Source organism: Eutrigla gurnardus (genome assembly GCF_963514095.1).
Source record: "Eutrigla gurnardus genome assembly, chromosome: 14".
Classification (NCBI taxonomy): domain Eukaryota; kingdom Metazoa; phylum Chordata; class Actinopteri; order Perciformes; family Triglidae; genus Eutrigla; species Eutrigla gurnardus.
Window position 1 is genome coordinate 14,823,071 of NC_139937.1, and position 121,758 is coordinate 14,944,828.

The window sequence follows — 121,758 nt, forward strand, 5'->3', positions numbered from 1 at the left end:
TGTATGAGGAGTTAGCAGGCAGTCAATACCAGTATAAAATAGGCAATGAAAGGTGTTTTGTGAAGATGCGAAACACCGCCACCATGAAAGGTCCTTGAGCGTGCAGCCATACATGAGCACACAAGATATCATGCCGTTTGGGGCAACGATGTGTGTGATAAGCTGTGGACGGACACAGAGATGCACACAAGCACACACTCACTCCTTCAGTTATGTCTCCTCTACAATGATATAGTAGTATGAACATTTCATTTCACTTTTTTAATAAAATCAACTCATCAACAATAAGGTATGCATAACAGATAAAGAATACGTGAACACATGAGTTAGTTGTCTCATATTTTAAAGTTGTTATCTTTAGATTGGATTATGTGTCATTGATATGTCAGAAACAATTTCCACTCTTGGTAACACACCTGTACAGTGATGAATACTCTACATTTCACACAGCCCTGCAAAGATGATATTTAGAAAGCAGAATACTTCATGCCTCCAGACTCCCCTGAGTATTTAAGGGATCTTGCTGCATCTCTGCTTTATTGAACAGTTGGTAGAAAGAAGACACTGAGACATAAGAGAGAAGGGATGTACTGTATCAGGCAATAGACCTCTCTGGGCGTCTTCACACCTGCTGGAATCCAACCCTGAAGCGTCTATTCCCATGATGAGGTTTGTTTGGGAAAGTAGAGGAACAACAATAATCAGACCGAGACCTTGTTGAAGAGGCCAACAAACCTTGGTACGGTTAATTTCTGGTATGAATATGATCCAACCTCGATCCGCCCCAACTGGAGGAAGCATTCCACCTTTTTGGGGGGATTAAACAAAGTCCTACACAGCTGCTGCCAGGTCCCATTTTCAAACCGTATCATTGGCCTCATGTGATGAATGCAACCAATGTAATAAATGATGACCACAGCCAAGATTGTAGTTGTCCCTCCATTGTGATATCGGAAAGTGGTGCCTTAAATCATTTCCTGTAAGAGAACAGGTGTCTGCTCTTCTTTTACTCTTTGTTTACTTCTGGGAGTTCTCCCGCTTGGAAATTCTGACCAATTAGACAGCAGCTGCTTGTAAATGCTACCCGAAGAGTCTTTGTCGATTTTCTGGCAGAAAAAAGGCTGCAGCGTGCTGAGGATCGCTTCATACCAGCATTTCATCAAAAAAAAACTCTCATTGTTTTTTTTTAAATGTTTCTATGACAACAATATCTTGACAACATATCACCACTCTTTTAGTGGAAGTATTTGGGCTTCCATCTATTTCTTTGACACTGTTTGGATTTTTTTGTTTTTGTTTTTGATGCTTCTTCATCCTCATGGCTCAATCTGACAGTACGGCAAGAAACACTCACCAGTGTGCATTTATTGGTGCAACACTCACCAGCAACATTGAGTTTCCACCTTGCTGATCTTCTCCCATCTTGATGCACTCGGTCAAAACAAGCCCCTCCTCCATTTTCTAAGGTGACGTCACCATCACTTTTCCGAAAGGTTCATGTCCAACTTGAAGCGCTTGGGCCGAATATGATCTCTCAGACTCAGACTCAGGGCGATATGCAACATTGTAGAAAATCGGTCCCTGATTTGAACCAGAGAAAATGTGTGTGAAAACGCATCGTCATGGTCGGTTTAACCACTTGCATCAGAAAAAATGGCCCCAGTAGCCTCAAACCTAGAACCTCTTCTCAACCAGGACCCACATTTTACTATTCCAGCATTAGAGCCGGCAGGTACATTATTAGTGTTTAATATTTGATGCTCGATGTGCGCCTGCATAGTTAAACTATTGTCTTTCCCTCAGTCTGTTGTGCAGATGTCCATGTAATTTGCAAGTGATGCAACCACAGACTTCATAGAGTTCATATGGGTCTATGATACTATATCTTCCATCACTTCAACTGGTTCACTTCAAATTAATTTGAAGACTTTTTCCTCAAAATTCTGCCTCTTTGCAACAGATTCAGATACTAATGTTTACATTAACATCTTCTCTCCGGTGCTGTTCTTTATGCAAATTATGTAATGGTTCATGTGTTTCAGCATCAAAGTGCTATTTTCCCAAGTGAAAACCTTTTCCTACTTAACCTTCGGTAATTTCCTCACGAGTGTCTGAAGTGTTTTTCCACACTTCTAATATCAATCGCCAAAGCTGGAGGAGCCCTTGTGTTGCTGTTACGTCCATTCAGTGCTTTGCACACGGCACTCTGATTTTTAATCGACAATAAAACCCTTTTACATCTCGCTTCAGAATGCCCAAACTGCACGAAGACAACATGTTCCAGGAAATGGCCAGGTTAGCTGGGTACTCACGCCATGATGAACACACATATTCCTATATATTAGATTTGTTGCAGGCAAAAACAAGTGTGCACTTTTAATCTGGGATGATTCCTGAACCCACCTCCACACCACTGCTCTCCATTCAGATGCTGTTTTACATTCGCTACCACACTGGAACAAAAATAAGAGGAGCAGGAGAATTTCCAAGACCGATAACTTAGAAATGCATTGGCTGACACTGCATGGCGTATCCTGGCGAGTGAATAATCCTCACGTTATTGTGCGCTTGTGACACTTCATCATAACCTAAACCACAGTGCCTTTGTTGCATTCATCATCCTCCAACCTCCAGTCCCTTCCTCTCCCCATCATCCCCCTGTCCTCCTCCTCCTCCTCTACAGCCTTCAATCACTTCCTCCTCATCTGCGGCTGTAACAAAAACAAGCCTTCCTCCTTAACAGAGAGCCATTTCAGATTTAACTCCGTCTTTAGTAGACCTCTCCAGGGAGAAGCCTCTCATCGTGTAACAGGCTGTCTGCCCGTCACAGTGCTGTGTGTAGGTGTGAGATGTAGTGATGCAGGCCCGCTTGCTATGTGAATGTTTCACTGCATTAAAAAAAAAAAAAAAACACAACGTACATTACCTTTTGGAATGCGGTTGAATGGTGGGTACGATGGAAGGATGAAGGGATGAATATGGGTGTCGGAGTTTCACCAACATCTACTTAATGGAGAGCAAATAATCTTTACAATTTGCACAAATGACAAAATAGACAAAGTCTAGCCACAAAGATATTCTCTAAGATGTCTCTCTCTGAATTATCTTGAATTACCTCAATAAGCAAGTTAGCTAGCTAGGCTAGCAAAGTATAGTTTTGAGGTTTTACACGTTTCAGAAGCCTTTTAAGGCTTTGATTTCAAATTGCAATCCCTTTCTAATACGAGGAGTTATATTTTCCTATTTTCTGAAGTAAACAGCTGCTGATTGTGTCATCACATTACAACTGTTATTACATGTGATCTGGTGTTTCAACCAGCTCAGCTGAATATATGTTAATCAATGTTTGCTGGGCACGTAAATTACGTAAAACAAGTTCTGTGCTTATTTGACCCCTCCTGCCACCCTACAAGCTTTCTCTTTCCTTATACTGGGATTTCCCATTGTAGCAATGTCCCATTATTATGGAAACCATGATAGTTAAAAAACCTTCCTGTTGGAGCTCATTATCCAAAAAACAAACTGGATTTAAATTAGTTAGTTGAAAGCCTTGTGCGTCTAATAGAGAGACGCTAAAGGGTGCCTCGGTGCGTAGGTATCAGACGGCGAGAGGCACTGACCGAGCGTTGTTATTTGAGGAGTTGGGAGTGAGAACGGGTTGTCTAGTTTGATATGAAAGACTGTAATCATCATTGTAATATCTGGGGACAGGCGGGAAGTGTGCAGAGAGGCTTGCAGGGCACAATGCTCATTTTGGAGAATCTGTGAGACACAGTCAGAGGTACGGATGCAATAAAAGCTTTGCTTTTATATATTATATACACTACTTGCATGTCTGCATTTGTGCGTATGCACACAATGTTATGTCTGATCCTACGAGGTGCGTCCTCCTTCCAACAGCATATCAGGTTTACGCTCCGTAATGATCCCCGGACCAGCCTCTCCTTTTCAACGCACCAACGCCATGTCCGACATATTGGCCTGTTTCCTGCTTGATGTTATGGCCACTGTAACAGCTCTAAATGTGATCTAGATGCCATTAAGATGAATTTAGCATTCCCAGGGGTAGAGACAAAAACTTTACATTACATGCCCCACTTAGAGGAGAGAATGCCCAAAGAATTGATTCTTCTTGGGCTCCATTAAGACTCCAGAGCCAGCTGTCCACAGCTAACATCTCAATGCACAAGAGGAGAAATCCTCTGCTGTACATTATCGCCGCTATTCAAGATCTGCAAGGCTTGTGTTGTGGGACTCAAATGAACTCTGTGCAAATTCAGAATGCTAAAGCGCAACATATAGGCTACGACGTCACCGAAGCGATGCGTGCAATCAAAACACTATTGCTTGCTTCGGCCAGCCAGCTGGTATAAAAAGCCTCATTGCCTTCATGCGTGTACCTCCCGTCCAAATAAGTCCCGCTGCACACGCTCTTTTCTTTTTCATTCTCACAAATCTTATCCACAGTTTGCATTCGGTGATGTGAAGGAAGATAAATAGAATATTTGGCTCCCCATCAAAGCAGTGGGGCCGAGCGGGCTGCGGCAGTGCTGCTGCCACCGCCGCTGCTGTGCCCGTGATTTGTCGCCATTTCACAGCAGCTGGGGCAGCTATTTGGGTGAAATTATGGGGCTATTGATTGCAGAAAGAGAGCAGTTTTACTGAGAGCAGCAGAGCAGGACCAGAGGCAGGCTGGGAGAGGAGAGTACTCCCACTTTATTAGCTTATAGTGGGTTAGCTACGCCGCCGCCTCCTCCTCATCTGCTTCCTAGTGCTTTTCCTCTCCTCTCATTTTCTCCTGACCTCACATGAATTTTCCCAGTAGCATTATTCCTTTTTACCCTCCTTGAAACTTCAAAGCTGTAATTTGTGCATCATTTTTTTCTTTAAAAAAAAAAAGGTTATCTTTAAATCTAGCCTCTTTTCAATTTCTTTTCCTTTTCTTGTTGAGGAAACACAATTTTCTGTCACGCCTCAAGGTGGGCTACGTTGCAAAGACACATACTGATGAAGACCCTCGCACCGAGCCAAACGGCGGTGTTTATTGCACCCATATTTTTTAGAAAGTGCTCTAACCCAATCACAGTGTTGTGTTTTCTACGACTGGCTGGATGACTGCTCAGGGCAGCAGGGAAGCAGTCACACAGACATTCTCCGTCAGTGTCAGATGCCTAAAACCCAATTGTGTGGATCCTCCCAGATATTGCATAACATTCGGAGAGCTGGAGCAGCCGCAGTAATTAGCCCATTAACCCTCATGTGTCTTAATCATCTGGACAGGGAGATGGCTGGCTCTAGAGCACAAGCTGGTGCACCACTTTACCGGGCCTGCTTCAATCTGCAAACCTACTTTATGACAGACATGGACCCACGTTGCAATCAAGATATTTCATCTGCAAACAATAGCAGTTGAGTAATTGATTAGTTATTTACAAAAACGTAAATTGATTAATCAGGAAGTGGCTGAAGATGAAGCAAGTGTTTACAAAAAGGCTCAGTAATTTCCAAAAACAGCTGGCCAATGAAGGAATACCAGTTTAAAACATTATACTAATTTAACATTGTGATCCTTAAATGTTCACAAGTACACAACATTTTCTCGTTCCCACTTGCTTTTCTTATATCTTCTTTATTTGCTAAATGAATATCTTAGGGTTTTGGATAAAGGATGTTTGTGAGATATTAAAATTCAACTCTCTAGTTTACCAGTGAAATCATGTCATGTTATCTCACTCTGTTGCTGTTGTCATAAAAGTTGTAAAAATCAAAACGAGGCCGTTTCCCTGCAGAGAAAAGGCAAATTGACAAGCGTTGGCCTGAAATAGTTGGAAGATGACATCTGATGGAGTTATCTAACCAATAAACCCTATTAGTTGAGTGATATAATCAACTTTAAATTGCATATTGATCGGCACATCAACAATGATCAAGGTGTGCCTACTCTAGCAGAAAAGATGATAGTAAAACCTATTTCCTTTAAGTATTATTGCACTATAATCCCCCCACCCTTCTAATGTTACATACACACACCACACCCCCCATCTCTCTAGTAATGTATCCATTTCCTCCCCCCAGCCCTCTTCGCTCTCCTCTTATTCGGGGTGTGTCCATCCATCTCAGTGTCTGGCCGGGCTCTTGGCGTGTGGCGGGGGCTTCCCATCGCACTCAGCGGCGAAGCTGTCCAGCCAGCACTCTCCCTCATTACCCCCATGCTCCTTCTTCCTGAAAATGCACTTTTAAAGCACCTTAATTGCATTGGGGAGATAACCCTGTGGGCGCGAGACAGGAAGCCTTGGCCATATAGAGCTTTAAGGTGCTGGATGGGCGGAGTGTGTGTGTGTGTGTGTGTGGGTGTGTGTTGAGGACAGAGATGGTGGAGGGCTGAGGCTCTTTGCGTCAAATCAATGGCCCATCCAGAGGCTAATGCAGCACTGGGCAACTCCTCAGGAAGCATTAAGACTATTAGTGCAGGCCTGGCAGGAACACACACACACACACACACACACACACACACACACACACACGTGTGTACTTTGCCCATCTGTGAATGCACACACATTGATGCATTCCCATTATTTGAGGATGCAGAGGAGCTGAAGAAATTTGGAAATCAGTCATAAATGCACTTTCAACATGTGTTCATGCTGGTTCTTGTGTTAGTGTGTGTGTGTGTGTGTGTGTGTGTGTGTGTGTGTGTGTGTGTGTGAGAGAGAGAGAGAGAGAGAGAGAGAGAGACACTCTGTGTGGCAGACAAGACAATGAGGCCAAAGCTCAACACACCAGACTAGACCTACATCTGCAGGGTCAACACTCACAGCAGGGAAGGAGCTGTGTGTGTGTGTGTGTGTGTGTGTGTGTGTGTGTGTGTGTGTGTGTGTGTGTGTGTGTGTGTGTGTGTGTGTGTGTGTGTGTGTGTGTGTGCACATGTTTGTACAGTGTGCACATATTGTATTTTGTCTGTCTCATTCTGTGTGTATCGTCTTGTCTGTGAAGCTGCCTCTGTGTGTGTGTGATGTATGTGCTGGGCTGTGTGTGACATCGGCTCTTATTTTTGTTCATACCTAAGATTTGTTCTTATTTTGTTGATTTCTGGGATTCACCAGAGTTTTCTACGACAGTGTATTAGAGCCACTGTAGAAAAAAAACAAAAACAAACGCAGCCGAGAGAGGTGGGCAATATTTGCTAGTTTAAAGTTGCACATATGCTATTTTATTACGATGCTAACAACCTGCATTTATGCTAACTAAAATCCCATGAATGTTGCATTTATATTTCTAATGAATACATCACAACATGTAACAACACCTTGCTAAGGTCCTTAGGGCTGTTGATGGTTAATGCTGGTTAATTTTATATTGCCCAAATTGTCATCCTATGGGTGTTTATTAAGAGCAGTAGCTTTGCCTTGTTGTCGTAGCAACATTTGAAGGAAGTCCCCGGTATTGGTTGGCAGTCTCAAAAACAGATACTATGATTGTATAAGTTAAAAAATCGTCTTCAAATTATGGATGAACAACGTGTTTCCATTTGTCTTCCATGAGGGTAAGTGTGATGAGGACAGGTGTTCAAAAAACCTCATCCATGGATCATGTGACCTGTGTCACATAACATCAGAGTACTCCCCACCTAAACACATATGACATAAGACATGACAGGACACATATAAAGGCTTTAAAACCAAGGTTTAAGTGGACGTTACTCTCATGTCATGTGACACAGGTCACATGACGGCTTGATGAGTTCTTGAATTGTCCTCATCACACTTCAGACACGATGTCTTCAGCCATAAAGCATTGGGCATCCGTGGTTTTAATGAAGGATTTTTAACATAACTTGTTAAAAATGAGAGTGCCTCGGATGTTTTTCCAGACTGCCAACTAACACCAAGGACATCCTTCAAACAGACAGGCTTTGTTTTTACTTGACTGCTTGCCTCATCCATGAAGAGCACCTCATTTTTTACTTTGACACCACTAAGTTCCTTCAGCGTATGCAGCGCTCCATCTTTTTTCTTCATGGGATGATTAGATGTTTTCAAGTTATCACAATGATTGGATTATTAGTATTTGTGGGCAAGACTATTGGTCCATTAATCCTAATTAAGACTATACACTCTAGGATGACATCGTGTGTGATCAGCTTCTGAATGGTTTACATGCCTTCTCATATTCCCGTAACTATGGAAGAAGTCTCTTCTGTTTTATAAGAATACATCTAAGTAACACGTTAATTTGATGGATGAATTACACAAATGTAACTACCGTCCAATCCATCCTCGCTCCATAGGGGCAGTGACATCATAAGTCTATTCATTTATGCATTCACACACTCGGTGATTTATTGCCAGCTGTCCTTCCTGCATTTGGCAGCTGCAACCGAGTTGCTTTTAGCCTGGATTATGTGTTTAACATCTTCGTCTAATATTATAGTTTGCTCTTCGTTTATAAAATATGCCACTCTGCTGCCAGTAGACTTGTCCATATTTGTGATCGGTCATATGCTGCAAACCCCGCCCCCTTTTAGGCGAACAAGCCTATAGCTAGATAGGGTTAGTTTACCGTGTGGATAACCACCACTAGAGGACCGTTAATCCGGATCAGATTTGTTAGGGTTAGTGAAGCCAGATCATCTAAAATGCCCTCAGTATGTTGAAATGGAGTACAGGCCTCTGATGGGAGCAGATTTGGTTTGGTGAAAATGTTGCCGAATGAGGTCTGATGTAGCAGGTCTTCCTCCACCTTGCAGTTAACTCTTGTGTGACAGCAGATGCTGCCTGTGCAGGAATGTGTGTGCTGAGCTCGACACGAGTCAATGTTTTAGTCTGTGTGAAGTCGAAAGTGTTTTTTCTGTTGTAGGTGATGAGTTTATATTTTACAACAACTGGAGAGCAAAATCCCAAATTCCTATTGTGCTTTATTTATCTGATCTGTGAGCACTTCAAGCAAAATTAGATTTTTTTTTTCATCACTTCCGACAAGATTAGACTGTAAAAAATGTTCAGTTCAAATAAGCATACTTTAGTGTAATGGGAAAATGGTTGTATTTTGCATTTGCCAATACACATTTCTAAGAGCTTTTAATTATTTATTATAAAAAAAACACATTTCACACACACACACACACACACATATATGAACATCATGCTGTATTGAAGAAGACTTGAAACTATAGATTGAGACCATAAACTCATGTTTATATTAGATTACATACATAATAAATCAAGAGAGAAGTAGGGTCATTTTCTCATAGACATCCACGCAATCAGACTTTGTTTTTGCAAACAGAGGAGTCGCCCCCTGATGGCCAGTTTTGTTTAGAATGGAAAATTCTCACAGTCCACTAAGCATCTCTCCAGATACTGAGCTACCGGCTGCAGTTTAAGGAAGAACTCATCTGTTTCTGTGCTGTCTGCTGTTGTGTATAACCAGTACATGTGACTCACTGTCTGAATGTGTGTGTGTGTGTGTTGGAGTGGGCGGGTGTTTCACTCTCTCTCCCTCTCTTTTGTTGGTGGATTGTCCCCCCTTGTCTGAATCACAGCTCAACAGTCGAGGGTTGCGACATAGAAAACCACACAGCTATTAAATATGGACACTGACTCACACATACACACACACACACACACACACACACACACACACACACACACACACACACACATACCCACACACACATACCCACACACACACACACACAGCTGGGTGCTCAGACATTGATGTCTAGAGCTGCTGTTTCGCTTCCAGCGGATGAAACATTTTTCGAGCAACAGCATTTTCCAGGTTTTTGCTTGAAAGAGACTGTGACTGAGGTCTGCTGTTGTTGGGTTTGTCTCGCTCTGGTAAGGTTAATTGTGCATGGACACTTTTCTCAGCATGCTGCATACACATGCATTCACAGCTGTCGATAGTGCAACCAGCAGACTGGATTTTTAGTAAGAAAGACGTCTCTCAGAAGCAGTCCTGCTCTGAACAATGAACGTACAGCTTCATGATGAAGGTTTCTTCAGTGATTCCTCAGTAATAAATACAACAAAAACAGCCCACTCCCAGGACGTAAACTACCAACGCCTGGGCAGTAGCCAACAGCATCTATAGGCTACTGATGCATAAGGACACCAGTATGAAACGCATCAGGCGAACTAACTCCATTGTAACTCCATCTGTGTCATTATTAAACGCTCAGAGCAATGGACTTAGTTTAAAGAAAGAGAAAGTGTAGTCACACAAACACAGGACCTAACATGAGAATATGTCTGTAGCTTAAATGACAAAACAGACGCACATATTTTAATCTAAACCGATATTTAATCTCCTTTTAGCTTTGTTTTGGTCTCCACCATCTCCTGAAGGGAAAGTTTGGCTCATTAGCTGCTAAATGCTCCACTATGTTGACCAGTCGCTCAATGCAGCTGCCTGCTGCAGTTGGAAATGAGGCAAATGAGAGCACTGAGACTGATCCTGAACAGCAAAGCTGTGGTGATGTAATACCAAACCATAGAGCTCCGAGGGGCTAAGAAGCTCCACCGACCTGAAGGGGGAGAGTCAGCTGATAATGCTCTGGGGGGTGGGGGGGGGGGGTGGTTGTCACCACAAGAGATGCGTTATTGTGTTATGACTTCATCAACCGCAGTAGGCCTACCATGATCTGAACCAGCAGGAGTGGTCCTTGATTTGTTGTGGAACAGTTATTTGTTTGTGTTAAGGTAACGTTAGCACTTGTTCTGTGGTTGCCTGGCAACAATTAAAGAAATATCCTTTTTATAACCTGCAAAATAACATATATTATTATTATTATTTTTCTTTCCTGAGCATTTCGGTGGAAGTGCCAGTCCAATGGTGAAGCACAATTTAGTGCACGGTCTGCTTTTCTTGTCTCTAATTTCCAACTCACCCTCCTCCGCCGCCAGGCAATCTTTCTGATTTAGACAAAGATTAATGTCTGATTCTGTCCGGCATGTTGCATCCATACGTGGAGTTTCCTTGTCAGCTGATTAACTCTCTGTTTAGCCATCCGACTGAGGCAGGTATGTGTTCCATCTGCACTCTCTAATGAGTGACACAAATTGTCAAATCATTGTTACACAGGCCAGATCCACTGTGGTGACCTTGATTTAATCTTGTGCAACCAGCAGCCGGCTGTTGGAAAATAACCAAACAACGATTGTGCTCTGGCAAGCGTTTTCTACATCTGGACTTGGACTGGCACTACGGTGACTCACTATCGCCCCTTGAGGAACACATTGTATGACAAGAAATTATGGGATGGACCTTGCTGGTTGGCTGTAGATGTCTATCTATCTATAATATATATAAAGTGTTACTTCTACTTTTGATAATGTTAGTTAATTATTTGAGTGTTTTAAACTAAAATTTTGGCCAGATCTTGCACATTGTACCTTTAATGGCTGCTAGTTCATGGTGTTGCCGTGATTGTCATTATCTCCTGTTTGATACTGCATGCATAGACATTCCCACAGAAAAAAGAACAATAATGCTTAAGGCTTGTGCATTTCTTGGGCATCTGTAGTCAATACGTACTTTCCACTGAAAGCAGCTGTGGCTCACTGCCATTCACAGATAAGACACCATTTAAACACTATGACTGAGTGATGTGTGATGGCTATCCTCCTTTCAGTCTAGATTGAGGGAAAATGTTTTGACGTGACTTTGATTGTGCATCATCGTTTCATTTCTGTGCATGCTAATAAAATACAAGAATAAGTTCTTGTTTGAACTCGGGAAGTTCCAGGACCAATGGGTTCACCTGCTGTTGAGTCAGCGGGGTGTAGCGGAGGGCTGGACGTTCTGTTCAGTAGTCGGGAGTTACAGTGGATGTCGTCAGCCGAGACCCCTCTGCATCCATCAGGAGAATCCCGAGAAATTCTCATCCTGACATCAAAGATCCCTTTGACCCCTGACAACATTAAGCTTTGTACTTCTTTTTCAATTTGTCTTTTTCTTTGCTTTGCATACATGTATTTCAACACTTGCAACTCCTAAATTTCGGCAGCTTTGTCAGTGGCCCCACACATCCAACTGTGTCGGTGAGCACACCTCCAGGTTTGTCTGCAGCACAAACAAGGTTCTTCCAGATCTAGAGGTAGAAAGCTCTAAATTCTGACAGGAAATACTGACTTTCTTTCTGCAGCCTGTTGAATTATCCTCAATAAATGTTTGAGCTGTTTCTCCCTGATTGACACAAGTTGTCTTTGCACTGATTCAAAATATTTTTAGCTTTTATGGTCTGGAACATTCTGCCAGACTGAAACAGAATAGCTCCGACATCAATCATTTAAAGCAGGCTCGAAACTTTTCTTTTCTCCCGACGACTTAATTAGCCTTGTTGTCATGGTTTTGTTTTTTCACTCCATTTGATTGTTTGAATTGCTTCAAGTCCTGCATGAACACATTTAATATCGTTGAACTATTTTCTTTAAAGCACATATGTCTCCCTTGGGAAGAAGTGTATCGCTTATTTGCTGGCTTATATAATAAAAGACACTGTCAAATGCAGAATTTGTAATATCCTTTTTCTATTTGAATGAATGCCAAGACGTCTCCCCAGCTTCAGCGGAGGTTAGACTAAGTTTCAATCCACCTGTTTTTATGCACATTTTCAATATGTTGATAGGAAAAAAGCCTGAGAGGAAACACCGGAAAGACAGTTTCTTTCTAAAACAGTTTCTAAGCTTGGCTGAGAAGGAAAAGTCGGTGTATCAGTAAAAAAAAAAAGTATGAATCAATAGCAACAATAAATCAATGGCCCAGAGAACTTGAGGTTTTATTGGTTGAAATGTTGTTTTTTTTAATCTCCTTACATCATCGTCTGACTTTTTAAATCCGTTTCCACGCTGCCAGGAATACAGTTCTGCTAGCAGAATGCAAGGTTGTTTTTTTGTCAAAAAACGTCACCTAAATATGCAATGAAATAGGCACTTTAATCCCTGGAGAATGTCCTATCAAATCAAGCTGTTTTTTTTCTCTCTCTGCTTTGTAAATCAAGCCTTGTAACGTGCCAGCTGAGCAACATCTCCAAAAGATAGTTTTACAGCGAGAGCGGTACTCTGTCCCGTGTCATAGAGAGTGGCTTCTCGTCAGGTCGCATTGGGTCGTCTTTAAACAAAGATCACTTTTAGTTTTTGTGATCATCCATTCACTAAGATGCACTTGCTGCCTGTGCAGCTGCCAAGCCTGCAACCATGACTTCATCATGACGTGATACTGGGAAATAAAGATTGTGTCAACCAGTCGAGTGTCAGTCATCTATAAAACCCAAAGAGTAAAGAGTGACTTTGCAGTCTGATCTCACTCTGACTCACACACACACTGTCAGACTCATTCGCTGATTGTAAACTGAACTTACCTTACCTTTTTAGTACATTTCATCCAATGTTTTTATAAAACACATATGGCACACATGGTAAGACATTTTAATGTTAGCGTGCCTGGATAGTCTTTATTAAAAGTAATTATTATTACCTTAAATTTATATGACAGACATTCTCTGTTTTATTTTTGTCTTAGCTGTTTCTCATTGGCCATAATTCTAACTTTAACTGTTGTGTGTGAGCAAATGACCAAAAAAAAAAAAATGCACTGAACCGTGACACAAAAACCGAGCCGTGGATTTTGTCATTATACCCCCATTGCAAACGGATATGTTCAGTTCAAGGTCCACCAAAATCCTAATATACACATTCATTTTCATGGTAGCTACAACCCTGTGTGGTTGCCAGGTGCAACTGAGCAACTTGGCGTTTGACCAGCAGAAGCACAACGGCGAAAGATGTTGGAGAAGACTTTTCTCTCCGGCTGAACTGTCTCTCTGCGGCTGCTGCCTGTCCGCCTTCCTGTTCCCTGCATATCTGTCTACACGCCTGCCTGTCTATCTGTCGCCAGCCGACATCCTTGCTTTCTAGCTGGGACGCCACTGGTTGCCATGGCAACCCCAGTATGTTTCACCTGAGCAGTTCCAGACTGTCAGACAGAGACAGACATGCTGTGGGCAGGTGTGTGTCATCATCACCTTCATCATTATCCGACTCCTCCATGCAGATATCGCCATGGAGGGGTGCATGTGCTGCTGGAGTGCGTGACTACACACCTCCTCACCTATACAATATCATCGCCTTCATGTATTATGGATCAACCCCCCCCCCCCCCTTTGTTCGCTGCTTCCCTGCTGTCGATCGCAGTCGCAGAGTATTTTTAGGCGTGTATTTCTGCTTTCTCTCTCCGCTTGCACACAAACCCAACACAGCCAGCCTCACATTGATTTTGGCGTGCCACGTCTCTCCTGCTCTCTCTTGTCTTCTACACGCCTTCCCATCAGCGCTCACATCTCCATTTCTTCTCCACAGATTTCTCTCCATCTGTTTTCCTCGGCCACCATGCCCATCCTCTTCTATTCCTTCCCGCTGCTTCGAGCACTTTGCAGTCTTCGCGCCTCTCTTTTCTCCTATTCACGTCTGCTATTCTTCTCGCTGCTTCCTCAGCATCTCATATCCCCTCTGCGCCGTGTCACAGTGGCGAGGCGAGGCCTGCCATGAGCACAATCTTGTGGGTACCTGGGCGAGTGTGAGTGTGTACAATAAGACCATCACTCCTGTGGGTTGGGAGGCACAAACAACATCTGCAGGGCAACAAACACTGTTTTTTCGTCGGTGCTAAAACACATCCGACAAAGAAAGGACGGATGTGGAGGGGTGGGGATGATGGAGGAACGGAGATAAAGAGAGGGGGGGGGGGGGGGGGGGAGTTCAAAATACACCTCTGTTTCAAAAGCTTTCTATGCTTCTCTGAATTCTTCTGTTCGATGTTTGCACTCGGGTTTTGTAGGCTTGTGCTTTTCAAACTGTCAAATCCCACCAGGATGGCCTCTGGATAATTGTTCTCTTTTCATGCGGCAACAGGCAGCATAAGACCAGACCACAGCTGCGTTGATATCCGTACATGTTGCAGTTAGAGGAAAAAAAGCATCCAGAAACTCTCCAGCACTGAAGAAAGAAGCCGCCTTCGGGGATGTTCCTTATATTTTGGTTGTTTTTGTTGTGCGGTGGTATGTTCCAACCCGTTCTCATTCTCAGCTTTTCAACAGACGTTTGGTATGAACTCCCTGGTGTCACTTTTTAATGCGCTGGCATTCGGCAACACAAGACTTGGTTAGTAAAAGAGTGTGGTTTGGGTATAATATGTTTTTATCACGTAGGCTACATTGACTTTTGTTTGTGGCTGTGCATTTTTCTGTGGCTTCACATTGAGATATTTTAACACCCTGAGGACGGGGAGACGGGGATCCCAATATCCGTTGCTCAAAAACCTTATAACTCCATTTGAGATTTTGGTAAAATACGAATAATATAATGAGACAAGCGACCTTGTACCTGACCATACATAAAAAACAAGTGTTAAATAATTTAACAAAAAAACTAAATTCTGAAAATTGGTTTGGACAAACAAGGTTTCTGTCCGACAGCCTCCTTAATTTGAGGAGAAAAGAAAGAAAAAACTTGGATTGTCCTAAGATTGTGAAATTATGCCAAAGTGAAACAGAAAACACAGAATTTGCAAAAAAATAAAATGAATTTCACAGGGCCCGTTCCACAATAACGCAACATTAGCTAACATAGCTTTATCGGTATTTTTAAGCAGCAGGTAGCAGCGTAGCGCCACGTTACTGATAATGTCTGCATTCATTATGAGGAGTGATGCGGCGTGACAATTTGCCGCTGACAGCAAACGCCACAGACTCGAGTCCCATCTGCATGAAATGGATGCAACCTGATACAAAGTGACACTGCGGCTCGCCAGCCGTCCTGCTGTTTCCCTCTGCAGCTCAACGCACGGACGAGACCAGAAAGTACTGGGCGTGAATTTAAATGCTTTCCAACGGAAGGGAAAGTAGCTCGCAACAAAGTCAACGCCTCAGACAGGTTTGTGTTTTGGTGTATGTGCGTGTGGCCGGTGAACTAATTCATTAATCTGGTTGACAGTTCTCTGTGAACTCGGCAGGACTGTCGCTGGTGAGGAATCACAATGAGACAAACTAGAGGTTTGTTCGGCTGAGCGCTGATGCTCCCCTGACATCGCCGGCACCGTTAAAAGCTTTTAAAATGGCAAGATTGTGATTTCCGAAGAAGCGAGGAAAGTCAGACATGAAAAGAAATTAGAAGAACAGTCAAGAATACGGAGGAGACAAAACACAAGAGCAGACAGGGATTAAATTAAAACAATGACAAATAGATAAAAATCATAATGACATTTTGATCAAACGTAACAATTCGCCCAATTTCTTGAGTATAATGTGATCTGAATTTCCCCTTAAAGATCCATTGTGCAGGATTTAATCTATTGGCTGGAATGGAGTATAATATTCAGAACTATGCTACATTGCTGCTAAAGTAGACGAGACGAAGATCTTGAAAGATGCCATGGCGTTGCCACGGTTTTGCCCTCGGCAGGTCATGTTACCACGGTGAGTGGAAGGGTATTCAGTTGGTTGCAATCTGCAATCCCGCCTCTAGATGCCACTAAATCCTACATCCTGGAGTTGTACCAATACATACTATTTTGGTGGGTTTGTTTCAATGCATCGACAGATTCAAGCCACAGGAAGCAGTTCTCATCAACCCAAATGGACCAAACAACACACTGACAAAGTTACCAACATGCTGCTTAACATAGTTGCATTTAACGGCTAGGGAGGTACATATTTTTCCAGGAGGAAAATGTAAACTTGTATTCACCAGATCACCAGACGCAGGATTCCAAATGACTTCTGAACGTGGTTAAAGGCAAATGTGTCACATTCATCATAAAGGACAATAATACTGCTATAAAACTGAGATGTTTGGCTAATAAAATGATAAAAAAACAACTTTAAGGTTATAGCCCACATATTTTTTTAACGGTTTATGCTCAGTTTTACAACATTAGTGCAATCTTCTATAATTGCTTCTCTATATAATAACTGTTCAACGCCACTGGCAGGGTCCGCCTTTCCTGCCAGGACTCAAATTGACAAAACAAAGAGCCTGCCAGAGAACTTTTCACCAATGGGATGCCGCTTATACGTACGTACACTATTACTTATACAGTAATTTTAGATCAAATAAACAACGCAGTGGACGCTGGTTAAGACAGGTAGGCTGAGCTCTGCTAAATTAAACACTGCAGACACTGATGCACACAAAATGTGTTGAAGCCAGGAGGAGTCTCTGCTAATGGAGAGAAGTCAGAATTAGACTGGTGTTGGTGCTTTAAGCTGGACAAAATCTGGATATGAGACGCATTTAAATGCAGGGCTGTAAAGGGGATCGAAGCGGTTTGAAACTGAAGAGGAGACGGTGTTTTCGTTCACCAGTAATAAAGCTTCCACCTCCATTTAGTCTCTGGCAGTCGAGTTCCCACGTTATGGCTTTCACGTCTCCAAACCCTCACAAAGAAGCATTAGCAAATACACACACACACACACACACACACACACGCTCAGATGGAAGCACATCCACACAAGCGACTACATCTTCTTATTCAAATTTCACTCAAGCCTTCAGTTCCCCGGGGGCATTACAGCAGTGGGTGGGTATTATTTCTCTTTTTCATCACCCTCTGATTGTGTCTTACACACAGGAGCACCTAAGGGTGGTGATGATGCAGAGACCAGAGAGAGAGACCGGTAAGGGGACGGCCAAAGATTCTGGTTTAACAAGCGTTTTAATGGCCTTTTACTTCTGGTCTCGGGTAACGGCACCTCTGGGCGACCCGCTACCTCCCAGTTTGCTGTGTCACTGTGGCTGACAAAATGATGACTGAGGCCTGCGTGCATGGCGGTGCCACTGATCTCATTCTGCTGAGGTCACGATCGACTACACCCTTGATGATGAAAAGAACCACATTTCCCAGGGGGCAGCTGTCTTCTTTTCCTGGCAGCGGGAGGTGGAGGGTAACTGTGGCTGTCGTCAGTGTGCCATCTTGTACATCTTTCCCATTTTTATGACTGTAGATTCCAATTATTATCTGCATGCCAGGCTCCGTGTGAAGGGAGTAAAAAGTTGGTCACATTCAATGTACCTCACCAAAAATGTGTGTATTATCAATGTCGAACAAACACCTGAAATAACAAAAACCTGATTTAAATGATGTTTTAGAATTTACCATTATCCTATCATTGCCAGTGGATGAAAAGCATAAGAAGTTTACAGATAGCTGGAGCATCGGAGCTCATCTGAAACTATTTATATGTTCCAGCTCTTGGTTGTTGCAGCACGCCGTTACTTCTGTCTGCACCAGTTCTGTAAAAGTGACGCAGAAACGCTGGAGAACCTACACATACATGTTTTCTAATTTCTACCTGGAAGGGGGAAAAAAAACGCCGGCTCTCACTCCTTTATCGATAACCTTGAACGTGAACGCTCGCTGATCGGGTTGAAGATAGCGATGGCGATGTTGAATAATTCAGGTAATGAGCACGGCCGAGTGCTTTTGGCTGATACATCAACATTTACGAATCTACACTCCGAGAGCAAAAAGCTCAGAGTGTAGACAAAGTCACAGTCTAAATGGTAATGCAGTTTGTGTGTGTGTGTGTGTGTGTGTGTGTGTACACATGTGTGTGTGTTTCGTGTGCTTGGTAAGTCACAGAAGGTCTGGCCTGCCTGAGGGCGGTACTCACGGCTCGGTGTGAAAGATATGGGGGTGGCACTGCCGCACAGCCTGAGAGGATACGCTGTCTGAGGTCTGAGATGGAGGGAGGATGAAAAAGAGAGAAGGAGAGAGAGAGAGAGAGAGAGAGAGAGAGAGAGAAATATATATCCTCACATACACACATGCAGCTGGGGAGCGCCTGATAGAGAGGGGGGGGGGGAGAGGAGAGGAAGGGAGGGAGGGAGATAAGCGCCTTAGAGGGTGGGAAAGATAACGACAGATAGGGAAAGCAGCACGGAGGCCGAAAGTGAGCGAGCGAGACAGACACAGGAAGAGAAAGAGAGAGATATAGAGGAGGCGAGAGGCTGAATTTAATAAATTAGATCAGGCGCCTCGCCGGTTTCCTAGCAACCCAGACAAGACGAGCCTGGTCTGGCCTGGTCTGTGCTCCAGAGTAAAGGTCTTTCTCTTCCTCCTCTTCTTCCATCTCCCTCTGCCTTTCTTCCTCCTCCTCCTCCTCCTCCGCTCACTCATATCAGCACTGGACACAATCACTCACACAGTCATTGTTAATGGAAGTATTTAAAGGCAGATTCATGTACTGAGGTATAGAATGGAAACAGATCTTGTAGTTTGCTCCGAAAGCAAAATCTGTATTCATTCGTCTTTTCAGAAATAAAAATACTGACAGTTATGAGCATTTTATTTATAATATTTGATCACACCCACAAGATCACGCTTACCCTGAGAAAATGTGCCACTGTAATGCCAAACAACAGCACCACAATATGATGTTTCAAACTGTCGTCAGGAGCACTTACACATGGAACGGGGATATTACGCAGCAATAAGGAAATGTTGATTATTCTGACCGTTCGCACGGCAAATAAAGGCATCGGTCAACAATGTATTACAAATACACACTGGAGACTCTGAAGTCCAAGATGGCAAACTTTATTACCAGATCTATTTCACAATAAAAGCCTTCGACATGTGCACTGTGTAACTGTTTAACAGAGAGGACTCAAAATTCACTCAGAGCACTTTGCTAAAAGGAAACTCGATAAAATAACTTACAGTAGATGAGGTTATACAACATTTGACCCCAGACAGACTTCCAGCTGATGCGGGTCCTGGCAGTTTGTCCTCCGCCTGTGCCCCATGTGTTACAAGCCATGTACAATGGGTGTGACTACGAAGGAAAATGAATGAATAAGATTAATATATCATCTTTTTTTTTATATATTTCTAGGGAATGATAAACACAATTAGTATGGTTTACACATGTAATGCACTGCATTACACAATTTTTATTTTTAACCAGAGTGGCTAGTTGCGGTTCCAGTTATGATCCAGTTCAGCATCTTCTGAACGTGTCACAGACCAGGGCAGACTGTGGCTCGGATCGGAAGGTTACATGTGTAACCCGGGTTCTCTGTCAACACACACACACACACACACACACACACACACACACACACACACACACACACACACACTTCCATACTCGAGAACAAGATACACACGTCTGATTGCCTGACTGCTAGTGGTAATCGTGTAATCAGAGGAGCCACCATGGTGACGTCAGTCCCGTAGATGTATAAGGAGATCTGATACGCCGTTGGAGGCAGGAGCCGTTTATCCCTATGAAAGCTGCTCAGTGGCCAAAACAGTATATATATTTAAGTTTTTGAGATGTTTACTGCAACTGTCAAGGCATGTATGAGTGCAGCCTTTCAGTCTAAGACAAGTTTCCCTCAGGGGACAATAAGTGTATCTTATTGTATAAAATGATCTGGAACTCCCGATGACCTTCCCCGATGATGGGGGACAGAGCGTTTCCTTTAACCCCGCCTCCCAGCCCTCAGTCTCAGGCTTATTCACAGAGTGAAAATAACTGGATTCAACTGCATTTTACAACTTTAAGAACGTAATGATTTAGAATGGGTCCATTCAAGTGATCAATCCGGGAAACGATCCATTGATTTACAGACTATTGTAAATCTATGAGAAAAAGTATTTGGGGCATCACATAATAACCCAGATTGTATGATCTGGCACATGACACAGCAAAATGTTCTAAATGACTGGAACAGCAGCATCAGTGGCACCTGCGTTCAAATACAGTTGAAGTCCCCCCCCCCCACACACACACACCCCCACCCCGTGACCTCACAAGATCCGTGGCCTCCATCCGGACCGTTCACTTACTAACGATGCAGCAACTCCCATTCGGTTCAACCATGACTGGATGAAATCTGCAGCTCCAGTAATCAATCCTGTGATTCATCAGCGAGATATTCTCAGTGAGCGGAGTGACTCACAGGCCCCACCCTGCCACGTTGTGTTTAATGGTCTCATGTCAGAGGAGTGATGGCATTACTGTAGCTTTACAACGTGTGCCCTGAGGTGTGCTCCGAGTTAATTGCTTGGATATCCAGCTTAATGCCGCTGATAAACCACCTCATGAAGCTCTCGTTTTTTGCTGTTTAGTGGGTGGGGAGGCTCCATGTGATGTGATATAATGCATGGTGTTATATTCTTAAACAAATGAAGCATTTCCTTCATGGAATGAATGATATTCCTTCTGTTTCCGAGGTTAAGGATCATCTACTGTAGCAGAGTGATGATGAACGTCAACGCACCCTACCTCAATCATTCTCCAAACAGCTGAGTTGGACAATCTACCCCCCCCCCCCCCCCCCCAACCTCCATGTGACTCGGAAATACCTTTACATGAGCTTGCATATTTCCCCTGCATCGACCAAAAGAGATCAACACAGCTAGGATGTCTTTCACGGTCGATATCTGTGTTAATGTTGAGTTTGGATCTAAGGATGGAAACAGAGGGGGGGGGGACAGGGAACTGTTGCGGAGCAGTGTTCGGTGTCCTTCCCCCCCGCTATCCTCACACACCCTTCTGGAAAGTGGCGACGTGGAATCGTATCTCCTATCATGTTTCAGACTGCTTTCACTGTTAGTGAAATAACAAAATAAAGAGGGTGGAAATGACCGGCGATGTTCGTGCAAAGGAGGGAAAGAGCTCCACGTCTCCTCATCTACATATGAGTGCTCTCTAGTGGCAGCGAGAGGAAACTACGGAGGACACAAATGGGAGTTATTGCTCTAAATGACGGAGGGGCTGACAGCTCTGAAATGATAAAGAAGGGGGGGGGGGCATTCATCTTGCTCTATTAGATCGGAAAGCAAAAGAAGTGGGGTGGAGGCAGAATCACAGTGTTGCATTGCAGATTAAACATATGATCCGAACACAAGTTAGACCTGCATTATTCATGTGTGACACGAGACAGAGCAGCAACTGAACCGTGATCGTGGTTAACATTTTATTGCTGTTTAGAAGGATAAGCTGTCACAGTAGGGAACATATTTTGGAGCAATATAATTTGCACAATTCCATTTTTTCTGACTTAACGCATCTACATGACCATGAAGCAACTAATTCAAGAAACTCTGTAAAATTACAAAAACATATTTCCCTGTTACGAATGATAACATTTCAGTTATGCATCGATGTGACTTTCTTCCTTCTGCTTCTCTTTGAGTGTCATACAGACGCAGACATATTAGAGCATTTCAATTCGGTAATCAGCTGAATATATTCTTTCTAAACTAGCACCAGAAGAGGTAGACAGGCATTAGATTCCACTGGTTTCTTTGATACGTAGAGTATTTTAGTTCACATCAAAACACTGCAATTACTGACTTGAAGTGATTCCGTATTGCACTTGTATTAAATGAGGTGACATACAAGAGACATTTTTAAAATCAATTCTCAAAATCAATGCAGCTGATGTCAAGAAATTCAGATTTTTAGTCCATAGTGTGAGTCATACATCACTGGATCTTTCACTACCCATAATGCAGCTTGACTAAACTGTTAGTCATGAACTAAAAATGACATGAACATGCCCAAATTTATATTATCCTGATGACTTCATGAAGTTGCTTCACAGCCACAGAAAACAACCGGAACGTCTAGGTATTGTTTTAGAAGTGAAAAAAGAAATCATAATCACATGACATTTGTAAAAACAGAAATTACTAACATCCCATCTTAAAACATAACCTTGCTCCGTCAATCACAAGGTAGACCCGCCCTAAAGGATACTCTGCTTTATGTTCTATTTGACTCTAAATGGGTCATAATTTGCTACAATGTTGACTGCGATAATAAATCAAGTGAGAAGTAGGGTCATTTTCTCATAGACCTCTATGCAATCAAACTTCTTTTTGCAACCAGAAGAGTCGCCCCCTGATGGCCAGTAGAAATCATGCAATTAAGGCACTTCAATGTTGGCTTCATTGTTCAGAACCAGAGGTTATCACCTGGTCTAGTTGCAAAGTTGAAGAGATGACGTTAGGAGCGAGTGTAGGTGGATATCAAACATCTGGAGCTCCAGCGTCCACAGTTTAAATGCATCTGAATTATTATTTTCAGACTCTGAGGGCTATTCTGTTTCATCCAAGGCAAATATCATGCATGTTGTTGTTACAAGTATACTGTATGGGTCAGCACTGCTCAGTAGAAAATCTATGGCACGTAAAATAGAATTTGAGGTATGCAATGTTTTTTGTACACGGCATTCAAAAGCTTCAGAAGCCTCGAAGGTTTCAACTGACACCTTCTGCCTGAGACTAGAGCTGATCTGGGTTCACATTCATAATTAATGAAACTAAAATTAACTTTTGAGTAAGAAAAAAAAAAACAAAGGACATATGCTATAAATGCAGACGCACATTATTATTGGCTGCATATAGATCCATAGCTGCTTCCTGGTGCTGATGCAGTGATGTACTAAAGAGAACGCTTCCTGTCTGCATCAGAATCGTACGGAAAACCACAAAAACCGCAGGTGAAGCACTATACAGGAAATACCTGACACATGGCACTGAGCTTTTTGAATTAAACCGATTCAGTTTGATATCATTTAAGATGTGGCTTAATGTTATATTACATCATATTAGAAAGGACTGTTCTTAAACATCGAGTCTTATTGTATTTCTTCACAAAAATATGCAAAAATATCTGTTCACCCTTGATGATTTCAAGATACACCCCTTATTGCTGCTTGGAGGAAGAGGAATCCTGTGTTTCCACAGCGGCTGCTGAAGTACAGTTTATTCGTGGTGCTGGCTCCCCTTTTCCTCCACAGTTCAGTAACAGTCCACTTCATCGCACGCTTGCAATACTCTTTGGTTGAAGTCTTCCGGCTGGTCAGCGTACACGTAGTGTCCGGCTCCACGGATGGCCTGGTTAAAGACAGGAGGGAACATTAAGAGAAGGCTTTACTGGAGAGCAACACGCCTGTGGGCTAGTCCATTGACTAGGGACTAGGGAAGCTGAAGTGCAAAAACACTGACTCACTCCTGGGATTTCGGCCACTTCCTGCAGCACTCGGCTACAGCAATGGACACTTTAGTTTCATAAGCCTACATGATCTCATTATTATATTTTATTCGGACAATAGTCAGAGTAGATGGAGAGTTTAACTACACAGCAGTATGAATCACAAGAGACTGGAGACAGTTTGTTTGTTTGGAAGATTAATTACATACCAAATTATAGAAAATAGAATTAGACTAGCATATATTATTATTATTTTGTTAATCTCAGTAAGCCCTCATTTTAATTATATATAGTGTATATTTTTGGGGTCAACATTTCTTACTGTGAGCATGCAGGTTCCTCTTTGACCTTGGGAATAGCAGGCGGAATAATCTCTAATAATCGTCGCAATAATCGATCTGTTTAGTCTTTAACTTGTTATGTTATCAAAGTTGATAGTGATAAGGAAAGAAAATGGGAAAGACATTTTATACATGAAGCTCTTGGATGCTGTTTATCACTTTATAGCGTGATGGGCACTGGGATTTATTTATTTATAAGGGATATTGGGATTTATATTATTTATAAGGCTGTTCCCCTGTTTACCCCGACATTACTTCATTGTTGTCTTCTAATCTAAGCCCTCACCCAACGCGCACACCTTATTGGATTTTGTTGCAGGTGTCGGCTGATTTTACTGAGCTTGGGAAAATACACTTTCTCTAATTGTGCTCCAGCAACCAGGAATAGCACGCAGTAGAATCTAAAGCTCTCTTTTTTTTATCCTTGGGGCAATTTACATTTTAATTTTGACCCTTCCATCCATCAATCCATCCATTCTATTTCAGCTTGCTCAATCGCTTTACATTTTAATTGCTTCATTTACTCTTTAATTGTTTCATTATTTACTATTTCTATTTAAATTCCGTGCCTATATTGTTTGGTGTTTATTTTTTTACGTGGCTACTTATTAATAATAACCATTATTGTCTGGCAGCTCGACAGATTATCTACAGCGGATACATGGAAGTGAGAGAGAGGTTTACAGGAGACGTCTGATATTCTCAGTAGAAAACACTCCCAGGGATTTTCCCCCAGGAAACATTTAGGTTTCCCTGGAAACACTGGGACTTAATTGACCTTTTATGATATTGTATAAATTCCAACAGTCCCCCCAATAATAACCACAACCTTGCAAGTAAATTCCATCAGTAAAACAAAAATACACGCACACAAAAAATGAAATCCAGTACAGTGTGAACGTACTATGATCTCCACATGAGAGTGCGGCCTCATCTCTTTGATGGTGCTGCCTGAGTTGCTGTCTATGCTGGAGCGGGATCCGTAGATGATGGTGACGGGGATCTTAGGCTGAAGCTGGTCCATCCTCTGCAGCATCGGCCTCATCGCCCAGCCGTAGGGAACGGTCATATTCTTAAAGGCAGTTTCCCCACTGTGACAACCGAAGACAAACAAGTAACCCAGGAGTAATCTTAAGAAATGACTTCAACAAGGACGTGTTATTGGGGAAAAAAGGAGACAGACCTGGGGCTTTGCACGTTCAGGTGGTAGATGTACTCTGGCACTGTGTTGTCACTGAACATGGCAGAGAACTTCCTCTTGAAGTCAGGTCTCAGAGTCTGGACCAGAGAGGGCCCTGCGGGGGGCCACAGAGGGGAAGTGTCAAAAAAAGGAGCATGTAGCCATTAAGAGACGACGCTGCTTCATTACATCGGACATGGGGAGGTTTGGAGGGCACAAAGGGAACCGCAAAACACTGAAAATGAGCTCTAGTGGAAGTCTTTCACTATTATGTGCTCCTCATCTTTTAATTAAAAAATCTAAAATACTTGTAGATGCTGTCAGCTTCAATGATATTAGCAAACCATTTTAACCGTGCCCTCCTTTGTCCTGATTCAACTGTAGTCAACATTATTATATATATTTCAGATTTCTGTGTGCTACATCTAATCTCATAGATACCGAGTACATACCGAGTGGTCCAACCAGTCTCAGGCCAGCGAGGGGGTTGAAGGGACTGAACATGGCTCCCAGGGCTTTGATCCATACCGGGATGGGACGGTCCGCTTCTACTGTGTCGGGGCGCTCGGGGAAACCCCAGGGCTCCACCAGCACTATGTGCTTTACTCTGTAGGCCGGGGACAAAGATTTTAAAACACACATTCACCTGCAACAATAACTTGTATGTCATGTTTGTTCAGTCAAACTGATTATGCAGCCAAATTAAATCTCAGTATGTGCTGATTTGGGGGCATTTTTTGAGGGGCTATGAATACCCATCTTCAGTTTTACCTCCAGATAAAGCAGTTACGATCGTTTTGGCTAAACAGATCATAACCAATACTATGAAGATAGTAGTGTGAATGAATAGCAGAACTTCATATTTTCTATCCATTAGAAACCATCCAACATCTATGTCAACTTAATATGCTTTCCTGTAACTGAACAGCAAACCCTCAGGCAACAACATGAACACGAGCACGGTTTGGCCTTAATAAGGACGTACAGTATGTCCCTGATCCAACGCACGGGCTATTTGGAACACTGAGATAACATAATAAGATAAGAGCACAGGAAAAGGGATTTTTTAGCATTACTGATGAAGGGGGGTGATAAGGGATTGAGGACATTTTATCAGACGTCCCTTGGGGAGAGCCAGGTGCCTGCTGAAAGCCTCGAGCAGTGAGAGGAGATGATTCGGGGGAGATACAGTCGAGTGGGAGGAGAGAGGCTAGGAGGACGTTGGCTGTTATCACAGGCTGCCAGCACCTCCAGGCTGCTCCACAGCTATATCCTGTACACATGCTGGCATGTTCACACTAAAGGGCAGCATCATCATTCAACAGTCATTGTTCTCCTTCTGACCAGGGTCTGCTTGTTTGTTCTTCGGTCATGACATGAAATCATAATTCTAATTTATTATGGGACTTTCAAACCGGCCTTGCATCGTCAAACTCAGTTATGCATGTTCATACTTTCTCTACAGATTGATCTAGCCCATGTTGAGATTATGATAATAAATTGATATCAAAAGAACCTGTCATCCTCCTCCACTGGTCAAAGTCTAGTTCACTGAAGCTTTCAGATTGAACTACACCGCTGCTTTGCCCTCTGGAACACAAACAAATCCCTTATAAAAAAAGAAAACAACACAAACCAACAGTACGATAAGAGAAATCCCATAATCTGCACCCACCTGCCAGGGTATTTAATAGAGTAAGACACAGCCAGGTATCCTCCCAGGTTGTGTCCCAGAAGTATCATGGACTCCAGACCCACTTTAGCCCTCCACTGCTCAATAGACTCCACAAACTGCTCCTCTGCCTCCTGGGCGTCCACGGGGAACCGAGGCCTGCTGCTCTGCCCGAAGCCCAGCAGGTCCACGGCGAAGACGGGTCGATGCTGGGAGAGGCTGTCCAGGTTCTGGGCCCAAAGGCCCACGCCACCTCCGAACCCATGCAGCAGAACCACGGGGGTCTTGTCTTTGACGCGGTCGCTGCTAAAGGTCAGTGTCCACAGCAGGTTGCCGTTGGAGATGGGGACGAACTGTTTGGAGAAAGAGCCTTCTACGCCTAAAAAAAACAAGGGGAGAGAAGGAAAAACAGGAATGTAGAGCTGAAAGGGAACGCCCAAATAGTGGTGCGATTATTTCTTTTTGCTGAAAGGGATGAATTAAATTGGTCAAAGATACAGTTGAACAGCTTCACTATTATGTGGCGTGATTAGCGATTCTTCATGCGAGTTGGTCCATTTGACCAATTATTGTTGTTTTGTTTCTGTTTTTAATGAAATCTTGTTTGCGTATGATGGTTTCGCACAAGACCCGACCAAAACCACCGTTTATTTCAGACAATGACAGAAATAAGGGTTCCAAAAGGGTTCTTCCTGACGGGCTTAGGTTCTTCCCAGAACCGTCTGAAGAACATTGTTTCGTAGAAATGTTTTTTAAAGGTTCTTTGTAAAATTGGATGAAAAGGGTTCCATTCCACATCAGCCCGGGCCCTTTAGAAGACCATGATAGTGGTAGAACTATCATAGAAGGATTCTCAGTGGAACCTCTCATAGGGTAGAACGTTTCACAGATGGTTTGAGGAAGAACCCATTGTGTCGGGTTCTCGTTAAAATCCTCTAAAAGGTTTCCAGGTGGAAAGGTTCTACCAGGACCACAAAAGGTGTACAGTATGAAATAATTTGTATTAATACGGATCCCACGTTTTGACGGTCGCCTGTGGGAACTAGCTGATCCTTACATCGCAGCATCATGTCCTCTGCAGTCTGCAGCTGGATCTGGGAGGTGGGACACCATGACGGCAGCCAGCTGGGGATCCAGCACCACCTACACGGACGGAAAAAACTTCACTCGTCGGGTCCATGCAAATGATGCCACAGCTTAAAGGATTCACACAGAAACCACTAAATGACATCATGAGGCACATGGTCAAATATGGTAAAAACAGCATCCACAAGGGCTGAATGTTAGCAATCATCATGTTTATGAGCATCACATCTGATCTTATCATTTCCGCATCAGCTGCTCAGTGTGTGTATCATTCTGTACAAAAAAAGCCTTCATATGCAGCCTTTGTTGATGCGGAGTCAGTTTAAGGGGTCTGAACTTCAGAGAGAGCAAAGCTGTAACTAAAACGCTGATGACCAAACTCATCTTTAAGCTTTTTGGTTTCGTCTCTATTTCACAAGGGAAGTCAAATAAAACAGAATCTACTCTTTTATATGTTCATTCATCAGGTTGCAGAATTGCGAAACTCTTGCAGGACAATGTGCCGAAATCTCTGCACAGGAAACAAACGAAGAAATAGCAGAAGTCAAAACAGGAAGGCCAACAGGCCACGTGCATGGCTCCGTTTACATTTGCTTTATAATGACAAATACACATTAAGGTAAAATTAGCCGTGGACAGACAGACAGAAACACACACACAAACGCATGATCTCCCTACAGGCTTACTTCTGGCAAAGATTTATAACCTCCGTGAAGGGATTTATTGCAGAGATTTTTTATCAGACAGATCTGATTTTGGATTATTGTATTTAAATAAATGTGCTTATAGAAGACTAAATCACTTTAGAAACCAATTAGTTATTACAAATTTCCACAATAGACGTTTTAAGAAATATACTCTGATAATTCCATCTGCATATTCTCCCTCATAAAAACAAAACAAAACATGAATATGCAAATATGGTTCATTTCAAAAGCATACCTGCTCCACACAAGATGTTTTCACTGAGACACATCACACGTGTTTAAGATGCAAGTCGGACCACACTAAGGTAAACACAAGGTCTTGCTACACCACAGGTCTGTGTGGTGTGTTCGGTTTACCTTATCGTGCTGTCCACGTAGCCCCACGCGCTGCTGACCAGACCGTTGTCACCGACTACCGTCATCATTCTCTGGACGACCCTGTAGCCAAAACAAAACGGAAACCGGACGTGAGAGTAGGTGCAGCACTGCTGTGGTCAGTGGGTGACACTTGTCGGTAGCAGCTTCTTGAACACAAACTCAGAAGTACTCTGTACTCTGGCAGAAGTGGCTGAAACACTATCTTCGAGGTCACGCGCGAGGCTGTCCCGTCACGTCTGTGCGTTGGTGTCATGGATACGCCATCTAACCTTGTGTTTGTTTACCTGGACTTCAGCGCAGTGCCGGACTTATGACTACTGAACTGTACAGGTGTATGACAATAACAACACGCGTCACACAGACTCGCGTATTTAAAGTATTTACATATTAAATGTGACGATATTGAAAATGGCTTGTAAAACTGTTACGCAGCCTAGTTCACAAACAGGGACACGAGCCGGGTTTCGGGTTGCACTCACCCTGTTTTCGCTGTCACCGCTTGCTCGGCCATACTGAAACTCTCGCGGTCACGTGGCCCGAGACATCTGACGTCGCCTCAAAGGGATTAGGGTACGTTCGATTTGTTGTTTGAGATAACTGCGCCGAGCGGTGCCGCGCGCGCGGTCCACGTTGCTTCCGTCCCCGCTCGGCGTATCGTTTCTCTTTATTAAGCTGTGACATTAAACAAGCGCACCCTGCTTCAAAGGCGTGAGGCACCGCGGAAGTAGTTCTCCCAAAACATCGCTGCTCAGCAGAGAGGAGTTGGTAAGTAGATAAATGGTACATATGTGTTACACACCGCATTTATTTTGCGCTGATAACTTTAGTTCGCTTACATTTTACACTGTGAGTCGCTTGAAACCAAGTAACGTGTCTTCTTCAATTAAAGACCTCCCCACGTCCATTCAACTAATTATCAAGCCAATGCTTCAAAGACAAGAATAGCTTTGCAAACATATGTGAGGTTAATCTACGTTTTAAAATGTCTTTTAATGTATCATAACATCAACGCAATAACAGTCTACCTACCTGTAAATATACTTAGTTACCATAGAACATTAGATCACCATTATACACTGCAGTGGTTGGAGGAGGACGTATTATACTTAGAAAAGTAAACATTAATATTTTAATTTTACAATCTAAGTTGTTTTCACGACTTGTCATAGCATGAAAAAGCCCAAGTGTAATTAAGTAAATTCCTTAAATGCTATGTTTTGCATTTAGCTGTGTAGCTCACTGATGTGGTTTTAGTGGAAGTGCCTAATTAATGGGATTATTAGCTTCTTCCACCTGCTTTTCGTGCTTTTGCTCGAGCTGTGAGACTAAACTCTGCAGAATCCCACTGTCAGTACAATTATCTCATAGTAAATGGGTAGTGGTGGATTGTCATTATGGGACACATCTTTAAAAATGGTAATCAAGTGAAAATAAAATGGTTTAAAGAAATACGGCCCACATTTTCTGTTTTTATTTATGCAGGGAGACCTTATGATTTATATTAATTTCATTTACATTTTTGTTATTTGATGTTCACTAAAAAATATGTCTTGTCTATGTGATGATAATATAGTATATTCTATTTATTATTATTATTATTATTATTATTATTATTATTATTGGCCAGGATGATCGTGACATGACATTTTCATATCATATGTCTAAACCAAGTATACCTCCTTCATCAGTAGTTGTTTGAAGCCGATCATGTGAAAACAATATATCATTTCTTTCTCAAATCAGTTGACCTGTTGTCAGGAGCCAGAATCTTTAGCACCACAGCCAGATTTCCCTAGAAGAGGCTGGATATGATGCATATTTGTGAATGAATGTCCACCTGTGTGATACATGTCAGAGTCTAGTGGGGTCTCCATGACCCACTTTTCTCCCCGCAGACCAACGCGGGTCTCATGTGGACTTCCACGTCCACAGCAGCACGAACAGAGTTGTGAGCGCGACAGCTGGAGCTCGCTGCGCTGCTTGTGACGTGGAACCCGACCCCGGCACCCTTTAGACCCGCACTGACATGCTGTTTCTGATCTAATCTGACCGTTCGCAGATCAGCCCCCCCCAGGCCGGGATCGGGACCTTTTTTTTCCCTTTCGCAGACACAGATCCGGGTGAGTACCGAGACCTCCGTCACAGTGCAGCGCTCCGGCCCTCTTCTCCCGCCGCCTTTCCTGCACTCCTTTCCCAATCGCGTCGTGTAACTTCCCAACACCAGCGGCCCCTCCCGTTCTGTGTCAGCTGTTTCTGTCACTACGGGGTCTGACTGTGGAGTCGATCGTTCAGCCCGTCCAGTAGATCATAGCAGAAATGGAGCAGCTGTCAGGGAGAATTAAGAAATATGAACTTCATGACTTTTTTTGTTATGATGACGGCCTTCCCGTTCTGTTCCTTTCTCATTAGTTATCTTTCTCTCTGCTATTTACGCGAGGTGACACAACAGCGCCCCCTAAGTCCGAAACTAGACATGTGGGAGAGCATTTCAGATTTGTATTTTCTGTTTTGTTAAGATATCCTCCATTTAATACTTATTTAATACTTATTACGTCAATGTCTTAGGTAGAAATAGCTCTTTTCGTACAGTTTCTATTTATTATAATGTGTCCGTATAGCTCCTAGGACCTGAGAAAGAGTATCTCAGTTCACTGCGTACCATGTAGATGGAATGATAATATAATCTGACTTGACTTGACCCGTGCAGGTGTCCAGGGAGGCGGAAGGATGCTGCAGGGGCTGTCAGGAGACAGCCGGGGCTCCTGGTTCACTCCTCTGGTGGTGGTGGAGTTGGCCTCGGACACCAAGGCGGAAGCCATCAAATGGTTACTGAGCAGGATACGAGACAAACAGCAGGATGGAGGTATGGCCTGTCGCAATGTTTTATTATTTAGATTTTACTCTTCAGAGGAAAAGATGCAACGTTCAGGTGACATCATCCCTTTTAAAGTGTTAGTCTTAGTGTTAATTTTATGTATTATTTTTGTTTAGTTTTATTGCATTTAGGATAATAATAATATTTTTGTTATTATTATTCCACTTTCAATTTCTAAATATTCTTAAGAATGTAAAGTACATTGCTCTTTGATAGGTGTACTTGCATTATTATATCATTTATTATTATATTTCCACAACAAGGAAGTTGACAGGCCCAAATGAGTTAAATGGTTCCCACTGTCGGTCCATTACTTTCAGTGTTACTAACCCTGCTGTTTGTCCCAGGTGCTGAGCTGCTGGTGGAGCAACTGGGCCCCGGAGTCGGGGCTCAGGAGAAGGAAAACCCCAACATGTTCCTGGTGGGGGCCACATGGCAGAGGCTGCTCTCTGGTGCTGAGGATGTTGGCCTCTTTAAGGAGTTCAATGACGGATCCATGAGAGGCTTCACCTGCGCCAACAAACACAACTTCAAAGACTTTCAAGGTAAAATCCAGGTGGAGGCTGCTGTTTGTCTTGTGATGATTGCGGTTTTGTCTCTCTAAATACAACACAGTTGATAGTCATGTTGCAAAAGCAGTGTTCAATTGGGGAACTCTAACTCGACAGACCACTGGTGTAAGTTCATCACTCAGTGACATAGGCTTTGCTAGGGTCCATCCAAACATACTGTGAAAATGGGAAAGCAGTTGCTGCCACAGAGAATGATCACCTGCAGCTCCCCTCGGCTTTACAGAGCTTTGTAGAGTTTCAGCTCATTGTTTTGATGTCTGACCCACGGCTTTACTGTCCCGTTTCACTCTCACTGTCACTCTTCTCATTGTTTGTAGCCGCAGTCGGCAGAAAAAAGCTGGTCAAAGTGGCAGCTGAAGAGAAGGGCATTTTTCTCAGTTGTTGGTGTTGGTGGAGACCAAAAACAGAGTTTTAGGTACAAAGATGACTCCATGACAATGTTGTTCTGTAACTGCTGGGCTGAGCAACTTTGCTATATCAACTTTAAAGGTGATGACATGTCACAGTTGTAATGAATGAATACAACATACATAAACTGGAATGAGTGGTTTTCCTGATTCAATGATCAACTATTGCTTTGCTAATTTTGTCCAATTTAAAAAATTGTAAACTGACTTTTTTTTTAGGAAATAATGTTGACGATTAATTGTAAATAACTGACAGATAAATCAGTAACACAGATAATCCCTCATGGAGTGAAGTGCTCTTTAATATTAGGATCATTGCTGCTTTATAACCAGTGTTCAAGCATGCCGTTCTAAATCAAAAGAGCTGGAAAATGAATTGTCCGGTCATTGAAACGCTCCCGGTGCGGTCACAGTTTGAAATCAGTCGTCTCAGTATTGCTGCGTCCGAGCCGTTTAACATGCTGCTGTTGTGAACGTCTGTGTGTTTGCTGTTTGTGTCTGATGCAACGCTGTCTGTCTGTCTGTCTCTCCAGGGGACGGAGACTCCTTCCTCAGTATGGCCGAGTGTCAGTACATCGTTAAACACGAGCTGGACACGCTACGTGCCAAAGATGAGACTCACGTACCAGGACACACGCACGTCAAGCTCTACCCCGGGAAATCTATCAGTGAGTGTCCTTCCACCTCTCAGTTTGACATTCAGGTAGGCGGATCAGCTCGGCACTGGAGCACACAAAAGCAGACACGATGGCGTATACAGTAGAGAGATGCTACAAACACCATGATGGAAGATCGTCACCCACCGGTAGTCGCTTAGTTAACAGAAAGTCAATCAGTTGACCCCCAAACATTGATTAATTAAATATGTAACATTATGAGTAAATAATGGCAAGTAGAAAGACCAAATATATTGAAAGTGGAATATGACAAAAATATAAAAACAAAACTAAAATAATACATAAATGGACTCTCAATATAGAGTCTGGTGCTAAATTTAACAATTTATTTTACCACTTGATAAAAAATATCTCCAAAATAACAGATTAACACACCAAGACCTTGGGGGAACCACAGAAAAGGTCATGATGCAGTTATTTTGTTTGGCTCTGGCTTCACTTCTGTTCTGGGTAAACTGATTACAACTCGGGGGTCAGATGTCAAGGTCACTGTGGAATCACGTCGGTCCGGCCCATTATCTCGAAAGTGACATCTCGGGAACACCTGGAGGGAATTTCTTCAGGTTTGGCACAAACATCCAGCTGGAATCAAGAATGAACAGATTACAACGTGATGGTGAAAGCTTTGGCCAAAACTCAAAAATGAATATGCTAATTATGGCAATTTCACACAAATGTCTAATAAAATTATGACGTGATGCCATTTTATTGGTAATTCTAGTTTCTGCTCAGATTTCATGCATATGGTGGTGTGTAATTTTCTTTAAACCATTTTTTTTTTAAATGTGTGATATATCGACAGTATTGCAATATATCACTACATATTGAATTGTAACCCGTTTGTCATGCTACATATCGCATCGTCAGGTTCTTGCCAGCAAAAAGCCCTATTGGTAAGATCAGATCAGATTTAAATATCTTAGCACGCCTCCATTTTTCCTCCAGTATATTTCAGTTTTTTAGTAGTGAAATGTTGAAGTTGCAAGAAAAGAAGGAGACACTACTCTGCCTTCACCTCTCCTCTCCTTCACTACTCTCTCTCTCTCTGTCTTTCTCTGTCTCTCTCACTCTCTCTGCGACTGCAGTATGGAAACAATAAATATGCAAATGCAGTGAAATACCCCAAAGCCAGATAAGGAAGCAATGAACTTGCAGGGGAGATATGGTGCCTCTATTCAGCGACTTTATTTGATAAATGGTGTTAAAGCAGAATGTAATCATTCTCGACAAATGATGCACTCAAGAAGTGGCAGATGGACTGATAGAGCTTTCATGAACTTGTATTTAGCAGGTCTCTATTAGACAATAGAAATGATTAGTATAGACAGTGCATTGTGTACAATTGGTTGGCTCACAGCTATTGTTTGCCCAGCCTTGATTTAGAAAATGAAGCTGCATGTTTATTTGGTTGGGAAAGTTCAGCCAAACAAAAGTCAGGGACAAAAATGCAACAAGACTGATTCCATGTCACTGAAACGTCATGAAACATCTTCCATATGTTTCTTTGAGCAAATACTGATTCACCAACATAGAGGATGACCAAAATCATGTCCATGTATTTTACAATAAGTATTAAATATACGTATTAGACAATTATGGTGAATCAGTTGTAGAGAAATGTTACAAGTAATGACCCTGTTTCCACCCTAGTTCGCAGACTGCTGTCCAAGGGGATCCTGATCCAAGTGTTTCCTCTCCACGAAAAGGAGGAACTGAAGAGGCTGTCGTTTTCTTGGTACCAGAAGGTGAAGCTGTCCTTTCAACCTCTTGGTAAGTAGAAGTTGTCTCTCGTTGCCTTGCCTGTGAAACCTTGTGAGCTATGAACACAACACACTGTTATATTGTCACTCTACATGATGGTTACTACATGATGCCCCATTTGCAGCTCAGAGTCCTTATCGTTTCCTTTTTTTTTTTTACTGACTTTCTTCTCCATTCTGTAATCCCAGATGAGATCAGACATTACTACGGCGAGGGTCAAGCCCTCTACTTCGGCTTCCTAGAGTACTTCACTTTTGCCCTGGTGCCTATGGCTCTCATTGGAGTGCCTTACTATCTGTTTGACTGGGAGGACTACGACAAATATGTCCTCTTTGCTGCCTTCAACTTGGTCTGGTGCACCGTTATCCTGGAGGTACGATTTTTATGATTATAAATCCTCTGAAATGGAGTTAATAATCTGAAATGTGATAACGCAGATGAATGAAAGGGGCATAATTCATTGTAGCGTGACTGAGTAGCAGTCTAGTGAAAGCTGAGTTAACCAATGAGCCGAACCTTTCCTCCACCAGTTATGGAAGCGTCGCAGCGCCTCACTGGCCTACAGCTGGGGCACCCTGAGCAGAAAGAAAGCCTTTGAAGAACCTCGGCCTGGTTTCCACGGCGTCCTCGGGTTCAACCCTGTGACGGGCCGCGAGGAGCCGCTCTACCCCAACGCCAAGAGGCAGCTGCGTATCTACCTTGTGTCCCTGCCCTTTGTCCTGTTCTGCCTCTACGTGTCCCTCTTCATCATGATGATCTACTTTCTAATGGAGGGATGGGCGCTGTCAGTCCACGATGAGAACCCCACGTTCTGGACGGGAATCCTGCTGTTCGTCCCCAGTATCATCTACGCTGTGGTCATAGAGATTATGAATCTCATCTACAGATATGCTGCTGAGTTTCTCACTGAGTGGGGTGAGTAGACCTGCTTGTTTTATGTGCAGTTCCAACGTAAGCACTAATTCGGTTGTTTGTTTTTATTATTAATATCGATTATTATAACTGATAATCCCGATCACACCCATTTCATAAATTCATACGATATTCATACAGTCTTGAAAAACATTCCCAAATCCAGAACGCAGAGTGCTTCAACTCAAATCTGTGATGTCAAGTATAAAGTGGAGCTGCTCCAATGACAATGAATGACCCTGAGAGCTTCCAGAGTGTTCTGAGTATTTGAGTATCACTCCTGAGAACACTATTGAATTCGATGTATACAGCCCCAAATCACAAGATTTCCTCAGAGGGCTTTACAATTTGTACAGAACACAACATCCTCTGTTCCGGGACTCTCCATCAAGTGAGGAAAAACTCCCTATATTAACCCTTTAACAGGTGAAAAAGGAAGAAACCTCGGGGAAAGCAACAGATCCCTTCCCCAGGATGGATGGACGTGCAATAGATTACTGATTAGAATATACCACAAAAATGACACCATAGTCTATAAGATAGAAATGAAAACGTATAATATAATATTCACAACTATATTTCCTCCATTTAGAAAACCACAGGCTCGAGTCTTCATATCAGAATCACTTGGTGCTCAAAGTATTAGTAGTGAGTATAAATCATACATAACACGGCCAATTTCACCCCTCAGTGGTCAGAGAGCAGCTTTTCTTGTCAACACTGTCTTGACTTTTTTTCCCCCGTAGTTCAACTTCTTCAACTGTTTCGCCTCGCTGTTCTATATTGCCTTCGTCATGCAAGACATGGTGCTGCTCAGACAGGTAGGCCTGCTGCCATCCGTGGGAGTAATTAAACTTTCTTGTTTGGTTTTTGTCTTAATTTACTTCTGTTCACTTTCTCCCTTCTTTCATTCCCCCTGTGTCCTATCTTTCCTCCTTCTTTTCTTCCATCATTCTGCCCGTTTCACCTCCGATTCCACTTTTAATTCCTACCTTCACTTTCTTTCCCTCCATGCATGCCACCCTTCCTACGTATCCAGAGTCTGGCCACGTTGTTGATCACCAGTCAGATCTTGAATCAGATCATGGAGGCCTTCCTCCCTTACTGGCTCCAGAGGAGACGCAACAAGAAGTTGATACGCAAAATGGAGAAGAAGAGAAGAACTCTGGAGGACAAAGAGCTTCCTCTGGAAGAGCAGGTCCGACTGGAGGCCGACATGAGCACGTACTTGGTAGGTGCACGCTGCACGTGATTCTTCTTTTCATGATTCCTTCAGTTCATTAATATGACCGTGTGCCTCCCTCTCCCAGGGTACCTTTGATGACTACCTGGAGCTGTTCCTGCTGTTTGGTTACGTCAGCCTGTTCTCCTGCGTCTACCCTCTGGCTGCTGTCCTGGTGGTGCTGAACAACATCACAGAGGTTTACTCCGACGCCTTCAAGATGTGTCGCGTCTTCAAACGTCCCTTCTCCGAGCCGGCAGCGAACATCGGCGTCTGGCAGGTGAGACAGGCAGACTGCTAGCTTCTGTGTGAGCGACTATGTCAGGTTGTTTCAGGAAGGTTTATGGCTTTATCAGATCTTTTTTGAGACAAAGAAGGCAGTTGGTATAATTATTAGGAAATAAAAAGCCAAACACATGACCTGCATTTTATTTAAGACCAATAATTAACACCCCAGGGACTAAATAACTTTCCTAATCTGAACAGCGTTGGTTTATTAAGAACAAGGTATCACATACTCTACATTGTGCCCAGCTGTCCAGCGTTGCTGTAAACCAGTCACTGACCGTTGCTGTCTCTCTCTGTGTCCAGCTTGCCTTTGAGGCCATGAGCGTGATCGCGGTGGTGACCAACTGCTCGCTGATAGGCATGTCTCCACAAGTCAAGGCTTACTTCCCCGGCTCAGACACGCAGCTCATACTGTGGACGGTGGCTATTGAGGTAATCCATAAACACACTCAAACACAAAGACTCTCTGAGATGAATCATCCCGTACAGTATCTAATTGTTTTGGTGCAACTTTTTTTTATTATATAAAACTAGGCTTGTCTGGTTTCATCATCAAGTCCATATTTCAAAATGAGGATCGTGGATTTTTTTTATTTGATCAGTGTTGACTCTGAAAATACTGATCTACTTCAAACGTCTGGTTAATGTTAACCCACTGTGTTCTGGGTACACTACCTTATACAATCTTGCAGTGTGCTGCATTAAACTACTGGGACCCCCAATGGTGTGATGGATGGACGGATGCATGGTTTGACATTATTGTTCCCAGATTGGGAAATTATTCTTTTTTTACAGCAGCACGTTATCCAGGCATCACTCAAGAGTAAATCCACAGTAAATAAATAAACATATCAATACTGGAAGAGCAAAATATATCTATATTGTATTATACTTATATAATATATTTATATTATATTATACAGAGTTATAGAATATAACATAAATATACCAAACTACTACAGTTAGAATATAAACAAAGGATAACTTGGTGTATTAGGCATGTGCAGGCGTTTTTATATAAAGATGTGTGATGTTTTTGAAAGGAGGCGGGTTGAGACTGAAACACAACATTAAAGCTGAGAGCTCTCTGTTAGACAGAGGTGAGGTGTTGTAGAGGGTTATTGCTCGGGGCAGGAAGGATTTATTTTTACCTGGTCTTTGTGACAGCGAGGCTGAATCAGTCTGTTAGAGAAAGAAATAGTGTAGCAGCTCAACGGGCAAACATATTGGCCCAGTCTAAGACCGAGAGCAATACGTCCAAAGCAACAACTGGTCCACGCTGACACTCCCTCCTACAGATATTATTAGGCTGTGAGTACTGTGCAGCCATATAATGTAGGGAAATAGGAAGATTACATAATGACATGTTATTAGCAGGATGGATTATATCAGGACCGGAGGCTTAAGAAACTTGATTGTGAGATTTTTTAGCTCACACTGTAAACGGCAGTGACTTCTGAGTCGACCTCTGCTCAGGTTGCATTATATAAACATAGTAAGAGAAATTAAAAGTACCGTAACACCTAAGAAACCTAAACAAAATAGAAAGATTGACGATAAAATTATCTGTGTAAAAATACGCACAATATATTTGTTTTTAAAATGAAGTGCAGTCTGCCTCTGTCGTTGGCAGTGTGGGAGATGATGATGGAGGAGGCGACTTTGGATGCAATCATGGCAGTGTAGAAGTGCACGTTGTTGTCTTTGGTAGTTTCTTGGTAATGAGGCGGATGTGCATTGAAATGAATGAGGGAAACATCTGCTCTGACTGTACCGTGACAACCGGAAAAAACAAGACTGTGTGTGTAAGCAGCCTTTCTTTGAAACATGGAGGTACGCCCCCCTGTGCCTGTAGATATGCCCACAACACCACACGACAGTAGTTGAGCTGATGGTGAGTTTTACTCACTAGATGGAGCCAGACTCCAGACAGAGAGAGAGAGAGAGAGAGAGAGAGAGGGAGAGGGGGAGAGAGGGAGAGACTTTATTTGCATAAGTTTGTGTGTGTATTCCTGTCAGCCAATCATTGTTCTGGCTTTTGTGTGTATATTATTATATGCATCATCCTTCCTCTCCTTAGTCCACCTCTATTAACGTGAGTGAACATCAGCCGGCTCCCTTTTTCTCCGTGTTCAATCCACACACACACACACACACACACACACACACACACACACACACACACACACACACACACACACACACACACACACACACACCTCATGCCTCCAGAGAAAAAGCTCAAAATAACAGCACACAAACAGAGAAATAGAGATGCTGTAGTGAATAGAGGGGATGATGCGGAGAGGTTTCTTCAGGATATATTCGTAGAGAAAACATTTGTACGTTTGAGCTGCTTTAACGAGCTCCTGAGGGATGATTGTTCTAACCATCCAGCAGACTGTGAAACGCTCTATAAAGTCATACTGTACCTCACTGTACGGCCGCTCTCTGCTGATGCTCAGGCAGAAACTGGGTCATATTGATCGTCCGCGTGTTTGATTGAATGCGTGTTCTGCAGACAAAGCTATACGATAAACTCCAGCGTTCATGGAAAAGCCGTTCACTGTAAGTGATTTGTCTCCTTCGGAAACTGTCAGGATAACGTTTTGTTTAATTAAACCTTCGTTTGGTGAGCGATGGGTCTATTTGTTTTAGTGTCACTCCACGTCAGAAGCTACTGCAGGTTTAGAGCACTGACTTAGTGTGAGGAACTCCCATATCGACAGACTTTTGTCACTGTTATTAGTGTAGAATTAAATGTTTACAGTGTAAGACAAGGAGATGAGTGAAAGCTTATACTTATGTATCTTAGGAGTGACTAAAGCAGATCATTCATTCATCTAAAAAAGTGATAAAAAAGTCTTGTATTGTATTGTACGTCAGAAAAACCATGAAACAAGTGATAAAAAAGTCATAGTATTGTATGTCGAAAAAACTCATGCTGCAGACCCACCAGACGTCTTTATAAAGGAAAGTCTCCACTGCGATGACAACACTTTTTGTAACTTAATTCCCATTTGTGGTTCTTAACAAACATTTTCCAAGGGCCACCTTCACAAATAACAGAGAAAAAAAAGTAGAAAAAGATATTCTGCTTACCCTCACCCATCACTGCTTGCCATTATGAATGAAATTGAATGTATTCAGCGTCATGTTCCCTCACCACACGCTTTGTCAGCTTTTGCTGGCGCTGGTTACTGAAAAATCAGTTTTGTGTCAGTGCATGCAAGGGAACATTAACTAGCTAACAGTGGCTAAACATGTTTATCTCAACCTGATGATGTGTCGTTACTGATTTGGTGATATTCAAACGCAACTGCTCATTGAAATTATGAGTTTTGATTTTATGTTTTTTTTAATTCATGGTAATTCTTGAAACATTTAAATGAAAGATAAAATAAATAGCTGTGTTAATAACCAAGTTTTTTTTCTTCTATGTAATCCTATAATTTGGCAGTACCTCTACTGCCCACTAGATGGTGCACTGAAGCCCTTCAGCTAGAAGCCCACAGCTTTGGGTCATGCAGACAGCAAAGACATAGGAGATGCACTTTCTAGTAAAATGAGTCTCCTTTTATGTTTGATTTCTTTTGGATGGATTACGATAAAACATAGATTCTCAGTGGTCTGACTCAAACACACACATATCAGTCGTACATATTTGAATGAATGCATTTGCATCAATTCAAGTAGAATAGAGTAGTGGCTACATAATCCAGGTGACACAGTAAACAGTCAAATATGATGACTTAATGAAATACAATCCCTAAATGCGTGACGAGCAGCAGGGCTCAGAATCGCTGATCCATCCAACACTTTCCAGACCTTTTCAGGGAATTTGCTATGGGCATCAAAAACGTTTTTTTTTACCTGCTGACCTTTACCCCAGAGCCATCGTCACGCCAAAAAATCAACTGTTACACAAGACATGTTATAGATGTTATATTAAGTTTGGTATTTTCAATCTGCACTGCTATTTTAGGGACAACTCCTCACTCCATCCCGTGTGTTTCGCTAGAAGACATATCGTTGAAACCAGTTAGATATTCAGCCATGATTAGGGACGGGACGATAGGGGATTTTTATCTTGGATCAGGATTTTAAAAAACACTCACAAGAAATTCATTGTGGTGAATTTTCTTCACTTAATAATAAAAACTATCATGCAATACAAATATGTGCTTCTTAACTAAATGTAACCTGATTCCAGTATGTTTTGCTTTCATTTGAAGAACGTTAAGCATATTTCGATGATTATTGTCATATCGCCCGCTAAAAATCTTTAAGATGACACTTAACTACGCTTTCACCGGCACTCCTCTCTTCACTGACGTTTCCACCGTTGTCCTGGCAACCAGTCGCATGACACGGTGAGGAGTCGCCCTGAGCGATTACATTACAGCCCATTTAGCAGCTGCCGTCTGCAGCGTTCTCCCTCATCATTGGAGCAATCCAGATTCCGTTGACCCCATCAGTCACTAAACACGCTAAAAGATGGGAAAGGTTGAGAAATAAAAAAAGTTACCCTTTAATACTTTTTACATCACTGCTGTAAGAATGATAAAATCATCAGGGTGTTAAATCGTCCTGTCCAATACACTTGTACCGTCTGCTTTGGGGTTAATGTCCAGACTCTAGGTGCTTGCTTTAGTCTTGTTGGTTTAAAAACCTCAGCCAAGGAGATGATGGGAAAGTCCATCCCCGTCTCCTTCACACTGACTTTTTTTTAAACAGACTACACGTCCGGCCCTGGGGGCGATGCTCCCCGTCTGACTTATTCTCCGCTCCTTCACCTGAATAAGGAGAGGAGGTGCTGCTCTGCTGAGCACAGGAGAAAATATAATCGAGGGCAGCTCACAGCGTGTGTTGGACTCTCTCTTTTTTTGAACTGTTGGTCACTAATGTGTGTGACCAGTTAGACCTGTCCACACATGAATTTGCTCCCGTTTTATACTTGATAGAAGGCTCAGGTCAAATGGAGGTGGGAGGAGTAAAAAAAAAAAGGAAAAAGGTGAGAAAATGCAATGACAGAATGGATGAGATTGAGAAACAGGAAAGGGTTGAGAGAAGAAACGATCGAGAGAGAGAGAGATGGATTGAGAGGGAAAAGCTTTGCATGTGTGTTTATGAACCTGACTCACTAGCTGATTGTACATCCAAGCACGTTCCTCCCTGAAAACCATCCAGCACATTTCCTAGAATAGAGCCATTAAAGAGATGGGACACCGAGAATAATGAGAGCTCGCTTGTATAATGTTTAGTGGACCAACGGGGAGCGACACACAGATACACACACAGATGGTGCCTATTGACACAACATCCAGTCCATTGCTACGAGAGGCACCATTTTAATGGAAACAGACCAGAGAATGCATGCGTTTTTTTAATACGTTTTTCATCGAACAGTTCCAAATGTCGCTTTTTTAGTCAAGTCATTTTCTCTGAATCTCCTCTTCTTGAAAGGACGACGGATTGCATACAGTCGAGGGGTTGGAATCGAATCATCGGGGCCCTCTTATCTTGGTTGGGGGGTGGGGGCTGGTGGAGGGTGGGCAGCCCCTCGTCGGCTGCCTGCAGCGGTGCTATGATACCTGAGTAATTACTATATAGGGCTTACATGCATCAGTGAGCAGTAACCAGGCAACCGACCAGCCTGCTACAGAAACAGACACTTTCTGTCAGAGTCACAGGTCTGTCTGCAGTATTTTGTGACGATATACAGTAAGACTTTATTAGTGAAAGGTTGATTTGATGAGCTTTAGTGTAAAAGCTGAAATCCTTGTTCTGTTTAATAAAGTCTAGACTGACGTCCTTCAGAATAACAGCAACAAAGAGAATGCATCATTATTATAGCTGAGCTCGGTAATAAAGGTGCCCTTGTTTGTCATTTTCATGTGGGTTTGCCAAATTGTCTGTTTCCTCCAAGGTTATTTTCAGCAGCCCACCACACAGTAATCCCATTACACTGTGTTTTTAGATAATCAGATTAGCTTTCGCCCATGGCAACTACAGGAGCATTAGACCTGGACTCACCAGTAGTCTAGCCTAGCCTAGCATCTCACTGTTTGCCTGAGTTTAATCCTCCAACCTTAGTTCATGTAATCGGTTGCCCTCAGGTATTTTTATTATTATTATATTCATTTGTAGAGAAATCAGGCATGTGGACTTTTCTTTTGTTTGTTTCTTAATCCCTTTTCAGGTAAGATTTGTAGCATGTAGATTAATTTTGAGTGGCATTTCCCTCTAGATTTTACAGAAGTGTCTACTGTTTAATAGTCATCATGTTCTTCATAATTACCTTGGATCATCCAGGGAAAGTGAATGTGAAGACTATAGTGCTAACTCCGTGACACATGCCAGAGTTGGAATATAATGTTCTGCTTATGTCAGATCACACATGAAACGACAGAATTAGTAGTTCCTCATTAGTTGGATTGATGGTGGATTGAAATGCTAATTTTCCAATTAACAGTGAAGGGGTGCCATGGTAACAGAATTAAGTGCTGCATACTGAAAAGTGGGGAAAAAAACTGTTCAGTCAGCGGAATAGCTGCATGCTCAAAGACCTGTCTGCTCTTCCTGGTTTAAGATTATAGTCTCCAGATTAGGACACCCGCTGGGTCTGGGGATTACTATTCTCATTCCAAAAAGGCCTAAAATTACATTAAGGATGGTAGAAAACTCATTTTGGAAGCGTTTTGTGTCGTCCAGAGGAGGACTCACTCATTGTCAATGCAGAAGATCGTCAAGTGTCAAGTTCCCATGCCAGTTTAGTGCAACAATGACAATGAAAATACCTAGCAAGCAGAGCATTGGGAGTTCCATCACATCCATTATGTCAGGCAAAACCAAAATTTATTGTCACACCTTGAAAATAACATTTCTGAAGTCACATTCCCTCCCTTGTCTTAGCCGGCGTCCTCTCAGTCTCAGCTCAACCTTGTGCCGCTGCTGAACACTCAGAAATATAAATTAGCCTTGAATAGCATTAGCAATCAACGAAGGGCTGGCGGGTCTGTTGTGCACTTTCAATCAAATGTGACAAGTCACTAAGGTCAGGGGTTTCTTCCTTCGTTCTGTTGTTAATTAGTGGAACGGCTGTGCTGACTGGAATGGCAAAACGTCTTAGTCGGTGGTTCTTTGAGCCAGAATTACAACGTGCAAATGTTCGTTTTCAGGGCTCAAAACCACCATTTTCTTTTTAGCAGCTCATCGTGGGAGTAAAATCGAGGCGCCACAGTTTTTCGTCAAATTCTCCAGAAACCTCATATTTTGTTAGCTGTGCGTAATTAATATGTGACATTCTGGCCAAAGGTGGTGTCGGTGCATTCGGTCAACATGTAACATGCCTGGTGGATTCACATTGTATGGGTGAGTTAGGGAAACATATTACCACTAGAAGCTCATAATGATTCAGAGCCAGAAACCCATTTGTGTGAAGCAGTCTGCCCTCCTGTCTGCTGGAGCGTGCACCAGTCCATTACTATGATGAGGAAAAGGGTGCTCCAGACGGACTGGCACAGGTGTGTGTGTGTGTGTGTGTGTGTGTGTGTGTGTGTGTGTGTGTGTGTGTGTGTGTGTGTGTGTGTGTGTGTGTGTGTGTGTGTGTGTGTGTGTGTGTGTGTGTGTGTGTGTGTGTGTGTGTGTGTGTGTGTGTGTGTGTGTGTGTGTGTGTGTGTGTGTGTGTGTGTGTGTGTGTGTGTGTGTGTGTGTGTGTGTGTGTGTGTGTGTGTGTGTGTGTGGCAGTTGAGAGCTGGGTTTGCTCAGCATTAATGGAATGAATGTGTCCCGTCGTCTTCATGGGAAACGCACACATTCTGCTGATTCAGATGCAGGTCGTCTGTGTCTGATAAGCTGAGATCAGAGAAGCACATGTGTAAAGAAGAAGAGAACACATTCATAAGCACATGGCATTCTGGGTAATTGGCGGTCTGTTATTCAGTCTTCACATGTCATACAGTACAGGCACTTCTCTGTATATGAATAAACCATAGAGTGTAGAAACACCAGGGTGCATAAAGGGCGCTTTATTGTGATATTCGGCTTCTAAGAAGTCATTTTCACTGTTTACAAAAGAACAGGAATGACTCATTTCATAAACACCAGACCAAAAGTGGTGTTTTTGTGAGAGTCTTTGTGGGCGAAACTCAGTTTTATAGATCTCTCAATTAAATTGCTTGAATATTTGTCGACTAAGAAGGTCTTTGGTCGAGGACGGGCGTACAAACAATCCACTGAGCGGATTTAGTGATCAAAGGTCAAGGACGCTGTGACCTCACGTCTGTCCCTTCGTCGTGAACATGATATCTCAGGAAGGCCAGGAGGGAATTTAATATCATCTGGCACAGACTCTCGGGTGAACTTGCTTGGTGGCCAAAGGTCAAGGCCACTGTAGTCTGACTCGCCCGATGCAGACACGGCATTCTCCTCCCCTTCTGCTATCGGTGCTATCTGTTTCGAATGGCACCATAATGTTCTAAGCACCACCCAAGACAACTGTGATTAAAGAACGACAAACAGGCCAGACCTTTCTTCAGCTCTGACAATGACACTGTGTGAGACGAAGCTCACTGTGACCTCGCAAAACACGTTTCTGGCCATAACTCAAGAATAAATACGACAATTTTGAATGACATGTTTAATATGCACTTTAGAGTACAAAGCCAACGCCCACTGTCCTTTTTAAACTTTGAACAGAAGCTGTGTGTCTGGCCCCGACGTTCCCCTTCCCTTCTCCTGTCCTCTCTGATTTTACAGCACAATATCACAAACATGATCAAGTTATATCGATCCCTCTTTCAAAGCTTGTTCTCCGGACGATGTTTTTAAGGACGCTAATACAAGTTGAAGACAACAGAGTCAAAGTATTTAACTCCGTCTGACGCGTGTGGTATTCTGTGATTTCAGCATGGGCTGCTGGCCATCAAGTTCATCCTGACCTTCCTCATCCCAGATGTCCCCAAACACATCCAGATCAATCTGGCCCGCCTGGAGTTCGAATCCCTGGAGGCCCTCAAGAAAAAGGTAAAACCTGATGACATCTAAGGCCAACTTCAACATGAAGTCACTCAACAGTTCAAACAACAGCAACAGCTACTAAAACAAAGACCATTCATATATTTGTGTGTCCATCTTAGTGTACTAAAATATAACTAAAGCAACAAAACAAACATATAAATAAATCAATAATTAAAGAAGAATTAGCACTCACAATATTTATGATAGAATTCAGTGATGAATGATATCAGCAATGGAGATGGTGGACTGGATCGAGGCTCTCTCTGTTCTTCATTGTTGTAACTTACTTCAAACCACACCATGTTGGATCTTTGCAGGAAATTGGGCTTGGAAAGTCCTTGAAAAGTCTTTGAATTTGATGTTTAAAGTGGGCGTGGGGACTCTGGCTTGTTATATGAATTACAACCAAGCATCCATATTCATACACAAACACATGCCTTTGAAATGTATTAATCAAAGGAAAAGCATGAAGAGATTTCTCATGAAAAGGCGTAGTAGAGATACTTTGACTACATCTCCTTACTTTGTCTGTGAAATTCAGTTTGTTGATGTTCAGTAGATTCCCGGTTAGTTGAAACTTCCACAGACTGATAACAGAGGGAAACAGATGGCAGTGGGCCTGCATGGTTTCGAATGACTGCCTTTATTTCGTGAACACCTTTGTTCACACCTTTTCTAACTTTAGCAAACTATTCAGCTTTTATTCTTACGAACAAATGGTTTTGTATGGTTATGGTTACATATTATCTTTCCACCTCCCGACACTCATAATTTGAGTGTAATTAATTTGTGAAAGAGACAAACCTCACAATAAACACATTTTTTTTTTTTTTTTTTTTTACATTTTCCATAGATATCAGATCAGAAACTGTGCTTAGAAACAACCGTCAAGATTTCTGTACAGCTGTGATGTCACAAGTAGAGAATTAATAGACCATGTCTTAAACATACTAAATGTGTCCCAGTTAATTTGCTGTTGCCGTGTATGTGAATGACATCAGCTGACAACATGCACCCAAGCTGTTGCCTAGCAACGCCATTAACCCTTTAAGATCACATTCCTGGGTCATAGTCTGCACATTTTTAACAGTAGATGCCGAAAAAGGAAAAATACAATCAAACACGTGTTGACATCAGCTCGGATGAACCCATATTAGGGAGACAGCTTGAAAAAGAGTTTTTTGAAAATTAAAGTATGTAAACATGTAATATCCAAATATAAACCTGGAAATGATATGTCTTCTTTAAACAAGGTCTCCATGTGTGACCAATAAATCCAAATGGCAGTGTACTCCATTCATCACTATATGAATGGTTTATTTAGTGGAGATATAAATATTACATATGAATTCAGTGCAGCCTTTATGCTAATAGAATACATTGTCTAGTGTATGTTATTAATTTGGTATTTATCATATGGTGATTTACTCAAATATACATTAGGACACACACAAACACACACACACACACACACACTTGGTGGCCCTGTTGAGGCTATAATAACTCCCTATCGGAGCGAGCAGCCTCCACACACACTCAGACTGATGTTATTCACGTGTCCGTTCTGACATGCTCGTCCATAGCTTCCCATTTAGCATTAAGAATGAGCTCTTGAGGCTTGTCCCAGAGCACTTTGCTGAAGACGAATGGTGTGCCTCATGTTAATAGTATTGATATGGCTCCACAGTAAAGCATTAGCTTGCTCGGCACCGCAGCCATTTGTTTGATGTGGACTGACGGGGCTGAGTGCTTCTCTGATGAGCTGTTTGACTTTAGGTTCATCATTTCTCTCATGTGTTTGTTTCGCCACACTTCTGCTGCTGCTCAGTATGCAGCCACTTTTACAGGTTTAACTCTTTAGAGACAGTATCCCAGTTTACGTCATCCGGCCCTTCTGATACAGATTACACACAAATGAGGTGATTTCTGCTATTCTTCCAACTGAAAGGTCATGAGTTCCCCTGCAGCTTGCATAAAATGGTAGTTTATTTCCAGTCCTGCACAGTCATGATGACATTCTAGCTACTGTGTGCTGTGTTTTCTTGTTTTATCAGCCAGTGATGTTTGGTTTATCCGTGTTGTTCTGTGGTCTCTTGGCTCTGCAGAGACAGCCCCGTGGAGGGTGAGTAGCTCCGGCTCTGTCACTGTGGATGATGCTGGTTTGTAGACTGCAGTGACTTTATTAAAGGGTTTTGTGTTTTGACTGTTGAGCACTTGGGATGCTATTAGTCCTTTATATTGTTGACTACTCCTCTAATATCCTAACTCCGATGGTTTGTTTGTGAATATGTGATTTAACATGACAGTGTGGATATTTGGTCGTAACCAAGATGAAAACCAGTTGATTTAACAGTCAGCGTTGCATAATACTTAACGACATCACATGAGATTAAATATGTGTACCGCTGCTTAAATCCTTTTTTCCTAGCTTGTTGATGAACCTCGATTGCAGTGGATGATGGTCTGTTTGAAAGCAAAGAGTGAGAACAAGATGAAGGTGGTTAAACTGGTACATAATGCGAAATGTTTCAGTCTCTTGACTGAAGTAGACATACAACACACAGTTGAGACGGCTTGGTTAGAAGAAGCCAAATGAACACAATTATAGTGGAAACTTTTTACAGTGTAGTCAACTAGTTAAGCAGCTTGGTTTGTAGACTGCGGTTTTGAAGCCTCCAATTCGGCATTTTGGTCATCGCCATTTTGGTTTATGGCCATTGCTCTATTGTTTTTTTGCAACCAGAAGTGACAGGAGAAGGCGGAGCTAAGTACAACCAAACACTGACTAATTACATTCAACATTGTTAAGGCAAACAAAATTATTTAATTAACTTGCACAAACTGAAAACACACTGTGACTAAAAGAACATCATGCTGTAGGGCTGTTCGATTTTGCCCAAAAATGAAATCACGATTTTCTTCTCTCAAAATCCGATTTTCAATTACGATTACGATTATTTTGTGAAATGACAAAAGGCAAAGAAATTATTTCAAATATGCTGTTTTTTATTGAAAATTTTGCAAATAATTTCCCCATTGGGATTTGAGCGCAAACCTTGCTCTTATTAAACAAAAAATCCCTCAAGGGATTAATATAAAGAACAATTAACGAACTTTTGCCGTCTGGCTTTGCTCCATGTTATCTTCTTGTGGACCTCTTGTAAACAAAAAAACAAAAAAACAATCCCTTTGGAATTAAGAGAAAAACCTCACTTTCGCATCTATCTTAAGGAAATGAATGAATAAAGTGCAGAACTTTAACTTAACTAAAAAATCGATTTTACGATTTTCACGTTTTTGACATCGTCCTAACTACATAATCGCGATTACGATTTAAAATCGATTAATCAAACAGGCCTATCATGCTGTATTGAAGAAGACCTGAAAATAGAAAAAAATCATGTTTACAATGTTTACTGAAGTAATACATCAAGTGAGAAGTCGGATCATTTTCTCAGGAGCTTCTTTACAATCAGACCTCTATTTGCAACGAGAGGAGCCGCCCCCTGCTGGCCATTAGACAGAAGGCGGGTTTCGCAATGGCTTCCCTTTTCAGAACCAGAGGTTGCCACCTTGAACAAACAAGGCTAAAGAGTCATAAAGCCTTAATCATCATCAGTTTTCTTTTTGACTCGGCTTACAGCACAGCAACTTGGACAGTTCAGCTGTTGCTGGGGAAATGTAGCAGACAGCTCCTCTATGATATGAATGTACATGCTCATTGACTCTGTGCACCCACATGCAGCCACAGGAGGGTACGTGGGATAAAGTGGTGAGGGAGATCTCACATTCACACTGGAGACACTTGATCAGACGGACAAGTGACTTTCTTGGCTGCGCTTCTCCAGCTAAGTTACCTTCCTCTGCGCCGACATCTGAGCAGATCAATCTCAGCAGATTCATACCTTAACTGTGACTTCATTAGACAGAGACACAGTCGTGGCAGCATACATTCGATATCATCCCAGTGAATATGTATGAAGAGATGCCTGCAGTACTTCCTGAAAACATCCATCTACCGCTTATCCTGTATTCAGGGGGGCTGGAGCCGAGACAACCATTCACACTCACGTTCACACCTTAGAGTCATCAATGAACCTATCCCCATCCGGCATGCCTTTGGACTGTGGGAGGAAGCTGGAGAAACAGACAAAATGGAAAGGTAGAAGTTACATCTCCTCTTGACGTTCCTTATCGACGTACATGTCCTGAGCCAGCGGCTCTGTGACTTCTTCACTCAGAGCAGCTGTCAATCATGACGTCACACTCCCTTTTATAGCACCAAAAGAACTAATAAAACACTTGAATATGCATAAGCGTGATAACAACAACCTAAAATAAGAAAAAGAGAAAACAAATGTATTGTTTATTGTTAAATGTATTAGTTTTGGCCACGGAGGGAACAAAGCTGTTTCTCTAGTGATCTAGGAAAAGACCTCAAAGTCGATGTGAATTCTCAGAGGGCCGGATATTTCAGTGGAGTAAGATGGTGAAGGAAGTTGTTTCCATATCGCAGCAGAGGTTGCGTGATGCTACAGAATCAGAGGAGGGTACGTTGTAGGCTTTTACATCATGGATCACTGCGAGTGGAGCAGAGGTTACAATCCCCGGCTGGATTGCTGTTGCCGCATTGTTTTGCTCAATATTGGGCTGGACAAATAAGTTGAAGGCAAGTATGTAGAGCTGAATTAATTATTGGGTTAGTTGATGGACGAAAAAACAAGTGGCAACTCTTACTATGATGAATTAATGCTAAAGGTGTTGAGAGAATTTGAAAGGCAGGCCTGAGGTGCAACAGTGCCCTTAAAGCCTCTATCAGACAGTCATGCAGGGATAACAAGCACCACACTCACAGCCTGCATGCTCCACACTTCATACGTAGGGTGCACACTTTGACAAGTCATTACAGTTTAGCAGGCACACACACACACACACAGCGAGAGACACACACACACAGCAAGACACACACACGCACACACACTAATCCTGTAATCCCAGTGAGTAGCTCCCACACTCAAGAGGGTCAAATCAAACCAGACCTGAAGTAGCTGTATGAGTTTCTATTTGTATGCAGAAGTGCATGGTTCAATGTATGCATGTGAATGTGCAGCTGTCTCTCTCTCTCCATCTCCCCCCCCCCTCTCTCCCTCTCTCTCTCTCTCTCTCTCTCTCTCTCTCTCTCTCTCTCTCTCTCTCCCTCTCTCTCTCTATCGACACAGAGACTATTAGAAATGAAACGAGGCTGCTTCCTCTCCTCTCTGATCAACACTGACATATCAGGACAATGTTGAGCAGAGATTGTTGTTTGAAAATGGGTGGTGCTAGCTTACATTAGCAGAAATTATATTTTTACATATTTTTGTTTTACATCAAGAAAATACAATTGCATTTTGGTATGAAAATACAAAAAAAATAGATTAATATTAGTATTGTTAAGGTGCATAATATGACCAGAATGTGATATAAAGGGGTTAAAAAGTAATTTAATTTTATAAATTGTTTGTTTTATCCAACAATCAGTTACAGTTGACATTAATAAGACAAATAGCTGACCATTCATTTTTTTTGTGAATGGATTAATCAATTTCCTTCAAAACAGCAGAGATTTTATTCACTGAAGAAAAATCCACTCTAAATCGGTTTACACCCTGAAGCCAGCTGGTCATTCATCTTCCTCTGTAATATACTGCATTATAGTGGAACAAAGCCACCGTTCTGTCAGCCTGGGTCCTGCTGATTTGTTAAAAACAAACAAACCATTAAGCCTTTACAATGTCCTTACAACCCCGATACAGATAAAGAAATTCCCATTTAACGAGCAGGCAACGATGTAAACTGTCAGCAAAGCATTTGTGTACCTCATGAGCAGGTAAATTAAACAACTGAGGCTCCACCTCGGGATACTACGAGATATCCGGTTGTTATCCATCTCTTCACTTTACTTTTCCAATCTCATCAAACATCTCTAAAAAGCTGCACACACCTTGTTTATTCTCTGGAGTCAGTTCTTCTGCTTTTGACCCTTTATGTTCCTGGAGGATTCAGTTTGTGTTCAGCCTCCCTGAAGGATCAGCTCTGAAGCTAAACAGCTGCCTCAGCACAAACCCCTCTGTGGTCCCGTCGACCAGACTGTGAGGCAGAAACTGATTGCCAGAAGCTGATTGAAAAGTAACTCTGCCAACATGAGCCTCTAGGGAAGAGGGGAGTCTTCAAAGTCGCGGGCCGACTGAGTTATTAAAGAGCAACCAGTACAGTACACGTCCATCTCCATCTTTAGGTGTACACACAGACTTGCTCTTTCCTCTCCTGTGTAACCTTGTGGGAAAAACCCTGGCGGTGTTTGGACAGCTGTGAAAAGATCAGATCTGTGTTTCAGGATCAGGTTTTGGCTTCCAGTGTAACTCCAGCTCTGCCCTCCCGCTCCCTGGCTGAGTTGTGTGCTGTCAGCAAAGCGCTACAAACAATACCTGCCTGCCAGTCCTGTACGTCTCTGTGTGATCCAGAGAGCTCGTCCCCGGTCTAGGAGACGCTCCAGACCCTGCAGCCTTTCACTCGCACGTAATGCTGTTTAAAAATAAGAGAATGTGCCTCTGGGTGGCTTAGGAAACAGTGAACAGGTGTTCACACGACCTCTGCGGTAACCTCAGGGTGTACAGCACCTTTGAAAAATTAACTAAAAAAAGAATGACTTAAATCGCATGTTATTGATCTTTGTACACCAGAAACAATATCTCAGTTAAACTAAATTCCAATGAAGACTGGATTATCCATTGCCTTGAATCAAAGGACAGAGAGGAGCTATAAATAAACCTGACTTTAGTTGACTTCCATTTAGCTCTCTTCTAAGAAGAAGTAAATTCTCAGCAAATATAACCAAACTATATGCATGCATCAACAGAATGTGAAGAGGTTACAGCGTCGAGGTTTTGTCAAAGATGTCTGTGTATTGTGTTGCAGAGATATGAAGACGTCATTCACGTGTCGGCGTGTTTGATGATCACGTTTCTTTAAACGGCTTGTTAGAGTCTCTTGTAGCGCTCCCAGTAAACTATTCAACCCTCTACTTGAAGGAATTAATGATGCCTCACTTGGTTTTACCAATTATAATATACGTTGGTGCATTAAGTGGACTTGATTAGCAGATTGTTCTTGGACACAGGCCCCGCTGATTGTGCATTCAGAAAGTCACTGCGGAGAGAAAGTACACTGATGGATGTTTTACAACGCAATGATTTTAGTCTCATCCTTTTATTTTTTATCGTCCAAATCAGTCCACTTGTTTCCAACCTGTCTGACTCCATATTAGTGAATAATTCAACAATGAACCTGATGAAGTGTTCTTGTTAATGATACCACTCAGGGCCACTGAGAAAGAAACGAAAATAAAAAAAAGACTCAAATTGTGATAAACCAGAACAATCCATTACGGTGACCAAGGGAGGTAAACAGCCACGCTGGTGGAGATTCCACATTATCACAGTCAGCCAGAGGGCTGCTGGGAAGGTGGCGTGTTGCTCCTTATGGCAATAAAATGGACAGCTACTGTAACAAAGCAGGATGGATGTCAACTCCTTTAAAATCATTCTAACCACACACACACACACACACACACACACACACTGCACTTTTCTGGAGTGAAACAGATCCACGTGAACCTGTTGCTGTGTTTCAGAAAATGCTGGAAGCCTCGGAGCTCAGTAAGGACGTCAAATGAGGAGGAGAGGAGGACCTACAGACAGTAATGGACCGCCGGCAGCCGCTTCACTGCTTCAACAGATCACACACTCACACGCACGTATCAAACCACTATGGAGTTTGTGTGGCTGCTTATTACGCACGGTCGTGCTGCTTATCTGCAATACGTTCACAGCAAACAGTAATTTGTTTTAGATACTTAGCTGTGTAGCTGATGTGTCTCTAGGGGAGATGTACTGTAATGAGGGTTTATGTCGGGTTGGTGGACAGGGTGCGATAAACAGGTGTTGAAATCACAGACGGATGCTGTATTCTGACATACTATACTGTAGCAAATATTGATTTTGTATCCATGAGTGTGGATGAAAGGGTTTTCTGTTATGCGTGTTCTGCTCTTTGGGTTGAGTTTAATCAATATTATGGTTTGGGTGGGATTTTGCAACAATTATGATGACTAATGAGTTCTACAGGTTGGTGGTGTTTACACAATAAGCCAAAGCCTCCCTCTAATGGCCTACTGGCTTAATTGACTGTCTGATGCTATTAAAGCTGCTTGTAATCGACGACATACGCTCATCACAAGTTCTGCACTCCAAGTATGAAACCAAAAAGCAACATAGAGTTTCAATTGTTTAAGCAACAGAACACCTAGTTATGAAATGTAATCACTTCCAAAGGCATCAATGTGATTGAAATGTTAAACACAGTATTTTACTTTGAAAACCATCTACCTGCATGTATGAAAACTGATTTTTTTAAGGTCACATAAATTCAGAATGACAATTCACTCATCTAAAAGAAATAAAAAGCTGTTATCATGATGATCAAACACTGTTCATTTTTGATACATTTTAGTTAAAAGGCAATTTTGAAAATTAAAAGTTATACATCGGGGCTACCGAAGAACATCAAGTTTTCTAACTGAATTTGTGAAATAATGAAATTTGAAATCAATTTATTGGAATTCAAACCACATACATTTACATAAGATGGTTTTCAAAGTTTGAATTTAGTGGTATTTAGATTTCAACAATAAGCATGAGCTAGTGCTCAAATCCCATAAACAGGTATTCAGTTGCTTATCAGAAATATTGCTTTGTGTTTTGCTTCCATAGACAAGAGATCATGACAACTGTTGTTTTTTGTTAGGGTGTCTTATCTGAGCATGTGATATTAATGTAATAATAACATAATATGTCTGTTACTTCTCGTGTTGATGCATACAACTTGAAGATAAACCATGCACTCTTACTCCTAACACCCCTGGTGCCTTCAATTGCAATGCCTATCTGAATATTACATTTTTTTCTATGTTCTGGTATTTAAATTACCTCATGTATTGAAACGGTTGTGGAGAATAAATTAGATTGAAGAAGTAAATGAAATGTGTCATGTTGTTGGATTTAAGCACTGCCTACTTAATCTCATTTACTTTTACTTTTATTGCTTTGACTTTGTTAAAATATCCAGTAATACTACCTCTAAGCAATATGTATATCACATTTTTATTTATTATTACCTGTAATTTTTTTCTTGTTAGTAACAAAGTATGCAAAATGTGGAAAAAAGTGCTGAAAAAAGTATGTCGAAAAAAATCATAATATAGTTTGTCGAAAAAAGTGCTGAAAAAGGTATGTTGAAATTATTACTGAAAAAAATCATAATATAGTATGTCGAAAAAAAGTGCTGAAAAATACGTCGGAAAAGTGCTGAAAAAGTCATAATATAGTATGTCGAAAAAATGCTGAAAAAAAATTATAGTATGTCAAAAAAGTGCTAAAAAAAAGTATGTTAGAAAAAATTGGTGAAAAAGAATGTCGAAAAAAGTGGTGAAAAAAATCATAATGTATGACGAAAAATGTACCGAAAAAAGTATCTCGGAAAAAAATCATAGTATAGTTTGTCGAAAAAAGTACTGAAAAATACGTCGAAAAAGTGCTTAAAAAAATCATAATATAGTATGTCGAAAAAAGTGTTTAGTATGTATTTAGTATGTCAAAAAAGTGGTGAAGAAAGTATGTTGGAAAAAAGTGCTGAAAAGGATGTCGAAAAAAGTGGTGAAAAAAATCATAATATAGTATGACGAAAAAGTGCTAAAAAAAAGTAAGTCGAAAAAAATCATAATATAGTATATGTCGAAAAAATGCTGAAAAAAGTACGTTGAAAAGTGGTGAAAAAAGTATGTTGAAATAATTGCTGAAAAAAGTCATAGTATTGTATGTCGAAAAAAAAGTGGTGAAAAAAGTATGTCGAAAAAAGTGGTGAAAAGACATGACATGCCATATGATGTTTTACACATACTATGACATGACTAGTTTTTAGAATCACCTACTCAACCTTTAAGCTACTTAATGAAATAATACAAAACACAATCAGCTAATAAATTAAGTTGTATTATAATTGATCACACTACCCAGCAGCTTGTGAAGTTATTAAAATGAGCTCCACCTGTTGCAACATAAAAGTGATGAACACATTAATGGTCCAATAATTACAATATCATAATAAACACTATTCTGAAATGGGCCGTTCTGCGTGAGCAGCTTTACGCTTGGTACTTTAAGGACATGTTGATGGTAATACTTGTACTTTTATTAGGAAATCAAATGAGGATCCAGCTTTGCTCCGTGAACCAGGAAGTCACCGCTCCAAGTGAAGAGGCGGGTTCATAGAAAGATCGGCTGTGAATAAACTGGGAGTGTGCCATCTGGCCTGGAAGCTCCTGGGTTACTTGAGCGGAGCCTGAGGGACGAGCGTGCCAAGCATAGAGAGCAAAACCTCCTCGGTGTCACGTAAGCATGTCGATCACAAGCGACTGCTTTTCAACACCTTCAATGACCTGGATCACATCCTCCGGTCTCTAACTCGCACTTCTATGGATCATTTCCCCCGGGGGTTGGTAGCAACTAAACTACATGGAGGCATGGAGTAGCACAAAGTAGCCCCGCCCTGAAGCATCCCCTGCTTTAGTCTATTTGACTCTAAATGGAACATTAATTTACTCAATGAACATCATGCTGTATTGAAGACTTCAAACATTTACAATGTTTATTGAGATAATGAATCAAGTGAATAATAGGATCATTTTCTCAGACTTTAATGCGATCAGACTTCTATTTGCAACCTGAGGATCCGCCCCCTGGTGGCCAGCAGAGAGAATGCAAGTTTAAGGCATGTCAGCAACGTCTCAACCAAGAAAGACCCAGAAGACCAAACATATGAGACAGTATTCCACATTTTATTTTTTGGATATTACCATAGCTATATGTAACTTCTGACAACAGGTATCAACTACAGAATAATACACTGAATATTTCTGTCAGTTCCAACTCTTCTTATTTCTTTTTTTTTTTTCTGCTGCTGCTTTTTTGGTCCAGTAACATTTCTGTGGCTGATTCCCTCTCCTCGGTGTCACTGAATGTCCAACACTGAAACACATGCACATCATTCACCTGGATACAGCTGAGTAAGACGACAGTCAAACAGACCTGACAGTATGAATAGGCTTTGTTTTTAGCTGAGACACCCATACAGTATTACTAATTATCATAAGGCTAGATTACTGTACAGCTATGCACCAAAGGGTTCACTCCGCTGTTCTAGATAAAGAGAAAGAGCACCATATTTACAACTCTATTTACATTTGGTTTTAAAAAGAAAACTCAGACAACAAACAAAGAGAAAGAATATTTCAAACAGTTTTCCTTTTTTCTCTCTCTATTCTGTTCAGTCCGGTGTGGCCGTTGTAAGGCTGCACACGTTTGGAATTAAAAAAAACAAAACAAAAACTAATAAAAATGTTTCTGTACAGATAGCTGCAACACACCTTATAGTTTATTGCCAATGCCCTTAGAGAATTCCCCCATTTCCCCGTCTGTCGGCCAATTCTTTTAAAGCTGGAAGTCATGAGTTTTTTTTTTTTTCTCTTTCTTCTCTCCTACACAGCTGAGCTCTTATTCTACCCGACGAGACCTCACACAGGCCCCCGTGTCCACGTTTCCAAACAGCAGATCGCTCCAAAACAATGTACAAGTTTTAAAAATAAACTTTACTTTTCAACATACTGTATATACATACTCCATACACGTTGGTCAACACGCTGCGCCCACGTGTGCGGTTAAGCTTTGGGTGACACGTGGGCGCAGGCGGGACCCGAAAGAAGCCAGCGGAGGTCAAATCAGAACAGACTACTTGGATATTGGTAGTGAGAGCCAGACACGACTAATGTTTTCTATCAGCATCTACAGCTACACATTAAAGGTTGAATAACAAAAAAAAAAAAACAGGAACACCTCATTGTTAAATATATGGTCAGCAGTAACATTTCCAAACGCGTTGGTGAGTAGCATTACCTTGCTACAGAGGAGTGCACACACTTTGATAAAGCACCAGCTTTTCTCTCGCCGTCTCACTTATTAAAGTGTGCTGCCGCTTTAAAATGCCTCTGTCACGATTTAAAGGGGTTTGATGGATAAGCTGGATTCATTCTCTTTTTTTTTTTAAAACAACATAAACAGATTGTCTGAGTGCAATATGGAGTCCAGACTGGAGTCTAAATTAAAACCGTTTCTCTTCCTGCATGGATTCATAGAAATGGAATCCGCTTTATAATCCAGCTTCTAGCAAACATTCAGAGGGAAGGGGAGGCAGGGAGCGAGGCAGGGGGAGGAAGGGGAGTGTTTCTGTTGGAGAGTCACCTGCCTGCTACAGTACAGCACTGGAACTATTCCAGTAGTTCATTAGAACTTCTGCACACTTCCACCGAGGATTGTTGTTAGGAGAAGAAAAATCACCCGACATTTAAGAAGAAAACATTTACATTTTCAGGGAGAAAAATAAACATTGCTGTGTTTTGGGAATAGAGTTTTTAAATTTGAGGAAAAAAGTCATAACTTTACAAGGAAGTGGCAATATTATGAGAATAAGTTCTTGTCAGACTTTATTCCTGAAATAACAATTAGAATTTAACCTCAAAATAAAATTTTGTTTGTAAGAGTAAGTGTTCAGTAAAATTATGACTTTATTCAATTTTTTTTTTTACAACGGTTGACTAAAATTACTACTCATTATATTGGCTTTTTCTTAGAAATATATAATTTATGCTCGTAACAGTTAAAGAAATGTACTCCTACCATTATGTTTCCCATCCAGTGACCATCTAATCAAAGAATCATCTATTTCATATTTTTTTAAATGTTTTTGGGCAGTTGGGAGACATCAAATAAAAAGGTACTAATCACACTAATAATCGTTAAAAACAAGTGATGACGGCATACACCTCGGTGACAGGACGGTGAAGACAACAGCACAAGGCGGGTGTGTTGATGGTGAGGTGGTGTGAGCTCAGCTACCTGCTGCAGCTACACACAGGAAGTCCTCCGATGTGCAGAGGGGGCTGAGAGGCGAACGAGGAGGGAGGAGCTGGTCGAGTCAAGAGTGCTTTAGATGACCTGGCAGCAGCTGGCTGGAGCTGAGGTACAGAGCAGGCCGTCCCTGGAGCCTCCGCCCCGCTGGATGTTGACAGAGATGGTCTTCTCACACAGAGGTAGTTGAAGCACGCCGTTTTTCAGAGCGCTCAGGTTGCTGTGAGCGTCCCTGCTGCCCGGCCCCACCTGCAGGCCGGGGGGGCCGTGCGGCGCCGTTTTGCGGTGGTGGTGTGCGGCGTGGGAGCGAGGCAGGGCGGTGGTGGTGGGCAGGGTGATGGTGTCCAGGCTCCCGGTGGAGCCGATGCACATCCTCCAGGAGGATTTCTCCTGGATCTTCACGCTCCCGCCTGAGAGGCTGCCAGGGTCTATGATGAACTTCCCCCCTCCTCCTCCTCCTCGAACCGCTCGCCCCCCACGGTGGTGCTGCAGCTGGGAGCTGAGGCACAGACTCATGAGCTTCAGGCTCTCCACCAGCTCTGTGCTGCGGCTCACCGTGCGGGAGGAGCGAGACAAAGAGCTGAGGGAGGGGTTAGTAGTGCTACTGTTGTTACAACAACTGGAAGGGCTGTCTTGTCCTTTATTACCCCCTCCTCCTCCCCCACCGCCCCCTCCACCGCCGCCACCCCCTCCTCCTCCGTTCCCACCACCTCCAGGAGGACTCCCCCTGTCTGGACCAGAGGTCCCCCCTCCCTCCCCGGGAGGTTTACTCTGCCCTGAGCTGCTGCCTCCCCCGTTGCCCCCCGAGCTGCCAGGTGGACCCTCACTGCTGTCCCTCCTGTTCCAGCTGTAACCAAAGCCTGAGTCTTTATCCAGACGCCTCCGGTGGCTCTCCGAGTCGTCATCGCTCGTCTCGGAGCTCGAACACGACGACCCCCTCCCCTGGCTCTTGCGCCTGTGGTAGCGCTTCTGCGTGGACCCCGGGGACGAAGCGGAGCCAGCCCCGGAGCTCAGGTTGGCGGCGTTGCCGGCCATGTTCATCTTGAGACGGCTGAGTTTGGGCGGCAGGCCCTCGTCCATGTCGAAGTCGTCATCCGACTCCCCCTCCTCCTCGAAAATCTGGTTGAGCACGGGGGCGCTCTTCCTGGAGGTGAGGCGGTTGGTGATGGAAGGGGGCTTGCGCCTCAGGATCACCTGGGTCGGCAGAGAAGACGCGTCACGCTCTTCCTCCTCCTCTTCATCCTCCTCCACCCTGCAAAAACATGAGACATGACTTTATTTACTAAATGAGAATAGGATCCCAAAGCAACACCATGATTACGTTAGCAAAATAATGCCACTCCGCTGAAATGGAATCACACCTGAACAGGCAGGTTCTCTGCTTGGCTGCCCCTGAGGTGGATGGTGTTGGGGCCCTGGTGGTCCCGGAAACAGATCCAGGAGGACCCGATGCAGCAGCACAGGCTCCCTGGAATGACATGGAGAAGAAAAAAAAAGAGCAGCAACATGCATTAGAGTAAATCAAAACAGGATGTGATGTATCCAGCCATGTTCCTCTAATATTTCATTTAAAATGAAGTGTGATGAAGATGAGCGTACCTGTGCTGACGGTCCTGCAGAGTCGGTCACCGTTTCCTCACGTCGGCCGAGCTCCATCAGGCCTTTGGAGCGATGTCCGTTGAGCAGGTTCTCTGCGCTCCGAGCCGGGGACTGGGGACCTCCAGCATGGGAGATAGAAGATGCTGCCAAGCTGTCCTCGATGTCTTGGTGCATGTCCACTCTGGTGGGCCATGATTGCCTTAAGAGATAAGACGGAGGATCCAACTTTAAGTTTTCTTAGTTCTTTGATCACAAAAGGCCTATATATGGTTCAAACACAAAATTTAAAGTTCACGTCTTCCCTCCTCAATACCATCTACCTTTCCCTACATGGTAGATTATACGGACCAATGGACAACAGAGCAGAGAAGAGAGGGGAGGGAGATTACACAGCACTTTCATGATGCTGTGATCACTGAAATTATGGAAATGGTTTCTGTCCTAAATTAGATGAAAATCCACCCCCTCTGTAACAATGCGCCATCACTCTACTCTGCTTTGTTTAACGGGAATCAGGACCCGTTTTATCTAATCGGCCCAACAGGTGTCAATGTGATTACAGGCCATTTATGTCCACGCTGTGTTTTATTCAGTTGTGGTCAGTGTCTCATCACGTCTCGTTTGCCTGCAAAGTGTGGATGTGCTCTCATTGCTGGCTCAACCATAGCTCCTCCGTTCACTGACAGCGAGCTTTGCACCAATTAAACAAAATGTGCCTCCATTCTCTAGACCTGGAAGGAAGGAGGAACGGAGTTTGTAAAGTCGATCTGTCAGCGACACAAGGAATGAAGGAGAGAGAGAGATAAACAATACATTTTTCATACAGTTTGTCTCTGTTAATATAGCCAATATTTCATTAATACATACATACACACACCAACACTGCTTTACTGCCAGTAGTGTTTTAAACTACCGATACAGACCCAGGCACTAAGAAAGGCTGCTCCCAGCTGGAAGCGCTCAGGCTGACAATCAAGAGTCCCAAATCCCAACACACATGAATGCACTCTCTCTGACTCCGGCACAAACTTCCATGGCAAGCACTTCTTATGCTACAAACACAGCTGAACGTCTGAGACTCAGGTGCTTCCCAAAGTTTTTACCGTCTTTACTGAAATGCCAAAACAAAACTTTCCGTCATCAAAAAATAAAGTTATGCACTCTAGCAATTACCTGCTATGGAGGGAAACAGAAGTTGTAGTGGGCTCAACATCCATTCTGTTGCATCTAACGACTAACATAAGTCACGAATACATGGATGATAACACACTGCAACGATTTGTAATTGGCATTCTGACATTTAAAATTATGATTGCACACGCACCCACACACACGACTGCATTGTAATCTATCTGATAGGGGCCTCATCCACAGTCAGAGGCACAACGTTTCAACATTGTTTAAATAACTGATTATAATCAGGCTTTGAATACGCAGGCGTGTTGGTGTGCATTTGGCTGTTTGTGTGTGTGCGTGTGTGTGTGTGTGTGTGTGTGTGTGTGTGTGTGTGTGTGTGTGTGTGTGTGCATGTAAAGGAGGCCTGGCAGTGGACTAGCCGCTGGTATGTGGGTCAGTCTGAGCCAATTAGCAAGTCGCCCTTAAACACTTTAGTTACTATCTTCTGCACCGGGATCGTAGCACAAGAGACTAAAGGCTCATTTCACCAGAGCTCAGTTACACCGAGCTGCAAGGCTGCGTCAGCACTACTGAGGGAAAGAGGAGAAGCACCTCCATATCAAGCACTTTGTAAAGCATGAGGATAGAGGTGGTGGCCGTTATCACACCCCTCCATTTTTGAGACATCATTCTGATATAAGGTCTCATCATAGAGGCCAGCTCAACATTGTCCTGTATTATCCCTTCAATCATTGAAGCATGCTTAAATATGCCATTTAAACATACTGCAATCATTACATGTAAAGAAATAAATATTTTATAGCATTAAATAAAGGACATAATTATTTGTGTAAAACAATCAAACTAGCATCAATCACACATCATAAGGTGCCCCTGCATGAAAGAGGATAAATATAAAAATAGCATCATTGGGTGTGTCTGTTCTTTATTAGATGACAAATCATTTATTTTTAAAATCAGGCTATTTTTCACTTCTCTGCTTTTTCAAGTCACTTGCGATAATATCCATGAAAATCCCCATAATGGAAATTTAACCACGATCGCCTGTTTTCTTTTAAATTGTTATGAAGTCTCTTTTGACAGTTAGAACCATTTTCTCTCCCATTTCCTCTGCTCCACGTCCCCCGAGCCCAGCAGGTGGAAGCCCAGTGAACCCAGAAATGGAAATGAAACCTTTGCAGAACTAACCCACGTCGTCAGCAACTATGGCAGGGCTGTGCCAAGGGGAGCCGGGCAGGCAGTGGAGCGAAACAGATCAATTACCCTCATACCATGACTCAGTCAGTCGTTATGATGAAGAACAGTGATCTTTGTTAGTCACACTCCTCACTCAAACTCTGGAATCGTGCAGCATGAGGACGGTGGATCTTAAGTTAAAAAATAAGCTGTGCTTTTGTTCCTTTACCTGAACTGTGCCTTGATGTTGCTGGGGCTGGAGGAGCGAGTCTGGACCTCCTTCTCCTGCTTCTCCCTCAGGATCCTCTCTGCTAGCAGGTAGTATGTGGCTGTGATATGGTTGTATTTGTTGGTCTCCAGGGCTCTGAAACATGTCATGTCACAACAGTTAATACCTCAAACACCAGAACACAGAATAATTACTTTGCTTTATTGGAAAAAAGTGAAAAACTTATTTTATAATTTCCCAAGGTGACATCTTCATACCGGTATATATCGTATTTTTCCAAGTTCAAATCCCTAGTATCCTTTCTAAAAAAATAATATAACAAATAATATAAAATAAATAATAGCAATCAAGTCCTTCTTCTGTCTTCCCTGCGCAGCAATTTGATTGTCTTTTAATCACTACAGGAAACGGCAATGCCCCACTAAAATAAAACAACAAATTACAGTTACAGCTACACATTTACAATAAAACTCTGACATGATAAAAACAAAATCAAACTAAAACCCTGATTGTTGCAGTCAAGCCCTCAGTCTTTTGAAATGAGTTGCATTGACAGAAATAAAACCAGCATAATCTGTAATAGTTAAGCAAGGTCTCTGCTGTGTGACAATCTAGCTTATGAAAGAGCTACGACAGACAGTAGAGCACAACTGTCGTTACAATGCACAGTGACACAACAGATCCATCAAAGAGTGATGCTCAGTGGGGAAGCTGTGAGCTACAGATGTACGGTTTGTCTCATCTTCTAGATGCAACAACAGCTGCCTCTGTGTGGGAACACGCACACTAACGCAAACGTTGAAATGGAAAGGAGATGGAGGCCTGAGAGGGAAATTGTGTGTTTTTTTTTTTGAGAGTTCAATATGATGTTAAATGAGTCAACTCATTCACTCAACTAAACAAACAAAGAACTGTTTATTAATTTTATTCCTGTTAATTCCCATGTCAAGTTTCCACCTTGAATATTAACGATGCTCGTGGACACTCACACAACTGGTAGCTCTATAGACAAGGGTTAAAGGAGAACTGTGAAAGGGTAAAGGAGAAATCATCCTGCCTTAGTATCTTGTATGAAATGTATCTAGAAAAAGCTGCCTTGCTCTTTATCATGTTAGAGAAATAGAAACTGATTAAAAAATGAAGGACATATATTATATATTTGTATGAAATCTCATTTTAAGAGTTTTAAGCATATTTTGATGGTTAGCAGGATAATCTGACTTTACTGCCCAATGCCTTCGTCAGTAGTATGAATGTACTGGTTCAGGGAGAACTGCCTGGGGCTGACTGAACCGTAGGCTAGGTAGGCGTCCTGCATCTGGGAGGCCAACTAACAGAATGAATGCAAGTCTTTGGAGTCTATACTCACTTTGTACACCAGAGCGAAAGACAAATAATACACAACTTACTCCACTATGGCCTCTCGGTCGGCGATGTCTCCCAGCACCATGCGCTGGATAATGCTGTTGTGTTCCTCGTCTGACAGGTTCTTGTGGGAGACCAGGGGAGTGTTGTACTTGGTGGCTGGGGAAGGGTCGACCCCCTGCAGCCAGGCATGGCTCTCAATCTCCTCCAGGGAAGCCCGTCGCTTGGGATCCCTCTGAAGCATGCGGTCTATAAGACTGAAACCAAGAGGAGACGAGAGTAGAAGGGAAAAAGAGAAAGAGCACAAACTTAACATTTTTATCAATTGATAAGACACAGAAATCTGTGAAAGGCTACACTTTATGAGCTGGTTTCCGAATGACAAAAGCCTTGAACCCGGCGGGTGAGATGATGAATTACCTGTTCATCAGATCTCAAATGAGACAAGATATGTTTAAAGTGAGAGCAGATTAGCTGAGTGACTAGAGGAGAAATGCACTTGATGACCCCATGTGCATGCTTGTGAAGTACCGGTCCTGACTAACTGCTTCTCAGGTGCTTGAAAGTCTCCAGCTGCCTCTTCAGCCTGAGGGAACGGACCCATCAGGACCCTGCTGTCAGGACAATTGGTTCTGTTCTGCTTCTCACGACGGTGACATTGTCACGCCAGCGTCGGCTTGTTCCTTCAGTTTGTCTGATAGGATTGTTTCTGGCTGAGCTGTTGCAGAGGATATGAACCTACAATTGTGCGGCTAAAATTAAAAAGGTTCGGGTTCAAAAATATAAAACTTAAATAAATGATATGATATGGATGAAAGATAGGTGATTGTGAGTTCCCAAAAAGATGTATCACTCTCTTGGAGATGTGGGAAGTCCAGGCTTTTTCAACACAATACAAACATTCTACATGGCCCCTTTGTTTTCCCTGTTGTTGTTTGCTAATGTAGTACAAGAGAGTAAAGCAAAACTGTGCTAGAAACAGAATCAATCAATCAATAACACAATGTTCCCATTTAAACTTGCTTATGTGAATTATTTAATTAGGAAAGCTGGATGGAAGCAAAAACTCCAGTGTTACTTTCCCCAGAGCTGTCAAACACACCGCTGCAGCCGGAGGGGAAACTCTGCTCTATGAATCATCGTGTTGCTACGGAAAGCAATAAACAGGGTCTTGCATGAGCTGAAACAGAAGAACCTATCCAACAGCCATCGGATGTTTCTTCCTGACACCGGAACCTTCCAGGTAGACTCAACCCAAATGCACCAAATTCAATCAGTAGTTGTTGCCAATTTGGATCACTGTCATTAAAATTTCCTTGATTGTGGAATCTAACGATTATGCAAAATAGTCACAGTAAATTCAAATAATCGTGGTTATGTAATCATTGCGACAGGCCTCCTGGCAACAACATTTTTTTTCTTTTAACATGGTGAAAGCGATGCCATGTGCCTGCTAAAGCTGAAAAGCTGCTGATTGAAATGCCGGCAGTGTAGAGCCCGGCTGCCGTAAAGGAGACCTGCAGGCTGCAACACTCAGGCTGAGATGGACAAAACACAGCTGAGATCAGTGAAGAAACTATTACATTTTCAGCTTTATTTTCACTGATACCGATCCATACATTTATGTCCAGATTGGTCCTAACACCGATCCTTAGGACTGATGCAGGATATCCGTAGTAAATACCCTAGTTGGTCTCAGTAAATCTGCCCCAGTCCGCCTGAGCAGATACCGTAGATGACCAAATAATCGCCCGCGTGCAAATACGCGCCTGTGCTCTAATAGCCGCCGGGGGTCCGACCTCATTTGGCATAATAAACGCCGGTTCAATTAAACGCCCGGGCGATTAAGTGTTTACCATAGTCTTGCACAGAAAACAAAAGTTTTTTTTTTAACAGCACTTCACCGGCTCTCACCTCTTCTGTCAGTCAGCCCCTCCTCTCGCGCTCTCTCTCTCTCTCGCATGCAGGCGCGCGCACACACACACAGACACACAAACACAGGCGCGCTAGACTGAGGGATATAGGGATATAGATAAATGCGCTAATGTACAGTGTTGAAATTACCACGATCGACCCCCCCTTCCGTTATCATTCATAACACTGCTCTGATCAGCTCCCTGTGTCGCGGTAACACAGACAAACTGTCTTTGTATTTATTGTCTGATGTCAATAAAGATGCGTCGGGGGGAAAAAGTAGTTTTGTTCCAGTGGTGCTATGGTGAGCTCCTTGTTCTTTGCATGATGGTCTGGTGCTGCTCATTGCAAAAATAAATTGTAGCCTGTTGCAAATACGCGCCTGGTTCTTATAAACGCCTGGGCTCCAAGTCGATTTAGCATATTAAACGCCCGGGCTACTAAATGGTCATCTACGGTACTTTCTTACTGAAGTATATCCCGCGATTGAGCTTTCTGCTGAACTAGGACTTGTTGTCCCAAGTACAATCTATCCACGCGGCATGTGGAGTAAGAGCAGAATACATAGGCTATAATGTATGGTGACATACTCTGCGAGACATTTGCTTTGACAGAGCGGAGGTTGTGAAACTACAGCTGGTCAACTGGGAGATTAAATTCAACGCAAAGGACGCCGTTGAAAGCTGAGATTGCAATTTAGTAGGATTATGTGGGATATGGAATCTAGTCAGAAGACTTAAATTAATATGGGGGTGGGGGGGGGGCATCATTCATCCAGGAGTAAGCCATCTTTATCATCTGCATTATAAGTCAGACAATTAGACAGATGACACACTGACAAAAGGGAGAAAGGAAACAATGTGTGACAAGAAAGCAGTGCAGCTAACTTGCTATATATGGGAACAATCATCATGAGGGGAACTGATACAGTAGATGCTGCCTCTGTTAAACAACAGGACCCACAATATGATACATACAGTAAGCTACGTGAACTATTTTAATGACAAGGGATATGTAACACATACAGCTAAATAAGGTCTTAATAAGGTCTGACAGCTGCACACAAACAAGCACATCCACCCACATATTCGCACATAGAGACTAAAGCTGAGAAACCTGTGCCACCAAGCTGGTGCATTTTCCACTCATTTTGGCTTTACTGGACTCATTTTTTCCAGCTCTATCCAATCCCCAAGTGTATTTGTGCTGCAGTGTGAGCAGACCATGGGATGGAGGCTACAGGATAACAGGCTGGGCAGAGCGCTGCTCCGCCGTCTGTCAGTCATGCTGGGGATTAGTCAGAGCGAGCCAGGCTCCCCGAGGACTACAGCCAGCAGCAGCAGAACCAGCAGCAGCAGAACCAGCAGCAGCAGTGGAGGGGAGGTGGAGGCAGCAGGGAAGGCCCGACTATCTGCACACTGATGGTAAACAGCAGCAGCACTAAAGGTCGCTTCAACAATCACATGTTTAATGCGCCGAATATGTAAGCATGAACACACGCCGAGACAAATTATTGATCAATGATGATGATTGATTATTTCAGCTTATAGGTCACGGTCAATGCGAATTAGCCTGAGGTCGAATAAAAAGCTAATTTTCCTCAGTCATCTCTGGCAAGATGTTAAATAGCCAAATAATGTATAGGTATAACAACATTAATATAGGCTATAACATAATGTATGGTACAATTTAGTTAAAACCTGAGTTATTTCAGTTTGAATTCCCGCCTTCAAAAATACTTAAACAGTGACATTATTTGATCTATTTCATAGATTTCACTGAAAAGATCAAAACCAATATTTTCCACTACAACTAGTATACTCTGTGTAGCCAAAGCTTCAAAAACTGTAGCCGTGCCATAGACTTCCATGTTTATTAAAATCTATTCAAAACCCACGAGGGAACAAACTGTTACACGAGCACCAAAAACGCCTCGGAGCGGCGATGAAGTGCAGCCTGCGGCGAGCTGCCATTCACTGTCTACTGAAAGCGTTGGTGTCTCCTCAGTGAGGAGCGGCTGTTACATTCCGCAGAAAAGTGCATCCAAACTCAAAGTGCAGCCAAGAGACTTCCCGCAGCCAATCAATAAGCAGAATCCCAGCGAGACGCACTTCACCACTGGCTGGTGTGTTGAACATGGTCAGCTGCATTATCAATCATGAACAGGCTCTGGATGCAGTTCAATGTTCACTGCTCAGAGGATTAATCTTCACTGGCTGTGTTCACTGTAATTAAGAAATGTGTTGTGCATTCTCTTTACCGGCAATCAGGGGGCGACTCCTCTGGTTAAAAATTTTTTTGGATTGTATAGAAGTCTATGATAAAATGACCCTACTTCTCACTTGATTTATTATCTCGGTAAACATCCGGTCTCAATTTCTAGTTTCAACTCTTCTTCAGTACAGTATGACGGTCAATTAGTTTAATTAATGACTAAAAAGAACCCTAGTAAAGTGCAAAACACATCTGCAGCAGCGCCTAGAGTAGGAACGACAGTCACAAAACTGGAAGAATGTGTTTGCACACATCACAACACGCTATATCTTACAAGCAAATGACAGCTCACTGGCTTGACAGCACAAACATGGTGAAGGATGCCCTCTTGAATTCCTTACAAATGGCTGTCTTGTCCCATCCCTTTCTCCCTTGTTCTCCTGGGACCTATGCAGAGAGATGGTACGTGCAGTCACACAGGGCTGCCTGCTCGTACATCTTCTTCCACTACAAGTTGCACTCATGTATAATAGCTAGTTCACACATTCTCAGAGGAAGGTGTGTGTCCTCATGTGTGAGAGATGCCATCCCAACAGCCCCACGAGCCAGAGAAAGTGTTAGTGTGTGAAAAGGACAGTGAGAGAGAAATTAGCATCAAAACAGGCCTGGATATTATTTTCTCTACTCAAACAATAGAAATCAGCAGGCAGTGAACTACCTAAAGCCCAGACGCGTCTCTCTCAGTGATGTGTGTGAAGGAAATACAAAGGAGGCAGAGTGTTTGTGTGTGTGTGTGTGTGTGTGTGTGTGTGTGTGTGTGTGTGTGTGTGTGTGTGTGTGTGTGCACTCTGCACACTGTGTGGTTTGTACAGTAATGACAGGAAACGAAGGAACATGGTGTTCTGTTTGGATGTGATTGGTTCGAAAACACAGTCCACATGATCGCGGTCCACACGTCACACTGTGACAAATACGGGAGCTGCAGTACAGCCGTCTGTCTCTATGTGTCGATAGGTATGATGGTGGCTATGGCAGGAACGGGTGCTAGGGTGCAAAACAAACACATTTTGTATTGAATCTAGTCCCTAGAGATCAAAAATCAAGGGTGACAAAACCAAACAAAGCTGGGAAGGAGGAGGGTGTGGGATTGTAAAAGCGAGCTAGTGAATAATTAATTAATTGAGACATGTAAATGCATTTTGGTGAGTCAACAGGGAATAGAGAGCAGAAAGACAGAAGCATCGGCTCACATAGAGACAAGACACAAACAGAAACCATTGTGTTGATCCAGTGACAAAAAGCAGGACTGGACTGTGGACTTCGTAGGAATTGTTATCTACAGGATGGGAACATCAAAACCCAACCCAATATGAGATTCACAACGAACCTTGATCTTTATGGCTCTAATGTCTAAAACTGAGTCCATTAACCAAAACTTGTCCCTCTAATCTCATTACTTACAAGGCTTCTGACTCTTTGCTCTCCATTTATTTTCTCTCCAAAGAGCGCTGTATCATATAAGTAGGTCAAACACATATCACTTATCCGTTTAACGGAAAAGCTCAGCCGGTGTGCAGCTACCTGCATATGAAACAAAAGACCTCTTGCATTGTCTGCGCTCTGTAGATGGAGCTACCAGCTCCACCTGTAACCATTTCAATACTCCAACTAGTCATTTAGAGTCCTAAATAGATCAGTTTGATATCATTTAAGGTGAGACACTACAGGCTGAAACACAATTATCAATGTACTGGCCAATTTTAAGAATTTTGGGCACTCATTTTCTGCAGGTTTCATCATGGAATGGCAAGTTATTCAAATATGTCACATCTACTGTTTTATATATATGGTTGTACCTGAATTGCTACTTGTTTGCTCTCATCCCATCTCTTTTGTAATTCATGACCAAATCCACACCTAGTGTCTGATCATGCCTTGGTCTTGTTTGTGTTTCTCTAATTGGCAATGTTAAGGGAACTGGGTGAAGCAGTAAAATCCTGCACTTTAGTAAGATGAAGCTCTGCAGCATCCGATAGCAAAATGGTTAAAAACATAAGCTTGAGACACAGCATGCGACAAATAGCTCTCCTGCACTGAAGTCAAAGCCCATCAGATTGCTCACAGCTGCTTCAGCTTAGCACTTCAATCTAGTCACATCTCTCCTTGGACTCAGAGGAGATAAGCAGTTATTTCCTGTGTCTAAAAATACTCTTGATGTGCAGTGAGAATGTGGAAACTCTTTTAAACAAGAATGACAAATTTGAAACCTTTAAATATGGCTTTAGAGAGCAATTCAGCATAGTCGGCTCTTTTAAAAAAATACATAATTTGTTAGCAGCAGCAGCAGACAATGTGGTGGTCTGTGCTAATCTAAGACTCTTAGACCTAAGTGCAGCATTTGACAAAGTCAATCATAAACTGCTTATTACCAGACTTGAGCAATGGGTTGGAATTCAGAGAAGAGCCCTAAAATGTTCGATGCATGTCATGGAAAAGTTTCTGTTTTTGTGAGGAATGTTCCCCCTTTACCCACGGGGTTCCGCAGGGCTCTGTTCTTGTGCCTCTTCTCTCTCAATTCAAAATCATTCAATCACCTTTTACAATCAAACAATCAATTACAATCAATGTCTTCTTAGCTGGTAATGTAAATGTTGTGATGCGAAAACTGTAGATGATAAGGTTTGTATTGGATATAAAAGCACACACTGCCTGATTAATTTCTGTGTGGAGAACACAATATTTTCTTGATTAATCCCGGCCACAGTTGCTGTCCAAAAGCTGTGAAAAAGCTGCCCATTTATACTGCTTCAGAAATTACCCCAGTGTATCAGGAGAGAATTAATTAGAACAAAATTAAGAGCGTGGTTTTCTAACACATGGTTAATTACGCAACTGCTAATTTATTTGCCTTACTGCCTCACTTATTTTGAGTGTGGGACATGTGTTTTGTGTGTAGTTGGACTGTGCTGCTCTGCAGCTGGGCTGCTCAAACTGCTTGAAGGCTTTTAGTCTCTGCCAGCTACTTAAGCAAATTGGTCTGCAGGGCCTGGAATAAATAAGTGTGCTACTGCAGTGCACCAGTGCCTGGGTCAAGCTTCACAGGTGGGCATATATTATTATTTTAACGCTGTTGTGATAGTCAGGTTATGCCAGAAAATTACAAATAATTGTGATGAAAATAGCTTTTTGTTTGTTTGACCATCTTGTGTTGTGGCAACCAGAAGTGACACAGAAGTTGCACCCTGCTGGCTATGATAAATAATGAAAGTTTAAGGCTATTTCACATTACTTCTATTTGTTTATTAATGTAATAAAACAATGACTTATGGAAACATAATGAACGTACAGTGCTACCATTAGATATATCCTGCTGTGCAGTTTGCTTTTTTTTTGTAGGATCAAATGCTGAATGTTGACTAAATCATGATGAGTCATGGTTTCCATTCACCCAAAGACCATGGGATAATCATGTGACTCAGCATATCTTGAGAAGATTGACCCACATGCTACTTGAGCTTTACTGCAAAGTGAAATGACTGACCGTGATTTCATATAAAACATGCTTTAGACACAGCCATTGCACATTGTGAGCTGACCACACTGTGATCATGTCTCTGGTGCAAGCTACAGTAACTGCAGTATGCTTACAGGTCAACAGGCCACATCAGCTTAATGTGATTTGTTGTTCTCCTAACCACAGTATGCCTGACACAGACAGACTCAGATTTATGTCCAGTGGCATCCATCCCAAACAGAGCAGACAGAGCAGGTCAGTGTTGCTGTTGTTTGAATGCTGTGTATGCATCACTCACTCTTTGCAGGCGCTGGAGACGTGGGCCGGTACAGTGTATTTACAGTCCATGATCATGGTGAGAGTCTCACTGTCGTTAGCTTCCTGGAAGGGTGGCTGGCCACAAACCAACATGAATAGGATCACACCGAGACTCCAGATATCTGAGGCAGAGGAAACCAAACAGAAATGCAATCTCAATCCATGTTGTTGATTTATTACAGCATACAACATCAAACCATATACACGTATTACAAGAATGGAGCAATCATACACTGTGCTATTTGTGGTGCCCAAATAAATAGAATACCAAGTTATTTCGACAAAATATGAAATGCTGTCCTAATAATATGGATTATCATTTCGTAGATTTACATGCAAAGAATAGAACATCTATGAATGCAAATGCAAGGGTGCTAGAAATAGCTCAAATCAGACTCTTCTCCTAGACTGAATAGCTGCACTTTAGTAATATATTTTGTAACATATAGTAATTAAAGCCCAATCTAACCACACTGTGGAATCTACTGAAAAAGCCATCACAATTTTAATATACTCAGATGTCAATAAAACAGCCGACTGGAAAAGTTGAGGCGGAGTTGAAATACACTTCTGAATCTGTACACAGTCCAAATAGGGATTTGTTCTGAATGCGAGTTTGTCAATTTAGCTACGGCGGAAGTATTCTCTCTAAACAGCTTCTGCATATGAATGCAGGCGAATGCAGACTGATAACCGAGGGGTCCTGAGATTTTGTGGGAGAGGTAATATCGGTGACCGTGCATGCTTATTCTTTTGGTTGTAGATTATATTATCCGTTCAAATATAAACTCCAAGGCATCGATCAATGCTACAGAGAGGTAGAAGCTGAAAGACAGCTGATTCTGCTGTGCACAAGTCGTGACCAATTCACTCGAGTGGGGAGGACATCTCATTTTTACAAATGTGTTTTTCCTCGATACCTCTTTCCTCTTCCTCATGCCTTAAGAAAGGGCGACTATAATGGAAAAGACGCTACTGAATTGAAACAGGGTGACAATAAATGGAAGTGGAATTTATTCAGAGTGTGGTGCATAACAGGGATGTCTAATCACAGGTGTAATGTGGAATTGCTGTCGCACAAAGAAGAGGTCAAGGGTTTGCGAGTACAATATGTCAATTTCACCAAAACCCAAAACAAGCCTGCATGCACAATGCTATCATGCAAGAGTGTGTGTGTCAACAGTATAATGAATGTCAGATCAATTCCCATGTGTGTATGTGGGCTTATTCAAGTGTGCATATATGCAAGGCTTGTTGCACCCTGAGAAGGCAAACTGTCAACATGCCGAAGCACTGGGCCATCCAGACTTTATGCAAGCAAAGACATATTGTGCATGCACGCACACACACACCTTTTTACAGCAGCGTTAACAGTGGGAACAGAACTAACGGCAGGAGTGAGAAGAAACTAAGACAGCAAATACCTTCCTGTCACTGCTTATAATATACAGTGTCCTTAACTCTCTCTCTTAAACACACAGATAGTTGAGGAAGTTCATTAAACACATATTTAAGTACTCCTTCTAAATAAAAAGCCCAGGTATACGTCCTAGCACACACAAACATCTGTGAATTCATTTTCATCTCCAGTACTCCGTAAGCAGAGAAGCAAAGCAAAATCACTCAGGCTGGCAGGCAGAAAAAAATACATTTTTAAGTAACTTTCCAATTCAGCTCAAGCACTCAGATAATAAATGGGGTTGGCAGCATGGAGCCCTGATGATGCATCAGGAAAAAAGGCCACATAGGAAAAAATACAAACTTCTTTTTGTGGCTGAAAAGCATGATTAATACTTTTCACACTGATTATAAAAAATATTTTAGCCACAGGCTTGGCCCTATCTTTAGACCTGGCTTTGCTGGGCTAGTATCTGCATTGCGGGCTTTAGCGTTTGGCTAAGTAGTGCTGTGTCTAATTAAACTGAGTGAGTGATCATTCAGAGTAAGCGGAATGAGCTGGTCTTGAGCTCACAGTGCTTTTAAGAGCACTCATTTGAAGGGAAATCTCAGTGGATTGACCTAAATGTAATTTGTTTGGTTTGGATTTTAATACCAACCATCAAAATCAATCCCAAGACACGTCTGGGCTCCACCAACAATGCTTGAGTGACGCTCCTTCCTCAGATCATGTCTATGGAGCCATTCTTGGCTCCGCTCCAACCTGTTTGTCATAGACACCAGGGTCATGGTCGCTGCCACATCAACCATGGCACAGTACAGCAGAGGAGTGTCCCTGAGGTGTGTTTTATAGCAATCCCATTTGTCCGCGTTCACTCAGCAGTAGTGAAAAGACAGAGCAATATAAACACCGGACACAGCATGCATAAGGAAGCAGCGGGCCACATGTCTTCAGAGAGCAGAGTCAAAAACACAGGCTATGTAGTGGTTTAGACTAGAGCATAATTCCTGTTGTCTGTCTAACTTCCAGATGACATTAGTGAGAGTAAGCAAAAGCAAAAGGCATTAGCTAATAGGCATTAGCCACTGCCAAAGCTTGACAAATGGGATTTTACAGGGATAGCAGAAGCAGTTGGGGATTTTGTCTAAAAAGTAAAATGCATCATCATGATCACTGTGTCTGTAGCCCCATTTACAAAGCACCTGCAATTATTTGACTTGACCAAAGTGTGTGTAAAGGGTATTAGTCAACCAAAACCAGCCTTTCCTTTTAGGCATGTTAATGGATAAAAAATAATATCCATTAACTGCCTGAATACAAGCTGCCGTGACAACGGGTGTAAAGTACGTCCAAAGAACGGCTGGCATACATTTCCAGGAGCTCAATGTGCTCAGCATCACCACAGCTGCACTATTTTAGAATATGAGAAAGTTTAATTCAGCATCATCGTCTCGCTGTTCATTGTGATAATTTACCCTTGTCTAAGCCCCGCCCCCACTGCTGCTGCACTCCCTGACTATACGTTATCTAAGAAACAAAATGGGCGATTTCAGAAAGAAACAGACAGAAGAGTTGACAAAATGTTTGAAGAAAATATCCAAGATGTCAATCTGATCCAACACTGAAAACAGCTTAAATAGTTGAAGATAGAAGCTGTATCACCCTTACACAACCTTTAACCTTGAAATCTACAAAACCAGCCTGAAAATCAAAAAGAAGTCTACGGCGCAGAGCTGGATAGCATTTCCATTACGTCAGGGGCTATCCGCTTGAGAATGTGTAACGATTGTTGTGACTAGTGATCGAGTTAGAAACTACAAAAGTTCTGAAAGCTGAACACACTTTGTCTTTCCCTCTGATCTCCTCCACAGACATGACTTGAGTCCCATGACGCCGTGGTCGGCGAGCCGTCACTGCAACAAAGCAGGTCGGACATGCTTTGGCCCCACTATGGAGGTGACTCGGCATGTTAAACGTGGTAATTGGCGCAGCGTGGTTGACAGCACAATGGAAATCCCCTGGAGATGTTCTGGCTGGACTCAGCTTTTAACCTGTCCTTCAGGTTTAAATGTGGTCCTTGTCTCTTGAATCTTCTCACAGTGGGAGCCTTGCCTTGCTTTGCCCTGCATGTTGTATTCCCTCCAACAGGTTGACACAAGTCTACGGATGCAATAAATACACAAATTCATCTATCCCACTCTACACACTGTTCAGATCCTTGTGTATGGTGTATGAAATAGACAGTAACTAATTTGTGGCAGGTCTGCGTTTGGTCTGAGGGACAAGTTGACTGCTTCGAAAATAAATATCCTTCAAAGTCTGTGAAGCAGTTTGGAAGGGTGCTTTAAACGTGTTTTAATTTAACAATTTCGTTGAAGCAAACTCACGTAATGCTGGTAGGCTGCTATGGAGACAATTATTTATTTTCCCTGCCTTTTGCCTGCACAAGATGCCGGGTAGTCTGGCAACTAACTCCAGCAAAGGCAACATAAAATAAATCAATACCTAAAAATAATCTGAGCCATAGCAGAAAAGTTTGAAGTGCTGCGAAATGCTTTGGATTTCACTACAATCCTCTTCTTGCTGTCTCCTCACAGTATTCAGTCACAATGACCAGCACAACAACACTTTCATTTCACTTTACACATAATTGAGCCAATTGGTTGCATCCATCATCAGAGGCTAGATGAAGGGCACAATTACTGCTGTAGTCATTTAGGGCTGCAGGTAATGTTTATAATAAAAATATGATGATAGCTTTTTAGGGTTGTGCCGAACAACGCCACTTATACCTTCTGCTCACAGCTAATTAAATGCTCAAAGGTTTACTGACAGGCAGTTTACATACAGCAGATTGATATTACTTTTAGTAAAGTGCAGACATCTGATAAAGCAGCCAATTGATCAATTCAAGTATTTAAAAGGTTTTCAAGGTATCTACATATGAAATAAACATGCAAAAGGGACGTACACAGACCATCCATAGTACCGTAAATAGACAACAATTCTACAGGCTGTCACCAACATATACAGAGCTGTCAACCACAAGAGCACTCACACATACATCAACATAAATGCTTGTGTCACTGGCAGGCAGATAAGAGTGGAGAGAGAGCACTCTGGGTGACAGCTGTTAGAGCTGCTGTCAGAGACAGACCTGCTGCAGCTCCACATGCAGGAGACGGCAGGTTTACTGCCGAGTCTCAGGATTCATTAATCAATTATATCTGTGTTTTAACAGCGCGCTGCTCCAGGATAAGCTTTCAGCACTTTCATGTATACAGCATGCATCCACTACTTCCCGGTGGTGGTGTGTACAAGGTCAGCATCCCAGATCATTTACATTATCAATTAATCTGCAGATTGTTTTGTTTTTATTATTCCTATTAATCATTTACCTTGATGATCTTCACAGTGACAATTACAAAAAACCCATGTTGATGTCAGATTGCTTGTTTTGTCTGAGCGACAGCACTTTTGTCACTTTTGCTGAAAGGAAGAAAGTTATTTACTATTTTCATTCCATTGACTATTCCATTAATTATTTTTTCGGCCCTAGCATTTATGATTCCGATAACTTTCTGTCTCGAAGAGTTCGTACTCAGTTTAATTATGCACTTGCTTAAAGGAAGAAACTTTAGCCACTTAACTTGAGTTTGACTGTCAGCTAACTAATGCTAGCTATTTAGCTCAGGGGGATTTTCTTTCACGTTACTTATGTTGAAACTATATTTATGTAACCTAACACCCGACAAGTCTAAAAACTGCAAGAGACAAAAAAGAGAGAACATGAGTGGGTGAGTGAGAGAAGCCAAACCGAGTGAGACTATTTCATCTGGTTACTTCCGTCAGCAGAAAAGCACATCGTGGTCACAGAGGTGGCAGCTTAGCACAGTGCTACTGCAACAACTTACGGACTCCCTCCTCCCATCACACCGGCTCATGCTGTTCATTCAGGAGACGAGGCTTATTTACAGCAGTCTGGTATAACGGGTTGAATGAAGGTATACTTGTGCCCGTGTGCGACATTTCAAACCGGTTTGATATTAAACCGAGCTGCAAACTGGTGTACCGAATTTTACAACTAGAAGTCACACTTGACTCAGCAGCTCATGCACCTCTAAGCTGCTAACCGCAAAAATAATGAAATATTCAGCATGAGTGAAGAAGACAACGTTTGCAAAATTTGTCACAACTGCAAGTCCCAAATAAGGCATGGAGAAACAACCTTAAAAACATTTGGAACAAGTAACATAATCAGACATTTATTACAGTAATTAATTCCCATACATGCTGCTCAGAGTAATCCCAGTGAGCACCTTGATTGCCGACAGAATGTGGTCCCTCAAAAGCACAGTCTGATAATCTCAGTCACTTACTAAGGTACTTCAAAATACCAGGGTTGTCTGACACTTTTCAGCCTCGGTAGTATGTTCTTTCAGCAGACCTGAGGCCTTCAAAAAAAGTGGATTAAAACTTTCCAAATGACAGATTCTTGAAACTGAAGTTGTATTTGTGTTCACAATGAAATTAACAGAGCATGGTCTGATTTTTTTTTAGAAAAATCAATGGTTGACAATGTCACAAAATAACAGTATTCTTCAGCATAAAAGAGGGTTGCTCAACCTCAATTTAAAATGACGGTAACTACTTAAAATTCTTGCGCATTCCCAACTACAACAACCCAGGAAATTCAGGCAACAGCAGTAGTCATTGGAAAAGAGAAAAAGATGAAACACTGCCATGATGCTTTCATAAAGCATCCTCCTTCCCTCCTCACATACCTCCTCCTGACATGTCTCAATGCGCTGATGCTTCTGTTACAGCCTGCAGGAAATTGTAGAAATGAACACATGCACACATGCAGATACAGCTCAAACATTGTCTGGATTAGTCAGTGTGTGACAGTAGCCTTAAAACCTGGGGGCATTGCACAATATACTCACTTTACATCTGAATTTCAAACAACAGCATGGTAATTCTTCCGCCTCCCTCCTGTTCCCAGCCTCCATTCAGCATGTCTGAATCACTTGTCATTGCCATTAAACAATTCTCGACTTCTCTACTGCCTCTTCTTACACCATTAGCCAACTGTGGCATCTAAAGTGATGGTAGTAAATGGAGCAAGTAATCATTTGGACATCTCAAAGAATGCTACAGACACTGGGAGACAATAAGTGGGTGACGTAGCAAAAAGAATGCTGGTCGGACCAGACCTAATCCCTCACATGCAAGGGATATATAGTTAAGTTCATTCCTGCATTAATCATCTAGCACATTAATGTCACATATTCAAATTGCCTCAGTAAAAGTAACATAGAACATTTAAGTCAAGTACAGTACATAAAGGAACAGTTCTCCTCAAAATCTAAATGCATATTTTTCGTCTTGCATGTAGTTATATTTATCACTCTAGATTGTTTTTGTGCCAGTTTTGAAGATGCCAGTCATAATGATGTCTGCCTTCCCTCCAAAATCTTTATAAAGTGCTGCTTGCATGTTAATAATATTAATAGTCAATGATTACCTAACAATATAAAAATATAACACTGACGGGCCATTCTGCAAAGTGACTTACAATGGAGGATTTTCATCACTGCTCTATCGCTTCGTGAAAATGATGATGGCACTAGATAACGAGTTAAAGATTACCAAAGCTATTAAAAGTCATGTTGAGGCATGCCTGAAAATACACTCAGTTGACTGACACAACGTGGAAATAAACTCTACCACTACTACTCTAACAGTAAAGTAAACCTAACCATTATGAAAGTGATTCCAAGCAGTGATCATCCAGCTTTTCTCCTTAGCACATCTAATTAACCGAATAGCATATAAATACTTGTGAACTTTCCTGGTGTCTAACAGCAGGAGACCAACGCTACATGGATCCATTCAGTCAGTGTGCGAGGGCCTGTATGTTCCATGCACACTGACATTTACTGTTACAAAAACATCTGGCTCCCTCAATTTTATTCTTGGAGTGTTTAGTTACGAAGGAAATGATTTACAGTTTATGCTCCAGCTGCAGTTTCCCATAACCATAAGTGCTTTTAATCTGGTGTTCTAAACATATTTCACTTTGTCATGGACCCGGGAGTGATCTGCCGCATATACACGCAAGCACAGAAATACTTTTTCTCTTTAATCTAAAACCTCAAGGGTTAGTATTAAAGCTGCTGTTGGTACTCCTACTTCATACTAATCAGTTTACGTTTATCTTCATGCTGTTCAACACTGAACCCCAGCATGTAGAGCTGCGAGATAAATCGATTCTATCAATTAATACAAAAATAATGGTTTAGGAGGATGTTTAAAAACGAAAAGAAATTACAGTACAGAAAGGAATCGCCACCACTTCCCTGAGCTCCCGTAGAAGATAGTTATGGGATAGTTTTCTTCAGCGTTGCACCTCAAGCAAACACTGTCCACTGTAAAGTTTGTCTAAAGTCTGTGGCAACTAAAAGCAGCAGCGGTTCGAGTCACGGCAGCTGAGTGGGAGAAACGTGCAGTGCAAGTTAGATAAGTTTCGCATTAAAGAAAAAAACAATTTGCACATTATTTATCCCAATAGGTCCATTAAGCTTGCTTTTGTTAATAATAATTTTAATAATTCATTTGTCTTTTTTAGCCCTAGTTTGTTTTAAATTTTCAATTGTAAGTCGGTGTGGTGTGACAAAATGGGAGATATTGTTTTTGGGGCTATATTGTAGACATGACCAGAAGTTTGGCCTAAGCCAGAGATTGAGAGGGGAGGGGAGTAGAGGCAGAGACCCCCAGGGATACTACCTCACACCTGGCTCACTCACAGGAGCATGCGTTACCATAGCAACGATATCCGTCTCAATTGAGAGACAGAAGCGTGCCTTTGCCAGGCCCTCTGGCAAACAATAACATGGCAGCTCTACACATCAACGTCTGTCTACAATGTCTCTGTCTCACGCAGTCCGGCAAAGTCAAGCCTGTGAGATTACAATCCTATATCTTTACATTTTAGGGTGCAATGTGCTTAAGTGATTTACAAACAGAAGAAGCTCACATTCATATTTGCACCAGTAATGCAAGCAGTCGGCAATGATAATGAATCACTCTGCCTGTATAGTTACGACTTGAAAATGATTAAAATAGCATGTTCTTTCCGAATGTTCTGAGAGGAAACAGGAGGGGGAGAACCCAGCCTCTCTTTCCTCTATTGACTTCCTCCCCTCCCCCTCCCTTACTCAACCCCAATTATTTGATTCCTTTGCTTTTATATCTTTGTCTTTCTCTATAATCATACACCTAAGTCCACTTGTCTTCATTATTTCTTCGTCTAGCTATCGTCCTGGCATCCTGCACCACCATCCTCCCGTCCTTCACTCCAGCTATCTCGTTCTCTCCTAATCTTCTACCCTCGAAATTCTCTCGACACACGCACACACACACGCACACGCACACACACACACACACACACACACACACACACACACACACACACACACACACACACACACAGTGGCATCATGATGCTTTAATTAGCAACTGTGGGATTTGTCTCTTGGCATCCATTCCTCTCCTGCTCTGCATTCAGGCGATTTGCTCGGGGAGACCACCATGCAGCTCGAAATGAGCACCAATAATGGAACCATGTTGAAGGAACTGGACCGGATCAACACTGAGAAACACTAGAATTAATCGTTTGATGGATTTTATATGTAGTTCTTCTTAGCAACAGCACTTATCTGATCAAGGCCCCTGCATTTTATTTGTATTTGACCTTCAGGTTCATTTAGAGGTTGTTCTGAAAAGTTTTCGACTGTATCACACTGTCCTCATCAGCAGACTGAGCTTCACTGCCATGGAACTGTAGATATTCTGTTTCCATGATCCAGAGCACTTCTGGGATTGTGTCAAAATGCACTGCTCCTTTCACTATTCTCAATAAAATACACCCTCGCCATCTGACTTAGTTTTAAATCTCTTTAAGCATACCGATGATTCAGACGGATCAATATGGTCCATTACACTACTAGACGAGGGAGCCAGCTTCTGCAAGGAAAGAAGGGAGGTAACCAAACATGTTAGTCAGTTGGTATGCTAAACAGCCAGCTAGGACTACCCAGTGGCCTGTGATGATGCAGAGTGATGGGCCTCGTTGCTAACAGCATCACCACCTCTCATTAGTCATGGATCACTGAAAGGAATAATCACACTTGGGGTGCTTTAACACCTGTAGCTAGGCTCATTTGGACCGTGATTATACGTTTGCACATTTTAGTTCTGGTCCAGTTCCTATTCACACTGACCTTTTACAAACAAACCAAGAGACATGAAGTCATAGATTGAAAAGGTAAATTGTTGACGAGACGATGGTCATCCTGCATCATCACTTCATCAGGTGGTGAAATCATATTGCCAGTGTCTGACAGAAGCTTATGTAGCACTTCTGATGTGTAAATGTATGCCCTTTTATTAATAAATGATTTCAAGCATTGGAAGCATTATCAGACTGCAATTGGCCAAATTATTATGAATAATGGTAGAGACGGGACTGCACAAAACACTCTTTCTGCACTACCATATGATTGGTGCGAACGCATAGTGAGAACATGTGGGAGAGCAGGGACACGTCAATGAGGGGTATTACTGTGGGAACACTGTCAAACACTTTTTAATAGACGTAATAAACTGACATAGTATGCAGAGTCGCCACAGTTTTAACAGCTATTGACCTATTCATCAGGGATAATACCAACCTTCACAAACGTGATGATATTGGCTTCGGAAATTGTGCAACAATCACATACGTGCTATCATAAAATCCTGTGGTTGGTTTGTTTACATTCACACCAAACCAGGGAAACAGCTCTGGGTTGGTTTCAACAAAATGAAGTCACCTGTGTTGTGATACTGGAATAATAGCAAATCCAGCTGCTCTGTCTTTGGTTAGAACTAAGGCAAACATCTCCAAGTTTTGATCAAGTTCTGTGATCAAGAAAATAACTAACGTGGCTGTGATAAAATACTCTAAAATCTTCACCACAGCCATGTCGACTGGCCGTTGAGTACAATCTGAGAGAATCACTGTTTGGCTGGCTCACCAAGTGCATGGCCAGCACAGTCCTTCTTTATCTCGGGTGTGAACTTTCAGCCAGAGAGTGCTTCACTCACACAGTGTCCGTGTGGGTGTATAAATAGCAGACAGACCTGCGCTGTTGTTTCAGAGAAGCTGAAGGGAGAAGACGACAGAGAAGTGGAGGAGAGGGTGAGCCGAGGTGAGATGGAAACATGTCACACTTAAGTTGAAAACATATACTGGTGCAGAGTGCAGCAGCATCCCGTGTGTCACACACAGCCAACCAAACGTTGTAATGGCTGGCTACAGATCAAAGTAGCATGAATTGCACATCTTGAATTTATAGTATAGAACAGAATTTCTTTATATTTTCAACAGTGGTTCACATGATGATACTGTATTATCTCGGCTGGTGCGGACAAAAATGATGCCCATTAAGCTAATTAAGAGCAATGCCAATGTATATACTTTCCAACTTATATAAAGTAACAGCAAACGTAACTTGACAGACAACCTGAAGCAATTGGTAGCAACAGATCCCAATATGACAGACTAAGGCTACGTTCACACCGCAGTTACAAGTGACCTGAATCTGATTTTTTCGCTCATATGTGACCCATATCTGATTTGCTTTTGACAATGTGAACAGCACAAGTCGCATTGAATCTGACATTTTCTAATCAGATTCAGGCCACATTTAAATGTGGTACTGAATCGGATACGTATCGGATTTTTTTGAATGCGACCGCAGTCTGAACAGCCAGGTCGCATTTAATGCGACTTTGACGTCATTCTGACCCGCGCTGCACTGTTTTGTAAATGAATGACAAATAAAGTTGATTGAAAAGCGGGCGGGAGCCAAAACAAACATGGAGGACATGAAGCCCACAGTCCCACGTTACCGGTTGCCGTTGCCATGTTCGCTTCCGTAAACACCGCTGTGGCGTGATGTCATCAATGATCAACTGCGCATGCGGGTCACTTCAGGAGCGTGAGCTGTTCACACAGCAATCCGTAGACAGGCCGCATTTAAAGAGGTAATGTGAACAGCCAAACAAAAAATCGGATTTGAGCCATAAATCGGAATTGTGCATTAAGACCTGCGGTGTGAACGTAGCCGAAGACAAGCTCCAATTGCAGCAGCGTTTCCTACTGTTGAAACAAAGAGCTTGAATAACAATACCTAATTAAAGTACAAGTAAACGGCACTAACGTTGCATACAGATGTGTTTGTTACTCTGTGTAGGCATTAGAGGTGTGCATCTTCACTGCCCCCACGATTCGATTCGATTACGATTCACCAGTCTACGATGCGATTCGATTCTACGATGCATCTCGATGCATCTTCTTGATGCATCTCAATGCATTTCATTCTCAATTTTCTATATTACCACACTTTTTCATCAATTAAAACAAACAGTCAGATAAATATGAACTCTTTATTTAGAAAGCTGCTTTTAAATTCAGATATTAACAAATTTCACATGTTTTGTTACATTAAGTCGTAAACAAAAATATAATTATAGGCCAAGCCTACCAATGTGTTTTAATTTTAATTCCTCATTCACGTTAATAACGACGCTATAAAGCCGTAAGTCCTTCACTATAAGCTCCTACACACCTATCCTCTGGGCTCTCTTGGACTTGGATGGCTTTCTCACGGACTCGTCGATCTTTGGCTGTGCTGGTTCAGTAGTTTTCTTTCCGTTGTAACCAGAGGCTAACATTAGCTCAGCGTGCCACGGGCTAATGTGGTTCCTCATATTAGCGGTGTTACCGAAGTATTTGATTTTAGCGTGGCAAGTTTTACAAATAGCATGGGTCTTGTCCAGTTGTCGTCGCGTCCCGGCAACTTCATGAAATGCGAAATGTTCCCAGATATCCGCTTTTAAATTGTGTGGATTTTTTTTTATCGCGCATCGGCTACCGCTACTGCGTTCCTCCATGTTATGGTGGCTTTACGGTGTTCGCTCGCTTGTCCGTCCTTCACCCACAATGCAACTTGAACTTTACAACTTTATTGTCCAGCAGAAACGGGAAACGCAATAAAAATCGATTATGTGACGTTACTGCATCGATTCAGAATCGTCCCATTAAGCATCTCGATGCATCTTTGAATCGATTATTTTCTGCACCCCTAGTAGGCATGGGGAGATATGAAAATTTAACTCAGTTATTCTGGCCAAAATAATTATGATTCAGGACATTATCCCGATAATCACCAAATATTCTTAAAAGTTAAAATGGCACTAAAACATACTGGTATCACTTTACATGTTATGAAACAAATGATTTAGTTGCTTCACAGATAAGAAACATATTTTTTAGTGAATATTCTTGTAATAATCTCAAAATAATTTGATTATAAATACATTTTGAAAGGTGTTTGTATCCCGTTATTTTTCAGGATACAAGACAGCATTTTTAAATCACCCGAGACAACATTTATGATTAATGGAAATTCGTTTATGAATTGCGATTTGCAGTAAAATCCTATATCGTACTAAAAGCAATACATCACCAAGGGTTCATACTCAACATGGGCAACATTTAGATTGGATCTGGATTCAAAACCAGTCGGCCAGCATTCTCAGAGACAAGCTACCCGTATACTGACATTTATCCTGGTGAAGATCACAGGTCACGTGTTAATACTGACTACAGTATAATGCAAATACACAGCCTATCACAACCAGCATCACATATCTAACTCGCAGCATAAAGGCCTATTCCAACCCCCCATGTTAATCATTTTGAAGTGGGCTCTAAGCTTTCCATGGCCAAGGCTAAAAGAGGCTTTAAAGCAGTTTAGAGTGCAGTGGCTACAGAGGAATGAGTGCAGGGAAGGAGATCACATCTCATATGTTGCACTGTTCCTTATATGCCTTTGTAAAGTGGGTTTTGGGATAAAAGGTGTGTCGAGCTCCCCTCCTGGGTTACCCACCGTAATGTCCATCCTTCCACTCTCACTCTATTCCATTCGCTGGGGGGCTGGATCCCAGCTGACATGGGGCAAAGGCAGGGTACACCCTGGATAGAGTGCCAGTCGCGTAGAGACAGACAACCATTCACACCTACGGGCCATTTAGAGTCATCAATTAACCTATTCCCATCCTGCATGTCTTTGGACTGTGGGAGCAAGCTGGAGAACCCACGCTTACACGGGGAGAACATGCAATGAACATTCATGTCAGTCAGTGGAATTCATCTTCACGAAAATTAATCAATTGTATGTATATCAATCATGTTATCGCATTATTAAGTAAAACTGGAACAATCTCATCAAATTGCCTTATTGCTTATTTTTCTTTTAGGCCAATTAGCAATGATTCATTATACATAGTGGTGCTTAGAAAATGGCACTCAGGCCTAAGTTTTGTTTTTGATTTTCAGACTGATATATAAGCAGGGCAAGAGAATGTGTCAGCAGATATAGTCAATATGAAAAATGTCTCCCTTATAACTGCAATGTGGGGTCTCATCCTGATAATAAGTTTAGCAGAGCATGTCCTCAGTGTCTTGAGAGGGCAGTCAGTTCACAATGTTTGCCACCTGTCACACACACTCTCTCTGTCTGTGTGTGTGTGCTTTGACTAATACCCACCAACACTGACTGACAGCTGACCATTTGCCCTCTCAGCCACCGTGCCTAATGACTAGGCCTCAATCCTTCCTTTGCTTTCTAAAGCACGCACACACACACACACACACTTACACACACAGAGTAATGCAAAGGCATATCAGGTTCCCCACTGTCTTTTACTGCATTCTCTAAAATGATTGCAAGAGATTCAAAGGTCATGGGGCTTTAATGATACTTGAAATGCACAGTTGTTGTGGGGGATTGGGGGGGCAGGACTTTGTCCATTCGTAAACTTACAAATTACAAAGAGACCACGACACAAATGTCCACGGTTTCAGTCTCGGTTTCATTTAAGACCCACAATTAGTTAAAATCCACAAGTTACTATATATAGGAGTTGAAAGGAGCAATTGTCAGACTGCTCCTGATGCACATAGGATGTTCATGTTGTACCTGATATAAGGGTTGTGCTGATTTGAGAGCAAGTCAAACCAGACTGGACGAGAAAAAGGTTATCGGACGTAAGTGGAACAGCATGAGACTGAGAGCGTTTACACTCCGGCTTGTCTACATTTTTCATCTCTTTATGTCGATTTCAAATCCCAAATTTTCCCGTCTCTAAATCCCTAATGTGTGCTATTGTAGTTTTGTTGGCTTGTCTCCACAAAACACACATGAACTTTCTAGAAAACAAACCCAATGTGTGACATGTGGATCTTCCTCCCGTTCCACCTCTGCTGAAATTTGATAACCATGTTGCCGGCATCGACTGGGCAGGACATGGGACACAACCTGTAAAGACACTAGTGGCTCTATTAGTCTGTTTATCACATTGACAGTTTATTATTGTAACAGAGAGGCATGTAGCTGTTCAGCTGGTTTGCATGAAATATAATTGGTTTCAGCTCACACACCAGACCAGCAAAACCAGAAATCAGCCCGACTCCAGCAGACCTGCCAACAGGTTTTAACAGAAATAGGTTGTGTTCTGGCATTCCCATCCTCATTCCAATGCAACACGCATCCACGGCTTTCTCTCTCCCTTGAGAATTAGCTTCTTCTCCTGAGTGTCACCTCACAGAGTGTAAGTGGGACACACACAGACACACTTTTATTCCTCTGGCAGTTTAACCGGCTCTATAGGCCCAAAGCTTCTCAGCCGCTTAATTAAGACGGGACCACCTATTCAGTAATGCAATAGTCCTCAACACATTTTCATACCACTTCCATAGTAGTCAATGAAGACAAATGCAGCAACAAAACTACATTATACTTTAATTTTGCCATTCAAAAGCTACTTTGATATAAATATTTTGGTATGACAGGTATTACAGGAGCTTACGCGCCAAATTGCTTGGTTAGACAATGATGGATATTGGCTGCAGACATGCTAGCACCTATGAAATTGAATTGATGACTGATACAAATAACTGCAACTCCAAAAATCAAGAGCCAACAGTGGAATTGGCCTTGCTCAAACAGGGATATGCGTGGGATTCAATGTCTTCATGAATGACCAAGCTCTACATTAACACACCGAAATAAAAAAGACAGCAATTACACTGTAAACCACTTATAGTGATCATGGTTACAGTGATGAACCACTTATAGTGATCAGCTTGGGAGAGAATAATTCCTGTACAAATGTTTAAATCATTTAAATATAGTAATCAAGTCGTCTGCTTACAGTGTTCATTGTGGGTCTTTTCATACATGAGGACATGTGAAAAAACCTTTTAAAACTACAGCAGGCTAAGTTTAATTCAAGTTTCGTTTCCACAGAGTCCGCCAAAAACCAGAAAAGCCTCACCACCAAGCAAACCCTTGGTGAGGCAGAAGAACTGGCAGCGAGCCTGTAAACCATTCATTTATAAGCATTTAATCAACATAATGTCAATTAGATGATGATTATAATAATAATTGTGCATTTATAGTGATTCATTTGACCCGGACAGACGAGATCCTTATATAAGTGGTTTCCATTGTACAAATAAAAACAACCAGCAATACAATGTCTGCCAGTTCCCAGTATTAGCTGTAACAGTAAAAACATATTTATTATTATGTTGGTTTTATCTTCTGTATCGAAAACATACCAAACCAAAAGCTTGAAAACCAGCAGCATAGGCCATTTTTCAACAAAAAAATTTGACATGTCCCAGTTTGAATAAAAATGAATGATGGCTGAATTGTATTTAGTTGTTATTGTGCTTACTGGTTTATTGTTGGGTGTCGTGACTTACTGGGACAGAAAACAGCAGTCACTTACTGTTTTTTGGTCAAATCCTGACAGACCTGTTTGTCCATGCAGAATTCCTACAAACCTTCCGTCAGTCAGACTGATATGCCGAGTTATACAACACATAGTACTAGTACTAGCACCTCTACGTGACTGAAAAACTGTCGTACTAGACTGTATATTTGTGCACATCTTCTCATCAGGGTCTGCCATTACAAAATGCCTCAGACACCGAGCAACACAGAGTTACTAGGAGAGAAATTCAAGTGTAAACATTGAAGCTAAGCCAAACAACATTTATCCAAGTGTCTTTGTTTCCATTGGATATACTCTAATGACAAGGAAACAAACAGAAAAGGCCAGCAAGCCCATAGAAGGCTTTGTGTGACCTTGACCGTTTAACAGATTTGAGGGAAAAGGACCAGTGCATTACATAATAGGCACAGCAGACACAAAGACAGAAGGGGTTGTGATTTACATTTTGTTCACAGTAGAAGTAATAACATAATGGGAGTTCAGTCCAGAGGGATTAACTGCTTGTACAGAGAATTCATTTTTGAACTCGTCTTGGCCATGCAGTACCCCTGGATGTAAAGAAACTGGATACTGGAGATGCACCACAAAAAGAAACTATTTGTCACAAGTCCAAAATAAGATGTGGAGATCCTTAAAAACATTTGGAACAACTAACATAATCAGACACTTTTTGTAATGAATTCCCTATTCAGTAAAAAGAAATAGTGAGTGTAGGTAAATTATAATGCTATCATGATTATGTTCAAATGTAATCTTGTGAACCTAGCTATTTTCACAGCAATATAAAATAGATATTAGTGGGGAAATTATGACCCATTTAGCTTTCTAAAATTAGCTCTAAGCAGTTTATAATTTTAAAAAATCATTGCGCACAGTAAGTGTATTGACACCAAACTTTGCTGTCATCATTAAGTGTTTCTTTCTGGGCTGAAGTATGGTCTCCTGGACCAGTCCAAACAATAGCATGGATTAACTGTTGTTCCCATCTGTTGCCAGCAGCCAACAGAAACCAGGAATGTAATTATGAGCCCCTCTGGCTGGCTGCTCTCTAGACACAGTTTTGATGCCCTCGTGGTGTAATCGCCAAGGCCTGACAAACAGCTCTGCATGGTACAGGCACACAGCACAGTGAAGAGGTTGATATTGGTCATCAATGGCTATGTGTAGACAGGAAGGCCTGTGTGCGTTGAGGGCTTTCCACCAGCAATGGAGCACCCAGAGCACAACATGTTGAACCTCAGAATACAAGCTTTAACCTGTCTACACTATCAGCAGAACGTGAAGGTGGTTCTCGACAATGCTAGGACGAACTTCACTTTTATCTCCAAAAAATATCCCCGAAAACACGAGCCTGTTTGGCTGCAAGTGAGCCTAGCAGATGAAAAAGGGGCTTCACTCTCCACGGATGGCCACTAGAAAACCAAAAGTAAGCCTTTCAGTCAACCTGGGCTGTAAAACAGCAATTTTTTTTGATACAAGTTGAGTCTGAATATTATCTTCAATTCTCCTGCACTAGAGATACACCAGCTGAGCTTTCTCACTCTCTCTTCTCTCTGTGTTGAAACACACACCACTGCAGTGCATGTTCATTCAAAGACAACCAATAAGTTTGTGATCACATGGCTTACTAGAGCACAAAATTGTTTACGTATTGCGAGTGCAACTGAAGGTCAACGCTAGGGCAAGAAATCCCCAAACAAGGTAGATGAACACACTTACTCTTATAGAACACACTTGTTTCTAGCGAATGAACGTCATGACTGATGAGATGACAGACATCCTTTTCTTTGTAACAGTTAGCTCCCGTGTCTTTTGTGGTTTTGTACCCACATGATTTATACAGCTTTGATAACTAGTGCAGCTTCAGTCTACAGCAGTGTTGCAGAAAGCGAGAGCCCACAATTTTGGATTGCAACACATAATCACAGTTTGAGCAGTGTTATAGTTTTAGTATCTTTATCACAGTAAACCATAAGACGTTTACCTTTTATTTTAAAGTAAATAGAATTTTACATTTTTGTATCGTTGCATTTCAGCAAATGTTTTTTTTAAATCCCAGAAAAAAATATGGCACTTACATGCACTAAATAAGTTCAGTTTTGCACACAATAATAAAATAATTTATATAATTGTATGCAATCATGTGATGTTGAAAATGTTGACTTTCCTAAGGGGTCAAACTGGCTATTAATTGTAAAAATTCTATTCAGTATTGATATTTTTCAAGGTATTTTATGGAAGTTAGAAATTCCAGTTTTGACAACACTAGTGCAAACAGTGACCACTTTCACTCTCATTACACTAATTTTCAGAGCAACAACACACAAGGCTAATGGCTCCGACCACAGCATCACAAGCCCCACAACAGCCGCTACAACACTTAACTAAACTGCACCGTGATGCACAGAAGAGCACAGACAACAGAGTGGCCATCAGTGGCTCCAAGTACTCTCAGCACAACAACTGTAGAGGCCTGTGGCTGTATAGTACAGCTGAAAGTAGTACCTTTGCTATCAGTGTCTAAGTGCATCAGATACACAAAAACAACCTGGCGGAGAGCACTGCTTGTTAGGCTCACTAAACAGCCTGGCTCAGCACAATAAAGTATAGTGAATCGCATACATACAGTGACTATCAATAATACTGAGTAGTGCAGGGTGGCAAACAGCCTTCCAGAACAAACAGTGTAGGAAAGGAAAAGGCTTATGACAGCTCTATAACAGCTGAATACACAGCTACTGGGAAGATTGTTACAAGAAGACTGGTGACACGTAGACTCCAGATGCTGACCTGACAGTGGCTCTACTGAAAGGATATTAACAGGTGGATTGGGAGCATTTTCATTGCCTCCAATGGCTCTTGACATGGCAACTCCTGAGCCGGTGGCTCGTTGCTAACAGTCCAAACTACTGCAAACTTGCTGACTGAGGCAACAGTGTTTACCTGAGGGTGGGTGTTAGATTCTGTTACGACGCTGTTGGTTGGGACAGCGTTATCAGCTGTAAGTGCCATATGGGAGCAGTGCAGAGCGGCAGCCGTGAACTAGCCAGTGGGGCACGCTCACATGCACTAAAAACAAGGGTGGCCAGCCTGGCTGTGTCAACGAAGCAAGGAGAAGCTGGGATACCAAAACACACAGAGGGAGATGGACTCAGGGAGACATTACTCCACTATATCGTTTACCTGACAAATGTTGTTTGCTGCTACATTAATGCTCTGAACGCCTCTGAACTATTAGATATCACAAACTGGACTGAGAAAAATGGACATGCTGTTTAAATGTCCATAAATGGTACAATGTTGCAAGGGATAGTGTCAAATATCAATCAGTTTGCTGCCAGAAAAACTGGTCACATATGAGATGGCTAATTGTTTTAAAACAAAATTTCAAAAAAGTTTCACCCAACAGTCAAACAACGTCATTTGCTTCACCAGCATCTCTAAAACAGATGCCTGTAGGATTTAAGCAGTCATAAAAAATAGTGTCCATGAGAGAAAGTGATTGAAATGCTGATCAATCTCAGTGTTCAACAGTCTGAGGTGACCGAGTCTGAGCTCATAAACAAAACTTCAATCAGACTAGTCCTGCTCTCTAAATGGGAACCTGTTGATAAAAAAAAAGCTTAACTTCACATTCAAGAAAAATATAAGTGAAATATCCAGTTGTTCGTAGCCGATCACATCACAGCTCAGACTACGGGTCAGTCATCTTGTGTAAAAAGCCCACGGGCCCTGACCCTCAGTTCCCTATGCACCACATACAGCAAGCTAGCACTTTTCATAGCGTTCTTAGGCATTAGTCATTCATTCAGACTCTTCATGTTTCATGATAAATCCCTCCATCACCAAGCTCTGAGATTGGGCAAAGCTTCCATTCACTTCTTTGGGGTGCTGCAGGGGACTTCCTCTATGAACGATTGCTCACATGGCAAAGAGCGGTACTGCATGCAATACACTAGCTCTTTAACTGTCCAGGGTCACACATACTGTATCAATGTTCTTAGGGTGAGTGAGTATGTGTGGGTTTGTGTGTTGAAATTCAATGAGAAGAGTAACCGCAGTTTCCTCATTGCCTGTGCCGCACCTATTAAGTTTGTTGGAACCGTGACTGAAAAGGAGAAGCAAATTAATACCTAGTTGACTACCTTTGAAAGCATGTTCTACATGGATAAACAATCATGACACAGATTTCTGACTGCCTCAGGATTAGCACCACATGAACAACCGCACCTGCCGAAAAAACATGCTTAACTGGGCGCATGTCATTATGCAATTCAAGAATTACTCCCGTGTTCTTGCCATAATTTAAGCTGCTGATATGTGAAAGATATCATATCAGTAATGGAAAGACACGCAATCTGTTTGTCTGCACTCTGTCAACCGTCATAGAAAATCAATGAGCCAGTTAATTTCCAGCAATGGGACACCCACGGACATCAGTGCTAGAAGAGCTGACCTTGTAGCACAAAATGAGCGGCGTCAAGAACTGTTAGCAGCATAACGCTACTGGGAGACACAGCGTGGCATTTAAAACAAGCTCAACTCTGCATGTTGCATTGCACAGGGCCCTGGCATAGGATTGATGGCCGTCTGGATTTAACACAATTTAAACCCAAAACAAGCCACGTGTCCAGTCTCTGTGAGCAAACTTACAGCCAAGGTGTTACAGCAAGGTGTGACAAAAATGTGTGAAACAAGTGTTGGCCACACTGCCAACCTCATTACACCACTGTGCTGAAGCTGGGCTTTAATATGACTTTGATAAAGATGTCCTGTGTAGTTTGGTGCCAAAAGCCTGTGTTCTGACACAGGAACATGCTTTTCGGGGGCTGAGGGAATGAATAGGTGGACTGGACAGTGAGTTGGTGCCAAGGGCAACAAGCCTAGTCCCCAAAAGTTAAAACAATCGATGCATCATAAAAGATAAAAATAACAACCCTGCCGGTATAAGAGCACCAGGCATAAATGGGTTGAATTAAAGATTTAGCTCAAATCCTGTCTGGTAGGTACGGCATTGCATCTCAATGACATTTTCTAATTAACAGCGTGACTCATTTCATTACTTTAACACCATTCATCAGCCTACATCTTTTGCATACCTACGGCTGGAGCGTCATACTCATCACCCAGTAGTATTTCCGGTGCCGAGTAGGCCAGAGATCCACAACTGGTTGTCAGCTTTTTCCCCGGCTGAAACTTGTTACTGAATCCAAAGTCGGTGAGCTTGACCAGTCCTTGTTTCTCGAAGAACACCACATTCTCTGGCTTGAGGTCCCTGTGCACCACATGCAGCCGATGGCAGTAGGAGATGGCGTGGACAATCTGGGCGAAATATTTTTTAGCGAGCTCTTCATTCAGCCCCTCCTCGTGTTTCATGATGTAGTCAAACATATCCCCTCCGTCACCTAGCTCCAAGATGAGGTATAGCTTGGTCTGAGTATCTATCACTTCGTACAGGCGCACAATGTTGGGGTGCTGGACCAGCTTCATGCAGCGGACTTCCTGGAAAAGGTGGCCCGTGGCCACGGTGTCCAGCTTGGTCTTGTCGATCACCTTCACCGCCACTTTCTCCCCGGTGAAGACGTGGCGCGCCAGCTTGACCACGGCAAAGTGGCCGCGGCCCAGCGTCTTGTCTAGATCGTACAGGCCAGCAATCTTGCCGTCATACCCCCGTTTGAAGCCTGCCATAGCTGGAGAGGGCGACGGGGAGAGGTGAACCCCCACTGAAGGCAGGGGCAGCTTGGCTGAGTGGCGTGGGTCCAGCTTAGTTCAGTTCACCGAAGGCTAAAGGAGAAACCCATGGCTCCTGCTTCCTAAAGGATACAAAACACACACAATTATTACAATTTCAATAAACACTGGTGACATTACATGGGCAAAGTTGGCAATTCAACTAAATAAGACATGACGAGGACGAATAAAATGTAAAATGCATCACGTTCACATCATTGTGATATTTGAATGAGATAATTGAGGTACCTGCCCCCTCTCTTATTAACAGTGAAGCATTGAGCAGACACATTATTAAATATGTATAGCGCATGAAAAGTTCACACTGCTTGCTGATTATTCAGAGAAGGCGTTGAGCTTGTTTTGACAGGATGGCTACTGCACTAAAGCTAGCTGGTTTATCCTGGCGTACCGCCTCGTGCTGCTACAATGAACCAAGTAAAACTTTCCTAAACTGTTACAAAAGGCTTCCTGTGGTCGCATGTAAACAGCGGTTGTGCTCCCACGGGAGAGTTTGACAGAGCAGTCCAGAAGTCAGCTGCATAACGGGCCCAGCGGTAGCACAAAACGTCTAACGTTAGCCGTACGTTACCAGGGGGCTAGCTCGTTGTTCATTGATTAATAAACGTTAGCTCACGGGCTGACTCACGTAAACTGCTTTCGTTCTTTAACGTTGGAAGGTCGCCCGCTAACACACACATCCACGCCACAGTAATCTCTGGACAAACACGTTGAGCTTTGTAACAAAGCGCTGGCCATACAGGTACACGAGTGCTTTTCATATCACACGGCTAGCAGTCGTTAGCACGTAGCAAGCTAAAGTTACTACGGCTCGCACAGCTCACCTCTCCAGCTTCGCTTCGGTAAACATAAAGCCCCGTGTCCGGTCTCTGCCGGGTACCTCCGTTCCTTCGGGTACTCTCTACTGTAGCTCAACGCAGATTATCAGAGGAGACGAGGAGGTGACCGCGGCACTTAGAAGGTGCCCGTGCCCAGGGTTCATCTGTAAAACGAGGTATTGCATCGTTGGCAACGGCAGCCCTAATCGGAATCGTTGTATCCTCCCAGTGGAGGCGGTGGGGCTGTGATGCTGCGTTCACGTGTCGATAAAAACTGTCGAGACTTTCACCACCGCCAGGCGTTTGCAAGGATTGCCATAGGGCACCGTGCACCGTGCACGTTATTCACACTATTAAAGAGATATGCATCACACATGTTTAATTATATACAATAATGAAAGTATAATATACGAAGCCATCATTTTACCATTAAATCTATCATATGGTGGGATGTTAATGTTTTATTCAGAACCAACAAAAGCGAGAAAACTTTGTTTTTTTCATTTAACTTTTCTGTTATTATTGCTATTATTGATTGTCTAAAAAGGCTTTCCTGCGGGACAAGTTTGACAAGTTGTAGTCACTATTTGGTTGCCCGGAGTTGGGTCCTTACGAGGATGACTGAAAGGCAGCATAAGAGCATCTCCAACCGCATCAACTCTGACGTCAAACAAAGTCTTTTGATTTCTAGGGACTGTTTTCTGTTGCTGAAACGTTATTCTATTTACACAACAATGAATTATTTTATTATTGCTACAATTTAATTTATAAATGTAATGTTTTTTTGGCTTTAATGAAAGAATTGTTTTAAATGTGTAGGCTATGTTTTTAAATTACAACATCAGGCAACACTTGATATGGTGATGATATGGTGTTTTTATGTTTGGATACTTGCAAGGTTTACATAGCCCACGTTTCTGTGCGATGGGTACGTTGCCTGTCAGTGTTGCTTGGTCTTCCCAATAAACGGCGTGCAGTGACATCTAGTGACGGACAGTCCGTTTGTTTTGGCCTGACTCGCCTGAGAAATCTCTCCCTGCATTAAGCAAATGTATTTGTTTCTGTATGCATGTCTCTCAAAAGTAATGCGTTTCCTCACGCCAGTACTGATTCTCATGTCTATGACGTATGTTATTTTTATCCTATTATTTGTCATCCATCTGGAGGTATTTGGGGGTTTAACTGCAATGTGAAAGACAATAGCGAGGTGACCTGAGCTTTTCAGACATGCCTTTAATATATCTGTTTAACTGAGTATCCATCTACAAGAATATAATGATTTGGTCATGATGTCCTGCTCACAGCAATACACGGAATGCTGTCAGTGTTGCTTGCTTTTCTTTTTCTAAACTCAAGATGGCAGTGTTGCTTTGCATTTGATTTGCCACCACACTGTGTTGTGGGCTACTTATACACTGTTTGTTTGATAGAAGAAGATTCAGAAAAGATTCTAAAATATGTTGACATTTTTGTTGCTAAATGACCAGCTTGTATCCCGTGATCACATTGCTTTCCCCTTCACAAAACGAGCCATTCAACAATTTCAACAATGACAAAGAGGGTTCCAATAGTTGTTTTCGACAAATGCATGATGTCAATCATCAAGTCAAAAAGTCTCATTCTTATCATTAATTTCAATGTCAAACGTCTTCATTCTACAGCACTCTGTCACCACTTTAAACTCTCTGCCACGATTCCATCCACCTTGTATTGGAGATTTCTTGCTGAGCTGAAACCATGCCTGTGTATTCTTCCCCTCACCAAACATCGAGAATTTCAAAACTTTTCCCATCTGAGTCTTTGACTTGCACTCGACAACTTTCAAGCCAGATTTCGATCATTTTGAGATATCGATCATTTTAACTTCTCCCATCGTGCCACAGTGTGCTTTTCTGACATCCAGCTATTTCTAGCAAACCCAGAATCTTCATTCCAGGCATGTAGGTGTCTTTCTGCCGTTCACTCTCACCACAACGTGATTAATCCACTTTATTTTTCTCTCTTCTCTGAGGTTCCCTTCTGCCTCTTAATTCGGATCCCCCCCCCCCCCCCCCCCCCCACACTCAGGTCAAACAGGCTACGTATGGATATGCAGTCGCTTTCATTTTCTTACTTCATTTGATTTTGCTCTCTGCAAACATGCCCCGTCTGTGACCCCCCTTGGGTTTTGATATGTGCCAATTTACATACATTTCCAGAATAGAAATTGTTTCATTTGATATATTATATATTTCTTATATAAACAAACCCCTATGTAAAAACCTTCAGAATATAGATGATGGACATTTTGGTATTTGTAAGAACTATACTGAAGTGGAGATTTCTGGCTCAGCGTCTGAGAAAAAAAATACACAGCTTTAAAGATGTGTATTGTAAAATTCCATACATTTTGAGACATTACAGGTGAATGGGGTAAAACAAAAACAAAAAAATAGATATCACCATGAACCTTCCATCTTACATTATGGCAAATATTTAAGTATTGCAAGTTTTCTGAAATGTTTTGTTTATATATGCAAATAAGGTATTAGGAAATGCTAACTTTTTGTGAATTTAGAAGAAATGTACAGATGCAAATCGACAAAATTTGTGTCTCACCTGAACTGTATCATGCAGTACGCTACATCTGTATAAAAGCACATACACCTGTTTGTATGTTTCTCACTCATATATTCCGATTTTTTTGTCGCAACTTACATTTTTACAGGAAAACATTAATGCAGCAAACATTACTGAAATGCTATGTTTAAATATACAAATAAGGTATTAACTAAGGCAAATGGACAAAGTAGGGAAATAAACACCTACATGTGTATTTTGCATGTTTTCTTTTGAAAGAAGACACGTTGTGGACGCCAAACAGACCAAAAACTTTTTTTTTTTTTTTTTTTTCCTGCAGAGTTTCGCCTCAAATAAAGGATCTCAGTCATTCTTTCCCCGCTGGCTCAGATATGACCACCATGCAATAATCACTAGTGGCACATATGACGACGAGAGATCGCGTGTCATCGCGAGATCTGAGCGCGGGACTTCCCTCGGCGGTAGGTGGAGACTACTGGACACAGCAGAGTGGAGTCGGTCTCCAGGCAGCTGCCGTATCCGCCTCTGCCTCTCTGACAGCTCGGCTAGCTTGTAAACAACGCCGCAACGCAGCGCCTGCGTCTCGGAGACTCTGAGTGACTGAACACGCCGTTGTTTTTGAGAATAGCGTCCGAGTCCGACCACTATTCTTCTCCTCGGCGCCGGCACGCGTCCTGTGTTCATGCTCGGGCTCCTCTCCGCAACGCTCCGAGGGAGGCACTGTGCTGCCTGGACGAGCTAACCCCCTCAACTGACTTCAAAGACAAAAGCAACGTTTTCCCTGACACCGACGGTAAGCATCATTGTGGAGATAATGGGCTGTGTGGGTGACCATGTTCCTATCGAGACCCTGCTGTTAGCCTGGCTGTCACTTTGCCTTTGAGTGTGTCCTGCTGCCACCTCGTACGAGAGACGCTTCAGCTGACATACAGGTATAGTTCAAGACTTGCAATATGTTAAATTACCAAATTAATTATCTATCATGTGAACTCTTTAGTGCTGTTAATATACATCTGCACACATATCATAAAAAAATAGTTCAACTGAATGAATGAGTTTATATAGATGGATAGAGAGAGAGAGAGAGAGAGAGAGAGATTGAGTGGATATGAATACATTATTTTATAATTTAATAAATTGGTGCATCCCTTCCTACTTGGGATGCACCAATATCTGATATCAGCCGACTGAGTCGAATAGCTGGATGGGTATCATGTCAATGGGGGGCCTAATCTATTCAGTTCAATTCTATGATTTATTATATACATTATAGACTGAAAATGTTAATGCCTGCTTAAGTTTTTACCAATTTGTTGCTGAATTAAAAGGGTTTACACTTGAATTTTAATGCTCATTTTGAAGATTTTCCTACAAAGTTAGTGGTGCACGATGTATTATCGATAATCAATTCGGTCCATTTATATCCATGCATTTATTTGTTTTACAAAGTTAGGAAAGCAATGTTTAAGTCGAGCGTGACTTTGCATTACACATAAGCGAATGATTGCAGTCACCTCCACAGTGAGGCATACAGCTTATTAATTACACGCTGGTATCGGACTATCAGCCGGCCGACAGCCCAGGCATCAGTATTGGTATCTGGACTGAAAAAGTCTGATCAGTGCGTCCCTCCCTTTTGCGCTATAGGTGTAAAAGCTGATCTGAAAGGGAAAAAAATCTATTGCTTATCTCACAATATTGTGATATCCCTTTTATCAATTTGATAATAGCAACCATTGTCTAGTCTGTGGATCTTTGCTTCAATAGAGTGAAACTCCACTGCACAAATAAAAAGAGGAGTAAATTGAGTTTCATGCATCCGTACCCAGCTCCAGAATGTGTTTCGGTACAATGTAATGGTACGGTTTAGGGCACAAATGTAAGAGTAATTGCTCCTGTTGCAATCATTTTCCTCCAGTGTGCTGCATTGTTACTGAACAAATGAAAAACTGGACTGAGAGGTTTATCTTTAGGTCTCCTTGTCTGTTCCACAATACCTTTATATAACACCTATATGACGCTGTGATAATGAAAATACCACCATGCTGCTTGTGTGGTATTTATGGTCCATCAGCTCCAGGATGGGAAGCTGTTTCATATCCCTGGAGTTTGCTGAATTCTTCAGATGGATCTCAGACTCATAAAAGCTCTACCGTTATAAAACATCTGCTGAAAGGACAGTATTTCATTCACTTTTATTTTTATCCCGCCTGTCCTTCAAATGTGGTTGTTGACCTCATAAAAAATAAAAAAAAGACTTACAGGAGGAAAATTGACTATTTTATCTTGATTGGCAGTTTAGGAAGTTAAATGTGATCTTGTTGCATCACTTCACCACATGCAGTTTGATTTTGTCACTTTCTTTTACCCTCTGTCCTCTTTTATGTCTGACAGGAGTGGAGATGTTCAACAGGGTCTTGTGTTACAGCAATTCACAATATCAGAAGGAAAGCTTATTTTTACATCATTATCGTCATTTTCATTGAAACACATTTATTGTGATTTCTTTGGCAGCGTCCTGTTCCACTTAAATTTGTTTCCTGTGGAGCAAACAAATATCGCCATGAAGCGATTTTAAATAGCATTTTTATGAATTGTGCATCCCTCATTTCTGCTCTCGTCTGTGGGAATAATTCAAAGCCATTCTTTGCTGCGTTTCATAAAACTGAAATGCTGACCCGTGCAGGAAAAGATGAGTTTGGACCGCCCTGTGTGAGTACTCTTGCGTCTCTAATATAACTGATATTCATGTATTTCTACATGCCGTAACTGCTGAGCAGACTCCACAGCAGATGCACCCACACACGGTATGGGATTCAGTGCATTGTTAGAAAAACATATTTTGCATTGGGGTGGATATACCTCTTTGAAGGTGTACATTAACGTCTCTGCAGAGAGATGTATGCTTTAAAGGACCTGACCTCATGTGCAGTGCAGGATTTCTGGCACAATGACCTCAACATGGGACTGAGAGGTGCATCTAATAAGAGGCTGTCATTCGTTTCTACATGAAAGGCATCATCCTATCACGTTTTCGTTCACAGTCATATTTTTTACCATATCTCATTCCTTAAAATTTGCATGACAATTGAACGGAAACACAGCTGGTGTCATGGGCGGAAGCTCTCGCTGAGCAAAGCTATTTCCATCACCCATTTAGCGCCTCAACTGTTTTTCGACAAAGGCAACAACCACCTCAAACGAGCGTAAAGGGAGTAGCATCGTTTCTAAGACTAACGTGTCCTACACAAAATTTAACAAGACGGAAATCCATCTGAATTGTCAGGTTACAGAAATTTCCAAAATCTATACGGGAGCTTGAGCACTGGTAGATACGTTCCGGTGTCTATCCAGGCTCGGTATTCTTCCTGGAAAATAACCTGTTGACCTGGGCTCGTCCTGTGTTCCTCTGTGTCTGTCCATCACTCACACACTAACACACACATCGGTTTTCTTGTATCCTATGAGGGAAGAGGCAGCACAATGTAGCGTGCTGTGTTTCACAAGGCGTAGCGGGTCACTGTTGGCGAATGGCATGGAGAAGCACGTAAATGTTATTAAGTAAGGGGATATCAATCACGCGAGTAATCAGTCCGAGTTTGGAATAGGCCAGTAGACAGACGATGTGTGTAATACAGACCGGAGGCCTTTTCTGCCAGTCATTACGGAGCAGCCAGCCTATTTTTCGCCAGTAGACTGAATGGCATTGCACCGCATTTATGTAACAGAGCGTGTGTGTGTGCGTGTGTGTGTGTGCGCGCGCCTGTCTGTCCAAACATGTTTGAGAAAGAGATGCAAAGTGAGAGAAAGGGTATGAGACTTGTCTTTGTACAGCTAGATTATGGCTGCTGGGCCATTAATTCTCCCTCGTGCCACACTGAGCTCCATGCAGCTTTATCCAACCTGACAGGCCACATTTGGTCCAGGAATAAAGAAGACAACGAATGAGGACGCATCATCTCGGCCAGAGGACATCAGCAATCACGCGGCCGAAGGGAAGGAAATGCAGGTGGAGGGAGGAAGAAAAAGGATTCATACAGTCAGTTTTTTTAAAAATGCACTCTGAGATTATTTGAAAAGGGAGGAAGTGTTGAGAAAGAGGGATGATTACCTCCAAAGAGGGGTTGTGGTTGGGTTGTGGTTGGGTTGTGGTTGTGCGTGGCGATGAATGATGAGCACCAGGGGCAGAACGAGCCGCCACAGCGCGGGGCTGCTGCCGTTGCTCCCCTCCCAGAGCCCCTTTAGCTTTCCAGGATTCTCATTAAAATGCATTAGAGTCTCCAGTCTTCCCCGCACCACCTTCCACCACATCACTGGGCTTCTTATTGTCACCAGAGCCAACGGATATGCTAACCAGTAACACTGGGGAAGTTGCAGCTTTAGCGCCAGCCTCGCAGGCAGCGCTGAGAGCGCGGTGACTTAAAGACAGTTAACAAAGGCGGTGTGGTGGGCTTGGACTCGTTTTGTTAAGGATTATGAGGAATGAAATGCTCAAAGAGGCTTGACTGTTATATTACAACTCACATTTTGGTGGGAAAAGAGTATAAGAGGCTCCAGAGACATTTATTCACACCTGGCAAAGACTAAAGTCTCAATTTATGCGTCACTTTTTCTTTGTCCATTTTTAGCAAAATACTACAGAGTTTACAGGCCATGTTCACCCTTTTTACATCAAGCAACACATTTTCAACCCCCTCCTTTTGTGTGTTGCTGGTCACCTTCTCACAATGCTTACACAGTGATTTGCTCATGACCCGTAGAAAATGAATAGGGCTGCACTTTGCGAAGTGGCAGATACAATCTCTTGTATCTGAAAGCGGGTTCAGCAGTGTTAGCATGTCGGATAATAATTACTGTAAGACTGTATAGAAACTGTAAGTTAATTTAAAGGCATGAGGACATACAGCACACAGCCTTGAAAAACATCCGCTGAGAATCGATTGAGCCCAGAGCAAGGTTATCAAGATTGAGTTTCGCTGTGGGTTTCTGTTTGGTTTAGAGCAACAATACTTTGTCTGCTTTACAGTTGAGAGACTGAAGCTGCTCTGGTTTCTACGGCGATGTGGACCTGGATGCACTATAGGCTCGCTTGTCAGGAGCAGATGTTCAATGAAAGCAATATTCTTGCAGTATTGTTCCGATGATGCAATAAGAGGGAAAGTTTATTCAAAGGACAAGGGCATGGACTCTATTTTTGACCCGTTTTCACATTTTCTAGAACCTTTTTCGACAACCTCAGAGCTCAGACACAAACGTTTCAACAGTTTTACATTTCATTCTACTTTGGGTTCAAGGCCCAGGATGAAACCAAATGCACTTTTATGCTCTAACACTAAATCACATTTGCTTCTAAATCATGTCTCCCTCAGAAAATATCATTTCTAAGTCGCTGGATGTACAGTACTGTATTCTACATGTGGGCGGACCGCCTCAGGGTTTATTAGGCAGAGAAGTCCAACTGCAGAAGTGCTGATGTACAGAAAGGTTGTGTGTTTTCTAACTTTCCTGATCGCCTCTGGTGTTTCTCAGATCAGCCAGCGTGTGAGCACAGTGGTGTGCAGCGCTGTTTTTTCTGCAGCTCTGATTTGTGACAAAAATGGTGCAAAAATGTCATCAGAATGCAGTCAGCCTTTAATTACCCCCAGCCCTTGCATTTATTAAAACGAAATGATTTGCCTTGTTAGAAAATCGTTGTCAGTACAAAGTCAGATGTTGATGGAACTGGGTGCTGTTACTGGCTCACTAACCACCGCTGTTCTTCATCTGAGGCTGCCGTGTCTTTAGAAATAGACATTTCTTTGCAGAAGTGCCGATCTTCAATCATGGTTTAAGTGCTTTAATCAATGATGCGTTTAAAGCTCTATTATATGTTTTACATTGATGTTAAATCAAATGTCGACAAGCACTTGCAGCCAGCTCCGCAGCTCTACAGAACCTCTTTTAACTGATTTATTTGGATATGAGGGGGAATTGACAGCAGCAGATTTTTTGCTAAAAAGCTCCGATGTACCGAATGTACTCTACCTGTGCAAAGTTAGCGAGTACATGATGAATAAAGTGGGATATTTAGCAGCGAATTTAGCTGTTAGCTCTCGAGAAAAAGATCTGAGCTAAAGATCTAAAAGCTCTATTAAAAGATTTATTAAATTAAAAATTGACTTCAAATTCAATACCATTTAACTAACTTCCTGGTTTTGTATAAAAAAGACACAATTGAAGTAACCTGGATACTGTCAGCTTTCCACAATAACCCGATGTCCTAAATGTCATGTAAAGGAGAGGTGGTTTGCCTTAGTGGTGTAAAGTATTGGGGAAACCTGTTCACTAGAAACACTCAGGGACTATATTCACTAAGGTTGTGTCCAAAATCACACTCATTCACTCCTCCCCGCTCAATATCCAGGAAGTTCTGTATAGTGAGCTCATCTGTTAAAAAAAAAAAAAAAAAAAAGAAACACTTTCGGACACTACTCGCATCAATAATTATGTCACTGCTGAAAATGCCGACATTTCTATAATAACTATGTATTGTAAGCTAATTTGTTGTAATGTCAGTTCCCCTGGTAAGCAGAGATGCTGTGTATACGTCTAAGGCTTTTATTTTGAAATAAAAACTGCAACAAATTGTTTTATAGTATCACACATATGACATCTTTTTCTGTAAAAAAAACAAAAAACAAGCAAAATATTTGATAATCTGAAATCATAAGGTCCCATAAGGATACATAAATGTTAAAAAAAAATAGCAACATTGTTTGTTCTTTGCAACTTGATAATCCTGGATTTTTTAAACCAGGTTCTGTTCTCCACTTCTCTACCATGATAGCGAGCTGGACAGCTTTTTCAAGTCACTTGACTAAATTCACCGTAATCAATGTATTGTGAGTGTTTTTTTTAGCCGCAGCCATGATAAAATCCTTAATTGTCCCATCCCGAGTGGACTATAGTGAGTCGTGAGTGACTTCAGATGCATTCTCTTACATAGCACTCAAAGATCCTCACGAAGCTGCCTGACTCCCTGCCTCCGTTCTTCAACCCCAGACCACCCATGTCTGTCTGCATTTGAGTCATCCTTCCTCTCCAGCCGTGCCACTAAAGTTGCCAAGAGAAGTAACAGTGGGGCTGGCTGGTACTATTAGATCTCATCAGCCTTCAGTGGAAGCCTGTTCTGATGATCATATGGTGTTAGTGCGTCACTAACTTCCCAGAATGTCGTTTTTAAGAGTTTTGTTCAGCATGATAGTTATTTAGTTGTGATTGGAGTGTGTGTGGGTCTGAATAGTTCTGATAAGAGATGCATCTGTAACAATATGCATTCTCCATTAGAGCTGTATGACACAGGACGTGGCAGCACAAGTGTCGGCAGTGGGTGTCTCTTCAGAGCAGAATTTTCTCAGTTTCCAGAAGCAGTGGCTTACTTAATAGCATGCTCACTCTGAAATGAAGTATGGATATGAGACTGCTCCCCGGTGTTAGCATCGCTCGGGAGACGGATCTCATCTAACATTTGATTATATTTGGAACCTTTTGACCTGTGACCTTTTCTCTAATTTGAACGTTTTGCTTCCCGGCCGGTGTCTTGGCTCCCTCCCTTCACACTGCTGTTGAGATGCAAAACAGCATCTGTTGACCTTTTCTTCAAGGTCACTTTAAATTGCAACACAGACAGCCGATTCGGGAGAGTGCTCTAATTTTTTAAGGTCTTCCTTTGGCTTGATTAGCTTGTTTTTAAATAACCCAACCGGAACCGGGGAACAGGTCTCTGCTTGTAGCCTGTTTGCTGATGCAAATGAAGGTGAGCGTACGCTTGGTGTCTTGCAGTGGCTCTGACATTTTGAAAGCGTTCGGTTGCAAATTGCAGAGGGCATTGACATGCGTCCCCGTGGGAGCCGGTGTGCACTGCTGCCACTGTGAGCCTTGTGCTGCACTCGTCCTTGTGGGCTGGAGGAGCGTGCAGGATGCCGGCATAATGTTAGCCTCGCTAGAAGCCTCCTCTTCACACTTCATTTCACCTTTTTCCGGCTGCTGCGTCAGCGTCAAGGCGACACTGCAGTATATGTTCACATCCACTGTTGCATTTCGTCGTGGCACATGACATGAAGCTCCCTTGGGTGTATAAAGTGTGGACAAATCTCTCCTCCATATTCGTCATGACTTTCGTTGAAAAGTTGCACTTAAGATGCAAAGTGCTGGATTTGACTCTCGTTATGCATTTCATGATCGTGTCTTTGCAGTCGACGTGGTCCTCTCGTCTCTGGAGCCGTCAGCTGAAGTTATGAATTGTGCATATTGTCGCCCGTGTGCATTCGCCATGTTTCATCACAAAGAGTGACCCTGTTGCCAGTGACATATTGTACTATTGTACCGGAGGAGGAGCAGAAGGAGAAGAGAGAACAACCAAGGAGGTAGGGTTGTGCTGATAGACGATGTTCAGAGTCAGTAGCCACATTTTTTTCCTATAAAAAGTCATATGACAACACTCCACTTGTAAATATAACTTCCTAATAACTAGATAACTAAATTAGAATTTTAATAAGTTGGCCACTTTCACATCTTTACTGATGCTCTCCCTCGTTTTAGCGAGGCTAGCCCTCTTGGTGAACTATTTGCGTCCTGGCAGCTTGTGCTGTTTAAGAATGTAGTAGTTCTCTAAAACTTGCCTTCTCGACTGTATGGTAGAAGACAACCGCTTTCTCATTGTTCTTCGAAACTGCTGTTGTGCACTGAGCTCATCTTTCACTGTTGTGCTTTTTGCAAAAGCTCCGATGATGGATGGCTGACCTCGATCCTTGCCAACTGCAGCTTCTCTTGGTGCTAGCTTAGCGGCCTCAGCCGGGTGGCGGACAAGCACATTTAAGTGTAGTTTGAGACTCCTTCACCGGTATGACTCTAGTGCAAAGCTTGAAAATTGCCTGTGTGACATCCATGGATGCCTTTTGCATCTGATTTAAAACTAAAAATCATGTCAGTGTGTTATTCATGTCTGCTTGAATGAATTTCAGTTGAGTTTCAGTATGACCTGATCTACTTGACCCTCTGCCAGAAGGCCGGTTTCGGAGCAGGGAAGAGTCGCTCTCTAAATCCCACTTTGTCAGACTTGAGATCCCTTTTCCCTTCCTCTCAGCTGTGTGTTGGTGCATGCACCTCATGCACTTGGACAAAGTGCCAAAGTGATTAATTTATGTGAAACCCTTGCTGCAGGTTTGTTTAAGCTGCCCCTCGGATGGGTATTTAGCATGCTAGCTGCCTCGTGTTTGCAGGCAGCTGCTGGCCGTTAACTGTTGGTTTGATTTAAAGTCTCTCAACGACTCACTTGTTCTCTCGGTATGCAGATGAGTAGAGTTGAGAGAAGTACACTTGTTCTTTTTTCTCTATGCCTGCTCACAGTCTAATTTGTGTTGACATATCCAGGGAGGGCGACGGGGTTGTAAGTTTAGGAAAATGTCTCATTTGTTCACCAAGGTAAACAACCACTATTCCCAAAGGTGAGAGCTGAAACCTGCTCTCATGCAGCATTGTATCGCGGACATGACAAGAGCACTGCAGCACTATAGGCTAATGTGTTAATTATAGCATATATATCATCATGTCCCCTGCACTGTGAATCAATTTCTTGCTGTAATTATGACATTTTGCTGTGTTTTTATGATTAATTTAACCTTATCTAATTACTTATTTTTCCTCATCTACCCTGTCCTATCCTCCCCCTTTTCCCCTTGTGGTCAACCCTCTTCTGCCTCTTCTCCCTTTCCCAAGCTGTCGTCTGGTGGCGGATGTCTCGTCGCCTCCCTCTGAGGTCGGCGGCCAGCTGGAGTCGGGAGGTGGGTCCGCAGCAGCAGTGATGCGGGCGTCGGTGGCAGGCTGCAGGATGAGCGTGGGCGCCCTCCTTAACGGGCTGCTGGTCTCCGTAGTCGCAGCCCTGCTTTGGAAGTACTCCAAGCTGAGTGAGCACGCCGCCCTCCTGGAGGAAGAGCTGCACATGACGCGGCAATCCCAGGAGCTCTCGCAAGCCCGCATCGACTACCATGTCGCCCTCCAGGCCCTCCAGGAACAGGGCACCCGCATGGTCTGCACGGGCAAGATGCACACCGACCGCGTCTGCCGCTTCGACTACCTCTGCTACTGCTCCGAGGCGGAGGAGTTTGTGTTCTTCCACTCCAATTCCTCTGTCATGTTACCAAACCTGGGGTCCAGGCGCTTCCAACCTGCCCTGCTGGACTTGTCCTCAGTAGAGGATCACAACACCCAGTACTTCAACTTTTTAGAGCTCCCGGCTGCTGCGTTAAAGTTCATGCCTAAGCCTGTGTTCGTACCAGATGTGACACTGATCCTCAACCGGTTTAATCCAGACAACCTAATGCATGTGTTCCACGATGACCTGATCCCAGCCTACTACACTATGAAGCAGTATTCAGACCTAGACGACGAGGCGCGCTTGGTTTTTATGGAGGGCTGGGCTGAGGGCCCACACTTTGACCTCTACCGACTCCTCAGCAGCAAGCAGCCGCTGCTCAAAGAACAGCTCAGGAACTTTGGCAAGCTCATGTGTTTTACCAAATCTTACGTTGGCTTGTCCAAGATGACCACCTGGTACCAGTACGGTTTTGTTCAACCGCAGGGGCCCAAAGCCAACATGCTGGTCTCAGGAAATGAGATCCGGCAGTTCGCCAGGACTTTGATGGAGAAAATGAACATCACAAGGGTGGAGGAGGCAGAGAAGGATGGAAGCAGTTCTGAAGATGAGAAAGAGTGGAAGGATGAATACATAGTTGTGTTTAGTCGCTCCACAACGAGGCTGATACTGAATGAAGCGGAGCTAATTATGACGCTGGCCCAGGAGTTCCAGATGAGGGTGGTCACCATATCCCTGGAGGAGCAGTCTTTCCCCAGCATCGTGCAGGTGATCAGCGGCGCTTCCATGTTAGTCAGCATGCACGGAGCTCAGCTCGTCACCTCGCTCTTCCTCCCCAGAGGAGCCGCTGTGGTGGAGCTCTTCCCGTTTGCGGTGAACCCGGAGCAGTACACCCCGTATAAAACCCTTGCCACCCTTCCAGGCATGGACCTTCACTACGTCTCCTGGAGGAACACTAAGGAGGAGAACACCGTCACCTACCCGGACAGACCCTGGGAACAAGGGGGCATCAGTCACCTGGAGAAGGAGGAGCAAGAGCGAATCCTGGCGAGCAAAGATGTCCCCAGGCACCTTTGCTGCCGCAACCCGGAGTGGCTCTTCCGGATCTACCAGGACACTTTAGTGGACATCCCTTCCTTCCTGGAAGCCCTCAAAGAGGGTATGAAGACAAAACCTGGCGTGAAGAAGTCAAAGCCGGCCAGCACGGTCCACCCGGGCCGTGTCCGAGAACCCCAGTGTCAGACCTCGGTGCAAACCACGAACGAGGCTAAACTCACAGTCTCATGGCAGATCCCGTGGAATCTGAAATACCTGAAGGTGAGAGAGGTGAAGTACGAGGTGTGGATCCAGGAGCAGGGCGAGAACACCTACATGCCTTATATCCTCCCCCAGCAGAACTACACGTTCTCAGAGAACATAAAGCCCTTCACCACCTACCTGGTGTGGGTCAGGTGTATCTTCAACAAGAACCTCCTGGGCCCCTTTGCAGACGTTCTTATGTGCAGGACCTAGTACAAACACCTTGCCGGTTTGTTGCTGTGCGGTTTTACACAGCAGCTTGAGTCACGCTTGTTCCAGACAATCAAATTGGAACAGTAGAGTGTTTGATTACAGTTCGTCCAGTGGGGTTGGCAAATGTGATATGGCATATTTTTACAATCCTAGAACAGGCTGCTGAGTTCTTGCACAGTGAAGTTCCTTTGTCAGCAGAGACACCAGAGAGACTTCTAGAAGAGCTGCAACAGACTTGATCCGCAGAGTCAGATTCCAGTGGAAAGTCTATTTCCTGTACTTATGGAAGAAAAGAAAGTGCTAAACATGGTCTCAACTGAAAATCCCAGAATTCAAATCAGCAGATTTATTTATGTGCAAATAATATATAACATGTTTTTTTTTTAGTATTAGTCAAAACACTGGTTCTTTACCTTTTACAGTATGCAATATAGATTTTCTGTGGAGAGCAAGACAGATTTTAGAATAGCAAGATTTTTTAATATTTTCTGACTTTGTCCAATGTCTACTGTGTGTGATACCTGTGTGGCTTAGTTTACCTACCAGTTGTTTGATCACATGCACCATTATTTGCAGAACCGAGCCAAAACCAAAGCAACATTTTTCCATCAGTCATACCGTATTACGTTCTGATAGTCCAGATCGCTCATACTTAGTTTTACAACTTGTGTGTAAAGACATGAAGGATTTGTGTAAAAGGAGTTAAAAACTTGGAGCATTTGAGGATGAAAGACCCCGTTCTTAAACAGCGACATCATTACATTTTCCCCAACGCGCATGTTTTTTTTTTTTGGTTTCAGCAGTGCCCAGCCCCAAATATTAAGCATCCCTTTTTCTGCATAAATAAATTATTTTTCTCTAATTGGCACCAATTACAACTGTAATAATTATAAGTTCTGTGCAGAGAGAATCTATTACACCAGGCTATAATTAGTGGAGCAGCAGCATGCTGCTGGACAGTCTGATTTTACGGCATTTTCATTAAGATAACAAGGTGTGCTGCTGGGTCGGATTCCACTGCCTTGTGTAAATCTCTGCTAATTAAAATGAAATCCCTGAATGTGTTTCCTCTCCTCAAATGTTTAGCTGTTAAGGAAAATGTTGAATTTTCATTTGAAACAACATCCAAAGGTGGCTCTTGAAGTTGTTGTTTTTTTTTGTCTCATGTTTGTGGAATGAAACGTTTACTGCCACCAACATATGGTGTCATTGTGATGATGATATCTTTTCTTGGACTTCATGACCAGTGTCATGTTTCACTGCTAGCCACTATGAAGACCCATCTCCTGACATCACACCTCCTTCTCTTCAGTTTTCCCTGATATTTGTTGTTCTAAAGTTCTCAGATGCAGTTCTGTTTGCCAATGCATGCTTAAGAGATTATTTTGAGCCATTGTCGTGTGTGCAGGATGTGATGAATTAGATATGTATGTGTTTGTATTGTTAGTTAGATTTGTGCGTGGCCCCCATCCCACATCCGTGGAGAGATCTTACTCTGTGTTACGTGAAAGGAGAGAGCACAAGTCTCTGTTTTCTACGTTAGCCGATAGTTGGAGTTTCTTTTTCAGTGACTGTGATTGAATAAAGAAGCTTATTTCTTACAGTATCTGTTCTGTTTCAGCCGTTTCTATCAATACTACAATTTTACCCATACTTGACTTGATGTCATATATTGATCAAATAAGAGGGCTATAATATTGATAATAGTAATAAGGTTGTTCTGATTTACCGCTGATGTAGAAGTTAAATGCTGGGTTTACACTCAGTTGTGTAGTTTAATCTAAAGCAGAGCAAGAATCATGTTCTATAAGATCATGAATCATCACTGTCCTGTGAGAACCACGTAGCTCTAAAAAGTCAGCTTGAGCATGAGCTCAGAAAAACAGCCCATGTTTTTTGTTTTCAGCTTTGTGATGACTCGTGTTCCAGCTGATCCAAGAGGCTTTTTAAATAGTTTATTTAGCTTCAGAAGTAGGAGAATGTTCCCAACGTACGAAGGAACACTTCATCCTTCAGTTTACTGAATCACAAACATTCAAAATCAACTCATCTGGAGATACTTGGTTTTCACTAGAGAGGAAGGGTATGAAAAACTGTGTGAGGTAAAGTGTTCAGAGATATGTAGCGGAGTAAATACTACAATATTTACCTCTAAGAGGTGGAAGTTACATACTGTGTAAGTGTGAAGTACAAGTACCCCTCAGAGGGATGTTAAGTACCACTATCAATGGGAGTGTAAATACACGTACGACTGATGGGAGTGTAACGTGGAAGTACCACAGATAGGAGTGTAAAGTACAAGTACCACAGATGGGGTGTAAAGTACAAGTACCACAGATAGGAGTGTAAAGTACAAGTACCATAGATGGGGTGTAAAGTACAAGTACCATAGATGGGAGTGTAAAGTACAAGTACCATCAATAGGAGTGTAAAGTCCAAGTACCACAGATAGGAGTGTAAGGTACAAGTACCACAGATGGGAGTGTAGGGTACAAGTACCATCAATAGGAGTGTAAAGTCCAAGTACCACAGATGGGGTGTGAAGTACAAGTACCCCTGATGGGGGATGTAAAGTACAAGTACCACAGATAGAAGTGTAAAGTACAAGTACCACAGATAGGAGTGTAAAGTACAAGTACCACAGACGGGAGTGTAAAGTACAAGTACCACTGATGGGGTGTAAAGTACAAGTACCTCTGATGGGGGATGTAAAGTACAAGTACCACAGATAGGAGTGTAAAGTACAAGTACCACAGATTGGAGTGCAAAGTCTAATTACCACAAATGGGAGTGTTAAGTACAAGTACCACAGATGGGGGTGTAAAGTACAAGTACTCTCCAAGAGGTCCACAGAGAGCCGTCAGGTCTTCAGGATGACGCCCCCCCGGTCACAGCTGAGACTCAACCTCACTCCTGTCTTCAGTTCCCATAGTGCTCTCTGTTCTCAGGGCTATTTTCTGCCCGTTTACCCTCAGAGACGAGATGCTGCCTGACAGGTGCAGATAGGCAGCTCACGGCTAAGTGACAGTGGCCTTCCCCCGGAGCGCGAGGAGAGGGAGCCGCCAGCAGCACCGGGACGTTTGGAATAAGGTTTAGTAAAACGGCACCTGAGGTGGGTCAGAGGTCATTTAGAGTAGATTTATCATAATTACTCAAACTGTATCACCCATCCTCCATCAGAGTTTCATTAGCTCTGATATTTACACAGAGGAGATGGGAATACCTTGGTGTGTTTTCTTCATTTTCCCCAATATTACACTCCAAAATTACACAATATGTACTTAGGTTGAGGGAGCAGGGAGCAGCCACGTGTGATCAAAAGGTGTTTTATTGTAACGTATGTTTCGAACGACACATCTAATCCCCAGGGGTCATGGGAAGACGTCCTTGTTTTGCGCTCTTTGAATCGGTGTACATTTTCTGAGTGAGGTCGCTCGCATCGCTCACCTCTGCTGATTCATGCGCGAGGAAGCAAAACACTGAATGGAATCACTTTTTATGTGCCGTGTGTGGAGACGGCTTCTAACATCAGACACCTGACCCTGCAGGATACGAGCAGATAAAGATGGTAGCCAGAAAGAGCTTCACATGGAAACAAGTGACACAATCTGTTTCATTTCATCCGAAAGTTGTGATTGTGGAAGATTGCCCCTTTTTTCCCCACTGCACCTCTCTTTTCTGCACACTTTCCCAAACTACAAAAACTGAAAAGCAACAAAAACAATGAATAAATAGAACAACACAAAATGAGTGTGTGCAGACTTTTTCAATTAGTTCCAGCTTAGCTAAATGGCAATTTCTCCTGTGGTTTTATGTATTAAAAGTTGCTTGAAAGCAGGATACACAGCTGGGCTCCGTTTTTGTTTGTTATTTTTCTCGTCCCAGTGATCGGCACATCTGGGTGACTCTCCATCGTCGCTGTAGGCACCTCCCGGGGTCAGAGGTCAAACGTTCATGCTTTAATATACCAGGGTCAGTCGCTGGTAGGACTTGCGGTTTTACCAGCCTCCACCTACTGTATGGAGATTGAGTTTTCACGTGGATTATTCCAGTGAGCTTTGTATTCAGACGATGCAACTGCAACCCAATCGTGATCCTCCAAAAGAGAGCTGGACTCACTAATGGGTTTCTGGCTCTTCACAGAAACAACGTGCTGCTGTGAAGAAGGGTGTAAGGTTAATCTGTGTGTTTGAAGTCAGGGTTTTGCCTCATTGGCTCTCTTCATCTCTCTCCATCGCTGTTGCTCACTCACACACACACACACACACACACACACACACACACACACACACACACACTCACACACACACACACACACACACACACACTCAGTGCTTTGAACTGTGACTAAAGCTTTCTGGTGTCTCTCCCTCTGTTTTTTCTGTGCCCCCCCTTTGATCCGTGTTAAAAGGTTAAGGTGACTGTGGGGGATCTGGGCGAGGCAGCTAGCGGGTGAAGTTCGTGTCAGAGAGTTTTCTGTCCGTGCCGCCGGCTGCACTGTCGAAGTTTTCCCCTCTTAGCATGAAGCACTATCGCGTTCATTTGCGAAAGTGTTGCGACAATATTTCTGGCATTAAAAGTGATGTGACACAGGTGAGAGACAGGATCATGAATATGAAGCTTTTACATTTGACAGAATCTAATGGAGCTATTCATGTGCACTCGTCCGTGTCAGATACCTCCTCCCCGACTGGAAACGCTCTGATTGGTTAGTGAGGCCTGGGTAGGGTAGGGCTGCTGCTCTGTGAATACTACAGCTAATGTATTTGCTGCTCACTGTGTACACTCCAATTTACTTTGAAAAACGTTTATTGACCTCTCACTTCCACAGTGCTCACACCCCTGAACCTCAGAACGTCCACGTAGTACTACTTGTTACTACTACTAATGCCAACAGTACTACCTCACGTCAAATGTGTACACGTCAACATACATTTTCAACATTTTGAATGGGAAAAAGTGAATAATAATAAAAGGATGTTAGAGACTACAATACATTATACAGTGTTTTGGCTGAGTCAGCTGTATTTATTCAAGGAGGAGTGTACAGCCAAAGAAAAGCAGCTGGCAATTTTTATTTAGCTGCTTTTAATTAGCTGTGCAAGAGGTACGGCATCAGAAAGTTGCACACAATGCATCCTGGTACATGTAGGCTCTTCTATGGCATGGCTCCATGGCTCTTGGTCAATATAACACCCACTGAGGAATTTATTGCTTCAATCGATTACATTTGAGATTAACACTGAGAGACAGACACATAAGGTAGCACACCTTCCCTTTCCAGTGCTTACACATCAATTGCAAATTTTGCTTTATTTCCCTGCACAGTTCGACACTTCGACTGACTAGAACTGTTTTCAGGAATTTGCTCTTTAACACCTTTCAGTGCTTCCACTTCAACTGACGCTGACATTTCTTTTTCTTTCCTCAACTCCATTTAGCATTTACACTTTAACTAACTCTATCAGTGTGTACACTTTGTACCGACACTGTAATTGACATGATATCACACATTCCCCAAGTGTTCTTCTAGTCAGCACTTTTACTTCAGCTTCACACTTCAACTGACGCTTAAGTCCCTTTCAATCTCTGGATTTCCAATTTAGCACATTTAACTAAAGTTTCAGTTCATTTCAGGGTTTGAGTTGGTTCATCGGAAAAACCACAGAGACTTTGAACGCATCGCCGAACTGAATAAGTCCCGCCCCCTTCGATCAGACCTCTGTGAGTGTGCAATCAGAAAGAAAGCATTGACAGACAGGCAGGCCATCCAATTATTTTCTTCAGCCCAGCTTTTTTGATTGGAGGGGTTTTTTAAATTCCTGCCATGGCCACAGATGATATTTGAATTTTTTTTTTTTATGTCATTTAATTTATTCATTGCTATCAGTATGTTAGGATTCAATATAACAGAAAGTGTTTCTGAATAGAATCACCTACTCAACCTTTAATTCTTCACAGTGTTTAAACTCAAGTTGAGGCTTTGTAAAATGTTATTAAATGTATATACAGTAAATGTATTCTGAAAATGTATCCCCCCCACCAGCAGCAGAGAACCCCCCCTCGGCTATAACAGACAGGTGTGTCACTGTTTCTTTGTGTGAAGGTTTCTGACTTCAGATAACAGCATCCCTACGACGGCTCAACAGGAAGCTGGGGCTCCCCGGCGCTGAGAGCCAACTTCAACACCGGAGCCGCTGCGCTAAATGTCACTTGGAAACATGATGAATGTTTTCAATTTGAATCCGATCGGCTCCTCGTGCTGCTTCTGAGGCGGCAGCCTCGGCGCAGGCAGATGGAGACAGTTTGTCATTAGCATCATTTCCCCACCGATCGTTTCCGAGCAAATTCCACAGCTCTGCGTGGGAATTAGAGAAGACACAGATCCCAGTGCTCATTACCACTGTGGCAGCAAACACCTGCATGTGTGTGTGTGTGTGTGTGTGTGTGTGTGTTTGTGTGTGTGTGTGTGTGTGTGTGAGGGTGACTTATGATGGTGATAGGCTGCTCATCATTGTTAAAGCAATGCACCTAAGGGAGGCTCTGTGTGTTCAGCGTGGTTAATGAGACAGCTTCCAACGGGCTCCGGCGGTGGATGGCTGCTCTGCTGCTCCTCGCCGCCTTCACCTGTATACGTCTTTTTTTTCTCCCGCTCCTCCACTTCTCTGTCCACGCGGCTTCTCATTTAGCCACCTTTTTTCTGTGATGTCCTCCCATCCATCCGTTCTGAGCAGCCTCCATCCATCTCTCCATTTTACCCTCAGAGCCGAGAGAGCCAGCACAGAGACATCAGCATAAATAAGGTATGAGGTGGTGTACCATTACCAAATACCCAAACACACACACACACACACACACACACACACACACACACACACACACACACACACACACACACACACAGCATTGACATCGTTGACTCTCCCATCAGAAGGGGGGGGGCAGGGTAAGGGTTCCCTGGAGAGGATGCTCATGTTTTCATTGAAGCCGGGAGACGTAAAGAAGCCCAGAAAAACAATTGAAAAAGACCGGGAATGAATTCAGATGGCGAGCTATGAACACGCTTTCCAATCCACCGTGCTGATGGGAAATAAATCTTTAAACCCCGACTACATATGAGGAAATTATAAAGGCAAAACTAATGAGTCCTGAGTGCTGGAAAAATGTACAGGACAATTAACGGTCTTAGTATGAATATTAAAAATAAATACAGGATTTACAACCATAAAGGGGGTCATGAATATTTTACCTTATTGAAAGCACCTCTGGATGAGTAAGGCCTGTTCCGCTTGAATATTTCACGATATGGATTTTAACCTCGCTCTGATGTAATTCTCTGAATTTGTCACAAGATTGAATACCTTCCTCAAACCTTCATCGTGATGTGCTTGTTTCAAATGACCATCAGAAGGAAATAAAAGGGAGAGTCACACACACACACACACACACACACACACACACACACCCCTGGGCGGCCAGAGAGTTATTACCTCGGCTGCATGAATCACTTGCTTGACTGCTGGATAAAGCTCAGAAACCATGCATGCTGTGTCTTTTTAAACAGCTGCATGTGACGCAGGTCTGTGGTATTCCTGGCGAAGACGTGTCAATATTCTAGTAATAACATTTACACAGACGAATTGGTGCTGTGATGGTTGTTTAATTAGTTTCAAAAACCCACGCATGTAAAATACACAAGAGAAGTATTTGGTTCGATAAAAACATGTTGGAGATTTTGGAAGAGATTACATCTTTTTTCAATAAATTATTACTTTTTGAACGGAGATGTTCCAGAGCCGAGGTCTGCGTGGAGCCAGAGAGTACATGCAATGTTTCTGTCAGTTATTAATGATAATTCAACCCCGTTAAGAGATATAACTTTATAAAATAGATCGCCAAATCGCCAAAAATCAGAGCTGGCAAAATGGACAATTTGAGTAAGTTATTGATTGTCCCTTATCAACAAGCACTCCCAGGATTCTGTGGTTAAAAATGAAAATCATATCTTGCTGTTGTAACACAAGAACAAAAAAAACACAAACTGGGACAAGAATCTCCACAAGCTCTTCAACAGTTTGCCAGCACTGCGGCCCACGATGGAGGTGAAATAAATGACATTTGGAAGACGATTTCAAACCAGAATTGGCACAAGACACTTCTTTGAGACCAAGATTTCTCAGAAAAGCTATTATGCATATTATATTTAATGTGAGCAGATCATCACAACACAGCTGGTCACAAATACTTTGAATGTATTTATTCATTTGGGAAAATACGTATGCCTCCACATTCACTTTGGCATTACAGGGACTTTTTCTCTTCATTAGCTGCATCAACATGGAGCCAAACAGACATTTAAAAGACACTCGACCACAAACACACACAACTAGCCAACAAAGTGTCTATAATGAACTGACGAGGGGAGAATGAAAATGGTCTGGTTATATATCTGGAGGCCTGATGAGGAAAGTGGCGACAGGTGAGTAGATGGGCGGGGCATCCAGGTGGTGGGCGGGGCAAGGAGGGAAAGGCTGAGGGTCAGGTTGAGAGTTGCACTGGTTGGAATGCTGTTTATTAATGCTGTAGCTTATGGAGATTCATGATGACGGGCTGAAAAAGTGTTACATAATATGCATTAATAGTAACATGCAGTCGTGTAAATATATAATAATATTAATGGAAGTACAAAGTAAACACGTTTCTCTATTTCATAAACAAAGAAATATTAAACTTTGTTTTCTGGGAACTCGCATTTAAAAAAAAAAATTACATTGCGACCAAATTCACAATCATCAGAAGAGAAATACATTATTTAAATTAATATTTCGGACCATTTCTACTGCCATTTCCTCATCACCCTTTGGAACAAACATACAAACATGTTAAATACTGATTCTTTTCCTTTTCTCTCATCAAACAGAATGTAAACTAGCCTTTCATTTTAGATACATTTATTATGATTTATCAGACCGATACCAAAATTCAGACGCCATCGAGTGGCTCAGAGGTGTACTGCAGATCTAAATGTTTTAAAGGTCTGAAAATGACTGCTCAAGCACACAAAAGCAGAGTTTTTTTCCATGTTAAGATTATTTTTAAATCTTCTCAGGTGGGCTTCTAACAGAATAAAGGCACACGTTTAAAGCTGCCGGATCGCTGGCTGAAGGAACTGAATGTACCACGGGAACACATGAAAGGAAGGGTTTGGATATTTCACTGCACTGAAGGCAGAATTGGAATAATGACCCTCTGCTTTGGCAGCGTTTAGCATCTTAAAGGAAACAGTGAGGTCAGCGGCTGACAGGCTGCCACGCTACAGACTCAGGATCAGTGCAGGAGTCGCGGCTGTGCCAGCCTGGTTGGCAGCGCTTTGTGCAACAATAGCCAGGACTCTGAGAGCAAACCAGACCAGCCGGGGTGATTCCATGTCACTCAGCAGCCTGCTCTCTGGGGCTCATTTTCATTATTCATACCACTCGGCCCTGTGATCTCTTTCCATCAAAGTGTCTTATAGCCGGGGCAAACGATACGTTCACAAGCGTGTAGCCGAGATGCTAACAAGCCGTCATTCATGTTCCAGGCTATATTTATATTATTATTATTTTTCAATACAGAGAGGTTGGCTAAAAAAACGATCTAAACAATCTCTCTCTCAGTTTTAACAGACCTGGGTTCAAATAAGGGTTCAGGAACTTCGACTTCCTCCCCAAATCTAAAGACATAAATTGATGACTTTATGTGTGAACATGAGCATTAATTAGCCTAACTCCATCCAATATCAGCTGGGATCGAGCAGTTACATATAAAGGATGGATGGAAATAAAAATAAAATATATTTGTGACTCTCAAGTCACTGTGTGTGCGAAGCGAAGTGTAAAAGAGAAGTTAAAAACATTTGTTTGTAACTTTACATGGACGTACTTCCAGTTTTGTCAGCAATGCAAGTAAAATCCAATGTTCATTCCTTGTTTGGGAGTTAAAAAAAAAGACATCCTGTTGTTAACACTTTGAAGTTTGATGTAGGACTTGGCCTTCATGATAAGACCACGAGACTTGAAGGTCTTGGTCTCAGACAAAGAGGAGTCTGGAGTCTGTTCAAGAACATAACAGCGGGATCACCGCTTCAACGCCTTGCATGATTATTTTATCAAGCGTGTGGGATGTGCACTGGTCTGGTCTTGGTCTTTAGGCGGTTTTGACTACCACACTGAGGTATAAACCTCCACCTCCCAGTTAAAGTCTGTACAACCAGACGGTTCAAGACCTTCCCCTCCACCAAAACAGACCCAGCACCACTATTCTAGTGGTGTGGCATCACCTAGTTCCCTACCATATGACACGATGAAGCTGTGACATAATCATCGCCGTGCACTGTTTATGGTTGCATTTATTCACAACGCCTTTTATAACTGTGACATCACAGTATTTTTTCAGTGCAGACTGTGACATGTAACACGTAAAAATAGCGTGAGGCAACGCTTTGTCTCCAGGCCGACAGGGGGGTCGACACCTGTCACATCACTCACCTGTAAAGCAGCGACAGTGCTGCAGAGAGAGAGAGAGAGAGAGAGAGAGAGAGAGAGAGAGAGAGAGAGAGAGAGAGAGGTAGCAGCAGCAGTCAACTCCACACGAAGCTTCACAGTCGTATCAAAGGTCCACGCGGTGCATGTGCTCACATGAATGTTGAATCCACACTGCAGTGTTTCAGCGAGGAGCTAAAGCCGCATGAAAGGATGTGTGTGTGTGTGTATTGTGTTTTTGAATGATAACCACAATTTATGTTTGTATTGGTAGCCACCGTTTCAAACCGCTCTTTTTTTTTTATAGCTCGAGCTGCAAATGTGGTACCGTCGCGCACTGTTTGGAGAGGCTCTTGGGTGGAGGCTTTTCTAACGTTGGGACAGGAAACCTCTCCAACTGGTTTCTATCAACCCAATTTATTTGTCTGGCTCCCGGCCTGAGTCTCCTGCGAGAGGAGAGAAATAACATTTTGTACCCGACTGTGTACTCGTCCTCTCTG

The 121,758-nt window shown here is 42.5% G+C and overlaps 4 protein-coding genes across 6 annotated transcripts; 2 read left to right on the forward strand and 2 right to left on the reverse strand.

Annotated features, from left to right (window-relative positions):
* Window positions 1-21,972: 21,972 nt before the first annotated feature.
* Window positions 21,973-29,914, reverse strand: abhd5a (abhydrolase domain containing 5, lysophosphatidic acid acyltransferase a). Its single transcript, XM_084026019.1, has 8 exons — window positions 29,854-29,914; window positions 29,354-29,434; window positions 28,261-28,346; window positions 27,207-27,582; window positions 25,984-26,138; window positions 25,535-25,646; window positions 25,256-25,442; window positions 21,973-23,913 (listed from the first exon to the last, which is right to left on the reverse strand). The coding sequence occupies exons 1-8, from the start codon at window positions 29,883-29,885 to the stop codon at window positions 23,818-23,820; spliced, it is 1,125 nt and encodes a 374-aa protein (XP_083882145.1). The 5' UTR covers window positions 29,886-29,914; the 3' UTR covers window positions 21,973-23,817.
* Window positions 29,915-31,428: 1,514 nt separating this feature from the next.
* On the forward strand, window positions 31,429-56,188 carry ano10a (anoctamin 10a). 2 transcript variants are annotated; one of them, XM_084026017.1, is made up of 15 exons: window positions 31,429-31,494; window positions 32,082-32,237; window positions 32,597-32,794; window positions 33,762-33,896; window positions 35,556-35,675; window positions 35,855-36,039; window positions 36,197-36,581; window positions 37,171-37,226; window positions 37,325-37,399; window positions 37,618-37,809; window positions 37,889-38,080; window positions 38,392-38,520; window positions 46,999-47,115; window positions 49,215-49,231; window positions 54,782-56,188. In XM_084026017.1, the coding sequence occupies exons 2-15, from the start codon at window positions 32,102-32,104 to the stop codon at window positions 54,849-54,851; spliced, it is 2,007 nt and encodes a 668-aa protein (XP_083882143.1). In that variant the 5' UTR covers window positions 31,429-31,494; window positions 32,082-32,101; the 3' UTR covers window positions 54,852-56,188. The 2 variants fall into 2 exon arrangements, with proteins under 2 accessions (XP_083882143.1, XP_083882144.1); XM_084026018.1 differs by lacking the exon at window positions 49,215-49,231 and having other exon boundaries at window positions 31,439-31,494.
* Window positions 56,189-58,023: 1,835 nt separating this feature from the next.
* On the reverse strand, window positions 58,024-96,754 carry snrka (SNF related kinase a). The gene is made up of 8 exons (XM_084026559.1): window positions 96,521-96,754; window positions 95,045-95,758; window positions 73,614-73,755; window positions 65,718-65,930; window positions 64,309-64,443; window positions 61,767-61,965; window positions 61,529-61,635; window positions 58,024-61,419 (listed from the first exon to the last, which is right to left on the reverse strand). The coding sequence occupies exons 2-8, from the start codon at window positions 95,631-95,633 to the stop codon at window positions 60,246-60,248; spliced, it is 2,559 nt and encodes an 852-aa protein (XP_083882685.1). The 5' UTR covers window positions 95,634-95,758; window positions 96,521-96,754; the 3' UTR covers window positions 58,024-60,245.
* Window positions 96,755-99,608: 2,854 nt separating this feature from the next.
* Window positions 99,609-112,336, forward strand: pomgnt2 (protein O-linked mannose N-acetylglucosaminyltransferase 2 (beta 1,4-)). Of its 2 annotated transcripts, none has more exons than XM_084026501.1 (2): window positions 99,609-99,887; window positions 108,851-112,336. In XM_084026501.1, the coding sequence occupies exon 2, from the start codon at window positions 108,936-108,938 to the stop codon at window positions 110,736-110,738; it is 1,803 nt and encodes a 600-aa protein (XP_083882627.1). In that variant the 5' UTR covers window positions 99,609-99,887; window positions 108,851-108,935; the 3' UTR covers window positions 110,739-112,336. The 2 variants fall into 2 exon arrangements, with proteins under 2 accessions (XP_083882627.1, XP_083882628.1); XM_084026502.1 differs by lacking the exon at window positions 99,609-99,887 and adding an exon at window positions 100,007-100,026.
* Window positions 112,337-121,758: the final 9,422 nt, after the last annotated feature.

Coding starts and splice junctions, on each gene's coding strand:
- pomgnt2 (XM_084026501.1), top strand. CDS start 108,936: ATGCGGGCGTCGGTGGCAGGCTGCAGGATGAGCGTGGGCGCCCTCCTT.
- ano10a (XM_084026017.1), top strand. CDS start 32,102: ATGCTGCAGGGGCTGTCAGGAGACAGCCGGGGCTCCTGGTTCACTCCT. Junction 36,040..36,196: donor GGTGCACCGTTATCCTGGAG/GTACGATTTTTA, acceptor TTCCTCCACCAG/TTATGGAAGCGTCGCAGCGC. Junction 38,521..46,998: donor TGTGGACGGTGGCTATTGAG/GTAATCCATAAA, acceptor CTGTGATTTCAG/CATGGGCTGCTGGCCATCAA.
- snrka (XM_084026559.1), bottom strand. CDS start 95,633: ATGGCAGGCTTCAAACGGGGGTATGACGGCAAGATTGCTGGCCTGTAC. Junction 73,756..95,044: donor GTATGACGCTCCAGCCGTAG/GTATGCAAAAGA, acceptor CCTCTGCCTCAG/ATATCTGGAGTCTCGGTGTG. Junction 61,966..64,308: donor AACATCAAGGCACAGTTCAG/GTAAAGGAACAA, acceptor TTATCTCTTAAG/GCAATCATGGCCCACCAGAG.
- abhd5a (XM_084026019.1), bottom strand. CDS start 29,885: ATGGCCGAGCAAGCGGTGACAGCGAAAACAGG. Junction 28,347..29,353: donor TACGTGGACAGCACGATAAG/GTAAACCGAACA, acceptor CCGTCCGTGTAG/GTGGTGCTGGATCCCCAGCT. Junction 27,583..28,260: donor AGAGGACATGATGCTGCGAT/GTAAGGATCAGC, acceptor TGTTTTTTTTAG/GCGTAGAAGGCTCTTTCTCC.